The 135,125-nt window shown below is 48.7% G+C and overlaps 2 protein-coding genes across 3 annotated transcripts; both read right to left on the bottom strand.

Annotated features, from left to right (window-relative positions):
- Positions 1 to 16,868: 16,868 nt before the first annotated feature.
- Positions 16,869 to 20,597, bottom strand: LOC111543830. Its single transcript, XM_023214146.2, has one exon. It carries the CDS (start codon positions 20,595 to 20,597, stop codon positions 19,971 to 19,973), a length of 627 nt encoding a protein of 208 aa, XP_023069914.1. The 3' UTR covers positions 16,869 to 19,970.
- A 475-nt stretch (positions 20,598 to 21,072) lies between these two features.
- KIRREL1 (kirre like nephrin family adhesion molecule 1) lies at positions 21,073 to 124,655 on the bottom strand. Of its 2 annotated transcripts, XM_023214144.2 has the most exons (15): positions 124,204 to 124,316; positions 40,714 to 40,863; positions 38,812 to 38,961; positions 32,528 to 32,685; positions 30,385 to 30,535; positions 29,290 to 29,395; positions 28,996 to 29,144; positions 28,668 to 28,795; positions 27,817 to 27,943; positions 27,627 to 27,727; positions 25,889 to 26,087; positions 23,675 to 23,782; positions 23,360 to 23,499; positions 22,729 to 22,806; positions 21,073 to 22,480 (listed from the first exon to the last, which is right to left on the bottom strand). In XM_023214144.2, exons 1-15 carry the CDS (start codon positions 124,253 to 124,255, stop codon positions 22,004 to 22,006), a joined length of 2,274 nt encoding a protein of 757 aa, XP_023069912.1. In that variant the 5' UTR covers positions 124,256 to 124,316; the 3' UTR covers positions 21,073 to 22,003. The 2 variants fall into 2 exon arrangements, with proteins under 2 accessions (XP_023069912.1, XP_023069913.1); XM_023214145.1 differs by lacking the exons at positions 38,812 to 38,961; positions 40,714 to 40,863 and having other exon boundaries at positions 124,204 to 124,655.
- Between the last annotated feature and the right edge of the window lie 10,470 nt (positions 124,656 to 135,125).

Here is a 135,125-nt window from a genome sequence, read left to right as displayed (position 1 = left end):
TTTTTTTTTTTTTTTTTTAGAAAAACAGACTGTTCGAGCCCAGGGATGCTAAGATTTTAGTTTTAAATCCTCCCAAAGCTGAAGGACAGCCTCAGCTTCCTCATCAATGAAATGGAAAAAATACCATCTTCCTTGGAGGGAGGGCTCTTCCTGGCTACAAGGCACATTACTTCATTTACTCATTTATTCATGGAGCATCTGTTAAGCACCAACGGAATGCCTGGCACTAGGCATGACATAATTTACTCTGTATCATCAAAGAGAAAAGCTGAATATGTAAGGGTCTTCCGGGAGAAGCCACCAAGGCAGGAGTGATTGATGTCATCCACTCAGGGGGTCAGGCAGAGCTTCAGTGAGGAGGCTTTGTGATCAATACTTATCTCTTGGGCCATTTTCTTTAGCCCAGAGCTTGGCCTCTTCTAGTCCCTCAAAATAGATTGCTCCCTGCCAGACTCCCTCTCTCACTATATCTATATAATGTATCCCAGTCTCTCGCTCATCCTCCCCTCCGGCTTTCTCTAAAACCCCAGGCAAGATTAGCAACCCATCTCTGCTCCCACAACCCCTTTAGCTCACGACCTTTAGCTCACGGTGAAATTACCTGGGGTTGTATGCGGTCCCCTACAGGACCCCTGGACCTAAGAGCAGGGATGGGTTCCTCCTTCCCTAGCTGCAGGACCCACACCAGCACAGACTGGGTTCACAACCACAGCTGAACTGACTGGGCCTCTCCTTGAATCAATCTCCTCTGGCTCTGTCCTTCCTGCTCTCCCTCTCCACTCTGTCCTCCTTCTCCATTTGGCTTCTGCTCACTCTCCTCTCTCCGCCGCGCCTCCTCCCTGCTCCTTTGTTCTTGTTAAGATCTGTAACTGAGGAAAGATTCTGGCTCCTCATCAGGCGCATTCATTCTCCTCCCTCGCCTAGGCCGGCTCTCTTTAAAACACTTCTCTCGCTGTGGTCCTGTGTCTTCTCCAGGCTCCTCCCTCTTTCCCCAGAGCTAGGGGCTGAGCTTTCACAGGTGTTCCCAAGCCCCACCCAGCCTCAGCAGCAACCCCATTCTTGCACAGACCCCCACCCACAAATTCCCATCTAGGCACAGCCGAGTCCATACACATGCCCATTCCCTAACACAGATGTCACTGTGCACACAAGTGCTCCCATCCAAACATACATACCTGGGGACCGTCAGTCTTTCAGTGAGGAGCCACTTCTGCACTCCTAAAAAGGGGTAAAGGACATGAGTATCTTGAGGGTTAACCCACAAGTTCTTTGGAGGACACCCCCTGTACTACTGAAAATTCCAGGAAACCTCAAGGAACAGGGTCCTCAGATGTCAACAGGTTTGGAGGAGATTCAGCACAGAAGGACAAGGTCCCCCACAATACAGCTCTTCCCTACATTGAAAGCCGTATGTCCTGGAGGCTCCTGGTCCAGTGCTCCCTGGTCAAGGCTTGGCCTGGTCACTGCCCCTCAGATGTCTTTCTTCCAACCAGCACAGGTTCTTCTGGTTCTGTCTGACACTCCCTCCCAGCTCCTTGCTCCCTGAGAGCCTTTCAACTTCTTCTGCATTGAGGATATCACCTCTGGAGTGTCCTGAAGCTCTGGGCATCAACTCCCAACCCAGTCCCCATATTCGTCTTGTGGCTCCCCTGACAATCCAGCTCAGCCCCTCTTGCCCAGATCGGTTAGATACACACCTACCCCAAGCCTTACCTGCTCCTCTTCCTTTCCTACCCCAGCCTACTCAGCCACTCTCTTCTACAGAGAACCTTCCTAAGTCCACAAAGACACAGAGGACACTCTCTTGGTGGGATAGTCTCCTTTGTCTCTACCCCTAAAATAGTCATAGATTAACATAGCTGTAGACTTCTGAGTCCATGGAATACAACCCCCTTATTTTATAGAAAAGAGAACTGAGACTTGAGAGATGAGGTAAGTAATGAAGGGCCCACAGCTCAGCCATCTGTATGTAAATGGCATGCTGCCACTCACTCTGTTCAGTGCTCATACAGCTTTATACAGACATCTGCACAGACACTCATCCATGGCCTGGTGTGATGGTGAGAGTATGGTGAGAGTGGGGAATAATTCTTCGTGGGACTCTTGGGAGACAGGCTGAGTCTCCTCAGTTCTTTTTAATTTTCATTTATTTGTTCATTTTTTGAGATAGTGTCTCGCTCTGTCACCCAGGCTGGAGAGCAGTCTCGGCTCACTGCAATCTCCACCTCCTGAGTTCAAGTGATTCTCCTACCCCAGCCTCTGGAGCAGCTGGGATTACAAGAGCCCACCAACACGCCCGGGTAATTTTTGTATTTTTAGTGGAGATGGGGTTTCTCCATGTTGGCCAGGCTGGTCTCGAACTCCTCACCTCAGGTTATCTGACAGCCTCGGCCTCCCAAATGTGCTGGGATTACAGGAGTGAGCCACTGCGACCGGCCCCTGGCCCACTTTTCCAGTTTTTTATTTTTTATTTATTTACTTTTTTTGAGATGGAGTCTCACTCTGTTGCCCAGGCTGGAGTGCAGTGGCACGATCTTGGCTCACTGCAACCTCTGCAGTGAACCTCCCAGGTTCAAGTGATTCTCCTGCCTCAGCCTCCCAACTAGCTAGGACTACAGGCACCTGCCACCATGCCTGACTACTTTTTGTATTTTTAGTAGAGATGGGGTTTCACTGTGTTGGCCAGGCTGGTCTCCAACTCCTGACCTCATGATCCACCCGCCTCAGCCTCCCAAAGTGCTGGGATTACAAGCATGAGCCACCATGCCAGGCCAATTTTTAAAATTTTTGTGTGCACTCCTCAACTTCTTTCTGAGCCTTTCTGGGAATCTTACAGCTGAGAAGAAAGTCAACTGGTCAACTGGATGAATCAGTCACCGCACACTCCAAAGAACTCCCGAGGAGATGCTGGCTTAGCTTGGCCGTCTTCGGATCTGTCTCTCTGTCTCTGTCTCTCTCAGCTTCAGGGAAGGAAACATTTCTGGTGAATAAGGAGGCAATGGGTGAGACCTCAGGACAGAAGGTTGTTCATTCTACGAATCTGTCTCAGACAATCTTCATCACCCGGAAACGATGGGAGGGGTGAGGGGGGTGTCTTTCTGTGGGCAAACGGACAAAGGCCACGGTCGGCTGAGAAAAAGGCAATGAGGAGACCAGAAGGAAAAGGAGAGATGGCCTAGGACAGGCAGGGAGCCAGCTAAGTTTCCGCCAGCTTGAGTTCCGTGAAGGAAGAGATGCCTATTTTAGTCATCCCTGCATCCCTCCTGCCTCCTTCCTCACCCCCAGGTCCCCAGCACTAAGGAGAGAGTGATGCAGGGGGAAGGGATGGGGGCACCCAACGAATATGAAGCTAAAAGACAGGGGAAATGGCAGAAACAAAGGACAACCCTTAAGATGCAAACAGTGGGGGCAGAAAGGAAGAGTAGAGACGTGGAGGCGGCAGAAAGGCGGGCCACGGCTCAGGAGTTAGGGAGGAGCAGAGGAGGGCAGGGGAGGGCAGGGGAGCGCAGGGGAGGGCAGGCGAGGTCTCGGCCCGCGGAGTCTGCGCTCCTCCTGCGCCGACCTCCGGCTCCCGGCTGCCGCCGGGGGGCGCAGGGCGCATCCTTCGCTGCCCGCACCCCGCCTGCGCCCCCGCTCGCGCCTGGGCCCCGCCACACTCCAGCAGAAGCCATTACAGAGAACAAACTACCTTCTTGTCTCCGAGATGGGTCCCCGGGGAGGAAGGCAAATTGCCTGCCTCGTGCATAATAAACCAGGCGTGGAGAGCAGCGCGGAGGAGGCCGCGGCCACCACCGGGGAGGCAGAGCCTCCCGCCCCCGCCCACCGCCCACCGCCCACCGCCCGCAGTCCGCCGCCCGCCGCCAGCCGCCCGCGCCGGCCGAGCCCTCTGCAGAGCGGGCGGCGCGCAGGTCCGGATAATCTCAAAAGGCTTGGAACACCGGGCTGTTTCCCGGTGCCCCCATCCCTGCACAAGTTTGTGACTGTGGGCTTATCCCAGGAGAACCACACCAAGCGCTCGGTGCCTTTACCCGGGATGGCTTTCTTCATGAGAGAAAGCCGGCTGCCCTTCTCATCCTTCTGGGAAGTTACAGTCTCACTTTGAATTCGGTAGTCAGAAGTAATCGCTTCCTCTTCCTCCTAAGGTAGTACTTTGTTCAGACTCCTAGTATTTAGCGATGACATCACGTTTAGAGTTATTTGCATACAGTTACGTCTCTGCTGTTGGACTACACATTCCTAAAGGACAGAAACCATAATTTACTTAACTCCATACCTCAGAGACTTAGCACGGTGTCCAGTACCGAATGCATGAATGAATGAGTTTTAAAAGAAGAACCTAGAGTCTCGAATCACCAACGCATCACAGGTTTGTCTCCTCCACCTACTATTATACCCTTCTTGCAATTCCTGTTCTCCCCTAAGATGCTGTATACGGTTGAGGGTCTTTGGATGAAGCCTCCTTAGGGGATTTAGACATTCTCAGGAACTGTGTAGAAGGAGAACATTGAAGAGGGCAGAGAGGAATATATATTGAGCCTAGTGCCCGCCTTCAAGGAGCTGCTACTCTCATAAAGGAGCCAGGCAAGTAGACAGTGACAACCCAGTATGTTAAGTGCATACAAAGAGAAAAGCAAGGGACCACAGCTGTTCCTGAGATAAGCCAACAGCCACCAACTTGTGTGTGACTCCGGTGCAAGGATGGGGTAGCACCTAGGACAAGCCCACAATCCAGACAGGAGCACGAGAGGAGGAAATCTGGGAGGAGGTGAAGCCTGATATAGTCCTGTAGGATGACCATGAGTCAGAAAGAGGTAAATGGGGGTAGATAAAAGTGTTTCAAGGATCCATTCCAAGGAGCTGAGAAAGGCAAGAAATGGCATGGCCCACATCATGGAGAACTGTTAAGTAGACTCAGGTGACCTCCTAAAACCCTATGAAGGGATTCAACAAGAGGTGAGGCCACAGAAAGGGGTACTGAGGTCAGTTTAAGGAGGCCTTCAACCAACTTGCTAGTGGGCTTAATTTTATCCTGACCTTGACAGAGAGCCATGGAATGATTTCAGAGATGAGAATATCATATCAGATTTGCATTTTAGAAGGATTATTTCAGAAGCAGCAGAGTCAAGGATGGATTACATGGGGTCAGACTGAAGACAGAAAGATCAGATAGGAGGTTCTGGTATTAGAAGAAAGCCTGAACCAAGGCAGGCATAGTAGAAATGGAGAGAAGCAGCCAGGCTGAAGGGTGAGTGAGAAGACAGAATTGGCATGTACCAGAAGGTGACTGATTGGACGTGAGGCGTGAGGAAGGGGAAAGAAATAAGCCTGGCTGCGAAGAGTTAAGATTAAGGACATGTGGGCATGGTAACTCACACCTGTAATCCCAACACTTTGGGAAGCTGAAGTAGGAGAATCATTTGAGACCAGGAGTTTAACACCCAATCTGGGCGACATGACCTGTCTCTACAAAAAAAAATTAGCCAAGCATGTGGCTCATGCCTGTAGTCCCAACTACTCAGGAGGCTGAGGTTAGAGGATCACTTGAGGCTGCCATGAGCTCACTTGAGGCTGCCATGAGCTGTAATGGCCACTGTACTCCAGCTTCGGTGACAGAACAAGACTCTGCCTCTAAAAAAAAAAGGACCTGGGTAAAAGGTCTTACCACCCCAGGGAAGAAAAAGTGTGTTTTGTAGGTAAGGCATATTGTTTTGAGGTACTGCAGGGATATAAAAAAATTAAATGTGGTTCTGAGCTCAGAAGGAAGCTTTGCTGGAGATAGAAGTTTAAGAGTTATCAGCATGATTTTGGTGGTTTGAAGACAAAAAATAGATGAGATTACCCTCAAAAGTGTGAGTACAAGGAGAGAGAGCCCAGGAGAAAACACTGGAAAATATTTATATTTAAGAGATAGGCCGGGCGCGGTGGCTCAAGCCTGTAATCCCAGCACTTTGGGAGGCCGAGACGGATGGATCACGAGGTCAGGAGATCGAGACCATCCTGGCTAACATGGTGAAACCCCGTCTCTACTAAAAAATACAAAAAACTAGCTGGGTGAGGTGCAGGCACCTGTAGTCCCAGCTACTTGGGAGGCTGAGGCAGGAGAATGGCCTAAACCCGGGAGGCAGAGCTTGCAGTGAGCTGAGATACGGCCACTGCACTCCAGCCCGGGCAAACATCGAGCGCGGCTGCGTCTCAAAAAAAAAAAAAAAAAGAGATAGACTGGCTGGGCACGGTGGCTCACACCTGTAATCTCAGCACTTTGGGAGGCCGAGGCAGTTGGATCACCTGAGGTTAGGAGTTCAAGACCAGTGTGACCAACATGGTGAAATCCCATCTCTACTAAACATACAAAAATTAGCTGGGCATGGTGGCACATGCCTGTAATCCCAGCTACTCAGGAGGCTGAGACAGGAGAATCTCTTGAACCTGGGAGCAGAGGATGCAGTGAGCTGAGATGAGATCATGCCATTGCACTCCAGCCTGGGAAACAAGACTGAAAATCTATCTCAAAAAAAAAAAAAAAAAGGAGAGAGAGAGAGACAGACAGAAGAAGAGGAGTCCGCTTCTGCTAAGGATAGATAGAGAGGTGAGGGGAGAATCTGAGGTGACACCACAGAGCAAAAGAGGAGTTTCAAGGAATGGTAATTAGTGTGAAATGCTGAAGATAGGTCAAGGAAGTGTCAGGAAATTGTCAGGAAAGATTTTTAAATAAACCAAAAAAGATTATTGAGTGTCCGGTCTAATTTACCCATCAGGGTTATCTCTGCCTTACATTGTCTATGAGCTATTTTACAAGTATGTAAATTGGAGAAACTGATAATAATGCAGATGATTTTTGCCCAAATAAATGCAAATTAGTTGTGTCTAGTCGAATGCAATTGGTTAGTGGCCTGTGGATAAACCAGTTTTATGACTATTTGTAAATTCATTTCTAAATTCCTAGTTGACCTATATAAGTGTGGTACTTTGAATTTTCCTTTGAAGTTAGTTGAAATATGTTACTGGAGCCCTCATTAATTAATGGATCAAATGTAGTTTTTGACATGTGTTCACTTTATATCTGTATGAAAGTTGTGATTTAAAATTTGTGTAGCTGGGCAAAGTGGCTCACACCTGTAATCCCAGCACTTTGGGAGGCCAAGGCGGGTGGATCACGAGGTCAGGAGTTCGAGACCATCCTGGCCAACATGGTGAAACCCTGTCTCTACTAAAAATACAAAAATTAGCTGGGTGTGGTGGCATGCACCTGTAATCCCAGCTACTCAGGAGGCTGAGGCAGGAGAATCACTTGAACCTGGGAGATGAAGGTTACAGTGAGCCGAGATTATACCACTGCACTCCAGCCTGGGTGACAGAGCCAGACTCCATCTCAAAAAAAAAAAAAAAAAGTTTAAAAAATTCCATAACAGAAGAAAATAACTGAAAAGTGACTACTGGATTTGACCACTGGAACAATGTCTCTCTGGGAAGGTTGAGATGAGCAGAAGACAGATTGTACTGTGTTGAGAAGGGAGAGAATGAAATGAGCAAATAAAGACAATGGCTTTCCAAAAGTTTAGATGTGGAGGGAAGGAGAGAGATTGGACCTTAGCTGTAGGGCATTTTCTTCTTTCTTTTAGACAGGAAAATTTTTTTTTTTTTTTTTGGAGACGAAGTCTCACTCTGTCACCCAGGCTGGAGTGCAGTGACACCATTTCAGCCCACTGCAAACTTAGCCTCCCAGTTTCAAGCAATTCTCCTGCCACAGCCTCCCCAGTAGCTGGCATTACAGGCACGCCACTATGCTGGGCTGATTTTTGTTTTTTAGTAGAGATAGGGTTTCACCATGTTGTCCAGGCTGGTCTTAAACACCTGACCTCAAGTGATCTGCCCACCTCGGCCTCCCAAAGTGTTGGGATTACAGGTGTGAGCCACTGCACCAAGCCAAGATTTTTTTAAAAAAAACGGGCATGACTCCATGATGTAGATGACAGCTGGCACTACAATTCCTCTTTAAATTGTCAATAACTTAGTAAGCTGTGCTGGGTATAAAAACAATGACAGAGGCACATAAGACCATAGGGAGGGGGCACCAGGAGATGACAAAGGAGGAACACTTAATTTGGCATGGTGGGGTGCAGACCTTCTGTGAGGAGATAATGCCTGATTTGAGTGTTTAAATAAGAATGAGCCAAGCCAGGCATGGTGGCACGTACCTGTAGTCCCAGGTACTCAGGAGGCTAAAGTGGGAGGATCACCTGAGCCCAGGGGGCCGAGCCTGCAGTGAGCCACAATCATGCCACAGCACTCCAGCCTGGGTGACAGAGCAAGACCATGTCTCAAAAGAAGAAAGAAACAAGAATGAGCCTTGTTGTCTTTTTAAAGACATTTATGGAGGCTCAAAAAGAGTCAGAGATATTGCACAAAGTCAGTACCAACTGATATAGTTTGGATCTGTGTAGCTGCCCAAATCTGAGGTTGAATTGTAATCCCCAGTGTTGGAAGTGTGACCTGGTGGGAGGTGATTGGATCATGTGGGTGGATTTCCCCCTGGGGGCTGTTCTCATGATAGTGAGTTCTCACGAGATCTGGTTGTTTAAAAATGTGTGGCGCTTTCCCCTCTCTTGCTTCCTCCTGTTCCAGCCATGTAACACATGCCTGCTTCCCAGAGGTGAGGGTCTGTGTCCTCCCATCAGAAACAGACTGATTCTTGAGCAATGAGGTCTGTTTTTCTTTATGTACCCTGTCCTTTTAAAAGGAGGATCTGGGATTTCAGGCTTTTTTTTTTTTTTTTTTTTTTTTTTGGCATGTAGCCAAGACCTAAGGGAGAGTCTACAAAAAACATTGTTTTAATAAGTGAAGAGACTCTTCATAACCCTTTAGGTTATTAGGAGGAGAAAGTTGGAGCTTCGGGAGCCCTGAGGCTGGAAGCCTCTTAGGTTTATTTGCTGAGCTTTTCTTCTAGCTGGCTCACTGGGTACTGGGGATGGAGGACAGGGGAATTCCCTGTAAGGTCTAACTTCAGAGGCCCATTATACTGAAAATTGCATGTAATCACATATATGAAAGTGCCTGGCTCACTTATTAAATATTAACTCTTTCCCTATTGCAAGCCCCCAACCTGAGCATCTCCATAAGAGGGTTTGGCATTTTATCCCATGATAGAGTGTCACAGACAGCAAGGTCAGTGAAGCTGGAAGGCAGGTGGCAAAGTAAGAATGGAGAGAAGGTGGGCAGGGGCCAGCTAAGGTATGGCTTGTAGGAAATGAAAGAAGTATGGATTTTATTCTAAGTGGGATAGGAAACCATGAAGTCTGAAACAAAGGAGTGATTTGATGTGATTTACATTTTAAAAGGATTACTCTGTTGTTGTCATACAAAAAGGTTGTATTTTATTGTTGTTAAAGTCTTCTATGGCTTGAATGCTTGTGTCCCCCCAGAGTGTCTACGTTGAAATCCTAACCCCAAGGTGATGGTATTAGGAGAGGCCTTTTGGGAGATGAATAGGTCATGAGGTTGGAGCCCTCATGAATAGGATTAGTGCTCTTATAAAAGAGGCCCTATACATGGTGGCTCATGCCTGTAATCTCAGCACTTTGGGAGGCCAAGGTGGGTGGATCACAAGGTCAAGAGATTGAGACCATCCTGGCTAACATGGTGAAACCCTGTCTCTACTAAAAATACAAAAATTAGCTGGGAATGGTGGTGCACACCTGTAACCCCAGCTATTTGGGAGGCTGAGGCAGGAGAATCCCTTGAACCCAGGAGGCAGAGGCTGCAGCGAGCTGAGATTGTGCCACTGCACTCCAGCCTGGTGACAGAGCGAGACTCCATCTCAAACAACAACAAAAACAGTGGCCCTATAGAGCTGCCATGTCCCATCCACCATGTGGGAACACAGCAAGAAGGTGCCATCTATGAACAAGGAAATGGGCCCTCACGAGACACTGGACTTTGCAGCTTCCAGAACTGTGAGAAGTAATTTCTATTGTTACAAGACACCTAGCTTCTGGTATTTTGTTATAGCAGTTCAAACAGACCAAGACAAAATCGAATGAATTTTAGTATTGATAATGAAACTAACAATAGGTAGGGGACTGCTACCAATGCTCTGCTGTGGAGAACAGACCCCTGGGGCACAAAGACTGGAAGCAGAGACCACTTAGCCACTGTAGGAGTTGAGGGAGAGCTGATGGACCCCTGGACTTGGGGATAGCAACGGAGGCCTTGTGCAGTGGTAGGATTTGGGATACATGCTCAGTACCTGACTGTGCTAGCTCCTCCTTCTGCTAGTGGGGTAGTATCATTATTCTCATTTTATGGATAAGAAAGCTAAGACCCAGAAATTTCCAGTAACTTGTCCAAAGTCAAATGGCTAATAAGTGGAGTTTAGACTAGAACTCATGTTTTGATGTAAAAACCAAAGAGAAAACAGATCTAGATTCTGAGAGCAGAAAGGATCTGGGTCATTGTGATGCTGACCATGTTGTTAAAAAATTACCAGTGGACCCACTACATACAGCACATTAAGTATCTTGGGATACTCCTGGAGAATCTAGTTTGTAGTGCCTGGCACGGCCATAGCTGAGCTGCTGGACCTGGAAACCCCTCTCATTTCATCTCCCGGGATTTCTGCCTGAGAATCTGGCACCATCTCCTACTTCATTGGAGGGGATGGGTATCAGGACCTTTGAGAGGTAAAGGGGCCACCACTCCCTCCTGGGGAAAAGCCAGAATTCAGTGTCTGTATTTACTGAAGATTAGGAGGTGAAGGAACATAGAGGATCTTAGTGGACTGAGATGGGGAACTGTCCCTCAGACTGGTAGGTTGAAGTGGGAGGCACTGAATTTCTTAATGTGTGTTCAGAGTTCACCCAGAAGAAAGGGTGAGCACAAAGGGAAGAATATGAAAAACAACATATCCTAAGAGATCGGGTTTGAAGAATCAGAAATATTTAACTGAGAAAAGAAACTTCTTAGAAGAGACATGACATCATGACAACTACATTTCAATATCAAAAGAACTGCATGGAGAGGGAGGGGAAGGTGGCAGACTACCCAGACAGCACTGTCCTGAAGGCAGAGCTACAGCCATTGGGTAAAAATAATAAAGAGGCCTGCTCAGCCTCAATAGGAGGAAGAAATGCTTTTCAATTAATCCTGCCAACATAAGAGAAAGGCTTGTTTTTTTTTTTTTTTTTTTTTTTTTTGAGACGGAGTCTCGCTCTGTCACCCAGGCTGGAGTGCAGTGGCCAGATCTCAGCTCACTGCAAGCTCCGCCTCCCGGGTTTACGCCATTCTCCTGCCTCAGCCTCCCAAGTAGCTGGGACTACAGGCGCCCGCCACCTCGCCCAGCTAGTTTTTTTTTTTGTATTTTTTAGTAGAGACAGTGTTTCACCGTGTTCGCCAGGATGGTCTCGATCTCCTGACCTCGTGATCCGCCCGTCTCGGCCTCCCAAAGTGCTGGGATTACAGGCTTGAGCCACCGCGCCCGGCGAAAGGCTTGTTTTTTAAAGGTGGTAATAATAAATCAACAGTACTGTACATTTACATGCATTAGGTTGAACCATATAAAATTGCTGCTGTTCACCCATTTTTGACCTACAAAAACAGTTCATATGGCTTGATTTACTACGTCCTCTCATCTCACAGTAATTTCCAAAGCCCTTTCAATGACCTGCAGTTCTCACAAGATCTGTTCCATCTCACCCCTCTCCGGATTTCTCACCGCCCTCTGCTGGTACTGTTCCCCCAGCCACATTCCTTGCTGGCCATTCACTCTCTAACTAATTTCTGCCTAAGGTCTTTGCAGATGCTATTCCCTCAGACTAGTATATTCTTTCCCCAGATATAAGCCCAGCCTACCTGTCCTTTTATCCTGGACACTCTTTGACCGTCCAACATAAAATAGCACATCTCTCTTCCCAGTATCCCACTCTACCCAGCCCTGTGTCTCTCTTTACTCCTCTCTGACATTCATTTGTTTGTTCATTGTCTATCTCCCATCATTACAGTGTAAGTTCTGAGAAAAGAAAAGAACCTTCATTTGAGGAATGCAAGTCCTTTAAATTATCAGACCCAGAGAGACATTAAAAGAGATCACAATCATGCCTCACTCTTCCCTTTGAGCTATGTACTCATCTCTTGAAACTGCTTACTTTTGCCACAAGGAGCTATAAATTAACCTGATAATGCCATACAGAACACTATAACCCACTCCTTACAGTTTAACAATGTATAGCCAATCACTAACCAATGTTATTTCTGTAAACCAGTAAGAATTCCTGACAAACAACTTTGTAGCAGTCCACTCCCTGTCCGCTTTTTTTGCCTTTAAAAATCCACCTGTAACTGCTGCTAATTGGAGTGTATATTCAGGGCAACTTGAGTTTATGCTCCCAGGTTGCAATCCTCAAGCTTGACCCAAATAAACTTTCCATGTGTGTTAATTTTGCCTCAGCTTCTTCCTTTTAGGTGCACAGTTCCATGAAAGCAGGGACGTTGTTTTGTTTCCTCCTGTGTCCCCAAGTTTTGGTGTCGTTTCAGACACATGGAAAATGTTCAACAAATATTTTTTGCATGAATGAAATATTTTTTTTTTTTTTTTGAGACGGAGTCTCTCTCTGTCGCCCAGGCTGGAGTGCAGGGGCGCGATCTCCGCTCACTGCAAGCTCTGCCTCCCGGGTTCACACCATTCTCCTGCCTCAGCCTCCTGAGTAGCTGGAACTACAGGCGCCCGCCACCACGCCCGGCTAAATTTTTGTATTTTTAGTAGAGACGGGGTTTCACCGAGTTAGCCAGGGTGGTCTCGATCTCCTGACCTTGTGATCCGCCCGCCTTGGCCTCCCAAAGTGCTGGGATTACAGGCGCGAGCCACTGCGCCTGGCGAATGAAAGATTTTTATGGACGAGACAACCGAGGCCCAGAGAAGGCAAATGGTTTCCTCAAAGGCACAGAGTTGGTGCTTGCAGAAGCTCAGGGGAATCAAACATTCAGATCCCAAAGTCCAGACCCCATAAAGAGTCACCCTGCTTTCTGGTCCCGTGTTGGTCTTGATGCAGAGCCCATTTGTCTCTGAAGCTGAATTGGGGCTTCTGCTTTGGGTCCATAACAGGGCCAGATGACCCCAGAGGTGCCTTCAATTTTTGAGATCCGATTACCCACTGTTAGGGATCTGTTTTAGTGAGGGAATCATAGAGGCTCTGAGAAAAAAAAGGTTTTGGTCACCCCTCAGGTGACCACCTGATTCTGGGAGCCAGACCCTTTGCTAGGAGTGCTGACATGATACTGTTCGAATAGAAGTCCCAACCAGTGTCTCTTTTGGGGAGGTAGAACATTAATCTGATCCTCAAAATATGAAATATTCCCCAGTTTGCAAATGAATGCAGGATGTGTTTGCATAGCGACCACCAAGAGAGCAGTATTATGTGGAGAGGAACAAAAAGACAAAGCTCCCTGGTTCAGTCTGGGGAACGGATGGCTCTACTCTCCCCGGGAGGTTGCCTCTGTGTAGCTAATTACAATGAGTAAAGGAAATGGGAAAGTGAGTGCCAATGAAGTGATCTTTCTCCTCCCCCAGGTTCCTGCTGTACAAAGAGCTGGTCTTTTGGTTTTAGAACCCTGGGGGCTGGCAAGTTGGGCTCTATCATGCCCAGCTGGATGGGCACATTCTCTTAATATCAGGTCACTGCTAGAGCAGCATTCGTGTTGTGTTTGTGGCAGCGAGGTGTGTGGCGTGGAATGCTAGGGAGTGGGGCGCGTGGGGTTGGGGGGTAAGATGCTTCAGAGAGTTAATAGACCAAAGTAATCAACTCACATTTGAATAGCATTTGGCAATTTACAAGAGGCTTTTGTGTATCTCATCTCATTGAGTTTTTGCACCATTTTAAACATAAAGAAACGGCAGCTCAAAAAGGTGTGCTGACCTGCCATGCACTGCAGTTACAGGAGGCTTTGCTGGGATTTTAAGCTAAATATTCTCATTCCAAAATCCTTGTTCTTTCCATACCCCTTGGGCAAATGTAGACATCTTTCCTGATGTCTCTAAGGAAGAGGCAAAGGAGGGAAAGGGACAGGTGCCCACTACTCCCCTTTCTCTAGGCTAACAAAGCTCACCTTTACTGGGTATTCACTGGCTAGGAATTTTTCCACTAAGCATTTTCCGTGGGATAGTAACTATTACTAGTCCACTTCACAGAGGAGAAAAGAGAGATGCAGAAAGGTAAAGTAACTTACCCAAGGAGGAAACGGTGAAGACAGGGTTTTAGCACTGTCTGTACTAATCAGGATAAGATATACTGTGTTGCAGTAACAAATAACCATAAAATTTCAATATCTTAATAAAAATTCATTTCTCCCTCAAACTACATATTCACCATGGGTTGGCTAAAGGGTTCAGGGACCCAGCCAGACAGATTCCACTATGACAAAGCCGTACCATTTGGAATAAATGGGCTCCTGTTGCTAGGGCAGAGGAAGACAATGCTGCAGGATCTCACACAAGCAATTACATGCCTTGGTCTGGAAGTGACATGCCACTTCTGTTTATAGTCAGCTTGGCCTTGTCTAACAGCCAGGGAACTCAGAAAGAGAGAATTCAATATCAATGAGTACTGGTCATGTCTATCGGCTTGGTAGACTGACTTGAACGTCCATGCTTTTAATCACCATGCTACACTACTTTATCAAGCATGAACTCCTCTAGGTTAAATTCCTTTTATGTATTGTGTTTATGGGTTTGCTTCCCCTCCCGCTTTCCTTCCCTCCATGCCTGCATTCCTCCAGCACATGCTGAGAAACTACATGCACTCTGTTGGGTGATGGATACTAAAATAAATGATACATGCTCTCTGCCTTTCAGTGACCTTCTTTTAGGAGAAAAGTGCTAATGTGTCACACACAACATCCTGTTATCAAAGCAGAAGGGCTATAAATGAGATGAGATCAGTGAGATAATAGCTAACCCACGAGACTTCCAGGGAGGAAGAGAAGGTGAGTAATGGGTCAGGCAAGGCTTCCTGGAGGAGATGGCCTTTGGGCTGGGCCTTGAAGATAAATAAAACTTAGAAATGGGAAAGCAAAGGAACTCCAGGCAGAGAAAAGAGCTTGGACAAAAGCACAGAGGGAGGAAAGTTCAGGGGCATACCACAAACAAGGCACAATTCCATTTAACTGTGTTGAAATGTAGGGTAAGTGTAGGGGAGGGTTGTGAAGTAAGTGAAAGATGTGGGGTCATCTCATGGAGAAATCCGAACTCACACAGGAATGTGTTGATGCCTAGGCCAATAGCTGCTGTTGTGAAGCCAAAGCCTCACAATGAGGGGGTGGCTTTTACAACTTTGCAAAGCCAGATGATAAAGGGGCTGTGTCATTATTACTTATCCTCAGGCTGGAGGTGACTTAGAGGGGCTGGGGCTCCCATCACAGGAAGAGGCCTAATATGCAGAGACGAGGTCCTGTGGCCTTTCTTGTGGCTGAGAGTTGATTTAGGCCCTTGGAGCCTTATGTAGTGCCCTACAAAGACTTGTCCCAAAGAACCTGCTGGCCCTGTGCTGGGGTCTGGGGATGTGGAGATGAATAAATGTATCCCAGGTGGACACATAACATGGGAAGCACCCCACCCAGCACCACTTGGCCTGATAGTATTCACCTGTGCCTCCACATTTGCACAACTTGGCTTCCTGTCCTGGTTTCTTCTTTTTTCCCTACTGTTTCCTATTTGCTTTTGTATTCTATCAATGCCATTTTTACCTATGCCAGTGCAACTTACCTCAGTGCAGCCTCCAAATATAACTGTCCCTTGGCCTCTCATTCCCATCCAGGTTGGATTCACCTTGGGCTACCTATAGGTTCTTGGTCCTGGCTACATGCCTCCAAACCCCAGGCCCCACAGCACCTTGCACCCTCCCTCAGCTGCAGCTCCTGTGCTGTGACTTCTAGCCCTCTTAGAAATGGGTTGCATTATTTCAAAAGTATTTTCTTCAGCTTTTACATCCTATCTTCCTCTCTATGTTGCGTGTCCCTTGTGTACAAAAAAGGCTACTGTAAACTGTCTTGAGTTTGCTTGGTTGTTAACTGGATGAAGAAAACAATAAACCCTATTTCTCTAATGATTTATAGCTTTAAAAACATTATATGGGCCAAGCGCAGTGGATCACACCTGTAATCCCAGCGACTCCAGAGGCCGAGGTGGGTGGATTACTTGAACTCAGGAGTTCGAGACCAGCCTGGGCAACACAGTCTCTACAACAAAACAAAATAAAAGTCCAAAACAAAATAAAACAAAACATTATCTGAAAAAGCATTATCTGAAAACAATTTCAGGTATCTGCAAACACTCCTGAGAAATGAGCAAAGTGAAACCCATGGGAACTCAACTCAGGGAATTTAGAATTTCTCAGCAGGATGGCCTGTGTGTGTGTGCACTCCTGCACCATCTGTTTTTTTCATTCTGCTTCACTACAAGTTCAAAAGGTTGGAGACCTCGTAACTTTGCTTTTTACCCAAACCACAGCATTTTAAATAAACAAAACCAGCCATTCTTACACACCTGTCCCAATTCCTTTGGGATCTGGATCTCAGATTGAAAAGTCTCCCCCTTTCCCATTCCCATAATGTGATCTGGCACAGAACATTTGGATGCTGTGTTCCAATAGCAGGAGCCTCCAGCTCTTTGTCCCTGAACTGCCATAATTGGCCTCAGGGTTCTGCACAAGTGGCAAACTAGAGAATACATTTTTGCCCCATGGCCTGGAGGTGGCACAAACACTGTTTCTGCAACTTCAGTCCAAACCTGTTTTTTCCCCAAACCAGAACTATCACCCAAAGTCAGGCAGGCTTTTAAGTAACTAGCTGTTAATGCATTAAACAACACAAAACATGGTACTTTTTAAAACATTTATATTTATATATATAAAAAAATTAAATATATATAATATATAGTGTGTTTGAGACTAAAAATATAGTACATAATATTTTAAAAAAAAAGAAAAAAGTAGAATAGGAAAAGGTGTGAGGGACACACAGATACACATTGCTAAAAACCTACGATGGTTTGTCCTAACAAAAATAATATCTTTTTCCTCTTCTCTTAATTATCATCATGGATCCATTTATTTCTGGGGTCTGGGTGGAGAAAATTCAACTGGAGCTAGAAATGGATGTTGCAATCCCAAGAATGGCTGGGTAGAAAATGTGACCACAGGGAGGCCTGGGCCTCTTCTGGTGAAATTGGACACCTCAAAATTTTCTGGGTCACTGTTGCTAACAAGATTGTGTGGAGTTTCATTGTATTGGGATTTTGGCTGCTCTCTCCTCAGAGTCAGGGTATTCTCAGGGGGGCAGCATCTGAAGAGCTCCAGAAGCAAACAGAAAAGCTCAGGGCCCATCAGTACTCAACAAGGCCGGTGGTTGGGGCCAGCAAAAAACCAGGGTAGGGACAGCAGACTGGCAGGAAAGAGTGACAGTTCTATGCAAATGGAGTTATTATTATTATTTTATTATTATTAAGGGCAGATTTGTACCAGAACTGCCCAGTATGGCCTGTGACTTCTGCGCAGCAATTATTTCTCCAGGGACAGGGCCTGGAGCTCCCTCACAGTGATGCAAAAAAATGGGATTCCCCACTAATCCCCCACACACCTCCTTCCTACCAAATCACACATCTCTCAGTCCTCTCCAGCAGCCCACAAGTGAGCATCAGGACCACACTGACAAAGGTGAGCCAATGCCTTTCACAAAAAGCCTGGCCTTGAGGAGAGGAGGAGAAATACCATAGGGGGATAGGAGGAGGCCAAGAGAAGGGAATGGGATATTTAAATGCTAATTTTATAGCATCTTCACAAAAATAAATGCCTTTCAGTTACATCCCTTGGCCTGTGCACTTCAGTGTTCATTATGGCCTTGCCAGGGTCAGGAGCTTCACTAATCCTTTTGGGCGATTATCAACACGCGCAGTTGCCTGTAGAGGCACCAAGCGGTGGCCTGGCTCAGGTCAGACAGCACTAACTTGGGGAAGCCAGGATTTCTGAGGCCAGGATGCTTAGGGAGGAACTGGAGTTTAGCTGTGGGGACAGAACCTTCCACACAGCAAAGAACAAGGCAGTTCGCTCCAAACGGGGTCTTGGCTTTAATGCGGCTTTCTTCAAACCCAAATGGCCGAACATTGCTATGAACGTGGGTCACGTATACCGAGATATCGATTCCGTTTTATGGAGCCTGGGACTGTGGCTCCTGACACGTTAACGAGAGGGCACGAAACTCCAGTGCAATGTGCTCCATTTTGAAAGCAGATAAAGCTCCCCTCAGAGTGAAGAGGAAAGTAGCCCTGCTGGGATGAGGGGAGAGCATACTGCCTGAAGACAGGGTGCTCACATGAACATTTTCACTCCAAGCAAGACAGTGATGAGAGCACAGCACTGCTCCCATCTTGGACCCTTTCCTTTCTCACTGACTAGGCTTTTGGCTTCATGCAAATTCTGTGGCTGGACTTTGAGGGATCCAGAATTTAGGATATAGGATGGGCCCTTTACGAGGGAAGTGACCATGGCTCAGCCAAAATCACAAGATCCTTTTCAAGATCCAGAATGTATTCCAAAATTGTTGTACCCCTTTCCCTCCACTGGCTCCCATTGCAAGTTGCTCCTTCTCAGGCGGGGGCAGCTGTGCATACTCCCCGACCTCTGGCTCCAGGCACCTTGGACTGCAGGCTTCACCTTGGTAAGAAGAGCAAGCTGTCCCTGGGCCGGAGGAATGTTCCTAAGGATCAGGGTGGAGGAAGGCTACTCCCATTTTCCCTTACAGAAGCAGTGCTTGAAACCTAGGCACATAATATGCCTATGTGCATACTATGCCCTGCCCTGGCAAAAGACACGTTTGCAAACCAATCAGAAATGAGTGGGGAGCAGCACAGATGACCCAATAGCCAAAGGATAGCCCCACATCAATTTTACTCTGAGGCTTAGGGTGCATTTTGTGTTGTTGTTTGGGATAAAGGGGTCCCTGGTGGAAACTAATTCACAACACTTCTGACAAGATAATGAAGCCCATGGTGAAAGCTTCTTCTTCAAACAGGAGAGAACCCCCCGACCAGCTCCCCAGCACTCACCATGCTTGCTGCTGTTCCCAGTTCCTTGCCAGCAATGGGCAGTCCCACCCCTACTGGCAGCACCATAGGTATAACAAAACCAGAATAGTTTTAGGTTTGTGCAACTCTCCCCCTTCATTTTACAGGCCAGACAAATTGGGGGCAATGAACAGAAAGTTAGGCCAAGATCTAACCTTGGCAGCTTCAGGACTGGATCCTGGGTCTCCTGACCTCTAGTCCCTTGCTCTTTCCACTAAAACAAGCCATCAAAGGTGATCAAGATCACCAACTACTGAGGCATCACCACGTTGCAGGACTCCAGGATTCGACAGCAAAGCTCTGTGATCAAGGATGCCTTCCACTCCCCAGAAAAGCTATTCCACTGGGCCCTTCAGGTAGGTTCCAATTCAGATTCTGATGGCACCAACATGTCAGTTACAGAGGGCAGAGACGACCTTGGTTGCTGATGCTTCCCTGTGCCTTCCTGGGTGCCTGCTTGACACCCAAGAGGCTTTGGTTAACGTGTTAAGGAGTAGAGAACAGTGAACTAGCTCTGTGTCAGGCTTCTGAAAACTAGGCTTCCTTTCTCAACCATTTTCCCTGCACCATTAGCTCAATTACCTAGTAACCTTAGGCCCTCTCTCCATCATTTCAGTAGAATGAAATTGATACTTAAGCCAAAAAGGGACAAATAAGAGAATCTAGCCAAATCCAAAACAAAAATGATTTTTTTGGAGTGTTCATGTTTAAAAAGCCACCATCTTTAGACTTTAAGTCTTTGGATTACCCATGGCTTCTGGATTTTGTGAAAATAATAGAAATTTGCATGAATTTGTCTGTACAAGAACCTGAATTTCTTGACAGACCTTCCCACTGAGCTCTCATAAAAGGACTCTATAGAAAGGTATCAATTTCCAGGGATGGAATACAGATGGAAGCCTGTGAATGCCCCAGGTAGGGCCCACTCCATGGGAGTTTTCCCTGCTGAAATGAAGGAGGATGCAGAGGCTTCCTGCGAGGTTAAAACTAGAGCTACTTGCTTCCTGGGTATCATCTGGTCCTTCCTAGCAAGGGGGTGGCCAGGAATGTCGCCCCCAGACCCATCTGTAAGGGCGGTAATGGCCTGTGGCTGATAAGCATGTAACTCATTAAAGCGAACATGAGTTATGAATGGTGACCACAGAGAAGGGGAGAGGAACATTTTGGAAACCGCACCAGAGGCCCTGCCTCCCATTGGGCTGCACATGTAGTTGGGGAGGTGGGAAACAGCCAACTCCAGACACTGCTTCTTAAGAAGGCGTGGCTGGGGCAGGGGTACAGGTTCTCCTTGGAGCTCCTGTTCTCTTTGGTCAGAAGGTGGTGGCTGAGAAGCGGTCACATGGAATGTGTGTGTTGGGTATGCGTGTACATGGAGGAGGAGGAATGGCCCGTGGAATGCCTGTGGTGCCCTTCCGCGCCACCTTCTCCCGGTCAGCACAAGTTCTCTGTCAGGGCCATTTCCAGGCCCCTTACCTCTCCAGGTCCCCTCACCCATCTCTCTCCTAACACTGTAACACTTAACAGTGTGTCCGAGGCTCACAAGTACCCGCTCCCTGCACAACCGCCCACGTAGGGTCGGTCATCCAAAGCTTGACACTCAAGGCACTGAAAGTGGAAGAAGGAATCTGATTGGTCCAAGAAAAAAAAAAAAGACACTTAAAAAACCAAAACCTGTCTCCCACACGCCCTGGAAAGTGGTCTCCAACCAACTGATGGGACCTAGGGTAGGAGAGTAGAGCCGGAGAGCCAGGCCCCCTCCCTAACCCTATCGGAGCCCACTGTGTGACAGGTCTGGCAACCTGAATGTTTAAAAATGGATTCAAAGTGCTTGGAGACTGAAAGAATAATGGAGGATGTTAGAAACCCCATGGAGAAGAATAGGTACCACCTTTCCTTTCCAATGGGACTTGTATTTGGGTGGGGGAATCCCTACATCTTTTCTTCCCAAATGAGGTTTTCATTGTTTTTTGTTTTCTTTGAAAAATTGTACAGCACCCCCACACCCACCTCACCACTCCCCAAACCAGCTCAAGGGTTAAAACCAGGAAGTGGGGCAGACTGAGGAGAGGAGGCCTGTGTGGCTCCCTCTAGTGTTGGTTCTGGAAACTGCTGCGCAGCACACAGCGGTCTCTGGGTCAATCAGGACATGGTCCTGGCCTTTCTTTCTCCACCAGGACCCTGACTTATCTGGCTGGCCCAGCACAGACGAGAAGGAAAGCGGGCAGTGCTGCCGGGGATTCCTGGATCCCTCTGCATGCTGACAGACAGCTGTCCACAGTGGGCCAAGGTGACTGGTATTTTGCTCCCAGCTGAATGAAGGCTGGATGTGAATGCAGTGCCAGGGCTGTTCTGTAGACAAGAGCAAACATAAATCCAAGCTCCCTTCTGCAGTACCCTGAGGAAGGAGAGATGCACCCAGGGCACGAATGCAAACAACACAGGGACTGGCCAGGCTATCCTGTTTTCCACCTGTCTGTGCCGCAGCCACCCACTCCCATACTTCATGTCCCTAGGCCAAAGCCTGCCCACCCCTGGGTACCCCCATTTCCACTTATGGGAGATCAGAGGGGTGGGACAGAAAGGGAATGCTAAAAAGTGCCCCCTCTGCTCTCCCCAACCTTCACTTTCCCTGTCCCCATTCTAGGGTCAGGCAAGAGTGCAGGTCAGAAGAGACACATCCTCCCGAAGAAGAGGGAAGGGCAGGCCCAGGAGGCTGGGGCATGCAAAGAGCACCATCCTCGGGACGGGGTGTTTCTGGGAGACCTGCTCCCCACCTGCCACGGTGGGAGGAAGAAGGCTGGTCCGAGAAGGGAGCAATGAGCAATGCCCCTGAATATCAGGGAACAGCTGTGAAAGCCTTCTCCTCTGCCCCGCAGAGATGCCCCAGCCAGGCTCTGGCCCCTACACGTGAGTCTGCATGCGCTGCTGGAATCGCTGGCCGTAGTCCGAGTGCTGGGAGGTGTAGGAGAATCGAGTGGCTGTAGCGTACTTGCCAATGGGGTCATACGCCTCATACGGGGTCCGCTCCAGGCCAGAGGGTGGGGCCTGGGGGTAGCCCAGTCGGTAGGTGGGGTACCCAGCTGCCCCAGGGAAGGGATGGGAGTTGAACTTCTCATAGTTCTCGTAGGACAGCTGACTGGTTGTGTCGGTGCCAGCTGGGGCAGCAGGGCCAGGGGGTGTGGGCTCAGGGCCATAGTCAGAGGCAGGGGCCCGGCTATAGGTGTTGAGCTGGGCATAGCCGCTGGAGTGGGAGAGACGGGATGAGGGGCGGCCGTCGAAGCGGGCAGGGCCAGGGGCACGGTAGTCAGCATAGAGCACTGCCCTGGAAGACGGGCGGTCTTCATGGGCACGCACGTTGTAGTAGCCATTGGTGGGGTCCTGGGGGCAACGAGAGAAGAGGATGGAGGCAGTGTTCCCTCTTGGTTGGGGATCAAGTCTCACCATGGCCTTCTGGGCTTCCTCCTCTGGCTCTCCCTGTGTCCCTATCTAGCATTCCACCTCCTCTGCTCCTTCAAAATCCCTCCCAACCACTCCTCCCCAAGTCTGTCCTCACCTCCCTGCTACAGGCCCTCGGAAACCCACTGGTCCACCAGCCCTCGTGCCCTGGCCCCTTCCCCCTTTCCCACCTTCATCTCATACTCCTCCCGGGTGTCAATAGTGTCGCAGCGCAGGTCCTGCTTCAGATCCACATCATCCTTAAACGACTGTGGAGCAGCAGGAGTGGGGCGTCAGCAGACGGAAGCCCTGCTCTTTTCGACTCTCACCAACCCCTCCCCACACTCAGAGGCCACCTGCTCACAGAAGGGGTCTGAGGTCAAGGGCAGACTTGAGTTCTGGGTTCTCTACACAGAGGCTCTAGGATGTGGTGGGAAGAGGCCAGAGACCTCGGTTCGAGCACTAGTTTGGTTGCTAACATGTAATGGGACCTTGTATATGTCACTGCCCCCCTCCAGGGCTGTTTCCTCACCTCAGCAATGAGGCAGATGGACCAGAAAGCCTCTGGGGGCTTCCAACTTTCACACTCTGTGGGGCAAAGGAAGTCTTTGGAGAACCCCAGCTGCCTATCCTCTGCTGGAGGAAACTAGCCTGGGGTGTGTGTGAGAGAGAATGTGTGTGAGTGTGGGAGAGTGTGTGTGGCAGGACCAGGGAAGGCCGATTGAGGAAGGAGAGAATGACCACGGTTACTAGAGATCTGGGATGGAGCTGTTCCTCAGAGGGTGGAGAAGGCGGGAGGCCAGCGAGGAGCAGGACCCTCACCGAGTAGATGGCCTTCATGACCCGGGTCGCTGTGGAGACGCTGGCAGTGTCATCCTCCCGGTCAGAATGCATTGTAAGTGGCTCTCGGTTCACTGTCTCCACCTTGATATCCAGCTTCCTCAGGGTAACGTCCTTGCGACCTGGGATGGGAGAGGCAGCTTGGACCAAGTGCTTCCTGCTGGCCTCTGCAGCAGCTGCTTCAGGCTCCCTCTGGGCTGGAGCTCAACGGCCAACCCCCCATCCATCCCAACACTGCCTGTCACAGCCCTGGAAGGGCCCGGGGAAGGCTGTGGGCTGCACAGGGCCCATACTCACTGCCTTTGCGGCGCCGGTAGAGGAAGAATACCAAGGCGATGAAGAAGAAGATGAGCAGGATGCTCGCGCCGATGGTGGCCCCAGCTATGATGCCCACAGGTAACACCTCTTTCGATGGGGAAGGAAAGGTGGAGGCATGAGGCTGGAGTTATACTGGGAGCTAAGCTCAGTGCTGGCTGAAGGCTAGGCCACAGCTACAGAGGCAACCTTGGCTTGTGTACAGGGCTAAGTTTTGACTGAGCCTGGGAACAGCATTCAGTTTAAGTCAAGGTTGGATCAGAGAGGAAGGTCTGCACTGTGTGCACTGTGGTTGGATTTTGGTCTGTGATCCAGCTCCATCAGAATGGAGATCATGGTCATGTCTCATCCCTGCAGCTGGGGCAGGAGTTTGCCCCTGACCTTGGCTGTCTGTTGATCTCTGTCCTTCAGCCCACCTGACTATGATGCTTGGCCCCTCGCTCTTGTTTGAGGTCAGCTGTCTCCAGACTCTCCAATCTGCCACCCATATTCCTACATCTTTTTTTTTTTTTTTTTTTCTGAGGCGGAGTCTTGCTCTGTCTCCGGGACTGGAGTGCAGTGGCCGGATCTCAGCTCACTGCAAGCTCCGCCTCCCGGGTTTACGCCATTCTCCTGCCTCAGCCTCCCGAGTAGCTGAGACTAGAGGCGCCCGCCACCTCGCCCAGCTGGTTTTTGTATTTTTAGTAGAGACGGGGTTTCATCGTGTTAGCCAGGATGGTCTCGATCTCCTGACCTCGTGATCCGCCCGTCTTGGCCTCCCAAAGTGCTGGGATTAAAGGCTTGAGCCACCGTGCCCGGCCCCGACATCTTTCATCACCGTGCCATCCATAATACCACTGTGACTGCCCCATGTGCACCTATCTACCCAGGGCTCCAACAGTTTTCCTTGGTTTCCTCTGCTTCCCAGAGCTGAGGAGGAGCTCAGGAATCCTGCTTCCAGTCTTCTCTCTCTTCCTAGCAGCTCTAGCTGAATCCAGATCCTGCTTATAGCTTTTCCTCTCTGAGATCCTTCCCTGTGGAGCTCCACGTTACTGTATCTACTCCATTCTTCCCTATCCCCAACCCCCTTGCTGACATCCTCAGTTAAGACCGAAGTGATGGGCCGGGTGCAGTGGCTCACATTTGTAATCCCAGCACTTTGGGAGGCTGAGGTGGGTAGATCATGAGATCAGGAGATCGAGACCATCTTGGCCAACACAGTGAAACCCTGTCTCCACTAAAAATACAAAAAATTAGCCGGGGGCGTGGTGGCACACACCTGTAGTCCCAGCTACGCGGGAGGCTGAGGTAGGAGACTCATTTGAACCTGGGAGGCACGGGTTGCAGTAAGCCAAGATTGCACCACTGTACTCCAGTCTGGGCGACAGAGTGAGACTCCGTCTCAAAAAAAAAAAAAAAAAAAAAAAGGACAGAAGTGATGGGATGCTCTCATTTCCATGCGGTTCCCCATCTCCTATGTCAAATGGTTAGTTCTCAAAAAATAAAACAACAACAAAAAAGTGCTTTTCCTCCTTGGACTTGGTAGCTTCCAAAAGCCAAAGGAATACCTCTTTTATCATGTGACATGTGAGAAGTGCCTTAAAGGAGACAACACTTTTCTGCTATCAGAGTGACAATTCTTGAAGAGGTAGGGGAACCCATACTTACTGAACACCTACTCTATGCCAGGCATTTTGTAAATATTCTCTCATTTAATCCTCACAGCAGCCCAATGAGATGGGCAGCATTATTCCCTTTTGCAGTTCATATGATTCTTCTCCATCTGAATATTAATTTGCTACCACTCTGTAAGTCCCTCCACTACACTGAAAGTTTCTTGAGGTCAGGGACTGTGTCTTGTTCACAGCTCTTCCTGCAGACCCTGGGGCAGAGCCTGGCACACAGCGAATGCTCAATACACTTTAACAAAGTGAGGGAATTTCCCCAGTTGAGCATATGGAGGACAGGTTCTGGTGGGAAGGCCCAAGAGAGTTCTTTCCCTGGTGCACAGACTCTTATAATAGGCAGGAATCAGACGGGAGTAGCCCCAAACCCCTTCACTCCTGATCTCTCAGCCGGGACATCCCTCTGTGTGTCACCTCCCTCAGAGCAGAGCCCAAGGGAAGGGGAGCAGCTGAGCCCTGCCCCTGGAGAAAAGAGGGAGCAGAATCCTCAGGCTGCCCTGCACCCCAGCTGGCAGGCAGCACGGCCAGTCACCTCGCTCTTCCAGCTGGATGATGGCTGTGCCTGGCCCGAAGCTGTTCCAGGCGGTGCAGTTGTAGTGAGTTTGAAAGTCGGCCTCCATGACATTGTTGATGGTGAGCGTGGATAGCACCCCACTGCCTGAGTTGGTCCTCTCCACTGTATAGCGTTCCAGGGTCCCCACCTCCAAGAAGTTCTCCTTCCATGCCCATGCCTGCAGTGGAGAGGGCAGGAAGGAGGTAAGAAAGGGGCAGGTGGCAGAAGCCCATGCCCACGTGTCCCCTGATCCACCCTCAAGGCACCCTCACCCCTATGTGCCATGTGTGCCCCGCGAGCCCAGCCTAACACCTCCCTGTAACAAACCTAAGCCACACCTGCTGCCTCACACCCTCGGCACTGACTCTCCACTCAAGGCGGAGCGGTGGCTCCCAAGCATGGCTGACATCAGATTTAGCTAGGGAGATTCTTTCAAATGTAGATTTTTGGGACTTATGTCCTACGTAGGAATCTCCAGGGAGGAGGAGAATCGCTATTTTCATAATGATCACATGGGATGTGGATGCAGCTGATCCAATGAACTGACACTGGGAACCCCAGATGTCGTAGAAAAAGTTCTGCGTCGGTCCTCAAGAATGCTGGGCTCCTCTGCCCATCAAGCCCGTGTGGCCTCCCTGTCCCTCTCTAGGCCTCATTTTCTTCATCTGTACAATGACAGAACCAGGCTAGGGCCAGACAATGCTCAAGATTTCTTTCAGCTCTGATAGTCTGTGATTCTAACTAAGCGTAACTCAATCTTTAGGCGTAACTTTAACCAACCCACACGACCTGCCTGGCTGGCTCTGAGACTGATCCATAGACTTGTAATAGGCAGAACCCACCACGGGGTATCCCTGGACCGTTCCATCCCTGACCTCTCAGCTGGGCCATTCCCCTGCATGGCCCCTTCCTCAGAGTGGAGCCTAAGGGGAGGGGAGCAGCCGAGCACTGGCTCCTTTCCAGGGATCAATCCTCCTAGATCTGCAAGGAAAGCCCCCCGGGAGCCCAGCCGCCTGCTGCCCGGGCGGCCGTGGTAATGAAGTGTCCCTGGGCAGCCCTGGAGTTAGCCAAATGGTCATTAAATGTGATGAGGGGTTTGACAGTTAATGGTCACGGAAGGAATTAATGGCTCATGGTGTGGCGGAGAGGAGAAAGGAGGGAGGAGAGTGGCAAGGCAAAGGGGCTGGTAGGAGGAAGGCAAGAGGAGGGAGAGAAGAGTGGGCCAGGCAGGCAGGAGAACTGATGGGAAGGGAGGGAGAGGGCAGGAGCCAGAGGAGGAGGAGACAGGGAAGGGGAGGGAACATGGAAAAGAGCAGGAGGTCAATGACAGGGCAGATGAGGGAGAAAAGGGGGGAAGCGTTAGCCCAGGGGAGAGAGCGGGGAACTAACATGAATTGAGTGCTGGCCTAGGCGTCTCATACCTGTTGCTGCCATGACTTCTCACAGCAACTCTATTAGGTAGGATTTACTGGCCTTGTTTTATAGATGAATAAACTGAGGTTCAAAACATTAAGTGATCTGCTCAGGGACACATAACAAGTAAGGGAGGAGGTGGGATTTGAGCAGGTAAAGGGACAGAGGGACAGAAAGCAGAAGATTCGAGGATGGAAATGGGACAGGGAAGTTGAAGGAGCAAAACCAGCAGAGGCGAGAGGAGACTGGGCCTGGGCAAAGAAGCAGGGAGGGCTGGCTGTCCGCAGGCAGGTCCACCACTCACTATGCGGTCTGGGGGTGGTGTGCTCCCAATGAAACACTCCACCTTGCCACCGTCACCCCTCACAGCGTACTGCACCGCCTCACTGGAGATGATGGGGGGCCCTGCAAGCAAGAAGACACACGTCAGCACCAGTTAAAAACCGCAGTGCCAGCCCACCCAGGCCCGGCTGCCTCTCAGGCCACTCACTCACCGTTCACATAGAGCGGCACCTCCCGCTCAGCCACTCCGATTCGAGGCACAATGGCCCGGCAGGTGTAGGTGCCAGCGTCTGCCTGAGTCACCGACTTCAGCAGCAGCTGATTGCTGTTACTCAGGACCTGGGCAGAGAGAGCAGCCTCGGGTGGGGAGCCAGGAGGCCTCGGCCCCTAGGTCCATGAGGGCCCCACATCGGAGGCATTGGAAAGAAAGCAGGAAGGGCCACAAGTGAATTCCCAGAAGGGAAATGGGATTCCCGAGTCCATTTTGGTCCATGCTCTGACTCTACACAGGTTGGCACGTCAATACCCTATCTCTGCAAGAGTGGGCAGGGATGGGGTGGAGGCCAGAGAGGGCAGGTGAAGGCTGCAATCATTTTAGGAGGATGCAGCCTCTTCTGATGATCTGTCGTGTTTTCATTGCCAAATGAGGTAGGACGTTTTACTCTGAGATTCCTCTTCCTGCAGTTCTGGCCCAAGTGGTCTAATGGGCGTCTCTGCAGAGCTATAGTCTCCAGCCTTCTCTAGCAAATCGCCTCAGCTTCCCCACCTCCCTGTGCAGCATTATTTACCAGACCTTTGCCACTGCAGCAGGCCCATCCCAGGCCCTCTCCCTTCCTCCCATCCCACCCTGCTTCCCATGCATAGCTGAGTCTGTCCCCCCAGTGCTTCTGAACTGGGCAGCGGTCCTGTGAGAAGAGGTGGGGGTAACTGTAAGCACCTCCTCCAAATCCCAAGAGCCTAGAAATAGCCGAGGTTCAAAGATGATGCTGCAGCGCCCCATCTACTCCCATCTGTGGCCACACCCCTTCCTCCCAGCATTCAGAATAGGCAGTAAGAGTCTTACCATGTTTGAGTCCTTTTTGGTCCAGGTGAGAGTGAGAGGGGGATTTCCAACCCAGACACAGGTGAGGGTCACATCAGAGCCAATGTCTGTAGTTGTGGGTTTGGGGTCGACTACAATACGGGGCGCGACTGTGAGGGAGAAAGAAGCCACTCGTTAGGGTCTCAAGCTCACGGGGTTAACTCCAACCAACCTTCTTCCTCCTGCCCTGCTACCTCCCCATTCATGGAGCCGTCCCCGACTCTGCCCCAGGCCCTCCAGGGCCCCACTCTCTGTCCCCGTCCCTGCCCTCCCGCTCTCTGTCCCCGTCCCTGCCCTCCCAGCTACTCACAGTGGACATTTACTAAAGTGCTGACATTGGTGCTCCCCACTTTGTTGTGAACCTCACAAGACACTGGCTCCGTGAAAAAGGAATAATCCACATTTGTCTCATAGCGACTCTCGTGGGCGTCTTCAATCAAGAAACCCCCTTTGGCCCACCTGGGGGAGGAGGCAACACAGAGGTGGGATCAGGCCTCAGACCCTCTCAACTACATCCATGATGCTTGGCCTCCCCAGTACAGCCTCCGACCCCAACCTCTTCTGTATCACTCACCGGGGTGCTCCCAGCTTCTGACCCCCTCACCTGTAGCCCAAGATCTCGGGGTTGGCTGTGGCCTGGCAGGTAAAGACAACACGCTCACCCTCCTGCACCGTCTGTGGCTCAACGGACAGGGTCACTGTAGGAGGGTCTGCAAAGTAGAGCACAGGCAGTCAGGGTCTTTTCTGTCCCTTGAGTTTCTTTTTCCCTCCCTAACACATACACTCAGACCTGACCACTCTCAGGGGGGATCTGGGAATTTGAGGTTGCAGTGTATCAGCTCCAATTAACACGCTGTCTTCCTCACCTTTTCCACATGGAGCCTCTAGGGGGCCTGCTAGGGTGACCACCAATGAAGGCACCAAAGGGACAAATAACGCAATGGACTAATGACCCACTGTGGCCACTAGGCGTCAGTGTGAGCTTGCTTGGCTCACTAAAAGGGATGGGGTGTGGGCATTCCCAGTTGCTGCCCACACCCCCATGGCTCCCTGGGCAGAGACAATTTATTACACACCTACCAGGTAAGAATACTCCATGCTAGATGCTCTTCTGCTATATCTCATTTAATGCTCACAACCCCAGGAAGCAGGTCCAGGTCCACAATCCCTTATTTGAAATCCTTAGGACTAGATGCATTTCAGAATTCAGAATTTTTCAAATTTAGAAAGGCAATGCTGTGCATAGAGCGTTTACTGTGTAAGATCCCCAGCAGCGTCTGGGCTACATCCCATAGTCACATATGAATACATACGCAGCGAAACTTAAGACTAAATTAAATAAAAGACTATGAAGAGCCTTGGTTGAGGCTTCGCCACCATATCACTTTTAGTTTGAATAAGGGACTGTAGGCCAGTATCTTATCTTTTGCGATATACAGTATACAGAATTGGAAACTGAGGCCCAGAGAGTATAAATCATTGACTAATAACAGGCTGGTTTAGACCTGGGGAATGCCTGACTCCACAGCCAATGCTCTACCAGCCCTTAGTCCCCACAGTTCAATCCAGGGAATGAAAGATGTGACAAAGGCGAGTGTTTGTCCTGGGGACCGTAGGGGGACTCTTTCTGCTTCTCAAAAGGCTGCCTACATTCCCCTCCTACCCCACTGCTCCAGACTGCTCCCCTCAGCCCACTCACGGTGCACGTCCAGCTCAATGGAAGTCTCCTTGCCACTAGGGATAGCCTCGTTCATGCTTCGGCAGGTGAAGACACGCCCAATGTCCAGGTCTGTGGGATTAATGAGCAGTTGGCTCACAGTGGTCTCCCTCTTCCCATCCTTCAGCAATTCCTGGAACATGACAAGGGTGGGAGATATGGTCAAGCTAAAAGCCCCGTCCTCTTCTCTTAAAGCGACCTCACTCAAAGATGGGCTTGAGCTGGAGGGATACTTTAATTTACAGGTCAACCCCCTTCACTCCCACAACCTCTTCCCTGTGTGTGTGTGTGTGTGTCTGTGTGTGTGTCTAATCAATAGACTATTAATTGTCTTTTAATTAAAATTATATATTTTTAGGGTCTTGCTATGTTGCCCAGGCTGGCCTCTAAAGCCTGGACTCAAGCAATCCTCCTGCCAGAGCCTTCTGAGTAGCAGCGACTACAGGAGTGTGTGCCACCATGCCCACATCACAGACTATCTTTTGGAGCAGTTTTAAGTTTACAGAAAAATTGAGCAAAAAGTACAGGGAGTTTCCATATACCCTCCTCCCTGACCTTACAGTTTCCCCCATTCCTAACACCTTGCATTAGAGTGATAAGTCTGTTACAACTGATGGACCAAAACTAACATATTATTATTAAGGCCACAGTTTACATTAGAGTCCAGCACAAATCCCATCTCTTCTGGAAAGCCTTCTGCAGCCAGCCCAGCCCTCAGAACTCTCTCCCAGCCTGAATGTATGCTCTTATAGTCAGTGTGTCCTGCTCACAGCTCTAGGCACATCCAGTCTTGCTTGTAGGCACCATGTGTGAGTATTTCAAGGTTGGGTTTCTTCTGCTAAACTGTAAACTCCTTGAGGGCAGGGAAGGGACTCACAGGCTCGAAGTCTTACACTTGCTCAGTGACAGCCAGGGGTCCCTAAATATGGTCACAGGAACCCTTGAGCTGTTTTCTATACTGCAAACTACCTGAGGAAAGTCACATTATATTATATTATAATTATATTAAGGCCCCGTGGTTTGACCACCATGCATGCAGCTTTGCTGGACAGGCACAGTTCAGGGCCAGTGCAGTAACAATGGCTCCCTCGTGCTGCTTTGAAGCTCCATTGTCTTTAATGAATATGAAAAATGGGGGTGGATGACAAATGGATATTAACAAACCAACTTGTTTGGTTGCCAAAATGTAGCCCTGATGAAGAAAAATAACAGTTTTTGGTTGTGAAAAGGTTAAGTATCACTGAGGCCGAATTATTATTTGTCAAATGAGAAACTAAGGCCAAAAAAAAGTGAAGTGAATTTTCCAAGGTCACACAGTGTGTTGAGGGCGGAACTGAAGCCAGAAGCCAGGTATCCCTGGGATTGCACACTGAGGAGCATGGGAACATCCCCCTCCCCACACTGAGAATTGCTCCTGCAGCACCAGCAAAGGGCTGGATACACATATGTTCACCCACAGCTGGCAGGGTAACCCCAAACAGGAAATCTGGATTTGAATTCCAGCTGTACTGTCCACTGTGCTATGTAATCCTGGGCAAGTCACTTGATATCTTTCATGGCTTCCTCATCTATAAAATGTATACAAGGATCCCTGCTTCCCCAGCCCCTTTGTTGTGATGACTGGAATAATCTGACAAACAGATGCTGAAGGAAAGAGGTAGAAGTGATCAGTGGAGAGAAAGCACAGTCAGACCCGGGTACAAATCCCAGCTCTGCGCCAGCTGTGTGACCTTGGACAAGTCACTCAACCTCTCTGAGCACCAGTTTCCTCCTTTGTGAGTTGGAAATAATGCCTCCTTTATGGGACTCCTATGAAGATTAAGAGAGACTGTCCATAAAGTATTTAGCATGCACAGTGTCTGGCACTCAGCAGGTGTTTAATCCATGGCAACTTACTATTACTATTAATCTCTGCTCAGTACTGAATGACACAGTAAACCTGGGAATTCATTTCTCTTCTCTGGGTTTCAGTTTTCCCAACTGTAGAATGAGAGGGCTGAACCAGATGACCTCTAAGCCCCTCTCACGTCTGTGTGCTCCTGAGTCTGTGGTCAAACCCCTGTGGGAAAGGAGAGGTGAGCTGGGCTAGGCCCAGGAGGAGCTGGGGGAGCTGGCCGGAGCTCACCGTGCTGGCCACAGCGCCCTCCTGCTGCGTCCCGTCCCGGAACCAGATGATGGTGGCAGCAGGCTTCGCATTGAAGGCCCGGCATGTGAGGTTGTGGGGGGTGCCTGCCTGCAGTAGAATCACGGGGCCTCCGTCAATCCTGGTGTCCTCTGGGGGGACTGTGGGAGAAAGCAGAGCAAAGTCAGTGCAGGGTGTGGCTAACACTTCCCTGGTGACCAAAACTCCTGCCTCTGGAAGCATCCTTCCACCTGCACGTGCGCCTCTAGGTAGGCAGTAAGTACCACCTTACCCCCTACCTCCAGCCACTGTCTCCATTGCTTTTGTGGTGGCTTCACCTAGGTTCTCAGCTCACACATCTTTCCCAGTCCTTGTCTGTTTTTCTTTGCTGGCCTATAGTATTTTCTGGTACTCCATGCCCCTACTGGTTTTGTTGTTGTTGTTGTTTGTTTGTTTGATTTTGAGATGGAGTCTCGCTCTGTCGCCCAGGCTGGAGTGCAGTGGTGCCATCTCGGCTCACTGCAACCTCCACCTCCTGGGTTCAAACGATTCTCCTGCCCCAGCCTCCCAAGTGGCTGGGATTATAGGCGCCCACCATTGCTCCCGGCTAATTTTTGTATTTTTAGTAGAGAGTAGGGGTTTCACCATGTTGGCCAGACTGGTCTCAAACTCCTGACCTCTCAAGTGATCCGCCTGCCTCAGCCTCCCAAAGTGCTGGGATTACAGGTGTGAGCCACTGTGCCTGGCTCCATACCCCTACAGTTGCTCAGAGCTACACACTACAGATGGAAGCCTCAAACTTAGAGAAGGGCTGGGCTATCTCAGGCTCTGAGTACAGCTCATACCCTTCAGAGTCCGGCTTGGAAAGGTGGCTACCTCCATAGGACTTCTTGCATCCTCCCTCCTGTCTGCTCCTCTACCCTGGAGCAGCCAGATGGGCTGTCCTATTACAGTCACCTCCATGTCACACTGCTAGCAGGTGATTTTTCCCTACAGCACAGCTAACTATATGCCACTTCCCTGCTCAAGCACCTTCAATGGCTACAACTGCCTAGGGCATCGGTTCCAAGCATTTCAGCCTCCTGTTCAGGGTCCTCAAGCCAAGACCTGCAATGCAGTGCTTTCCATATGGTATGCCCTTCTCCCACAGCTTCTTCTGAAGTGCTTCCCATCCTGTTCAAATCCCAGCTGATGCACAAGGCTTTCCATGCGTAGCCCACCCCCACCATGGTGGCCCCCATCAGTCACTCAGAGCTCTTAGCGCCATCTGCCTTGGATTTTGTTTACTTATAACAGTTATCTAACCCTGCCCCAACCAAAACTGTTATCCCCTGGGAAAACAGCAACCCTGTCTCACTAATGTTTATATGGTCACCAGTGCCTAGAATGTGACCAAAGTAGGCTCTTGCTAAATGTTTAAAGAATTGAATTGACCGATGTCTGATGCTAGCAAACAAGGGGGGCTCTCCCTGCCCTATCTCCGTAGGCTTCTAAGACAAACCATACTGTAAGTTCCCTGAGGGTAGTGTCTGCTTCTGATATACTATCAGCACTTCAGTGTCCAGCCCAGTGCTTGGGGGATCACAGGTGCTTAGGGATATTTGCTGAATTAATGAATGGATGCTGATGAAATAAAGGCAGAAGGATGTTGATTATAATTTTTCTGGTCCATCCAGTGTTCACCAACCATAAATGACAAAGGAACTCCTGGGCTCAAGCAATCCTCCCACCTTAGTTTCCCAAGTATCAGAAACTACAGGTACACACCATCATGCCTGGCTAATTTCTATTTTTTGTAGAGACGAGGTTTCACTATGTTGCCGAGGCTGGTCTGAAATTCCTGGGCTCAAGCAATCCTCCTACCTCAGCCTCCCAAAGTGCTGGGATTACAAGCCTGAGCCAGCGTGCCCTACCGATAAAAGATTTTGTTTGCTTCTTGTGAGAAAGACAAGAAAGACTCAGAGGAGGGTCCAGAGGGAACACTCGAGAGGAGACCCCGGGAGACCAAGGGTGCCTGGTGGTGGGCAGGGCTGCTCTAGAATTTACACAATGAAGGTCTCTATGCTGGGGTTTCCAGTAGAAACTACTCGAAACCTGTCTTCGCATTCTGTTCAATTCATGCTTGCCTAGTGGTATAGTGGAAAAAGAATAAAACTTAGATTCAGACTGCCTGGTTTCAAATCCTGGTACCTTTGTTCACCTGCCCTGTGATCTCAGATGTGTTCCTCAAGTCCCTGAGTCTCAGTTTCTTCATCAGAGAAGAAACCAAGACATAACAATGCCTACTCACTAGAACCTCATGAAGATCAGATGAGATACTGTACATAGACTACGATGTGCAGGGCATGTGTGAGGTATGGAATGTATCAGCCTTACTGCCTGGACGAGAGTAGCAGTGGCTCCAACTCCTGCCTGGCTAATTATCTTCTGAATCCCTGGCTCTTCCTCCTTGTTCTGTGGTATATCTGGTTCCAATGCCAGATGAGGACAGGTTTGAGGATGGGGATGGGGAGCAGCTTGAAAAGTAGAGAAAGTTGGAGAGAAACAAATAAAGAGCTGCTGCTCAGGGCCTCCTGGTCTGCTCAGGCCCCTCTAAGGTCACACGTTGCTGCCACACCCGGGAGGAAGATCCTGCATGGGCAGAGCCCCGAGGAGACGCCATGCCCAGGTGTGTGCCCAGGCGTGTGAAGCCCCTCCACTGGGAAGGCATCAGCTTCCTCTGCCCTGGTAATGCTCCCTGCCCCTTTGTTCACGCAAACACTGCCCATCTGCCACCTCTGCCAGCAGTCCACCTTTCTCTGGAATTTTCCAAACTCTTTGCCTATCCTCCATGAGCTCATCCCTGCCCCTCATATCTGGGGCAAACAACAGTAAAGCTGTTAAGGTGCCTGCTGAGCCAGCTGTTAGAGGGCATGCGTCCATGTGTGCATGTGTTTATAAGCAAGTTTTTATGGTTTGTGACTTAAATGTGTGTGTCAATATGCTCATGTGCCTCCCCACACTCATATGCCCCCGAGTCTGTGGTCAAAACAAGACTTCGGTTTCCTTGTTTATAAAACTTCAAAAATAACATGGACACCTACTCCCACGAGTTGTTATTGTGGAGGCAAAGGAAAATCAAGAAGGTGAAGCCAACCATAAATGGTGGTGGGATCGACAATAATTTCTACCATTCAGTGAACGTTCACCTTGTGTCAGGCAAAGTGCCTCCTGTGTGTGACTTCATTTAATCCTTACCACAAAGTATATTTCTTTATTCCTTTCATGGTAAATATCATTAACTCCAATTTACAGATAAGGAACGGAGGCTCGAAGAGGATAAACAAATGTGCTCCGAGACAGGAAAGTGAGTTAGAGGGCAGAGCTGGGATGTGGACCAGGCTTGCCGGACCCAGAAGCCACACTCATCACCACGGTTTTGGAGGTCTGTGTATCTATGTTACGTCTGCATCTGTGGGGGAGTGGGAGGCATCCATTCAAAGTCCTACCCTAAGGAAGAATGACAGAGGCCATTCTGTGAAGAAGGCTGGCCTGGGGAGCTGGGGGGTCACTGAGGGGAATGGCTGGGGAGGAGGGAAGTCTATGAGGCTGATGTCATGCAGGGAGGCTGGTACCAGGCACTGGGCACAGCCCACTCCTCATTTCTGCCCTGCCTAGTCTCTGGGTCCCCCAGCTGCCGTGAGCAAAGGCTGTAGGTAAGCAGGTACGCAGGAAGGGATGCAGGAAGTGTCATGCCTTCTTATTGCCTCCGTGTGCTGCAGGTGGCAGGGTGTTTGAGAATTTAAGAAAAAGACAAGGAGAGGAGAGAGTGAGGGGAGAAGAGCAGCTGGACTATCCGTCCCTGTCTCCCTTTCAGGTTAAAGTTACTCCTGGGCCCCCCCCCCATCCTTCATCCATCCAAGTCATCCAGGCAGGCCAGCAAGGACCCACCATGCCCCCGAAACAAGTCAGTCAGCTCCCCTGCTATGTAGCTCTCCCTCATTGGCCTGCAAGCTTTTAAACAAGGCACTCTTCCATCTAGGGGTCCCATTGATATTCTCCTTTTCCAGGTTCTTCCTGGATTGAACCAAGCCACTGGGTACCATTATAAGACATTGTTACAGCAACACTTAGTAGCTTAGTTGGCCTTTCTTCATCTCTCTCTCTCTGTGATAAGGAAGGACAGAAAAGAGTATCAAGGTCCACTCATTAGGATGGGAGTTCTCCAGGGCAGCAGTAGCACCTTCCAGGGCCTACGATAGAGGCAGTTAGGGAGGAAAAAAGAAGGAAGAAGGTTTCCTAAAAGTCTCATGGTTCCTTGAAATGCTTGTTGAGCATGGGGCTGACACGCTTCAGTGAGGGATGAAAGATGATATCTTGGCATTCATGCTCACCCTCTAATTTTTGCTGTCTAACCTCATTCCTGCTCCTTGCTAATTCTTCCCATTTTAGTCCTAGAGAGGAAAAGCAAATCATCCCACAGACTTGAATCCTGGTCCTTCAGGGCCTTTACATCCAATGAAATTGGCTGTTGGGTCCCTCCAGTCCTCACTTATTCTGACACCTCACATTCACCCAGACCTTCACAGCTTACAAGTCCCCATGCAGCAAAGCAGCAGTTGCTAAGAAAAGGCTGGTGTCATTATGCCATGTTACTGATGAGAGAACTCATGCCCAGAGGTTGTCACCTCTTTAGGATCATGATGCCAAAATGGCCAAGGTGCCCAGGTCTCCTAACCACCAGCAGTCTAAGACTCTCTCTTCCCACTGTGCTCTGAGGACTTCTCATGTTCTCACCTCCCTCCTTGCAAAAACAAACAAAAACAAAACAAAACAAAACAAAAAAACAACAGGCTGGGTGCAGTGGCTCACACCTATAATCCCAGAACTTTGGGAGGCCAAGATGAATGGATCACCTGAGGTAAGGATTTCGAGACCAGCCTGGCCAACGTGGTGAAACACCGTCTCTACTAAAAAATACAAAAATTAGCTAGGCATGGTGGCGGGCACTTGTAATCTCAGCCACTCGGGAGGCTTAGGCACAAGAATCGCTTGAACCCAGGAGGTGGAGATTGCAGTGAGCCGAGATCACGCCACTGCACTCCAGCCTGGGCGACAGAGACTCTGTCTCAAAAAAACCAATCAACCAACCAACCAAATAAACAAACAAACAACAGAAAACCTTCCTTGTGCCCGAGCTCCCTCACCTCAGCTCCTCTCTCCTTTCTCCCATCCCTCTTGGGGGCTCCCCGCAAATTCAGTGATTTCAAGTTACAGGGAAGGAAAGGAAGAGAGGCAAACTATATCAAATGGAGGCAGAAAAAAAGGGACAGAGTCAATGTAAATAGGGAAGAAAGAGAGTCACAGACGGACAGTCCAAGCCCAAGACAGAAAGCGCAACAGAGGCAGAGGCCCAGCGAGACAACAGGGCTGGAGAGAACAGGAAGACTGGCGGATTCAGAGGTATTGCAAGAGTGAGGCTGGGGGCTAAGTGGGCAGCGGGGGAAGGGGTGTGCTGGAGCTGGCCTCATTCCGGTTCTGTGGCACTGCTGCAGGAGAGAGTCCCTTCATTATGCAAATGGCCTCGGGGGTTACCACAGAGGGACATCTGCTTGGTCCCCCAGTGGGTGGCTGGCGCAGGACTTCCAAGAGCTGCAGGGCTTCCAAAGCCAGCAGCCATCCAGAGACAGCAGGACCCCAGCCCTCTGACCCCCCACCCCAGTTCTCAGCCTCAAGGCCCATTCCTTCCAGTCCTAATCCCCCGTTCCTGGAGGAGGCCTCCAGGTGAATCTGAGAGAAAGGGCGAGTGCTGAGGGAGGAAAGGAGGCAGCTGAAGGGAAGAAGGGCTGTGTGAGGCTGGGGTGAGGTGGAGGAGGGGCACAGGGGCCCTTTGGGGTCTCCAAGGCAGCTGAGAAGAAAGTAGAAGGCAGTCGCCTCATCACCAACAAGCCTGCCAGCCAGGACAGCTGGGAGAGGAGGGCCCGGGTCTCCATCACTCCATACTTCCCTGTTCCTGGTCTCCACAGCCTTGTTTCTAAAAGGCAGAAAGCCCTGTCCCTGAGTGGCCGAGGCACTGGCTGGAGCAGAGAGGATGCTGGCCTCACACAGTCCACGCCCCGCCAGCACCCCACATCTCCCGCATGCCTGGTTTACTTTCTTCTACCTGGACTTGAGCATCAGGGCAGGGATGAGGAGGGTAACAGAGAGGGAGAAGCTGGGAAATTAAAGAGGGAATTGGAGAGTGGGAGAGACTGCCAGGATACAGAGAGATGGGGCCTTAAAGTACTGAAGGGCACTGGGGTCCTTACTGAGCACGGTGAGTTTGGCCCGCCGGGAGCGCAGGGCGGCCTCCGTGGCCTGGCACTCGTAAGAGGCGTCGTCAGAGAGCTCAGCATCTGTGATCTCCAGGTTGTACTGCCCAGCGTCTGCGGAGCCCACGACCCGGTACCGTGGCCAGGCTGCAGAAACAGAAAGAATGAGGCCCAACCTTGAAACAAGGACACATCCTCAGCCATCCCACACCAGTATTCCTCCCTCTGCCCTCTCCTGGGACACCACTGGCAGGTGAGAAGGTGAGGCACCAGACACAGACACCTGATGCCACGACACCCCATGGCGAGGCTGGGAGCCATATAGCCGGAGGAGCGGACAGGAGGGCAGCTGAAGCAGGGAGACCAGCAGGAGCAGATGAAATCTCCAAGGCTGTTTGCAGACAAATGCCTCTCATAATAATAGGAGAGAAAGAGGAGAGAAAAAGGCACACAGCAGGGAGCAAAGGAGAGGGGGAGAGAGGGAGAGCGAGTGTGTGGGCGCCAGGAAATATAGGGCATCGCGGCACAGACATGAGCTCACTGGAGCACCTCTGCGGGACTCATAAGGCAGAGGGAAGCCCAAGGCAGACCCAGGGAAGAAGGATGAGGCAGGGGCCCGCCGGCTCCCTGGAGAAGCCCCTAAACAAGAGTCCTGGTTTCCTGCAGAAGCAGTGGCTGAGGCAGTGGGCCTTGCCCTCCTTCCTCCAGGCTCCCTCACCGGCTTCTTGCTTCCCAGCCCACCCCTCACGTTCCCACCATCAGCTCCTTCCCATGATCTCCCTCTGTCCAGAGGCTATCGATTCTTCTCACTCCATATCTATTGATCTAACTCTCTCTCCCGCTGACTCTCTCTCCCGGTTTCTTTCTCTTTCTATCATCGATAGATCTACCAGACCCATCTCTTTCCCTTATATGGATTGCTCTACACAGACAAATTTCCCCTACCTGTACTAACACATAGAACTCACAGCAAATAATCTCAACTCCCTCAGCAACAATAAGAAAAAAAATATACAGCCCATCCCCCACACCCATACTTACTTCATTACAGTTCTTTAAAGCCAAAACGTGTTTTTACAAATCTCTTCTCCCATTTGGCTCAAAACTCACAAATGCACTTCTAAGGCAGACAGGCCTGCAACCACCATGCCTGTTTCACACATCAGTAAATGAAGGTCCAGAGAGCTGAAGTGGCTTTCCTAAGGTCACCCAGCTGGCAGGTGGTGGAGGCAGGACTAGAACCCAGGTGTCCACTCTGCCAGGCAGCCTTTCCAAGGGTCTCTTTACTTGCTTTAGAATATAGGAGGTTGGTTTTATTGTGTTTGACTGACTCATTATGTTTGCTTCAGCACCAGCTACATAGCCAGTTCTTAATAAAGGCTTGTTGAATGAATAAATAAATGAATGCTCAGGCTGATATTAAAATGAGTTTTTGGCCTCTGAGCAGACATCGCCTGGGCAGCGGGGAGGAGAGAGGCTGGAGCGGAGCCAGGCTGGCATGAGACACTTGCGGGACACAGAAGTTGCCTATGCCCTCTCCTACCCTTGCTGCAGACTCTGGAGTCTCCCAGCACCTCCTGCTAGCTGACTGTCTGCCTGCAGCGCCCCTCACGGATCTGTGTCTGGTCGAAGCTATCTTATGTAAAGGTCTCTTGGTTTCCCTTGACCTCTCAGGCTTTGTACTGCCTTCCTCAAGTCAGTCCTCAGTGGCAGGAAAGGCAGAGCTGCAGGGTGGGAAAGCTATAGAGATGGAGCTCAGTAGCAGAGACAGAGGGGAGGCTGTGGCACAGAGAAGGGTGGTGAGGGAACTAAGAGATGGTGAGTCCAGGAGTCTATGCTGAAAGTGGGGAATGGCGGAGAAGACGGGATAGTTTGGACGTTGGGTAGCCAGCCACTCACCTTTGAGGCCCTGGCCCATGCCCAGGGCCAGTCCGTCCTTGGTCCATTGCACAATTCCAGAGTAGTTGAGCAGCACACAGGGGAGCACGGCCCGCTGTCCAGCCACCACCGTCTGGTCAGCCGGCTCCTGGCTGAAGCGGGTCTGGGTCCCTGCAAAGCCAAAGCTGGCACTAGGTAAGATGAGTAAGAGGAGAGGGGCTCCTCTAAGAGGTCGCGCTCCCCATGCAGGAGGAGGGAGGGAGAGAGCCTCCAGTTGGGGATGGAGACTCTCTGGTCCCTGCCCCCCTTCAGCCTCAACCCCTTTGTTCTAAGATGCCAAGTCCTCATCTTTTATTCCTTCCTCCCTTTAAGGCCCATGGGAATGGAGTTCAGGAGCGGAAGTGCTCAGCGATCACACAGAAAACGGTGCACTGTTATATAAAGGCCTTAGAAACGGGCCTAGTCCAACCCTCTCATTTTACAGAGAAGGACCCTGAGTTCCAGGGAGGAGAGTAACTTACTCAAGGGCAAGTTAATGACAGAGCTGGGATTAGAGCCTGAGCCCCTGCATCCAGGTCCTGGCCGTTCCTCTACTACCCACTGCACCAGCCCACCCCCACATTAACGACTCCTGTTTAGACATGTGACATGTGAGCTGATGGGAGCCAATGTGAACCGACACACATGTGCAACTATGCCAGGTCCAATTCCTCCATGAAAACACCAGGGTAGATACTACGAAGCCGGCACGTCCACATGTGCGTATGGAAGCTTCCTGGGTGGAAAGTGTATCCAAAACAAAGTAGCTCTGAACCCACTTCTTGGCACATGTGCCCTGCTCCGTGTGTTCATCCTTTGCTCCCAAGTGCAGGGGGCCCTGAGTGTGTACACATGAACACACCTGCACACACCCTGCCTCCCTCACCGTGGGAGCTGAGCAGCCACGTGACTTTGTTCCACTCTCCCTCCGGCTGTGGGAGCTACACATGGCTGCCCGGCTGGCAGCTCGGCCGGGAGCATTTGATTAGAGAACTGCAGAGTAATTGCCTTTAATTGTGGAGCCTAAATGGAGCAGGGAATTGCATTGCGGGTTTTTTCTCCCCCACCACTCCCACCCACCGGTTCCAACCAGCACTGGTCGGCCCCAGTGGTGGGGCAGGCCTAGGCTCCTTGCAGAGCTATGTGAGCTATGGGGCTCAGCTTCCTTTGCCAGGTTGTGGGGAAAAAAGAAGGAGGACAAGGGAGTGACTGGAGGACAGCAAAGGAGAGTTCTGGGACTTCCTTGCCATGCTCCCAACCTGTCACACCAGGTAACTGAAATCAGCTCTCCCCAAAAGTCACAGCCTCCTCCTTCTTCTTTCCCCCCACAGCTCATGAACCTGCACAGAGGCCACAATCCCCAAATCTGACCCTTTCCTAACACAGCTTTCTTTTTTTTTTTTTTTTTTTTTTTTTTTGAGACAGAGTCTTGCTCTGTCGCCCGAGCTGGAGTGCAGTGGCCAGATCTCAGCTCACTGCAAGCTCCGCCTCCCGGGTTTACGCCATTCTCCTGCCTCAGCCTCCGGAGTAGCTGGGACTACAGGCGCCCGCCACCTCACCCGGCGTTTTTTTTTTTTTGTATTTTTTGCAGAGACGGGGTTTCACCGTGTTAGCCAGGATGGTCTCGATCTCCTGACCTCGTGATCCGCCCGTCTCGGCCTCCCAAAGTGCTGGGATTACAGGCTTGAGCCACCGCGCCCGGCCCACAGCTTTCTAAAATTTGTCTGACCCATCATCCCTCCTGTGTGTAAGCAAACTTAACTCACCCTCCCCACTCCAAGATCTCCCTCTAAGCCCCCACAGAAGTGGGATCCTAGTCTCGTCTCTTCCCTTCCTTTTTCTTCACCAGTCCCATTTCTCCTTTTCTTCCCAAATCTGCTGTACATGTCCCTCTTCCAGGAAGCCCTTCTAGCCCCATTCCTTGGCCTCTTGGGCAAATGTAACCAGTCGCATCACTCAGCTGCTGTCATCACTATGTACAGGGTTTCCTGTCTCAAACGATCAGGGGTTATGCCCAGGATTTTGTTTGTCACAGGATAGAGGGCAGCTGGTAAGTGAGGGCATTTGCCCTCTCTGTTCCAGCAGAATGGGAACATATCTTCTAAGGCAGAGGGCCAAGCTCTCTTCTCCATCTGAATCTCCCTGAACATCCTACATCCATCACCATTGGTTGTTGCACACAAAGGGGTCTGAAAAAGAGGTGGCCGGGGCCTAGAGTGGACTGATAACCAGAATGTGATCTAGCATGAGACAGACCCTTTACTCTTGATTAAGTGTGCAAATTTAGCTCTTTGGGTCTGCAGGGGCCAGGATGTTAGAAACAGGGTCTCCCATACTCCATGAGTGGCTCCTCAAGTCTGCTGACCTGATCTCTCATTCATGTTTTCTAAAGGATAATCCCTTTCGAGAGATCAGGGTGGCAGGTGCTGAGATCCTGGGGGAGGGGTGGGTCAGGTGAGCAGCCAACACTATTAATTCAAGCATTGCCCTCATTATTATTCAAATTTATTCATATCCTTGCGCATTTCTCTAGTGCAGCTACATGCTGCAAACTCTCCACACTCACATTTCTCCTTCCCATGGCCCCTGGAGCCCAAGTCAAGGGCTTAAGAGTGGGGTTGCTGGTGAGCCCTGGCTCAGAGGTGGAATTTATATGCATAGCTTTCCTGCATAGAGCCTGGACACCCCGGTCTCTCGCTGAAGTCTCTCAAGGACAGTGAGCAGCTGGCTCCTTGTCCACTTGGAATGAAGAGGAAGCTGACCCTGCAGCAAGACGGAGATGGGAAGCACTTGAAGTAAGAATCAGGAGACTGGGGTCTTGTGGAGGTGAAGAGTGGTGTGACCTTGGGCATGTCAATTCCTCATCTGGGCCCCCATTTGCTCACCTGTACAATGACAAGCCTGGACGAGGAGCGCCAAATCCCTCTGTGCCCAAATACTAAGAGTATAGGTTTAGGAGACAGACTATGCTTTACATATTGCCTATGTGGCTTCCTCACCCAGTGACCTTGGCCAAGTTACTTGCTAAGCTTCATTTTCCTCCCTGGTAAACTGGGGAATGTTAATGTCTATTTCTGGATTGCCGTCAAAGTCAAATGAGATGAGGTGTGTATTATGCTCGGTATAGTCCCTTGCCTATATGCACTAAATGGCAGCTATGATCATTATTTCTCCTGAGCAGTTAAGACAGTTAGAGGGACAACTCGAAACCGGAACAGGAACATGACAAAGAAGTTGGTATCTGACTTTCTGGGAGTTTTGAAGTTTCCTCTTGGTTTAGGTCTGACTAAAGCAATTCAGTCCAGACACAGGGGGGTGGAAGTAATAACGCTGCAGAGAGTCGAGAAAGAGGGGGAAGTAAAGACATCTCGGGAATTTAATTCGATGGAAAGGTGGCCTAGATCCTGAGCCTACTAAAGCCACAGGCAATGTTTTCTGGTCCCAACATAGCCCCTGCAGCCAACACAGAATCCCAAATAGAGTTCAGATGCCCCTGGGTTATGCCGACCTGGCTTATGATTACGGGAATGCCCCAAGTCTGCCCTCACAAGTGCTGTTCTCTCTGATCTGTACACATTAGGCCTTTGTCACCTCTTCAAGCCCTTGCACAGGCCTTTCCCCGGGGAGGACATTGCTCCCCTGCTCCCTCGGGACTCAAACAGTCACTTCCTCTGGGAAGTCTCCCGTGACTTTCGTGTAGACCCTCAAGGCCTTCCTACTCACGTCTCACTTCTGCTGTAGTAGGGCCCATACTGCACTGGCCTCCCCGTTCCTGCTGGGCCCCAGGGGCGGCTCCAGGAGTCTGGACCATGTCACTCATAGTCAAGCCCATCACCAGGTGCAGGGCCTGCTGCCCAGCGCACTACAGGTGTTCCAAATATGTCTGTTGACTGAAGGAGTGAGAGTGAGCAAATTCGAGTCCACGGTCCTGCCTGTGAAACCACCATCCAGGAAAGGAGGCAGAGCACGCCCCTGACCCCAGGGGAGGCGCACAGACTTCCACAGAGGCAGAGACAGGCCCGGCTAGTGAAGGGGACAGAACCCTCCTCCCAGCAAGAGGAGGAACAATGCTGGGTGGAACTTGGAGTCGGTCCTGGGAAACTCCCTGAAAAAGAGAACATGGAGCAGAGAAGGGAAGGGCAAGGGGAACAGGCTCTGGACGGTCCTGACATGTGGTGGTGGCGAGGGGATGTGGGAGAGCAGAGGAAGCCTAGAAAGTAAGCAGTGAGGTACAGGCCTCAGACAGGGCGTGGCTGCTCAGTTAGCAGGAAGGGGAGAGGGGACCCAGGAGCATTGCAATGTAAAAGGGGGATGAGGTGTTGGTTTGCCCTTGAGTGTCAAGAAGCCACCAAGAACCCAAGACAAGTGGCCTAGCAAGTAGCCCAGGCACACATCCGTGTGCACACCTGCCTCTCAGGTTCTGGTTGCCTGGCCGTCCATCATCCATGCCACAGAGCAGAGCCTGCCCTGGACTGGGGGTGACATTTCAATCCCGTTCCTATGCCTGCGCCCCCTTCCAGGAAATAAAACCAGTGCCAAACAGAAACACAAGGAAACTGCTCTATGTGGGGTGGGGAGGTGGCCTCGGGGGGCCTGGTGGGAGGGGAACCAGGAAGGTCCTGACCACCGACATAAAGTGAAAACAGACCATTGCTGGGTCAAATCCTGGCAGCTCCAGTCTGGGGCCAGCCAGTGAGATTCCGTGCGTATGTTTTAAGTGTATTCCCACCTGCTTTGATCTTGCTCCCCCCCTGCCTTCAGACACCATCACAGCTGTGGTGAGCTCTTAAGCAGTCATTGTGAAGACAGCCAGAGAAAAACTGAGCAGCACACTGGTGTGCCAGGGCACGCACACTCACACATACTCACACGCACCCACACGTACCCAGAAGGCTGACAGAGGCGCAGACAACGCTAAGAAACAGAGACATAGACAGACACCCACACAGAGGCAGAGGGAGAGCGAGGAGGGAAAGGAGACTAGAGTGAGAAGGGAAGAGGCGAGCTCAGTGGGAAAGAGCCCAGGGTGGAAAAGACGCAGGCCGACAGAAATCCAGAGAAAAAAGCACCAGGAGGAGCCAGTGAGACAAAGACACCCATGGAGTAATAGAGACCCAAGGCAAAGCAAGGGGGAAGGAAGACAGAGAGATGGAGACCAGGAGAAAGACAGAGGTGGGAGGGGAGATGGGGGCCCTGGCAGCACCCCATCTCCTGCCCCAGGGTTGGACACTCCATTTTTCTCACTAGGATAGGAAATTACAAGGAGGCCCAGCCAGGGTTTGCAGGCAGGTGGATAGCCTAATTAGGTGGAGGAGATCAGAGCCTTGAGGGGTGAGAGGAGCACAGAGGGACACTGGGGAGAAAGTAGGAGAGCAATAGGGAATTTGGTGTGGCAGTTCTGTGCTTCTTCCCCAGACGAGGAGAGGTGAGAGAAGAGAGAACCCCAGTCGTCCACCAGCTTCCTCTCTGCCTCTCTCTCAGACATCTGTCCTTTCAGGTTAGCCCACAACCCCCACCACCAGCACTCTATAGGGCAAAGCTCCTCTAGCCTCAGACTGGGAATCATTCCCTCCCTATTCTCCTACTGCATTGTTGGGCCTCTGGTTATAACACTTTATCACAGCCTGCCTTGGATTAAAAGTTACTCATATGTGTGTGTTTCTGTCTCCCCCACACTCCTGGGAGCCCCTGGATAACCGAGATGCTTTGACTTACCTTCCTTGACCCTTCAACCCCAGCAATGTTCCTTAATAATAAACACTCCCAATTATAAGATGCCAACTGTGTGCCAGGCACTGAGGCAGATGCCTTGTAGTCATTGTTTCTGCGTAAAAATCCACTATTATTATCTCCGTTTTATAGAAAAAGGAAATAAGGCTCAGGGTGCTTAAGGTACAGCTGCTAAGTGGCAGAGATGGGATGTGAACTCAGGTATTTTCTGTTACAGGGATATCCAGGATGTCTCTCCTGAATGGACGAGATTCACGACCTCTACCCGAAAAAGAACTATCAGTGACCCTAAGTTCTGCCCATATACCACTTCTGCTTCCTGCCCTACAGCTCAGACTCCCATCTTAACCCTGTTTACCTCCTGGGAGGCTGCACTCTTCAGGTCTGGGCTGGCCGGCACTCTATAGCCACGCAGGACTTGTCCCACGTGCTGCCACCAGCATAGAAGGCTTGGTCTAGATGTTCCTACACAAAGGGAAGAGCGGTAGCCAAGGCTGGAATGACTCTCAACAGCATCCAGAGAGATTCTGGTGATTCATAAAGCACCAACCTTCAGGACACCAGTGGCTACCAGCAGAAGTAGCCCCTGCTTATAAAGGGCCAGTGACTGTTCTGTGCAGCTCACTGATCCCCTACCACTTTTATACACAAAAACCCAATGAGGTAGGCACCATTACTATCCTTAATCAAAAAAGCTAAGGCTCAGGGACATTAAGAAACTTCCATCTAGTCACACAGCTTGTAAGTATCGGACAGAGAACACAGCAAGCAGCCAGACCACTGGCTTCCTTGGAATGCCATCTCAGCAGCCTGGCCACTGTTGTCTTCTCTTGGAACCTCCCAGGTCAGATTCAGGTCACTGTGCAAAACCAGTCCCCAGGGGCCTCTCCACCTCCCCTTAATACTGTCCCCTCACCTGGAGCACTCTGCCTCTTAACACTGATCTTCCTGGGGCAACTATCCCTGTTCTCCAGCTCCCTGCTCCATCCTCATCACAGCACTGGAGTCCAGAGCCAGGCCAGTCTCTGTGTGTGAACACACTTCCTGCTTCTGTAAAGACCTGAGAGGACAATGAGGTCGAATCCCATTTTTGATGAAGAACTAGGAATTGACCTCTAAATCTATCCTAGAGAGGCTGGAAATGCTTAGATTCACACATACACACACACACACACGCACACACACACCATACACTTCTTATAGGGACACATGTACCATAACACACAAGCACACGCATTTACCAGCAAGCACATGAGTACACACACCCCTCCCACATTCAAGTACTTGTCTCTGCACCCATGGACGCCCGTCTGCTTCCGTGTCTTTGCACACGTGCCCTGATGGTCATGTTCCCAGAGCCTGGGCTGCCAGGCCAGCCCGGAACCAGAGAGGGAATGGGGCCAAGCACATGAGATGCCAGGGGACCAGGCGGCAGAAGAGGGGGGTGGTGGAGGACAGGCCCTGTCTCCCCAGATTTATCAAACGAGCAGTAATGAACCCCCTGGGCCAGAGCAGTCCCCACGCTCTCCACTCCAGATCGTGCTGCTGGTTCAAAGGGAAGCCTTTGATTCGCACCGACAGCTTTCAGATGGAACTAAATCTCTCCACACTCCACTCTCCCTCCCTCTCTGCTCTCACATCTTGGCTCTCTCCACCCCCACAGGACTCTTTCCCCCCCTACCCCAGTCATTCCCTTCTCGCTCTATGAAAAATACAACAGCCAGAGAGGCCCCCTCGCATTGGGTTCCCTCATAAAAAAGAGGATTTCAATTCTCTAGACTGGGCTGCCGAACGGGAAAGGAGAGAAGAAAGGAGAGATTGACACTTCTGATAGAGGAGGAGAGACGGAGAGACGGCAAGAAGGAGAGAGGAAGGGAGGGGAGTGCTGGGCTGGGGCTGGGCAGGGTGAGGACAGGCCCAGAGAAAGAAACCTGGCAAGGGTCACGGAGGCAGGAGAGGCTCCCCATAGTAAAGCTCTGTGCCTGCCCAGCTACTGCGGATGAGGGGTCTGGGTCTGTTGATTTTGCCTTATACACAGCCCAGCCCGGAATCCTAAAATGTCAAATTTTGATGTGATGACTTTAGAGACTCTTAATCCCCTCCTTTGACAGATGAGGCATCAGAGGTCAGAAAACTCCATTGCCTTGCTCTCAATGGATAATCTCAGAGGAATGACTATGCGTAGAGGTCAGGTGATATGGGCATCAGACGAAGACAGGGAAATGACAAACAGCATTCCCCAAAGACAAGTTTCCAAACATTTAAGGACTATTATCACCTCCTCTCTCTGCCACCAAAGCGCTCTGGCTTCATTTCACAGTTTGCAGTGAAAAAGACACTGAACAGTAGGAGCCTCAAATGCCCAGACTGGATCCACCCTTACCATCTTCCCACTGCTGGTCCTTTCTCGTCCCAGGAAGCCGAAGCCATGGGCAGAAGAATCAATCTGTCTCCCCTCAACCAAAGCAGCTTGGCCACCGCCTCCCTGATGTCCATCTCTAAGGCTGGGGGTATGGTAGGGACAGCCATAGGGGAATCTTTCCAGGGACCAGATGGGATTTTACAAGTGGCCATGGTCTGGCCTGGTTTCCTTGCATCTGAGCAGACCACAGAGGCCAGCTGCAGCGGCTGGCTGGAGGGGCTGGCGGGTGCTCATAGTGACAGGGCAATAAAGTTTGCTGTTCTGGGCCCTTAGAGTAGTCACCCCAAGAGGCAGGAACAGAGTCCTGAAAAATGCAAGGGGGATTCTGCTCAGCACAGCCCTACCAGGAAGGGACAAAAGTACTCTAAGCCAGAAGTTAGGAGATGTGGGCTTGTCTGGTCCTGGCTCTGCCACCAACTTGCTGTTTGACTTGGAGAGGTCACTTCACTTATTTGAGTCTCAGACTCCTCCCTCAGATTCACTTGGCCCCCAAGTGCCTTCCCATCTCTAATGTCCTTGGATTGCACCCTGGCCTCCTGCTGTCCTGGGGCCTCAGTCAAACCTTGAGGACACTTAAGGACTCAGCACCGACTGCTGGGAGGAACTAGTGTACCTGGGCCCATCTTGGCATTCCCTGGGGCGTTTCCTCCCTCATCCTGCAGGTCTGTGGAGGGAGGTCTGTGGGTTTGTGTCACTAAGACAGAGGCTGAGGTCCCAGATGAGGTATCCAGCATAGGAAAAGAGAGGCCATCCTTTCTTTTCTCATTAGAAGCTCCCATCAGATTTTCTCACATCCCTTCCAATAGGCTCATGGTGGTGCATAGAAGATAGAGGTCAGGCAGGCTGGGGTCCCTGAAGCGACCTGCTAGCCCACACCCACTCACAGGACTTTGAGCTCTACATGGAAAAGGCTGGCAGTGGTGGCTCGAAACACTCCCACCTGCCCTATTTGAACCTCCAGCTCAGGGCACCTGGGCCAGACCTAGTAGGGCAGCTCTATGCAAATGTGTTGTGTCCTGGCAGGGGCTCCTGAGAATGTTTTATGGGATGGACAATGGCATGGGGAGCCTAAATGTGTTGGCTATAGCAGGTACGACTGACAGGTGGGAGCAGAAAGGGGGTGGCAGGGCTGGTGGATAGTTCTGCGAAAACCTGAATTTCAATCTGGCTTTAGTGGGCAAGGAAATGGAGGTGGGGGAGACAGGAGGCAGGTGGCAGACAGGGACTTAGTTCAGACAGGAGGCTAAGAGGAATGAGAGCAAAAGACAGAGCAGGAAGGAGGCAAGACAGCAGAAACTAGGCCAGGGCCAGGGAAGGCTGCAAGAGATGGAGAAAGGCATCAGAAGATGGGGTGGGAAAGCAGAAAGGGAGGGGGAGCCTCTGTCCTCCCCATGCAGGCCCTGCAACCTGCCTCCCCGACCTACAGGAGCATATGGAGGCAGGGTCCAAGACTTGGATTTCCACCAATCCCCAGGTCCACACAGTGGGAGGGAAGGAAACCGAGACACAGGACATTGAAGGAGATGCCTCAATGTGCAAAGGCAGACTGGGAAGAGAAAAAGGATGAGAAGAAAGAGTCATAGGCAGAAATAGAGAGCAAAGGAAATAAAAGAGAAAGCTAGTTGTGGGAAAAGTAAGCAAGAGGCTGTTAAAGATGGTTTTAAGGTCAGGTAAGGAAGAAAGGTGCTAAGAGGACACTACAATATGAAAGAAACAGAGGACAGGACAGAGAGACAAGCAGGGGGAAGAGAAGAGAACTGAATTAGAATGATGACTAGAGGTGGATGGGAAAGGTCTTGATGGTCACCACTCCAACATTCTTTATTTTGAAGGAGCCGAGGGTCAGTGAGGGAGGGAGGTATGTGGGGTGGGCATGTCTCCAAATTCCTGGTGGCTTTGGCACTAGCCTCACAATGACAGAGGGCTCCTCTCTAGAGGCAGGGTACACCCCAAAGCCTACTCTTCCTGCCCTGATGGTGAGGCAAGAAGAGGCTCTTCCTGGAAACCCTCCTTCACTGAAAGAAGAAAAAAAAGGTGAAGAGAGAGGAGTTGGAGAAGAGGAAGTTGGGAAATTTGATTAAAAATGAGAAGTGAGAATCAAGAAAAAAAGTAAGGAGACCATCTGGGAGAGGAAAATGAGAATGGAGGTAAGAAGGACAGAAGAGCAAGCGAGAAGACACTGGAGAAGGCTGAGGGGAAACAGTACGGGTGGCAGAGGCAGTGGGGTCCCACAGGCAGAAATCCGGGTTGCGATTCCCACCCTCTGGCCTCATCTGAAGGTCTTCAGCTTCCAGGTCAAAGAAAAGGAGTAAAGTCTTTGGGAAATGGAAGGGAGCTTTGAAAGGATTAGCCAAGGATGGAGAGAAGAGAATGAGGTGGGCTATATATGAGGTAACACAGAAGGCAACAGAGGACAGGGCCTTTGTGTCTCCTCACAAACGAAGGCTGGCTCACAGCTCACCTCCCTCGCACAGTCGTCCTCAAGGGGCTCTCTAACCTCACCCTCTTAGAAGAGAGGTCAATCAGTTACTCCTTCATCTCCTGCCATCTTGCCTTCTCCTGGGCAGGCACAAAATTTTTCCTGAGGTCTAACCCCATTCCCTTGTTTTATGTAAAATCCAACCCCTCTGGGTACGACACCTCCCTACAGGCTCCATAATTAAGGAAAGTGTAAGTTCTGCTCTGAAAACCTCCCACTGCTTGCTTCAACATTCTTAGTTACCACTGTTACCAACAGAGCTTCTAAGCACAATCTGAGAAGAGTCAGAATGGTGCCTGGGTCCCCACAACAGACTGGAAGCCCAGGAAGAAATGCAGGCTGGTCCCAGACTCTCTCTAGAGGTCTTCTGGCACTTTTAGGAACAGTCTCCTGAATAAACAGCCTTGACTCAGAAATCCACAAAGGATTGGGCAACAGTAAGGAGGGCATTCTCTCCTTGACCCTGAAACCAAAAGAACTGGAAGTAAATCCAGATCTTCTGATACCAGGCAAGCACTCTGAAGGACATCTCTCTCTTTCTAATTTTAACAAGCTTTATTACACTTCCATGCCCCCTCACCTCCCATCCCCCAACTCTTGCCCCTCTTTCCCGCCTCAAAATTAAAAAAAAAAGACCAACAGGTTTAGGTGTTAGACATTATTCTCCTTCCAGAGGCTAGAACTCATTGCCACAGATGACTTGTAGATTTCTCTAGCACTTCCAGATCTGAGTCTACGAGCCAGGTGAGCAACTAATACGGGAAGGTGTGGGGCTCTGATGAATGCTCTAGACATCCACCCTCCCTGGCTCTCCACTAGTGCCTCTAAGAAAGGCTGGCTTGGCAGACACTAGACATGCCCGTAACACAGGTGTGTCCCCAGACCCCATCACTGCACCTTCCACACAAGCCCTAGGATACACATTAGCAGTTGTAGATCCCAAGGAACAGATACTGTTATTTACATAATAATTGTCTAATAGCACATAGCAGAGGCTTTCCATCACTAGAGGTATTCAAGATAAGGCTGGATGGCCACCTGACAGCAATGCTCCAGAGGGTTCTAGGTAATATTTAGGATTCCTTCCAACTCTGGTGCTTTAGCATTCTATTTACATACCATATATTTTCTTCTTACTTGGGACTTACACCCATCAAATAATTTGTAACAGGTCAATTAGGGTGGACTCGAAGTTTAAAGGAAGGAATTCTTTAAACAGGGTCATCTGAAGGGGAAATAACAGGTCAAAAAACAGTCTAAGATGGAAGTCAAAGGAATAAGTAAAACCTTTTCCCCATGGCGGTTAACCATGATGCCAAAGACATGGTAATGGGACTTGAACATAATCATATGGATTTAGACCTGGAGTTTAGTCTGCAGCTATACCTTATTTTATTCTGGCTCCTTTTCCAGATGAATAGATGGCAAACTTCTTGAGGCAATACATGTAATCTTAGTCATGCATCATCCACGCACACCATAGGTGCTCAGTAAATGCTTATTGTTTGTTTATCTGAATTAAGGATAAATGTATAAACCACCATCCTCCAGGGAAAATAAACTCAATTCAATATACATTTATTCATGTAATAAATACTTATTGAATGCCTCACATACTGTGCACTGTCCTGGACCCTGGAATACCAAGGTAAACACGACAGACCTAGTCCTGCCATCATCCAGCTTCAAGTCCAGTAGACATACTCAAGCACCAAGTCCATACAGTGCGACAATGGTCATGATGGGGCAACATGGAGGAAAGTACCTGAGGTGCAGGAAGAAATCCTGTAGGAAGTGATGTCTATGACAAGCTCTGAGGGATGAGTAGGAGTTTTCCTGGTAAGCAGAGAGAGAAGGGAGAAAAAACTGTTCTGGGAAGGCAGAGGGCATAGACAGCAGTGTGAAGTTGGGAAAGGGAGGCCTTTTAGGATCCTAGAAACAGTTCAGCCTGGCTGGTATATTGAGCACAGCTCTCCTGGAAGCCAAACAGTGTGCTTGATGGGATGCACAAGCTGGAAAATGGGAAGTTGCCTGCTCTCACATTCTATCAGGGGAGACAAATTAGTTAACAAATAATTAAGGCCGGGCGCAGTGGCTCAAGCCTGTAATCCCAGCACTTTGGGAGGTCGAGGCGGGCGGATCACGAGGTCAGGAGATCAAGACTATCCTGGCTAACAAGGTGAAACTCCGTCTCTACTAAAAAATACAAAAAACTAGCCGGGCGAGGTGGCGGGCGCCTGTAGTCCCAGCTACTCGGGAGGCTGAGGCAGGAGAATGGCGTAAACCCGGGAGGCGGAGCTTGCAGTGAGCTGAGATCCGGCCACTGCACTCCAGCCTGGGTGACAAAAGTGAGACTCCGTCTCAAAAAAAAAAAAAAAAAACAAACCCAAATAATTAAGTGCTGAGAGACTCTACCAGTGTCATGCAGTAGTAGCCCATGCTGATGAGATGAAATCAGGGCCGACTTGGTGGGGGACAATGATCTGGAACCAGTGCATCTGAATACTCCTGAGGACATGGACATGGGGGTCTTATTCCACTCAGGAGCTTACAGCCTTAATAGATGCTTGTTGAATGAATGTCTTAATTGATGTTTGTTGAATGAACAAATACGTTGCATTTTTTTTTTTCATATCTGACTTCCAAACTGGTCTTCCCTTGGGCTGAGACTCATGTTAGCCTTTTATAGCTCTGGGTCCTTACTATAGCCTCAGAAGTTGGACATGGGTGGTCTTGCTTGGCACAGAGTAGGTGTTCAATAAATGCATATTTATCGGCAAGAATGGCATTGAGCCTTGAAGACAAGAAATATTTCAACAGCCAGAGAACTGGGGGAAAAGTATTTCAAACAAAGGGAACAGCATGAGCCAAGATACAGAAACATAAAAGTCCAGTGAGCAGTTGGAAGTGGCTGGGTTTCAGGCACATAAATAAATTGCACATAAATCAGGCATCTTTAAAAACCTAACACCTTCTCTTTCTGGACATTTCTCTGGCTCTGCACTCCAGAAACTTCTGGGCTATGGAGAGAATGGACATAGACAAAGAAAAAGGTCCAGATTCAGAAAGATGAAAGTGGAAGCTGTGGCACATCTAAGCTGCACAGGGCCATGTGTGTCAGCTGATAAGGTTTGGGGACAGGCTTGAGAAGAATCAGAAAAGGAAAAGGCTGCCTATGGTGATGTGAGTGTGTTTTGTATCTGCGTGCAACGGGGGACACATGTGTCCTTGTTTGCATTCACCTGTCTAGGTAAGCGTGCACGTGTTATCACACATCGACATACTAGTGTCAGTATACAGCCACCAAAAGGGAGAATAAGGCACTTTCTGCACATAAGCAGGACATGCTAGAGTTTTCCAATTAATCTCTATTAAAAATATTTCCTGCAAAGGCGCTGCTAGTATCCCCAGGTTGGGGTCATCTGGATCAATTCTGCGTAAAGTAAAAGCAGTTCCAACCGGCTGCTGAATCGATCCATCTAACTCGGTTCATTCTACACGTGCAAGGGGCACAGAATGTTAATTTGCGCGGGGAGCTGAGGAAGCCTGGAGTGGAGGCTCCATAATTAAGAGCTGTAGGAGCAGGTCTCAATATGGCAGCATTCAATAGGCAGAGGCTTGCATACAGGAGGGAGCATCCAGAGGTAGAACGTCAGGATTGATGACGCTGGAACTCTTGTTCTTCCCCGCTCTGCCTCGCTCAGTTTCCTTGTCAGGCAGAAAACAAATGCCCCAAGAACAGAGGAGACCAAGGAAGCCAAAACCACTCATCTTACCACTCTCAGAAATGTACGGGATATTGATGGGGGCATGATTTTAGTGACCAGTTGCAAGCCTGTGGTGTGGGCACACAGACATTCTCTTTAGGGCATGCACACTAATGACTGTTCTTGGGACCCCAAAGCATGTGAACACCAGGGCAGCTCTGTGCCCTCATTTCCATGAAGGAGGCAAATATTTAGCAGAGAGAGCAACCTACTTGTCCACATGCCAGCCACTCCACCATCTCCTAGCAGACCTACATCCATCCACAGCCTGCGATGCAACCTTCAAATCCCTGTCCTCCAGGCAGTCTTCCCAGAGGGGCTGTAAAGGAGTATTCAGTTTCCTTTCCCATCCTACCAAAACCAGCCACCCTGAACTGTGCCCTCATCAGCCTCCCATGTGAGCCTGTCTCCGCTTTTCTACTCACCCCAAATTCTGCTGATCTGGGGGCACCCAACTCTGCTCACTTGTGTCTCTGTTCTGTGTCAGTACATCTCAGCCTCAGAACCACCCTAGATGCCAGAGGAGGGGCCAGAAGCATGTGACTGATGAAGGTGCCCACTAAAGCTTCACACAAAACTGCCTAGACAGGAGCTGGACGCAGTTGTGGCAAAGAGGATACCCCGCATCCAGGTGAAGAAAAACCTTGAGAAAGCAGCCTTCCTCTTCCCTCACACTCTTTCACTCCATCTCTGATTCTTCCTTTCCCTTTTTGATCTCCCCGTGTTGCCCACCCCCAAGGAATAGGGAGGGGATCTCTCATCCCTCTGCCTCTGTTGTCCCTGGTCTCTGCAATAACCTAATGATTTCTCATTTAGTTGTCCAGGGCTGGATGCAGAAAGGCTCGTTTTGATTGCTTGTGACACCTATCTCACAACAAATTTAGCACCTCGTTTCCTGGACGAGGCAATATTCCTCCTCGATTATCTCCCAGCAAGAGGGACAGGGTGCCATGCATTCTAACGAGCAGCCTTTGCTTCCTGATATCAGAATCAATCAAGCTCACAGCCCTCTGATGGATAGATGGATGGGGGGTTAGGTTCTCAGGGGGGCACAGGAGGGCTCCAAGAACAAGGAAGAGGTAGAGGACGGAGCAGGGCACAGGGAAGCCTCCGAAAACCCATCCCTCAGTGGGTTTACGGGCAGAATTCTCTGTAATGGAAGGTGGGGACAGGAGCAGTTTAACCTCTGTTTCAGTAGTTTTGGAACTTCCTTCCCAAACCACTCCTGAAATGTGGGTATTTAATCCAGTCACCCCTTAAACTCGCCCTAAACTCTGGGCTAGGAGATAGCACTGGAGCCATGCTATTTCACCCTGGAATAAGATGAGAGCAGAAGAGACACTTCCCTGCTTCAAGTCCCCACTCCAGCTTTCCTCAATACCTTGTATCCCATGGAAGTGGACTCTTCCTACAGAATCACTTGCTCCTGGCTGCGCTGCCAGGAACAGCAGGAATTCTGAGGGATCTGCCCCATATGACTGATGAGGGGAGATGAAAAGAAATTTCTCCAGCCCAAGAAGCAAGCAGAGGCTGTTGGAGGGATGGGTTGGGAGTCTTCAGAAGGGAGTTAACGGAGAAGGAAGGCGCAGCAGAAAGGTGCAGCAGAGGGAAAACAGGCAGATTGAAGTAAGAGACCAGGGGACTTCTGGAAAGACATGGGAAAGGGATCAAAGGAAGAGAGACAGAGTAATAAGCAGAACTCAGCTAAAGAGAGAAGGGTCCCATGCATGAAAGATAGAAGTGTGAGGGCCTTAAGCTGTGCTGGGCAATGGTAGAAGGGAAGGAGGGTGGGAATGGGTGCAAATGGCTCATCCTGGTGGCTACAGACAGGGAGATTGAGAAGGAGGGGCAAAGGTCAGAGACCCCCAGAATGTGAGCTGTGAAACAGGACAGACGTCATCAGAACTCTGCCCAGGAATGCAGGATGCAGACTCCCTGCTAGGAAAGGCTAAGGAGGAGCAGGGAGGAAAGGGGAAGGGGCTGATCACTAGGAGGGGTGGCAGATGGTCGCTGTCATTAAACGGATTCCAGTAAGTCCAGGAAGCCTTAGACAGCACAGACAAGCTTGGGTAAGCAGTGGGAGGAGAGAATTAAGGAGCACAGACTTGGAGGAAGGAACTTACACAGAAACCTCACACCAACCTGTATGTTTACATATAATCAAAACGTATTCCCACTTCAACCCTAACCCCAAACAGTAACCCCGAACCCAACCTCCACCTCAACACGAATTCCAATCCAAAACTAATCCTAGCAATCACTCTAACCCCAAATCCTAACTGGAACATGAGCTCTTAAAGAGGCACATCATCTCAAGTCCCCTCAGAGCCAGTTACAGCATAAGTGATCAATAGGTGCTTATTGAATAAATGAGAACATAATAAGCCAAACTTTACCTCTGTCCTTAACAGTGATCACTGCTTCAAGCCTGAGCCCCCACCTCTGCCTACCCCGATACTTATACTGAGCACTAGTAAGTCCCACACCCCAGCTGAGTATTCCCTACCCTAATCCTAAAGGCCACGTTCCTAACCCCAACCTCATTTGGCTTAACTCTAATCCCAGTTTTTTTCTGCCCCCACCTCTGGATAGATGGGGGTCCTCAGTTAGAATTCATCTAGGCAAACAAAGGTAGAGACAAACAAAAGTGTCAACTCAACCTGGAGGCCAAGTCAAGGTGGACATGTTGGCCCCTGAATTCTCAAGCTAATTGTGGACACTTATCCTTGTCTCTAACCCAGACACCCAGAGCGTTCTCCCCTACAATCCTATTCTTGTCCCAGGGGCTGGGTGCTAGAAGCTGGGGCTGAACATGGGTTTGAGGGCTGGTCCAAGGCTGTGAGGCTCCGGAAAAAGGGACTTGATGCTTTAGACAACAATAAGACTGAGTTAGATCTGAAGAGGCACGTTCTTGCAGAGAGAAATCTGGCAGGGAGTAAGTGAAAAGACTCCAGTTTGGAAGGCAGAACCAAAACATCTTCCCATCCACAGCCCTGCCCCTGGGATCCCTTGCCCAGACACAGGGTGCAGGAGTGCTCCATCGGGTGCCCATGGGAAACACGCAGTGGGAAGGGTGCTGTGAAGGGTGTGGAATCGCTCTGGAGACATTTCCTATCTGCCCCACAACTCAGGAGCAGGGATCTCTCCCCTGGGCCCCGCTACTCCCTCTCTGCATCTCCAAAGAGCAAAGAGATGTCCCTCCACATCTCTCAGGACATGTCGGCTGCGGCGTCTGGGAGAGGAGCTGAGTATTATGTTCTGTTCTTGCCGCAGCCAAATCTGATTATCAGGACGGGTGATGGATGAGCTGGGTTTGGACCCCCAGCTCAGGAATGGGATGATGGAGCTGGCCTGTCACTCTCTCCCCAGGGGATGAAGCATCGGGTCCCAGATGTCGTCTGCAATGTGCATATCTAAGAGCTGTCTCCCTAACCAAGATCCCTGAGGGACTGAAAATCCCTCTCTGGCTTCCAACTATTTCTTGATATAAAGACCTTTGAGCCTCAAAGTACCTGCAGTAGCTCCTCGAGACCTGCAGAAAGCAGGATCAGAAACCTAGGTGTCAGAATCCCTAACCCTGGGTGAGACCCATTGCTTCTGGCTGGCTGCCAACATCCATGGGGGCCACTTTGAGGGAGGGGGTGGAAAAGCTTGCCTCAGCTCTTGGCTAGGGGCCTCCAGGCATTTCTCAGTGACAGCCATGGGCCTTGGAAGCCTGGGGCAGGGCAGGGAGGGAGGAGGGAAAGAGACAGCACAGAATAATAATGAAGGATTTTTAATAACTCGTCAGCTATGGTGTCAGCTGAACAGCAGTGGTGGTGCAACCCGTTGGGAAAACTTGGTGAGGAATTGTCTTCCTAGGAAGTGAGAAGAGTCAGAGGGGCTGAGGGCAGGGAGGAAGTGTCTTCCTCATCCCAGGCGCCTCAAAGCTTTGAGTCAGCATCCAGCTGGTGGTGCAGGACAAAGTGCAAACAGAATTACAGAACCCAAGGCTTGACCCTCTGGGAGCTTCCACTCTGGCCAGACCTGCAGGCCACAGACGCAGCTGAAGACACAAGCAATCTATGAGGACATTACCGAGCACAGCCATGCTGCCCCTCCGGAAAATCACAAGCCCCCAACTCACCCTGTGAAATCAGTCAACTGGAAGGCAATTACATACTTATCAAAGGGCTTCTCTCTTTACCTAATAATTCACCAAGGATTTGTTTGCAGTAGCAGTGTCATCAAAGAAGGTTAGAGAAAGCCCCTAGTGACTACCTTTTCAATGGCCTCGTTTTTCAGATAAGGACAATGAGGTCCAAAGACACTGCAAACAGTTGGTGGAAGAACCAGGACTGCTAGAAACTAGAAATCCAAGTCTTTTGGAAATTAATATGATTTTACCAACAAAAACAGAATCTCCATGTACTTTTCAGGGGACTGATTGCTGCAAAGAGTGGAGTACCTGGGTACTCTGGCATTTCAAGGGCAACTGTCTTTTGAGTGAGAGCAATGGGGAAAACTGGGGTGACCCCAAAAAACTATTACACATCTTCTCTTTTCCTCAGATCATCCTAGGTGGCCTTCCTGGAAGCAGTGGCTATGGATATGAACTGACTAATGGAGAAATAGTTCCCAAGCCTTTAGGTGATGGTGGGAAAGAGCTCAGTGGCATGAATAGAGAGGAATATTCTATGTCTGTGAAAAGCCCTGGAGACAAATTAAAAGACAGGAGTACGTATCTTGCACACAAGCGAAGGCACAGGAGAGAGGACTGAGAAAGATTCCAGGTCTTAGGAAGTCAAGGGCCCTAAAGGGTTAGTGGCTCTGAGCAGACCACCAAAGACAAGGCAGGGGTTCCTTTCTGGGATAACAGAAACGAGCTGGCTGGGATTTCCTGGAAGCTCTGGCATCCTGCAGAGACCATCCCACATGTCCCCAAACCCCAAATAAAGCTGAGTGGAGGTGTCAACCCTCAGCTCTCTTCAGGTTAGGCCACAGTGCTGGGGACAGGGGACTCACACCTCTATCCTATCTACTCCCGAGAGTCCCCAAAAGCAGTAACATCTCTGCACCTCAGGTCCTGGCACACAACAGGCACTTAATTAGGGTTTGATGAATTAATGAAGGAAGGAATGCTGGGGTCCTTCTAGGAGAAGATGAAAAAAGGACAAATGAAGGTTTGGAAGAAGGAGATGGGAGTGGCAAAGATGCCGGGATATGGCACCTCTATATCCTGGCAGAAGGCCAAGACTGAATGATTCCTTCCCTGTTTTAGAAGGAGAAACTAAGGCACCGAGGTGTAGGCACAAGTTCCACATGAGAAGTTCAGAAATGAAACCCAAGAGTCAGCCCCACAGCTCCACACCCAGGCTGCCAGCACCCCCGCCCAGCCAGCTGCTCTGGAAGATGTAAAGTGCTATCTAAACGTGATGCATTATTAACACTTTAGAAATCATATTTCACAGCCGCCCGGCTGGAGCTGGAAAATGAATTCTTCCTCCTGCTCTCCAACAGGGGAATTATTGTTGGAGCCAAATGTGACAGCAGTGACATGTGACCAGGGCCAAGGGAGGGGTGGCTGAGGGCGAAGGCCATAGGTACACACCTGGGGCAGGTGCTGGGTGCTCCTCTTCTTCCTAGAGCCCCAACCAGGCAAGACAGCCAACCTGACCCCTGCCTCTCCCGGTCATAAGCATCAGCCTTCGGGGGCTCTTTGGCCTGCTCCCTCACCCCTAGACCCCTGTTGATCACTCCCCAGGTGCAGAACCTTGTCCTGCCCTGTGAGGAGGAAATGCAGATGGCGATGGATGCTCCAGCCTGATGGGAAAGGCAAGTCCTTGGGAGACAGACACAAGGGCAGAAGATCTGTCATCATCACTGCAGGGGCTTCTCAGGAGAGGAGGGTACAAAGCAGGATGGGGAAGGAGCGCCCTGGAAGGGAGCAAGTGGCCTCCAGGCAGGCCCAGAGGTGTGAAAGGGAATAGTGTTGACAAACAGGGACTGGTTTTGCCCATTTGGGTGAAAGGAAAGGAGTGGGCAGGATGAGGGGGGGCAAGGAGTATATCCCTGGCAGGGCAGAAGGGAGGAAGCAGGCAGTGAGCTGCATCCTGTCCTCACTGCAGAAGCACCAGCCAGAGAGGGAGGGGGATGGGGTTGAGGGAGAGTCCTCCCTGCAAACACCAGTGCCTGCTCATGGGTAAGAAACCAGAAGGCCTCAGGTGGTAGATGTGGAAGAGGTAAAACTGCCAAAGTCACTGCTGTCCCCATGTGGGACCCCAACCCCAGTCCTTCCTGGAGGGTGCTGGGCTCCTGTCCTTATGCTCCATTGGCAGTGCAAGCACCTTGTAATTAGGCATGGGGAACAGATGAACCAATTTTCAATTAAAACCTTATCTACAGGGTGCATAGATATCAAGGCGGGTAGGTTTGATTCTTTTCTAAGCCAGCCTTCAATATTTGCAGTGCCTGGAAGGAGACGCAGGTAGGGCGCCCAGGCAGCCCTGGCGACATATAAATTCTGCTCATAATTACATGACTTTCAACACCACGAGATGCCAATAAAGCATTTGCAAAGCACACAAATTAACGATGTGTTGGCATTCCAGAGATGGCACTTGGATGGCCAGGGCACAGGAAGGGGGGCTGCCGCTCTTGCCCATGAGGTTGGGGAAACTGAGGCTACTGATACATAATTCTCCTGTTTCTTAACAAAGATATCCCATATTCAGGTCCCCCAGACCTGCCAGCTTACCTCTCTTAAACCCCCTGCTCAGTGACAGCTGCAAAAGTAAAGGACTTAACCTGTGTTTCTTCCAGAAGGGAGTGGAGGGGGCCAGAGGGACCAAAGAGAGTGGAGCTGGCAAGATGCAAACAGCTGTTAGTGATGACAGGGAAAGTCAGGCTCTAGGAACTCTGGAGAGGCCACCTCCCCTTCCTTGGTTTAATCTCTTTCTGTGCTCCCACCTTCTTCAGGTGGGCCAAGAATAGGCTAGGCAACCCCAGGCTTCTTTGTTCTCATTCATTCACAGGGGAAGGCAGGCAGCAGAGTCACAAGTGCAAGTGCTTAGTGTCAATCAGGTGCCAGTGCAGCCTCTCTGAGTCCCAGTTTCATCCATAGTAAAATGGTGATTGATGGTGGATGGCCCAAAAAAGGGAGAAGCAAGAAAGCCCAAAGAAATGAGTCTGAAGATGCTTGGTGCCATGCTCAATAAAAACGCACCCCCCGGTCACCTTCCACCTCCACCCACAGTGTAGGTAGTAAATTTGTCAAGATCAAGAACTTCCATCTTCCCTGTCGCTCTATTGTTTCAATATCCCCCAGCACAGGTCTCTCTGCTGGAGTAGGTACTCGATAAAATAAATATTTGTTGAATTGAACAGAACTGAGGAAGACAGAATATGAGGGATTCTAATGACAATTTGGTAGAGGCAGGTTTTGCTAGAGAGAGCAACGGAAAACATATCAGCTGGTAATCAGAACTGGATCTGAACTCCAGCTCTGCTGCTTACTGCCAGGGAGACTATGGGTGAGGTACACGGCTGTAGGCCCTGTTCCCCATCTGTAAAGTGAATGGTTGGACAGAAGACATGGAAGATGCCTTCCAAATCTCAAGATGGTGTGAGTTCTTTGAGGACAGGGAGAGGGCTTGGAGAACCATTTTGAGAAAATGTCCCGACAAGTTCTGGCACAGGCATAGGTTGGCCATCAGCACTTTACTCAAAGCTCAGCATGCTGTTTGGGATAATAAAAAATTCAATAATAGTAATGATGATGCTTCCATAAATATCCACAGACAACTTGTTGGCAAGAAATTTTGTTTATATAACTTCTACGAAAGAGATCCCATCACGGTTAAGCAGCCTCCCCTTTGGTCCTGCCCTCACCACCCTCCGTCTCAACCCATCCCCACCACTTTCTTTTTTTTTTTTTTGAGATGGAGGCTTGCTCTGTCACCCAGGCTGGAGTACAGTGGTACGATCTAGGCTCCCTGCAACCTCCGCCTCCCAGCTTCAAGCGATTCTCTTGCCTCAGCCTCCTGAGTAGCTAGGATTACAGGCATGTACCACCACACCTGGCTAGTTTTTGTATTTTTAGTAGATACGGGGTTTCACCAAGTTGGTCAGGCTGGTCTCGAACTCCTGACCTCGTGATCCACCCGCCTCAGCCTCCCAAAGTAGTGGGATTACAGGTGTGAGCCACTGCGCCTGGCCCATCCCCACCACTTTCTTGATTTCTTCTGTCCTGTGGTTCCAGCAAAAACTGGAAGAACTCTGAAACCTAAGCAATCGATTCAGTTTGATTCTCTTCTATTCTAACTAGCAAACAAGCACTGGGGACCTGCTCTGTGCCAGAGTTTATGCTGAGTGCCATAGAATAAGGGGGATTAATAAGGAATAGCTGTGTCCTTGAGGAATTTATATTAAATAGCTTCAGCTAAATATGAGGCTCAGGTCAACCATCAGCTGTGGTGTTTAGGAGAAAAATGATCAATTCCAACAATGGGAAAAGAGGAGAGGGTGAATCTGAGAAGGGTCTGTGTAAACGGCAGAATTAAGCCTCAAACCAGGAAATGTGGGAGTAAAGGGATTCTGGGCACAAAGAACAGAAAAGACATGGGCAGAGAAGCCTGTGGTGTGTCTGGGGAAGAGTCTGGTGTGACTGAGTCACTGGGCATTTGTGGAAGGCCAGGGTTGTAAGGATTAAAAGTGATAATCCCCTTAAATGCACTTGCAAGCTACTTGTGCATGGCAACCTTAAGATGCTGCATATTTATTGTTTATGAAAGATAAGAAACGACAGCTAGACTCTGACCAGATTGTGCCTGATCCTGAATGTCATTCATTCATTTATCCACTCAATATTTAATGCACCTTTACCCTACTATGTGTCAGGGGCTGTGCTGGGGGATGGAGACAGGAAGTAGAATCCCACACGCCTCCTGCTCTCAAGGAACGTACAGGTGAGTACAGACTTACACACATAAACACAACATGCAGTTATAGGTGTGATATGGTTTGGAAGTTTGTCCCCTTCAAATCTCATGTGGAAATGTGATCCTCATTGTTGGAGGAGGGCCCAGTGGGAGGTGTTTGGGTAATGGGGACAGATCTCCATCTCCATGAATGATTTGGTGCTCTCCCCAGGGTAATGAGTGAGTTCTCTCTCTGTTAGTTCACACATGAGCTGGTTGTTGAAAGGAACTGGCACCTCCTCCTCTCTCTCTTGCTCCCTCTCTCGTCATGGGACACACCAGCTCCCCACTCTGCCTTCTGCCATGAGTAAAAGCTTCCTGAGGCCTCACCAGAAGCTGAGTGGATATTGGTGCCTGCAGAACGGTGAGCCAAATAAATCTCTCTCTCTTTTTTTTTTGAAACGGAGTCTAGCTCTGTCACCCAGGCTGGAGTGCAGTGGTGCCATCTTGGCTCACTGCAAGCTCCGCCTCTCGGGTTCATGCCATTTTCCTGCCTCAGCCTCCAAAGCTGCTGGGACTGCAGGGGCCCGCCATCACACCCGGCTAATTTTTTTTTTTTTTTTTTTTTTGTATTTTTAGTAGAAACGGGGTTTCACTGTGTTAGCCAGGATGGTCTTGATCTCCTGACATCGTGATCCGCCCACCTCGGCCTCCCAAAGTGCTGAGATTACAGGCGTGAGCCACCATGCCCTGTATAAATCTCTGTTCTTTATAAATTATCCAGCCTCCGGTATTCCTTTATAGCAACACAAAATGGACTAATACAAGGTACAATGATAAAAGTAAGGAAGCTTGGTGGTCAGGTAGGCTTTATAGAGAACATATTACTTAGACTAAGATTTGAAGTATAATAGATGTTAACCAAGCAGATAAGGGGAATGTTGGGTGAGTTGGCTGGGAGCGGGGCAATTCCTCCAGGCAGGAGATAAATGTTAGCAAGGGCTCAGGGGCCATGGACGTTTGTGGACTGCTGCATATGCAAGTGGCTCTGATTAGCTAGAGTTCAAGAGAAGAGAGGGAAGAGAGATGGGGCAATGGAGGTAGGTTGGGGCCAGATCATGTAGAGTTTTATATGCTGGATCAGGAGTTTGGATTTTATCAGAGTAGTTAAGAGAAGTGATTAGGCAGAACACTCTGCCAGTAGTTAGAGGGAGGGTAGGCACAGCAGGGAGCTGCTGTACTGCTCCTGGAGAAAAATTATAAGGATATAAAACTAAGACAGTGGATAAAGAGAAATGGAATAGTTATGAAATAAATGAAGGGGTAGAATCAACAGGATTTAATGATTAGAATGTGGAAGCTGAGAGGAAGGGGGGTCATTTTCAGTTTGTAACCAGAGAGAAGGTGAAGGCATGTACAAGAATCCTGGAGAAAAGGGTGTGGTGATGGGGAGGCAAAAGTCAATGGCAAGTGGCCTGGTGGCCATCTAAGGTCATTCCAAGGAGTATGAACTTCATCTTGTAGATGATGGGTACCCACTGAAGAGAAGATTTTAGAAAAATTATTCTTGTATTTTTCCCCGGAAAAGAGTAAGCAAGAGAGGAGAATTAAGTTGGAAGAAGGAAGAGAGTGGAAGGGAGAATAGATCAGGTATCCATTCACTATGTCTCTACAAAAAGTAGGAAATAAGAAGTTAAATATAGGGATAGTTACTCTAGTGTTGATGTTGATGTGGCTACATGCTGGTTATTGGTAGTGTTGACTAAATGAAATATATATGTAGCAAATATTTTAAAATATTAGCCACTGTTATTATTTCAATAATGCCACTTCTGTCATCTATAGGTATTCATTGTGTGACCATGAACCCCTAATAATAATAATAACTGATCATCTGTCATTATAGATGATAGAACTAGAAGTAGGATCTGTGCATCAGGGTTCTTGTATCTCCCCTTGCTTCAGGAAAGACCACAGGAAGGAAAGGAAGATCTTCCAGGGAACAGCATAAGCACAGGCACAAAGGCAAGGGGACAGGGGAAGGCACCGAGTATGGACTGAGTGTGAGAAAACCTTGCAACTACACTGGGCTGCCCATTGCTTCTCGGCCTCCATGCACCACGTCCACCATCAGAATAGTCGATTCAATGGAGCCAGCACTGAAGTATGAGGAGGAGACCTTCATTCTGAGCAACAGTGGACAGATGTCTTTTCTCCCCAGTAAGGTTTATGCTGAAGCAGGAGAAACGGAAGGTAGACATGAGGAAGAACTTCTTGCTCTTAAATTTTCAAGAATCCAGAAAAAGTAGGATTTTGGTAAAGGGTAGATAGTGAGACCAGGGAAGGATCAAACGGACTAATCTTAGGGCAAATATCTGACTGCATTCTTCAGAATAATGGAATTTTAGACCTGGAAGAAACCTACATGAGGTTATTTAATCCAGTCCTCTTATTTCACAGCCGAAATACCTGAGGCCCACAGAGATGAAGTCAATCTCCTGAGGTCACACAGCTGGTCAATAGTAAAGCCAGAAGGATAACTGTGTGGTCTCTCTGGACTTCTAATCAGGTGTCATCTCCACTCCCCACTTTCCTCCCCAGTTCCCCTTCACAGTTCAGGTCCCTGGAACACTGAACACACACTGCACTGCAGTGTTCAGTGGTCTCTTAAACAAGTGGCTTCTGGCTTTAATGGGCAGAATCTAATTCCCCCCATCCCACAGTTCTGTAAGGAGTCAAGGAAGTTTCCAATGTTCAGCGTTCCAGGGATGTTTATCGTGAATGGGAACTGAGGAGGAAAGGGCGGAGTGAAAATAGCACCTGAGTAGAAGTCCGGAGAGACCAGAGTTACGATTCTGGCTTTACTGTTGACCAGTTGTGCGACCTCAGGGAATTGACTTCACCTCTCTGGGCCTCAGGTATTTCATCTGTGAAATAAGAGGACTGGATTAAATCAAGGAGTCAAGGAAATTTCCTTGGCCCCTTGCAGAACTCTGGGATGGGGAGAATTGGACCGAGTCTATGTTCACTGGGAGGCTGTCGGGGTGAGGCGGTACTGCTGCCTGGGACTTCAGAAGTGCAGTAGTCCCTGGAACCCGGAAATTCCTCACCAAATGTTGTAGATAATCTCCAACCGCATCTCACATGCGTGTGCACACACACACCCCTCTCTCCTCCAGTCTCCACTTCCAGACACTGATTTTTTATTTTAAACCTGAAAAACTGCCAAGTCCTTGGTCCTCACCCAGGGATTTCCAGGAATTGCTCACCATCACTCGAAGACCAGCTCAGTCCACAAAACTTGTGGACTCTGGCTCCGATGACCTTCCCCAACTCACTGAGGGGCCATGGCTGCTGTGATATGGGTCTTTTCAGCTGCATTTTTGTAAGTCTTTCTGCTCACCAACCCTGCTACCTCCCTACCCTCATTTAAACCTGGTACTCATCCCAGACTTTCTTCTTTTACCTCATAGCAGACACCACTGAATATCCCTACTAAATAGGTCTGGATTCTATCCCTTCCTCTCCACCCCACCGCTTTGTTTCTGGTCTTTATCCTCACTCCCCTGAACTATTGCAATAACCTCCTAATTGGTTCCCCCGTCACCAGCCTGCTTCCTTTAAGTCCACTTCCAACAAAGTTGCCAGAATGATCTTTCTGAAACACAAATCTAATGATAACATTGCCCTGTGAAAAATTCTTCAATGGCTCTCCATTGACTTCAGATGAAGTTCAAATTTGGTTAGACCCTGGTCAATCTAGCTGCTGTTTACCTGTTTAGCATCCTCTTTTGCTCTCTCCAACGTGCACTTTACCTTCTAGAAATCCCAGACTATCAGAAGTGTGTGCACACGCCAAACCATCCTCTCAGTGCTCCCCCTCAGGATGCTCCCGCGCTCCCGTCACTTGGCTCACTCCTCACCATCCTTCAAGACACAGTTCCAGCTTAGGGCCCCAGAACCTCCCTTAAACCCACAGTCCCTAAGCCAAGGGCCCTGCATGAATTCCCATAGTACTTGTGCATCCTCTAACTCTGTGAAGCTCTGAACTATAAGCTCCTTGAAGATAGGCACTACTTTTAAAATTCATTTTTATACTGATCAAGGATGTCTGGCTCTTAGTAGACACTCAACTTACATTTGCAGAACTGAACTGAATTCAAAAGCTCCTTTTCTGCTTCCCACACCATCTTCTACAAATACCTTATTCGTTCCATCTCCACACTTGCAAATGCAAGTTTTTCTTCTTTAGTGCAATCCAAATGCTTCCTCTTCCAGAAAGCTTTTCCTGATAAGCCCCACCTGACTGCTTCTCAGAAATCTCTGAGCTCAGTTTGTACTACCTCCCTTAGCATCTCCACCTTACCTTTCAATTCTCTCTCAAAAGTGAGCTCAACTCCTACCAAATTGGACTGCTCGTTATTTTTCAAACCCTTTAAATAGTTTACACTCTCTCGGTCAATGTCATCCTATTTCCTACTCTTGCAATTTCCCCTCAGCTGGAGGGCAAAGACTTTACTTCACTCCTGCTGCAGCACCCAGACATGTATTTACTGTAACAGGTGCTCAACTTCAGTTGTTAATGGCCTGCCTTGAACCACTGACTTGTATGTTTTATGCTATTTTTGTATGTGTGCAAAAGTATGTGTTCCCTTTTCCTTCGTAGGTGTTTCACTTCACCTCCCTGTGTCCCAATTTGGATGACATCTCCATGGTCTCTTCCAACTTTGATGTTCTGTAATTCTGTAGCTGTGAGTTCACTGTGGGCAAGGACTAGATCTATTTCTTCCCCCCATATCTCCAGCACACTGCCGGCTCAAAACAATCAGGCTGTAAAAAAGCCTTTCTTAGTCTTGTTTCTCTCCTCCTTTCCTTCTTAAGGGAAGCAGTGGAGCACAGCAGCTAAGCATGGCCACTCGGTAACCAGCTCTGCTACTCAACCTGGAGCAACCTGCTTTAGCTCTCTGTGCCTCAGTTTCCTCAGTTGTAAAGTGGAGATAACATAAATAATTCTTCATAGGTAGTAAGCCTGACATAAGTTTTTGTTTTGTTTTGTTTTGTTTTTTGAGACGGAGTCCTGCTCTGTCGCCCAGGCTGGAGTGCAGTGGCGCGATCTCAGCTCACTGCAAGCTCCACCTCCCGGGTTCACACCATTCTCCTGCCTCAGCCTCCCGAGTAGCTGGGACTACAGGCACCCACCACCAGCCTGGCTAATTTTTTGTATTTTTTAGTAGAGACGGGGTTTCACCGTGTTAGCCAGGATGGTCTTGATCTCCTGACCTTGTGATCCGCCTGCCTCGGCCTCCCAAAGTGCTGACTTAAGTTTTAATAATCACTATTATTCTTGCCCTATCCTCCTTCCTTCCATCCTTCTTATTTACAGTGTTTACATATCTAACTCCCCTAATATTTGGACGCAATAGGTCTCACCAACATCAGAAGAACCCAAGGACTGCTGGCCTAGGAAGTATGAGGAATCTCACAATTTTAGACCATGATGAAGTCCAGAGATCTTCTTAAAGTAAGAGAATGTGATGTAAGATCAAGCAAAAGAGAAGGGTTGGAACCAGAGAGAGAGAGCAGGGGAGAAAGCTCCAGGGAGAGGACAGGAAAGTGGCTTCATCAGAGCAGATTCTTTTGCAGAAACCAGACTAGGGAAAGCTCCAAGAAATCAGGGGAAGGGGTATGAGGTTAGGAAATGTTTCAGCTGAGACCCAAATCCTGGCACCAATGTACTTTTGTGCATGGGTCAGAGAAGGGAGATGGCAAATTATAGTCAGCATTTCACAGCTCTAGGAGGATGTGCTCATTGGACCAAGGACTCATGAACCAGATTCTGGCCTCAGCTCCATCTTTATAATAATGATGTGACCTTAGGCAAGGCTCACTGCTCTGAGCCTCGGTTAACCCAATATAAAACAGGGAAAACAGAATGATCCTGGCAGGCTGTTGGAAGGATCAGAAATTCTCTGTAAATGATAAAGCACCGGCCATCTATCGGACATCATTTTTATGAAGGCTGTATCTACATGGCCTAGCCATCCAGAAAATGTACCTGATAACTGAGGTTCAAGTGCCTTTTTAAGCCTCATTTATTTAGGCCAAATAGGTTCTCGGTTATCAGAAGGTGGAATATCCTCAGCCAATAATGATGACTTCTCCACCCAGCCTGACCTTCCTCTGAACCCCCATTCCCCACCCCAGTCAGACACAGGGGCCTTGTCAGCACTTTCCACATGGCACAACCATTGTTTGTCCATGTTGCTCTCTTCCATTAGCTAGAAAGGGCTGAATCCTCATCATGACGACCCCTGGTGCCTAGGTGAGTGTCAGACATGCAGACATGCAGCAATACTGACTTCTCGAATGAGGAAATACATGGATGCACAAAATTCTTACTTAGGCTGTGCTACAATCATCCTCTTTGTAGCTTGTAGCCATTGGTCCTAGTTCTTCTCTCTGGAGTCACATAAAATGAATCTAATTCTCTTCCATATGACACTCCTTTAAACACGTGAGGACAGTTATGACATGTCCCTGGAGTCTCCTCATCTCATGACCAAACATCCCTAGTTTCTTAACCTGCTGTTGCCACAAGCATCTGCATACAAAGGGGCTGCATTCTCTCCTCTCTTAAAACCCCTCTGTTGACCCTGTGCCCAGCAACCCCCTCCACACTCTGTTCTCCTTTAGAGCAAAAGTACTGAAGCGCAGTAGTACACACAATTCTTCTCCTTTCATTCACTCATGAACTCACACCAGAACTTTTAGTGCTGAGTTACCAATGACCTACAAGTTGCTAAATCCAACACTGGCCCTCATCTTCATCCTTATCTTGCTTAATGGATCAGCAGCACTTGTTATGGATGATCCCTCCCTCCTCAAAGACCTTCCCCACCTGGTCTTGCAGGACCCCACAGTCTTTTGGTTTTCCTCCTCCTCTCTTGCCTGCTCCACAACCTCCTTTGATAGTTCCTCCTCCTCTTCTTGTTGAAGGGTCCTGACTGGCCCTCTCCTCCCTCTCAGTTCACTCCCTTGTTGAAGTCAACCAGTTGCACAGCTTTAAACATCATCTCTAACTTGATGTTCTATCCCAGCTCAGACCTTTCCCTCCAGCTGCAGTGGCATCGCTCAGACTGCTTACTGGACACCCCCACTTGGCTGTCTCATTGGCCTCTCATAGTTAATGTGTCCAAAACTGAGCTCCTGATCTTCCACCCCCAAACTTGGTCTTCTCAGTCAAAGCCAGCTTCATTCCTCCAGGTCCGTAAGACAAAGCCTCAGTGTCATCCTTGACTCATCTTTCGCTCTCACCATTTGTCCAATCCATAAGGAAGTCCTGCTGGTTCTAATTTCCAAATAATCCCAGAAATGGACCACTCTTTGTGGCCTTTAGGTGTGCCAACAGTGCCCAAGCCATCATCTTGTGCCTGGATTACTGCAGTAGCTGCTTAACGGGTCTTCCTGCTCCTGCCCTTTCCTCATACAATCTATTCTTGACACGGTACCCAAAGCAATTCTGTGAAAACATGAATTATACCATGTCACTCCTGTGCTCAAAATCTACCAATGACTTCCGATTTCATTCAAAGTAAAAGCCTAAGTCCTATGATCCCTTCAAGGCTCTGGTCCAATAAGGAAGAATTTTTCTGGCCTTGGTCCAGATTCCCAGGACAGAGGTTCTAAACTTGTGGAACTTCCCAAGTGATAAGAATGTCTTTGTTATTCATTGCACACTTGGGTTTATACTAATGAGGTGACTCCAGATTAGGGCTGAGGATGCTGGAAAGATCAACCACGTGACTAGAAGGTTAGGGCATTGAGCCACATGACACCAGCTTCCAGAGAGGAGAGGGAGGTTGGAGACTGAATTCAATCACATGGCCAAATGATTCAATAATAAAACTGCAATAGAAACTCTGGACACCTAGAATCATGGAACCTCCTGGTTGGTGCACACATTGATGTGCAGAGTGGGTGAAACGTCTTGACTCCAAAGGGAGAGGGCACGGAAGCTCCATGCTTGGGACCCTCTCACACCTGGTCCAGTGTGTCTCTTCATTTGGTTCGTCCAGATTTATATCCTGTATAATAAAACTGTAACAGTACAGCACTTTCCTGAGTTCTGAGAGTCATTCTGTCAAATTATTGATCCCAAAGGGGTCGTAGGAACCACTGAATTTATAGCCAGTTGCTCAGAAGTGCAGGTGGCCTGGGGACTCCCAAATTTGAAGCTGACATCTGAATCGAGGGCAATCTTGTTGGGGACTGTGCCCTTACCTAACCTGTGGATTCTGGACGTTCCCATTAGCGTCATATGGCAGTGTTGTAGCCCCTCATGATTTGTGCACATGTGTAGGCACACTCCTCACTTCTATCACCAGTTCCCTGCTCACTTCCCTCCATCCACACTGACTTTTCCTCAAACACACCAGGTGTATTTGCCCCTCAGGACCTCTGCCTCTGCTGTTCCCTCTGCCTGGAATGCTTCTTCCCCTTAATGTGCCTACTCCCTGAACTCCTTCACCTCTTTTCTTGTTATCACCTTCTGAGTAAGTTCTTTACTAACTGCACTACTTAAGATTGGACCACTGCCCCACCCAGACTTCAGATTCCCCTTCCCTTAATTATTTTTCATTTTATCAATATCCAACTAACTGATATCTTACCAATTAATTAGCTTATTCTCCCTCTCTCTGACAGAAGCCATATAAGGTCCATGAGGGTAGAGATTTTCTTTTTTCATTTTGTTCATTGCTGTATACTCAGCACTTAGAAAAAGTGCCTGGCACTTTGGGATGGGCGGATCACTTGAGGCCAGGAGTTCAAGACCAGCCTGGCCAACATGGCTAAACCCCATCTCAACTAAAAATGCAAAAATTAGCAGGGCATGGTGGTGCACGCCTGTAATTCCATTGACTCAGGAGGCTGAGGCATGAGAATCGCTTGAACCCGGGAGGCAAAGGTTGCCGTAAGCCGAGTTCGTGCCACTGCACTCCAGCCTGGGTGACAGAGCAAGACGGCCTCAAAACAAACAAACAAGCGAACAAACAAAAAATGCCTAATACTTTAACAATATTGAATAAATAAATGAATCTGTTATAATTTCTGGAAGTTTCACCACTGTCCTCCATTAAGGAAGTCCAGTTTGTCCACGTCTCATTAAAGTGAGTATCCAGAGAAGATGGAAGCTCTCTCTGGGCATGGACCTCCCAGTCAGTACAGATGACTGTCCCCTCCCAGATGCGGGGTTTTGCATTAAGCCCGACTTGGCTTTGGAGGCAGACAGAAGGGTGCTCACCTCCGTCTGCCATTTCTTATGGCTGCCTTTTATGTAATGCTTCTTATATCTGGCACCCACCGTGCCTTGCAGAGACTGCTTGTTTTCACAAAGGCAGGGGCCATGTCCAGCTGCTCACTTTTGCATATCTAGCATGCAGCACAGTCCCTGGCAGGCGGCTGGCATCCAGTTCACATCTGAATGAACGAGTGAGTGTCCAAAACACCGAGCTTGCTCTTTTATGCGGATTGCCTCACTGACTCCTCCTCAAGATTGCCTCACTGACTCCTCCTTAACCCACCATTAAGATACCTATTGTTAACCCCATTTTACAGATGGAAATGTGGAGGCTAAGAGAAATTAAGTAATTTGCCTAATGTCACAAAGCTAGTAATTTGCAGGGTGAAGCTGGAAAAACAGGATTAAATATGGGGTCCTTTTTGGCGTCAAAGGGCATAGCCCTGATCTCACTGTGGTATTGGCTCACTGTGGTATTACTATTGTAATGTTGCCATGGATAAGTGAAGTAACCCTCTGAGCCTCAGTTTCTTCATCTGTAAAATATGACTGTAAAGATTAGATGAACTTAAAGTATGTAAAGTGCTTAGCCATAGTAAATGTCATGTAAACAGTAGCTATTAGTAATAATGATGATTATAAAATGACATAAAATTGCATTGGCCTTTTTGTCCTCCACACTATGATTCTCAGCTTACCTTAAGCAAGGCAATAGTTAGTACCTGTCTTCCCCTGGCAGGGACTGCCTGACGTCCTCATGGAAACCGCTACCTTTCAACCGGCATGGGCTGTCAAGAGCCCCCATCTCCTCTTGGCACTGCTGAGGCCATGGCTGGTCTTGGTGGGAGCACACGGAGAGAGTGGGGAGGGGGCCTCACGGTGATGCTGCTGTTCACGGCTCACTGCCATGGCACAGCCCACCACCGCCGCACCCCCACCCCCAGTGCCTCTCCGGGCAGGCCCATTTTCTCCTGTTTTCCTCTTTCCCCCTAACCAGGGGCCCGAGAAAGCAGAGGCTTTCTCCACAGCCCCTAGAACTCATGGTAATGGGGTACCCAGCCTAGGGGAAGGTAATGGGGAGATACAGCCGCTGGGTGGAGAGGAAAGGCGTTTATTTAGGGAGTCCTGTCTGACTTCCCAAAGCTGTCCCTCAAGCTCCCCTAACTATCAGTGTTCCCAGACACAGAGGCTTTTATCCCCTGAAAGGGAGCAGCCAGGCAGAAAGACAAAGACTATATCTGATCCCGCCTGGGGTGGAGGCCACAGGTTGGGGGAAGGGAGGCGTGCAGCGGGGCCAAGAGAGGGTTGAGCACATCTGAGCAGGAATGGAGGAGGGGTGGCCTGGAGTCAGCATTCTTGCTCCCCTCTTTCCATAAAGGGGGAATGAGGTGCTGGCTGGGACAACAATATCCAATGCCTATGTCACCGTTTTCAGTTTTCAGGAGCTTTCCATCCACTCTCTTTTCCCATCTGTAGCCTCTCCCAGTGTGGATCTCACGGTCCACTCAAAAAGCAACTTCTCCCTCTCTCCATCACTGCTTCCTCGCAGTAGATGTTGGAGTGTCCCCACCCTCATGATGAAGGGCAAAGCTAATTTTTTTTTATTTTTTATTTTTTGAGATGGAGTCTCACTCTGTTGCCCAGGCTGGATTGCAGTGGCGTGATCTCGGCTCACTGCAAGCTCCACCTCCCAAGTTCTCCTGTCTTAGCCTCCTCAGTAGCTGGGACTACAGGCACCCACCACCACACCCGGCTAATTTTTTTGTATTTTTTTTTTTTAAGTAGAGATGGGGTTTCACCGTGTTAGCCAGGATGGTCTTGATGTCCTGACCTCATGATTCTCCCGCCTCGGCCTCTCAAAGTGCTGGGATTACAGGTGTGAGCCACCGCACCCGGCCGGCAAAGCTAATTTATAAGGCATAGATAATACCATCACAGAGGGTGCAGCAGGTGGTTAAGAGCACAGGCCAGGGCACAACCAGTCTGCATCCATTTTCTCATCTACAAAACTGGGGAATAGTCGTACCTACCTCAGGTTGTTGTGAAGGTTTTAATGAGGCAATATGCATCTGCAAAGTACATAGACCAGTGCTTGGCCTCAATAAACACTAGCTAGTGTTACAGCAGTGTGGAGTTCTGCTTCCATAATCTCACCTCATCTCATAATAGCTCTGCAAGGGAGGCACTGGTCCCATACTACGCACGTGGAAACTGAGGCTCAGGTAACAGAGAATGAGGTAATAGCGTAACCAAAGAAGCAAATGCTTCTGGGCTCATGTTAAAGATTCTTCCAAATATCTTAGCTGTCTCCCAATGAAAACCGAAGCAGGGGGTCGGGCGTGGTGGCTCACGCCTGTAATCCCAGCACTTTGGGAGGCCGAGACGGGCGGATCACGAGGTCAGCAGATCGAAACCATCCTGGCTAACATGGTGAAACCCCGTCTCTACCAAAAAATACAAAAAACTAGCCGGGCAAGGTGGCGGGCACCTGTAATCCCAGCTACTCGGGAGGCTGAGGAAGGAGAATGGCGTGAACCCCAGAGGGGGAGCTTGCAGTGAGCCGAGAATGCGCCACTGCACTCCAGCCTGGGTGACCGAGCGAACCTCTGTCTCAAAAAAAAAAAAGGAAAAGAAAAAAGAAAACGGAAGCAATAGGAGGGCACTCTCAACTGGTGCCCTGAGCATCTAGGCTGGGCGCCCCTTAACCTGCACATTCACCTGGAAACCTTATTTAGTTACCAGGTCTGAGTCAAACACACACACACACGCACGCACACACACACGCACGCACACACACCCTGGAGAAGATCCACACCACAAAGCTACTCACGGCCCTGGGCCTGCCTCCGCCTCCATTCTGGTGTCGGAGGAGCACTCTTCCTCTCTTGTTCCTCCCTCCAAGCCTCCTCTGACATCGAGAGTTCTGGAAGTGCTCCGGCAATGTAACAAGTTCTCTGAGTTCCTGTGAAGGTCCTTGAACTTCTGAGGTCCACTTTGTTCCTCTCACCTCTTTCCCCAGAAAGAATCTCTGAACCAGACCAACTGCCTAACCCTCCTCGCCATCTCTAGCTCACCAAATCCATGCCCTTCCACTCCACCCAAGCCAACCTGCTGCCTGCAATGATGACAGTTAATGTCCTAGCATCAGCCTAGGATTTTAGAGTACAAAGCACCCCCATTCTCCCACCACACAAACCAGAGGGGAGACTTGTTCACCATCATGCACAGTAGGTAAGGGAACTGAGAGTTGAACCTGGTTCTTCTGGGAGAGGCCTGAGATAGGAATCTGAAGAGAGAGGTGGGAAAGCCCAAGGGAGGGTCCTGGAGAGAAGTCATTCCCTCTGGGTTAGGTTCTCAGATAAGGAGAAGGAGGCTCAGAGGGCGGGCTCCCTCAGGTTTCTGGTCATTCCCATTAGCTGCTCTGCTGGTTTTCCTTTCCCCTTAGACTCTCAAGCCCCAGCAGCTTCAGAGGGCCTGTTACAAGCCTGGATCCCTTCCTCTCCTTTAATCCTTATCTCAAATTGATTATCCATTCCAACTCCAGAACACTTTTTGAATTAAATGCTTCCCCTCCCGAATTGCCTCTCCCTTGGTTCAAACCTGCATTTTTTCTCTCCTGGATAATTTCAAGACCAGGACCACCTTACGAAGTTGTCTGTGAGTGGCACACGGGAGTTGTGTGATTTATGCACACACATGCAGATAAATGAGTGGCCTGTCCACAGCATCTTTTATTAGCTGACCCTCCCCAAGGCCTCTACAGGACCTGTTCTTCCCTCTAGCACAACTCTTACCATGGTTTATTGTGTTCCCTGTTTATCTGTTTACCCCAGGGATCCTATTCAATTCATCTTTGCATTCTAAATGCTCAGTGGAGTGCCTGGCACATAATAGCTGCTCAATAAACATTTGTTGCTTGACTGCTTGTAGTCTCTCCTGGATGCACATCTACGTGCTCTCTCTCCTCTGTTCCATTCCTACTTCCACACTAGCCCAGCCCCCCCAACCCCCCAGAGTTATCCTAAAACACAAGATTGATTCACATCGCTTATTGCTTACAAACCTCCATTATGTCCTTGTTGTTGATAATAAAATTCAAAATCCTTAGCTGGACACCCAAGGCCCTTCATAACCAGGTTCCCAACTTCCTTTCCACCTTATCTTCAACCCCCCACCAACCACCACCTTAGCACATGCTCCAGCCCTCTTCCTCTGAATAGACCAGCCTTTTCATTACTAGGGTTGGTATTAAGGAAATGCCTGTGCCCATTTTCTGAAATGTTTTCCCCCTCCATTTTCACCTAGAAAACTGCTTTCTGTGTTATAAAATCAAGCTCAAAAACCACCTCCACTGTGAAGCCCTCCTAACTTGCCTAGGCAAAGTGAGTAACTTCTTTTATATTCTCCTAGACAATGGAGAGGAAGAATCCGTATTTATAGAATGCTGACTATGTATTATCTAATTTAATTCTCCCTCACAACAATCTTGGAAGATAGATGTTATCATTCCATCAAACATTTGCTGGAGTAGGTATAAAACCAGTAAAAGCTGGGGTGGGAATTTCAACCCTGGTCTGTCTGACTCTAAAGTCCTAGTTTTTTCTTCTCTATGTCTCTGACCTCTATTACGGTACTTGCTTGCTATGCTTTATGGCATTTCTCAGGCCACATGTCTGTTTCCCCTGTTAGATGTGTGGTCAGAGGCTGGTTCTTACTTATATCTACATCCTGGAGGTCAAGCCCAGGAATGGTCTTACAGAAAGGTCTCAATAACTGTGATTAATTTAACAAACAAGTGAGTGAATGCATGAGTGAGTGAATGAATGAATGAATGAACAAACTGAGGATTTTGTTATTTCCCTAGACACGAGCAATAATGAAGGAAGGCGACAATTTGTCCAGAGGAAAAATACACATGGGAGGCCCAGTCTCATGCTCTCCGCTGGAGAACCCCTTGTGCATCAACCGTCTCCTCTCCTCGGAGCTCTGCATTATGAGCAGATCAACAGCCCACAAGGAGATGGCATGGTTGCCAAAAAACAAAAAATCAAACACATCAAAACAAACCGAAAAACATAACAACAACGCCCAGAGGTGACAAGAGCAGCTCCCTATAAAGAACAAGACAGACATGCTCTCTGCCTTCTGGGACCTCCCTCTGAGACCAGTACACCAACACAGGTAGCAACATCTAGGCCATTTGCAAAAAAGGCCTAGAAATAGACAATCAATACATGACCCGACTGTATTTACATCACAGGCCCGATAGGAGACATGGAGGAGTGGGCTGGAAAAGGAAAGAACTGCGTTCAGGCAAAGACATTGCTGCAGAACAGTAGGTTCAAGAACAATTGGCATGATTGGGGGAAAAGCTGGCTGGATGAGTAAGTGTGGGGTGGCAGGTTCTAGACATATGGTAATGTGAGTGCAGGTGCATATCCCGACTCTGGTCACCCCAGCTTGCCCAGCTCTCACATCCCGCTCAGCCTTTGCTGCTTTCATGTCCTCCAGCTTGAGACTCGAGCCAATACCACTAATTGTTTTCTCCACTGGCCAACTGGTGGGAACGAGGGGCCATAAAGGAAGCAAACAGCACATGCCTTGCATCCAGCAATTTTACTGTTGGCAATTTGATACAGAAAAATAAAACGAGGACAGAGCTACAGGGTCAGTAAAGGGAAGTATATTTCCAAGTGATTTTCCCTTTTACTGCTGAGCAGTCAGGGCTCCTCTTCGTGGACAATTCTATGGCAAGCAAGACATAGGCATTGTCAGCAAAGTCCAGGCATTTATGATGCAAAATCATAAGCAGGCTGGGCCTGCGAAGGAGTGGTGCTGAAATGGCAGAGCCTTAGTGTTGGAAGGGACAATGGCGGTCACCTTGTCCAACCTTCCTCTCAATCAGAAGTCTCCGGTCCAGCGTGCCCAGCATGTGGTCAGCCTGACTCTTCCTGAACCCTCCCGGGCTGCGGGGCTTACTGTCTCATGAAGCAGCCCTTTCTATCTGCTGACAGCTACGGCTATTAAAAAGCTGTTCTTTATAGTCTGTGGAACTCTGCCTTTCTGTAACATTTATATCCATTCATCCTCAGCCCTCTGGAGCCAATCAATGTTTACTGAAGACCTACTACGTACCACTACTCTGGATTCTGAAGTTACAGCCATGAACAAAACAAAGCCCCTAGTGGGCAAGTCTGCTGTTTCTTTGACATGACACAGAATTTTTCACGTCTCCTCAGACCCTTTGGAACCCTATTTGTGTTCAGTCGTCAGTTTGTGAGATGCCCCAGGGCTAAGAATAATCACTCCTACCACACACCAGGAAGCATTCCTTAAAAGAGGAAGAGACAATGGCTGGGCACAGTGGATCACGTCTGTAATCTCAGTGTTTTGTGGGGGCCAAAGCAAGAATCGCTTAAGGCCAGGAGCTTAAGACCAGCCCAGACAACATAAAGAGATCCTGCCTCCACAAAAAAGAAAAAAAAAAAAAAAAAAAAAGAAGAGCCAGCTGTAAAAGGACTGGAAGACATCAGTTTTTTTCATGCCACTCTGTTTCATCTTTAACATCACAACACTCATTCACAGTCCATATGTTCTTGTTTACTTGCTATTGTCCTCTGTCCCTTCCCACCACCACTGACTGACCCCCTGCAGCTATAAGGGCAATGCCTCGTTACAGTGACCCCTACCGGGTCCCCAGGGATCACAGCAGTTGGGGTCACAGAGTGGAAGACTCAATAAACATTTGCTGAATTGAGAACTAAACAGATGAATGCACAGGACTCAGCTCACACATGAGGAGAATGGATGGAGTCACCACACAGACCTCTATTCCTCCAGCAGGAAGAAATAGCTGGCTTTCTTCCCTCATCAGCCAGGCAGATGGGTGGCAGGCCTGAGATGAGCTTCCCAGGAAGGTTCGTGGGCACAGAGCCAGACCCTAACTTAGCTAGAGCCATTGAGCCGCTGGCAGGCTGGTCCTGCCCCAAGTCTAGCTGACACTGGGCCTGGGGGTGTTTCCTGTTGAGGAAATAGGTATGAGTCGCAGGAAGTCCATCAGCCAGGCACCCTGGGCTCAGCCCAGTGCCCTGTGCACCAAAATCTGCAATGGGCCATGAGGAATCTGGGGAGGAAAGGAGACAGGTCCCCACCCTAAAGACCATGTTCCTAGGACTCTCAGGACAACAAGCCAACTGCTACCTGGGAACCCCAAAGTGAGGCTGCAAGAGCCTGGGTGCAGTGTGTAGGAGCAACTGGAGTCCTGTGAGCTTAATCAGAGGATGCTTCCTGGAGGAGGGAACTAGAAACAGGGTTTGGAAGGAGAGATGGGACTTGATAGGTAATAATAATTAAAATAGTGGTCATTTATTGAACACATATATAAGCCAGACATGCTGTTAACCAATTTACAGACATCGATTCACTTAATGCTCATGACTCCTGAGAAGTAGGTGTGATTGACCCCTTTCTTTTTTTTATTTTTTTGTCAGAGTCTTGCTGTAGTGGTGCAATCTCAGCTCACTGCAACCTCTGCCTCCCAGGTTCACGCCATTCTCCTGCCTCAGCCTCCTGAGCAGCTGGGACTACAGGTGCGCGCCACCACGTCTAGCTAATTTTTGTATTTTTAGTAGAGACAGGATTTCACCATATTGGCCAGGCTGGTCTCAAACTCCTGACCTTGTGATCCACCAGCCTCGACCTCCCAAAGTGTTGGAATTACAGACGTGAGCCACGGCGCCGGGCCGATTGATGCCTTTCAACAAGCCCAGAGGGATGAAGCAACTAGGCCAAGGTCCAGTGCTAGTCGTCGAAGCAGTGGGACTAGAACCCAGGTGTCCAGGACTCCAAATCTGGACTCGCTGCTGCATGGCACCCATGGGCCCACAGCAGCCTCTGGGATTTCTTTACCATACGAGAACCAAAGGAGACATGGAAGGCCCTGAAGGGCCCAGCTGAGACTGTCCCATCTCAGGCTCTATCGAAGTCCAAGACTCCTAGTGGCTCACTCTAGACCTGCCTGCCAAGGCTCCTCCGGCTGATTGAAGCCCACAGCCCGACCATCAGCTGTCCTCACTTCTGTCTGACGACCGTCATTCGTCTGCTCTCCCAGTCTTTTTTCTCCAGACAGCTTGCTGTCCACCCCAAACTGCCCTCTCTATCCCCTACTTCAGGCCAGAAAATATGAAAACCATAAGCATCAGGAGGCCTCAGGTATAATCCAGCCCAAGCCTTTCACTGTAGATGAGGATATCAGTCCCAGTGAGCTGACTGACGCTGCACCAAGCATCGCGGTCTATGGATGTTTATCTCCTTCATCAAGTTACCTCTCTTTCCCTGGTTGTGACTGCTTCAAGAGAACTTACGCCATCCTCCTCCATGAACCTTGCCGCTCTCCTTGAAGGTCCTGCCAAAACCTGGAAAGGTCTAGCAGCCCTCTCGAATTGCTCTCATTCTCCATGTCCTTTCCCTATTTGTAAATACAGGTTACATAGTGGACTGCCTTCTGTTACCTAAGCATCATGCATGTTCCCTTATTACCCAGTCTGCAAAAAAGCTGCATATTCTCCACATTAGTTTAGCTCCCTAAGCCACCTAAACTGTCTATCACTGCCCAGCGCCTCCAGCTGATCTGTCCACTTGGTGCTACAAGTTCACTGCAATATTTATCTGAATAAGTTACAACCAGAAAATAAGTCTGGAACAGTAATAAAGAAAGAAATGAATAAATGAATAAATAAACGGAAATTCTGTATTCTAATTCTGTGCTCCAGGGGGCGCCATTTGCACCGTAGTCTTTATGCATTGGCCCAAGGTCCCTTCTATATCAAAACATAAACAAACCACAACACTTTTAGTTAACCCCAGTATCCCTGGGTTTTGACTGTTGCTTTAGGAAAGTATCTGTCCACACTCTGGCTCTCTGCATTTGTTGAGAATTTAGGGATGACAGTAAACTCTGTCAATGCATAAATCCACCCCCTGAAATACCAGTTCCCCCGGCTCTGTGTAGTTCTGTAGGACGCTGTAGGTTTCTAGGGCTTTGGGGTGGTAAAATGCCTTTCTAAGGGGCAAAGGTATGTTCCTCCCAAATTATTGACACTACTGCTCTAGGACATAGACTGTGGCTAAAATCACCCAAACATCCAGTCACTGTTATTAGCCACATGGTCCTCACGTAGCAGGGGCATGGCCTGTCTCCACCAGAGTGATTCTCTGAAGCCCCGACAGATCATGGACTGGTAAAAAAAAAAAAAAAAATACTAGGATTTGGGGTCAGATAGGCCTGGGTTTGAATCCCAACTCCACCTTCACTTCTCTGAGCCTTAACACCTCATCCAGAACATAGGGTGAGTCTTATTTAACAGGGCTCCATGAGAATTAAATTAAATAGGTCAACAGTAAGTAGAATATCTAGCAGTGTCTTGTGCAGAGTAGGTTCTCATTATACATGAATTGGCTCCCCCTTGATTGCTCTCCTTTCTTTGTATCTACCGTTTTACTGTTCAGGGCAGGGTCTTGTCATTATCCTGATACCCTGGACCCTCTGCTGATGGAGGAAAGATGCCCGCGATGGGGAAAAACTCTGCAGTCCTTGCTGTCGGACTCCATGAGTGCAGTTGCAACTTTACGTCAGCATACAGCATCTGGACCTTACTTCTCTACTGCACTCACTGCCTGGGGCCCTAGTCCCAAGGGGGCTGCTCTGAACAGGTTTCCTTCCAAAAGATAAAAGAAACTGACGGATGGTAAGTAATTGATCTCTTAAAAGAGGCAGAGAGGGAGCCTGAATAGCTACCTAGCCAGGGGGCGAAGGGAATGGCTCCTACCAGTTCCTGTTTCAATTCCCAGATTCCAAGATAAAATACATACCAAAGAGGTGGAAGAAAAGGAGGTAAGAAAAACAGAACAATGGCAAAAATAAATACACACACACACACACACACACACACAAACACACACACGACCAGTTCAGTATAGATGTTTGTTAGACAGAAAATATAGAGATAATTTAAATTTTTTTTTCTAGCTTGCCTCAATTTCTTTAATGAAAAAAAATACACATTTATATCTGGTAGCATGAGAAATAAATGTGTGATTTTTCAATAATAACTAGATGGCCCCACATTATCTACCCTAGCTACCGAAGTTGTGGATCACCAGGGTCTCCCGTCCCTCAACCCCTATTGCCTAAGTAACTGCACTAAGATGGAATTAGCAAGAAATAAGAATCCCTTATGTTCTATGAACAGCTTACAATTCAAAAATCACTTTTATATTCATTTAACTTCATCAGCCACAAAAAACTCGGCCCTGGGAAGCTGAATCTGAGTTTCATGTCTTTCCTAAGGTCTCACAGCTGGCGAGAGGAGATTCTGAACTTGAACCCACATCTGACTCCTAATACACACTTTCACTAAGTCACATTACAAAGTGAAAGGTCCAGGTAACTGGATAACAGAGACCAGAAAACAACACCCTTCAATTTTGGTCATGCTCAGAATCCTATTGAAGCTTGGGTTTCAGGGATATAAAGAATGCCAAGTACTTGGATATAAAATGGAATGAAAATTGGGAAAGGGGAATCTATGGGAAACTGAGGCATCTAAAATCAAAAAGGAGAAGGATAAAGAAAAATTTCATTTTCTTTTTTTTTTTTTTCCTTCCCAATGGAGTCTCACTTTGTCACCCAGGCTGGAGTGCGGTAGCATGATCTCCGTTCACTGTAACCTCTGCCTCTCAGGTTCAAGCAATTCTCCTGCCTCAGCCTCCCTAGTAGCTGGGATTACAGGCATGCACCACCATGCCTGGCTAATTTTTGTATTTTTAGTGCAGATGGAGTTTCACCATGTTGGCCAGGCTGGTCTTGAACTCCTTATCTCAGGTAATTCACCTGCCTTGGCCTCCCAAAGTGCTGGGACTACAGATGTGAGTCACCGTGCCCGGCCGAAAACATCATTTTCTATCTTTGAAATGTTAGCTCCATGATATGTAGTCAAGGACCAAACAAGAAAGAGGACTCTGCAGCAGTAGGCTTTGAGACAAGGATCAAACAACCTGATTGGGGCATAAGGAGCAATAAAATGAGCTGCAAAGCCAGGAAGAGAAGGCCCTGTGGAGCACTAATGCCAAAAAGTCACCATCCAGCCCAGAACTTCAAGATGCTCCTCAAAAGGGAAGGCAGCCACTCATGGAAAGCCCTGATGTTTCCTTTCGGGGCCGGGCACAATGGCTCACGCCTGTAATCCCAGAGCTTTGGGAGGCCAAGGCGAGTGGATCATCTGAGGTCAGGAGTCTGAGACCAGCCTGGTCAACATGGCGAAACCCTGTCTTTACTAAAAATACCAAAATTAGCTGGACATGGTGATGGGCGCCTGTGATTCCAGCTACTGGGGAGGCTGAGGCAGGAGAATCGCTTGAACCTGGAAGGCAGAGGTTTGCAGGGAGATCGCCCCATTGCACTCCATCCAACCTGGGTGACAACAGCGAAACTACATCTCAAAAAGAAGAAAGTGAGGATCCCGGCTGGGTGCAGTGGCTCATGCCTGTAATCCCAGCACTTTGGGAGGCTAAGTTAGCAGGCAGATCACTTGAGGTCAGGAGTTCGAGACCAGCCTGGTCAACATGGTGAAACCCCGTCTCTACTAAAAATACAAAAATTAGCCGGTTGTGGTGGCACATGCCTGTGGTCTCAGCTACTTGGGAGGCTGAGATGGGAGAATTGCTTGAACCTGGGAGGCGGAGGCTGCAGTGAGCTAAGATTGTGCCATTGCAATCCATTCTGGGCAACAGAACAAGACTCCGTCTCAAAAAGAAAAAGAAAAAGTGGGGATTCCCCATCACAGGCTGGGATAATTTATAAGGAGCCTGGGGACAAGCAGTGAAAGGTAGGAGGTGGGGGGCGGTTCTTACAACTGGGACACGCCTGGAGTTAAAGGGAGGGATATCCAGAAATCATCTCTTCTCAGATCTGCAGGGAGGCCTTTCAACGGACTTCCTTTTCCACACTTCCACCCTCTGCATCCTGTTCCCAAGAAAAATCGTTTTAAAATTCTGCCTTCAACTGCCTTCTGGCTCCTACTAATTCCAAAGACAAGTTCCCTTCCAGCCCATTTGCATACAAGCCAACTTCATACATGCATTCAAGCAGCTACTATGTTCCCCAGTTTGAGACGATAGGGGAAAGTCAGCCCCACCTTCAGGGAGTCCACGCACAGCCCGCCTCTCATTACTCCAACCTCATCTCCCTGCTCCCAAGCCTGAACTTCCTGATTCATCCTCTCAGCATCTCCTCCTCATCCTCTCCAGCATCTCCCAGCCCTACGGAAACCATGAGAATCCCTGCCCCTGACTTCTCAACTCTGCTCTAGTTTCCCCTACAGACGCCAGTCCCCAGTTCCCATCATACATTAAGTTCTTAATACTTAATTTTGCCTTATCTTGTTCTCATTTGCATGCTTTTCTTTTCTTTTTCTTTTTCTTTTTCTCATTTACAGGATCTGGCTCTGTTGCCCAGACTGGAGTGCAGTTGTGTGATCATAGCCGCAGCCTCAGTCACCTAGGCTCAAGCAATCCTTCCACCTTAGTCTCCCAAGTAGCTGGGGCCAAGGGTGTGCACCACCACACCAGGCTAATCTTTTTTTCTTTTTTGTAGAAATGGTTTCTAACCACACTGCCCAGGCTAGTCTCAAATTTTGGGGCTCAAGTGGTCCTCCTGTCTCTGCCTCCCAAAGTGCTGTGATTGCAGGTATAAGCCACTGCACTGGCTTCTTCTGTCCATTTTTAGAAGACGTTTCAATCTTCTTTAATCTATCCCTCCAAGCAACTAGGATCCCTCAAAATACAAGGACCAAAACTCTTTTCCCTCCAGTTCTTCCCACTCTCCCCACAAGGGACAATCAGCCTCAGGAATTTGCTGCCAGGACGCAGAATGCTTCCAGAAGTCACCCAGCCATTTGGACTAAACAGGTAAGTATTGAGTACCTACTGCATCCCTGTGAACTCCTGAGCATTACACACACTATTCTCTGATGAGGAAGGTGGTGAGTGACAGAGAGGGACTGGAATTGGGCTCTTCTGACTCCTTCCATCCCACTTGGCCTCTGAGACTAGAGGGCAGCTGAGAAGTACCACTGGGCAGTCCCAGCCAGTTTCAGTTTCAGTCACAAGAATGGAACCCTAACTCTCCAAGTCTCATGGTAGTGCGTGTGTCCACGTGTGTGTGTATGTGTATGTGTGTGTATGTGTAGTGGAGGGGAGAAAGAAAGGAATAAGTACAGAGAAGTACTAGAAGTGAAAGCAGCCTTCCTACTTATTATTTGATATTAGGGAAGACATCTTACCGTTTGTTTCCCATTACAGCCTTCAATTCCCTTCTTGTTCAGGGGACCTGAAGCACACAGCTGGCTTGTTGATTGGTTTGAGTTTAATTCATTTGTGTAATATCCCTGTTCCAAACGATGTCTAATTAACACTTTTGTTGGGGGGAATAAAACCTCCCATAATCATTAATGAACAGGGGAGAGGAGGGGACTCTTACCCAGACAGCAGCCTCGATGCTACTGGGCTGTTTGTTGGCTCCATCTTAGAGACGTCTTAATGAGACATGTCTTAACAATGGGATTATTGCTCACTTTGGACCAGGATGAGCAGATGGAGCTGGGATTTGATGACGGGATGTTCAATGCAACATGAGTCAGCACTCACACCTAGTCCTGGGGATCTTGACTCTGGGTACCAAATCCGGAGAGGGGGTGCATGGCTGAACAGCCTCTACCACGTAGGACAAGTTCTCCAGCTACTGGATGAAATTCCAGGTATATGAGACTACTTCTTTCCGGTTTTCTCACCTGCTCCAGGCCTAGCAGGGAGAAGTAATATCTTGGATTTATTTGTAATTTCACAGTTTGCAAAATGACTTTATAAATGTTAGTTCACAGCTCCTGGAGACACAGAATATCAACCCCATTTAACAGACAAAGAAAATGAAGCTCAGAGAAATTGAAGGACTCACTCAAGGTCACAAAGCTAAGATATGTCATGGCCTGGAGCAGAACCCAGATCTTCTGACTTCAGAACCTTGGGCTCCCTGGGGAGCAGGTTTGGTTTGCAGGTCACTGAGCACACTCCACTGCTCTCCAGAGAAGTCCCATAGAGCTAAAACCCTGGTGACGATATAAAGGTATTGGGAAGGTTTACACTTTTGAACTTCTAGTGACTGAGAAACCATCTATAAAATATATGCAAGTCTAAGTGGCATGTGTATGTGAGGGTGAGAAAGAAAGGATCCATAACTTTCATAAGATTCTCGAAAGAGTCTATGGTCCCAAAGTCACAAGATTCAGCAGCTGGAGTCATTCTCCGACCACATCTTCTAGTGTGAAACATGAAATACAACAAGCTGGGGTACTAACAAGAAGACATGGGTTCCAGTCCCACCACTTTCATGTGTAACCCACTTTCATGGGTAACTTTAGGTAACCATTTAATCTCCCTGGGCATCAATTTCCATACCCGATAAATAAAAATCAAAAACCCTGACCTGCTTTATACACAGGGATTTTGTAAGGACCAAAATACTTAAGGTTAAGAGAAATGGTAGCTAGAAGCTAATGACGGGAGACAGTTATTTTCACTATTCTTTTTTTTGGAGATTTCATACTTTGTACTAGGTACATTACCTACTAAAAGTATAAAATTAAAACTTTAACAAAAATACATTAAGCCATCAGGTTATAGAGTGCTTTACTTACACAATCTCACTTAATTCTCTGAACAGCCCTGCAAAGTAGAGATAATTTTCCCAATTGCATGTGAGGCAACTGAGGCTCAGCAAGCTCAGATAAATTGTGCAATGTCACAATTGTGACTGAACATTAGCAGGTCTAGGATTAAAGTTCATATCTCTCTGATTTCAGAGTTGCTATTTGCTTCTCTCTCTCTCTCTCCTATGTTACAGATGCTCATTCCATCTCATAAAAGCTCAGTGTTAAGAGATAAACTTGATGTACACTGGAGGAGAATAAATTTCACTATACTGCTACAGGAGGGCTAAAAGTTTCCCCATCATTGTCTAAATATAAGACTCCCATAACTATTCACCTTTTAACCAACCCAATTGTGTACTGGCAGCCTGAAGAATAATATTTAAAAATTATGTATATTTTATGTGCATTATACATATGTGCATATGTGCACATGCATGCATGTGCGCACACGTGCACACACACATAGACTTTTGTTACAGCAGCAGGGAGAAAGAATTAGGGCAGCTATTGAAGATGGACTCTGTGGTCTGGCACTGTGGAGATCTGCCCAGGCACCCTGGCAAGAGTTATTCCTTCTGTCTATGCCTGAAATGCGCTTACCCTTGCCTTGCACAGTCTTGTAAATACTTTGCTGTTGATTCATGATAGGTTCTTGTTTTCCTTCTGCTGTACATGCCCTGTACAGGTTTTTCCATGTCAATGCCTCTGACTTAGACTGCAGGCCCCAGAGGGCAGGGGCTGGACCATATGTATCTCTTCATACTACATCCATACTGAGCCAGACACAATTATGTGTTTAATAAAGGTTTGAACAGATGACCACAAAGATAAAGGTCATTTATTTCAACTTAAAGGGATATAAGCCCTCTAGGTAGGGTAATTTTCACCAGACAGTGTTGTGCAGTGGAATGTACACTAATACCTGGAGAAGGTCAAGTTCTGCATCCTGACTTTATCTGGTTCTCAGTTTGGCTTGTGCACCTATGAAATGGACATAATAATACTTACTTCACAAGACTGTAGTGAAAATTAAATAAAGAGACTGTGAAATCCCTAGTAAACTGAAAAGTGCTATGTAGTTTTCAGTTACGTGGGTTGAAAAAGTAGAAAAAAATACATGAAAAAATAACAACTGAGCAAACCCCTAAGATGTGGAAGCATCCAAGGAAAATGCCTCCTGGGCTTTCCAGCCTCAGTGGAAACTGTGGCCCCTATGCCTTGCATAAGGCCTGGTACATCATCACAAATGGAATGAATACTCCAGAGATCCTTGCAAAAGCTAGTCGCTACAATTAAAAGCAGAATTTACATCCAGTTTTGGGAACAACTTAAGAGGAAAGAAGCAACCCAAATTCTCACTAAACTTCATTTAAGTTGCATTAACCCTTCTCTAGCCATTCTGGATGGGACACATCACACAGCTACACACTCCACAACATTAGGGAGGGTTTATTCAAGTGACAGACCAGCTAGTGCAAATTATCATGCAAAGGTACACCTTGGGGACCCTGGTGTCCAACAGCTCCTGGGCAGGCAGACAAGGCTAATAAAGTGACAGTTCCTGCAGACCGCTGCAGCTGCTTTGGCAAGAGGGGAAGGTCAAGGTTAGTTGTGGAGAGAGACAGGGCATTCTGGCAGAGACAGTGGCTTGCTCCAAGCCTAGGGGCAGGAATGAGCAGGCCTTACCTCAGGACATGGTAGAGTGGGGGAGTGGAGGAGTTGTGTAGGGGGTGACGAGCAACAGCATTATTAAAACCTGCAGGGAAGTATAATGCGGAGGGAGGGGTGTGGGTCTTTTCTGAAGTGGCCTCCAGATTATCATTCCTTCCCTGGGGCTGCCCCTGCACTATCCCTAAGACTGAAATCCTATTAATTCTTCCTGAAGGTCAGTCCTTCTCCAAGCACCCTAATAAGAAGTAATTTGTTGTTGCTGGGAGCTTCCTGACTATGCTACTCACAAGGCAATTTAACATCTAACTGCTTTGCTCTGAGAGAACACAAACATATTGAGGACCTACTATGCGCCAAGTGCTTTCAGCTGATCTAATTTTCCCCACATACCTGTGTATTATCCTCATTTCTGAGAAAGGCTTTTGTGATATTGTGAAATACATATTTGGTCCTGGCTCTTGGCACACACTCCTAAAGTCCTTGGAATCTCCCAAGTGATAAGTGTCTTTCTGCATGCTAATGAATTGACTGGTGGCAGGCAGCCCCTTGGTAGCTTCAGTATGAGAGGTGTTCACCAGACAAACCAAGGCAGGAGTAGTGGGTTGGGACCTTCAGCTCCATACCCTAACCTCTAGGGAGGGAAGAGGGGCTGAAGGTTAAGTTGATCACCAATGACCAACGGTTTAATTAATCATGCCTATGTAATGAAGCCTTCAAAAACCCCAAAAGGACAGGATTCTGAGATCTTCCAGGTAGCTGAACACAGGGAGGTTCCTGGAGGGTAGCACGCCCAGAGAAGGCATGGAAGTTCCACATTCCTTCCTATGTGCCCTGCCCCCTGCATCTCTTTATCTATATCCTTTCTACTATCCTTTTATAAAAAACCAGGAAACGTGTTTCCTACCTCTGTGAACCACTAGAGAAAAGGAAGAAAACCTCAGGATGGGGTCTTGGGAGCCCCAATTTATAGCCAGCCAGTCAGAAACACAGGTAAAACAATGTGGGGCTTGCAACTGACATTGGAAGGGGGGGACAGTCTTATGGGACTGAGCCCTCAACCTGGGAGATCTGATGCTACTTCCAGGTAGACAGTGTCAGAGTTGAATTGAGGAACACCCAGCCCAAGTCTGCTAGAGTATTGCTTGCTTGCTGGAAGACTGATTGCTTGCTGGAAGTATGGGGAAAACCCCACACATTTGGTCACAGAAGTCTTCTGTGTTGAGTACTGTTGGGGGTCGGGGGTGTCCAAACTATGAAAACAGTTTGCTTTTTTTCATTCAGCTTTGGAGTATGGAGATTAGGAGCACAGTCTCCAGGCCAGACTGTCTGACTCCAATCCCAGCTGCTCTGTCACATCTTAGCTGTGAGACTGGACAAGTTACTTCTCTGTGACTCCGATTCCTGTTCTGTAAAATGGGGATGATAAAATATCTACCTCCTAGGATCATTGAAAGATTACACAAAGTAATATCACTTATAAGGGTATCTGGCACTTGGTTAGTTAATAAAGCAACTGATGCTTGGACATTTGCCCAAGACCTAGTAAGTGATATAAGCTGGGATGATAACCAAGTATGTCTCCCTTCAAAACCATGTTGTTTCCACCTTTCCACATAGCGTCCCATTCCCTCGCATTTCTCTAAGTATGCCGTCCCCATCTCCTGCATGTTCTCATTAGGTTAACAGTGGTGTGTCCTCCAAGGGGCCTAGAGGATGTCCAGTCAGTGAGCCCAGATAAGCAAGTCTACAGTGAAGATATACTAGACCTAGCTTCTACACATTACCTGGCAGGACAGGAAGAGGGAAAAAGCCAGACCGGCCAGAGGCTGGAGTTTCACCTACCCCTGGTGTGCTTTCTGTGCCTCTGAGATTCAGAGGGCAAAGCATCAGTACCAGACAGAAATATGGGGCAAAGAAAAAGGCCTCATGGAGGTGCTGAGGAGTAGAAACCCCAGCCTACAGCTCCTTCTGTGCTTCCCACTCAGCCTTTGGCCTTCTTATGACTTAGCCAAGAGGAAGGCAGTGCCAGAGTGCCAAGTTAAATAGGTGTGCCCCCTCCCACTACCCCACCAGCGCTGCCAGGGAGAGAGGCCCACAGGAACCAGGGCAGGGCCCCATCTGCTGTCCTGCCAGCTCAGCACTCCTACTTGCCCCTGCCCTAGCCCATCCTCTCTCCACCCCACCTCCCCCAGCCCTTCTGCTGGGGGAGGGCATTTCTTCAGGCCTCCTGACCTCTTCCTGCCTGGGAGGATGAAGGCATAATTAGCAGCCGCCTCTCCTGGGGAGTGGGAAAGAAGAGTGGCTCATTAAACCAGCCATGCGTGCCTCTTCTGCGGCTCCCTCCCCGGGTTCTGCCTCTTCTGCTTGCCCTCTCCTCTCCATCTCCTTTGCTTCCATTCCCTCTCCCATCTTGTCACCCTCTGGCCTCTGCTTCTCCTCTGCTCTTGGCTGCATCTCTTCCCGCCTGGCCTCGTCTTGCTCTGTTTATCCTCTCTCCTTTCTCTCTTCTTTCTCTGGCTGTTTTTCCTTCTGGACTTTTCCTTCCTCCTTCCTCTCTAGACCACTTTTCAGCAATCCTCCACCCCCATCTCTCTCCTTTGTTTCCTTTCTCAGATCCTGTCTCTGGCAGTCCTTCTCCCTGGGGCACCCTTAGCCTTTGTCCCTCCTCGGAGTCTTCAGTTCCTCGGTTCTCCTGCCCTTTCGCTTCAACTCTGGCCTCTCTCTTGTTTATTCCCAGCTCCCCTTTCTCTGTCATTTCCCTGAGTTTTCTCTTTCCCCTTTTCTTACTCCATTCCTCTTCATTCCTGGGCCTACCAGGGCCTGTCGTTGCTCTAGTCGGTGTCTCCGCCACCCTGAAAGAAATCTGTGCGTGCATTCTTTCCCTTTCCTGGCGGGAATAGAGAATGGGGGGAACTTGGGGAGGACACATCTGACTCTTCTCATCCAAAGCACTCCCCTGCATTCAATCCACACGTTAGTCCAGAATGTGAGACCCGGTGACAGGTCAGTTTGCAGGGTCAGAAGAAAACTGAAGATGCTTTCTCCACACAGAGGAGGCGGCTACAAAGGGACAGGCTTTGAGTGTCCATGGGTCCCTCAGGGACAGGGTGTCTACCAGCCACACCTGGGCTGCCCACAGTGGTGGCTGAGGAAATCGGAAGGGAGGATTTCTTTTTTTGATCTGGTCTCCTCAGCTTAGGGCAAGAAGTGCTGACCTCTGAGGAGTTACTTAATTTGGTTTTGCCGCACCCCTCCCCTCCTTCTAAAAATGCCACTGGTGCTGAGCTGCTTTCAATTCTGAGGTCAGGGTGGACCCTGGGGAACTGGGTGGGGGAAGGGACACAGGGAAAACACCAGGATCCCCTTTGCCAGATTTCTTTCAAGGTCTCCTCTATAAACTGTTATGTTTTCAGGTATGACCTTCTACAGTTGGATCCAAGGGCCTTCCCACCCTTATCCTCTGGGTCTACCACTTCCTACACTACCTGTTCACAATACCTGTTCGAAACCCTGTGTCTCAGCTGCGCGCAGTGGCTCACACCTGTAATCCCAGCACTTTGGGAGGCTGAGGTGGGTGGATCATCTGAGGTCAGGTGTTCGAGACCAGCCTGGCCAACATGGTAAAACCCCGTCTCTACTAAAAATACAAAAATTAGCCGGGTGTGGTGGTGCACACCTATAGTCCCAGCTACTAGGGAGGCCGAGGCAGGAAAATAGCCAGGAGGTAGAGGTTGCAGTGAGCAGAGATCACACCACTGCACTCCAGCCTGAGAGAACAAGACTCTGTCTCAAAAACAAACAAGCAAACAAACACCAGGCCGGGCGCAGTGGCTCATGCCTGTAATCCTAGCACTTTGGGAGGCCCAGGCAGGCGGATTACCTGAGGTCAGGAGTTCAAGACTAGCCTGGCCAACATGGTGAAATCCCGTGTCTTCCCAAAATACAAAAAATTAGCCGGGTACAGTGGCATGCACCTGTAATCCCAGCTACTCGGAAGGCTGAGACAGGAGAATCACTTGAACCCGGGAGGCAGAGATTGTGGTTAGCTGACATCATGCCACTGCACTCCAGCCTGGGTGACAGAGTGAGATTTCGTCAAAAGAAAACAAACAAACAAACAAACAAACCCTGTGTATCTTCCATCCCTTCCCACTACCGCACATTCCTATATCCATTTCCCCAAGATGTTTGACAACAGGACACCTTTCACAGCACACTAACTTAATGTTTTCTTTCCACGTTCCAAACAGTTCCTGAAATTGTATTTCTTTCAGGAAGCTGTCCTGGATTGACTCCATCTGAAAGCTGGAAGAGATCTAAGAAATTATTTAATCCTGTCTCAATTTAGAGTTAGGACACTGAATGTTAGAGCAGTAAAATGATTTGCCCAGTGCACCTAGGATGTTAATGGCAAGGCTGGTAGAAGACACACAAGTCTCCTGATCCCCCTGCTTGGGCTCTTTCCATGGTACCCAGCTGCCTTTTAAACAGAGAATGGAGAATTGATGGTCCTGTCTGGTGTGGGGATTCCTGTAATTATGCCTCTTATTCTCTCCTCCAAAATACTTTCCCTTGTAGTCTGTCTCTTTGCTATATTTGAGACTGATATTATTGTTCTTAAGTGAAAATTTACTTAACTGGAAGGCAAGTAACCATATTGTATTCATCTCTGTTTCCTCAGACTGAACCGTGCCTGGCACTCAATAAATGCTTGCTGAATTGAAACTAACTGAAATGAAAACATACTATTGACTGTCTAAAACTACAGAGCCCTCACCATCAATAAGAGGGTGAGGGAGGTTTTTTGTAGATAAGAATGATAAGGCATGGCCCAGTCCACTGGGGGCCGGCTCTCTCCTGCCACTCCCCACCACTCCCAAAGGAAAATGGGGCCTGGAATGATATCTAGGGGACACAACTTGCACTTTTTACACTTTCCAAGGCCTGAAGAAAAAGGCATAACCTTCCAGGCCATGACCTTTGCATTTGTTTGGCCTGCTTCATGGCTGCAGGCAAAACCTGTGGAGAACAGCGGCCACATACAGCTCCAAAAGGAACTTCAGAAGACACCCGTGGACCCTCACATCATCCAGGGTGGTCACTCTGGTTGCTCCTGGACCTAACCCCAGATCGCTCTTCATTTGCACCCACACTGAGTATACACAGGTAAGAGTGTGCGGGTGTGCGGGAGGAAGAGGCTGGAAGCAGGCTAGGGCCCTGGCACTTTAGCAGAAGGCCCACAGATGCGGATGTGGAGAGGAGCTGGCAGAGCGGTGCTTGCCTGAACACTTGGACCCTCTCTCCCGCCCTTCCGATTAAGTTATTATGCAATCTGTTGTGGAGGCTGTTTGGGGAGTTTAAATCTCAGGGCCTGGATTTTGGCAGCTGGCAAAGGATCTGGGACAAGTCCTAACTTTTAACCATAGTGGGAAGCACATCTATAGTAGGGGTCCTGGATGTACCCAGTGGTGCCCCTTTGGCACTAGATGTAAATTCAATGGGGAAAGTGAAGTCAAAGAATATGGGTGTTTTTTAGCTGTAGCAGAAAGAACAGTAGAGTGGGAGTCAGGAATCAGGGCTTCTAGACCTGCCTTTGTCAGAATCCTCTGGGTGGCACTGGGCAGTTTGCATCCCTTCTCTGATCTTCAGTTTCATAATTCATAGAACAGATCACCGCTAAGGTCCTTTCCAGAACAGACATCCCATAACATAGTAGGTGTTTAGCACAAGTTAAAATGCTCAAATAGAAATAATTCTGAGACTCTCTTTCTCGGGATGTTTATAATGATCTTATCCTTTACATACCACTGGTCTCATTTGGATGATAATGGCCCTTCAGTATCCTCCTTGCTTCATGCCTTCCCCACTTTTATGTGCCCAGAAATCAGAATGCAGCCTCTCAAACTTCATTATGTTGACCCACTTCTCCAGAACCCAAAATAGCTGCCTACTAAAAATCCAGGTGCATAGGGATTTAATAACTACCCACACAGCCCCACCCTAACTGCACCCACCCACACACCTAGAGTGGATTTCTTTCTCCCCTTGCAATCCATGCCATGTCTCCTCCTGCTGAGCCCTGCTCCAGATTTACCTCTTTAAGGAAGCCTGGCCAAACTAGCGCTATCCATAACCACACCCAGTATTATTTCCTGTCCCTTCAGTACTTAACACCTCAGGTTGCATGACATTTCTCTGCAGTTGCTTACATTTATCCTGATAAGTATAGGCACAATTTTCTTTGAAACCTTACAAGTGAACAGAAGGGACCAAAAAAACCCCTTTTGTAAAGCCCACCACAGCTGCCACACCCACAGAACCTCTAGGGTCTATTCTGTCTTCCCCAGGAAAGGGAGGAAGGCTGAAAACATGATTTTATATATATCCTGTAACCTGTTATAGAAAGTAAATAGTATTCAGTCAAAAGTCATGTATATGCACATTTCTTCTTAACCTCAATTACAGACTTACACAAAGAGTTATAGCTAAAAAAGAGCCTCTGTTTTTACCTAGCCCAACTTCTACATGTTAGGGATTATGATTACCAAAGCTCATAGAGGTTAAGCAACCTGTTCAGAGTCACACAGCTCATTAGTAACAGAATTGGGAATGAAACTAAGCTGACGGTAACGCCTCGAACAGGGCTCCTTCCATAATACCATGATACTTTCACAAGCTAACTGAATTAGCCAAAGCAGGGAGTCATTCTGGCATCATGCAGCCAGCTGAGTTCTGCGTTTTTGGTGGAGAAACTGCAATGTAGTGCATTGACAGAATCTCTCCGGGTTACCAGAAAACAATCCTGTTAACAAAAGAGGGACAAATAGGTCTGAAGAACAACCAAAAGGATTTTATAATTCCACCAAGAAAAAAATTTAAGAGCCCTAGGATATGGCATTTTTTACTGTGAATTTTTGAGGTTTTGGTGGAGCTACTTCCGCGATGCCAGCCCACATTGGCCATTTTTAGGTTGCTGCTGAGGGTGGGACCATCAACTCTAAGTGCTCTGTGCAAATCCAAGGAGCTTAGCAACTGGAGAAGAAAGAATTACAGAGGATGTGGGCCACTGCTTCTTCCTCCTGGCACCCAATAAATCCAACTGCCCTTTAAGGTGGTCCCATCATCAATTATGATGAAAATGTTTATGTCTCAGTTATCCACACCATTGAGGAAGGGCAGTGGAGTGGGTAATACAAAAGTCATTTCTTTTTGGCTTTGCAAAGCATGATAATGAATTTTTAGCAGCTCCTAATTATGTCGTACTGAAGGTAATATTTAAAAACTGTTTGCATTCTCTGAGCACATATTAAGTGATAGTACCAGGAGCTGAGCTGGAAGAGAAACTAGACTTTGAGTTCAACATTAATTATAGGGATCTACCAAGTGGATAATCCACATTCAAATAACTTGGATATTCACTCAACAGCTTTTTTTTTTTTTTTTTTTTTGATTTACTGTGTGGCAGTCATTCTGTCATTCTGTTCTATGCTGGGGAAAAGAGGCAAGAGATGAATGTTACAGATATAAACAAGTCATAGTCCCTATCCACAAGTAGCATTATGGTCTAGTGCAGGAGCTTAACAACCCATTATGATTAAAACAGAATGTATGATCTTCTGGAATTTCAAAGCAATTTGCTTTGGAAGCCCCCTAAAAAGAATAGTTCATTCTTTGGGGAGTTGAGAAGACTACCGTAAGAAAGTGGCATGGGAGGTGCATCTTTTTTTTTTTTTTTTTGAGATGGAGTCTCGCTCTGTCGCCCAGGCTGGAGTGCAGTGGCGCGATCTCAGCTCACTGCAAGCTCCGGGAAGGTGCATCTTGAAGGCAAATCCAGACCTCAGAGAGTAAAGGATAGGAAGTGGGGTTGTTGGGACTGATGCGGCAGTGTTAGCTAGGTATGGAGGTGAGAAAATGTACGGGCTGTCCAGGGAACATCATCTTCCCAGAGGTGATGACTGGGATATCCTGACCAGGTGCCCTGGGAGGAGAGCTCAGAAAGGGAGACCTGACTGGTTTCACCCTTAGAGCAAAAGGAAATCCTGTCCACCCTAAGACCCCTTCCAATGTGCTCCCTGCACAACCATCATTTATTTCAGCAAGACAGTTCTTGCTCAGGTTCTCCTAAACCAAGTTCCTTTCCACTGGCTATTCTGAAGAACAAAAAAAAAATTCACCCTGGGAAAAAAGCTTATCCCGGGCCACAGCAGTCTATTTTTGACTTCAAACTTACTCAATTCAGGGCTAATTTCTCTGGGATTCCCAGACCTGGGACTTTCTTTACCAGGGTGGGGGGTGTTATGTTTGGGGCCTCTCTCGTAGCCATCAGCCCCTCCAAACCCTTCTGATTTGGTGCAGCTTTAAAATTGCAAGGGAAAAAAAGATGGAGAGAAGGCAGTTCTCTGCCTCTCCTGCCTCTTTCTCTTGCTCTGCGGTTAAGCTCAGCAATGATCCTACAAGCCTGGAATTTGAGGAATTTCCTGCCCCGTGCTCCCTGGAAGAGCTGAGAGAGACCTAGCAATTAGGCCTGGAGTTTCCACTCCTGCCTCCCTCCACCCAAGTTAAGTGCCCTGAGTGAAAGCCACAGTCTAGGGGGTCCAGTGTGGAGCTCAGCCTGGGATGTGTCTGTGGCCTTAACATTCAGCCCAAGTGTGACCCCCATATAGTCACCCCAACAGTCATGCCCTCCTACCTCCCCCTGTCAATCACTCAAAGAGTGTCTGCCAAAATGCTCCAAATCCTTTCATTTGCCCATCTTAGAGTGTAGTAATGATACTAGTACAGGACATAACAGAGTTAATTCTTTTCAGAATCCATCTCGTCCTTCTGAAATTGTCTGAGAATAATTCAGTGCCTTTTTTTTCCATCTTCCCTTCCTCTAACATCACAGGAGTCGAGCTATGCCTCAGCTCTTTATTCCTTCTCCAGTCTGCTCCTCTCTCTTGTCCGTTCTCCCTTTTCTCCTCTTTATCCACATGTTCATCATGACAATACATTGACTTATTCGATTTTTGCCCTTGTTCTGTGTCTGCGATAGGCTGAGGGTCTTGGATCTGCTCCTGGAGCGCATGTCTGTCTTGGGAACTTCTAGAAGGCAGAGTGGAGGCTCTGGGCCTCAATTTACTTGGTTCAAACCAGAGAAACGGGAACAGGAATAGGGAAGTAGGGAAGGTGTTCCCAGGTCATCCAAATGAACCTTATGTAACTTCTTTGCTGCAGCAACCACAACAGCAGAAGCAAATTTCTCCTCCTAATTATGTTTTGTTCAGGCTAATAATAAAATTGGTTCATCTTCTCTCATAGCACATCAATCGATGGCTGGATACCAGGTGCTGGGGCAAAAAGCAGCCTGGGATTTAAACGCTTGCCACAAATCGTTCTCAAACTGGCCCATCGACCCTCATCAGATGGCCTCCAGGGAAGGAGGCCTCCTCTTTCCCCTTCCCCTCTTTTTCCAGGGTTCCTCCTTGTCTGGGTGTCCAGCTTTATGTTTGCTTCCTCATTCTAGCAGTCCCATTCTTGACACCCTTTCAATAACACTCCATGCTACTTTTTGCTTTCACCCTTCCTCCAATCAAGGGACATCTCTGAGTCTTTTCTGCTCACAGTCCTAGAGCAGCTGACCAGTTAGAACCTTGCTTCCCTACACGCCACACTGCATTCCCAGGTTGGCACCATCTCACACTCTGATGTCTCCTGGCTCCATGGCCATGCTGCCAGCTGCCTACTACCTTCCCTCAGGTCTCTCCCGGGGCTTCACCAGCTTCACCATCACCAGCTCTCTACATCAGTTCCCATGGCCCTTCCCCTGCACCCTGACTCTGCCTACTCTCTGCTTGGTTCCCTTTCTGGGAAATATTAGGCTGGGACCCTAGATGCCGGCACACCAAGGCCTGAGGCTTCAGGCCTGCAGCTTCTTTGCAGTCATCCTAACTCCTGACCATTCTGACCCAGGGTGAAATTAAAATGGCAGTTTCCTGCTTCCCCATGCTTCCCACCCCCCACCAATTCTTCCTCTCAGCATATTCCACCAGCCTCAAAAGGACAAGACTCTCTGGCTAAAAAGGAAATCAAAGCTATTCCACTACTTCAATGGGAGTGTTCACTATCTCCAGATTTCCTTCAACTCTCAAGATATTTGCCTTTTGAGGTTGAGAGTTGCTGGTTGCCAGTTCCCTCCTCCTCCCCTTTCACATTCCCTTCAAACAAAGCTTTTCTGTCAGGTTTTTGACCCTGATGAAGATTTTTAAGATTTTTAACTGGAATCTTTTTTTTTTTTTTTCTTTTCCCCTCTTCCTCTCTAATTCTGAAGGATCTTTTGTCTTCTAAGCAAAAGAACTAAGAGATTGAGAGAGAGGGCTGCCTTCTTTTTTTTCCTTGTAAGTAATTAGGAAAGAGGTTAAAAAAAAAAACAGAAAAATATATTAGAAAAAGAAACTATTTTCTTTCTCAGGAATTTATTTTTTATTATTTTTGCTTTTTTGAGATGGAGTCTCACTCTGTCACCCAGTCTGGAGTGCAGCAGCGCAGTCTCGGCTCACTGGAACCTCCTCCTTCCGGGTTCAAGCGATTCTCCTGCCTCAGCCTCCCAAGTAGCTGGGATTACAGGCGCCACCACCATGCCTGGCTAATTTGTATTATTTTTAATAGAGACAGGGTTTCACCCATATTGGCCAGACTGGTCTTGAACTCCTGCCCTCAGGTGATCCACCCTCCTCAGCTTCCCAAAGTGCTGGGATTAAAGGCGTGAGCCACAGCACTTGGCAAAAAATTTATTGTAATAGGAAAAAAAAAAAAGAGGCCTTGAAAATGTAAAAGGAAAAGAAGGATCTTAAAAAGGAGGGAGAGGCAAAGAGGGTAGGAGAGAAAACAAAGAAGAGCTGGAAAGACCTTGAGGGAATGACAAAGAAGAGTGAGAGGAAGAGGGCCCTTGAGAAACGCAGGAGGAAGCAGGAAAGGAGGAAAATGAGGAGCACTTGCCCAGGAGATGCCCATTTCCTGGGCTGTGCGTGCACTGAGCAGTGTCTCCAACGGAACCTGCCCTCCGCGGGAAAGGGAGCTTGCAGGGACTTGACACATCCAGAGCACCTAACAGTGCCTAACATACAGTAAATGCACCATGAACGTGGGGTTGAACAAAACTGAGATGTCATGGCAATTTTTTTCATTTTCTTTTTACCCTTGGACCAAATGAAAGGTTGGTTGGAAATGAGCAAATAAGAGACAAAAAATGCAGGGCCAGCCTCACCTGAGCTAGGGCAGGCTGTGCAAGCAAGGCTGAGAAATAGATAGAAGTCACACTCTGCCAACCTCCTCTTGTCTTACCCTATTGTCTTTCCAAGGCTTAGTTCTCTCCCTGTCTGACTAGGCAAAACTGATCCAACGAAATGCTGTCAGCTCTCAATTACTCACACGTAGCTTCCTCACTCTGGAGATTATCCATGGAAAAATCTTAATCCCAGGCAGGCTGATTCCCTTTGCCACCCAGAAGGTTTCGGTTGTCAGTCTGATGTGAGCAGGGAATTAGAAACTCATTTAAATAGCAGACCAAGTCAACTCTAATAAGCAAGGCAAATCTGATTATTTATCATCATTATTATCACCATGATGCATCCCAAAATTAAAAAGAAAAGATTTAAAAAAATCAGTGGCTGGGTGTTTCTTCCTTCTATTGGGTCAACTGGGAGTTAACTACATTTACTGCCTTTAACTGGCCGCCTTTGATCTGGCTAGCTTTCTGTGGTCTCTGGTCCATATTTACAACATCTCTAAAATAAAGATTAGAAACAATTTGTATTATTTGTTTACTTAAAATAGTAGTTGACATTTTCTTTGCTTTCTTTTCTCTTATTCTTTTTTCTCTTTCTTTCTTTTTTTTTTTTTTTTTTTTTTTGAGATGGAGCCTAGCTCTGTCGCCCAGGCTGGAGCACAGTGGCGCAATTTCGGCTCACTGCAACCTCCGTGCCCTGGGTTCAAGCAATTCTTCTGCCCCGACCTCCCGAACAGCTGGGACTACACGCGCACACCACCACGCCTGGCTAATTTTTGTGTTTTTAGTAGAGATGGGGTTTCAACATGTTGGCCAGGCTGGTCTCAAACTCCCGACCTTGTGATCCACCTGCCTCAGCCTCCCAAAGTGCTGGGATTATAGGCGGGAGCCACCACGCCCAGCCTGCTTTCTTAACATTTGTCAGGCACTATGCTCTATGTTTTATAGATCTTAACTCAATTAGTTTACTTGTTTCATAGAAAATCTGAAGCAGTGTACGTAGATTCGGTCAATGATATTAAAAATAAGAGAAGAAACTAACACTGGGATAGGGATGGTGGTGATTAGGGAAGCAGGGAAAGAGACTAAAAACAGGAGAAATAAATTGAGGCTGGAGTAAAACTAATATACTAAATGTATGCCATAAGATCCTAAATGCCTCATCAGAGATGAACTACAAGGTTTAGTCCTGAGCTTCCTAGCAGTCAGTGCAAAGAGGAGAAGTTCGAAATTCACGATACAATTTACAGTACCCATAAAATAAAAATGAACCAGAGGCTTAGGTAAAGTAGCTCTGGAACTTTCTACCATGGACCCTCATAAAAGGACACTGTGATGTGTTGAACCATGTCCTGGACAACATTCCTACCATAAATGCAATAAGGAGTCTCACAGGACTGTTCCTTAAAGCATTCTTCAGTGAGGGCTGGTGGCACAGCACCAAATGCTCAGTTCAGTAAAAGCAATTCTTCAAGGGGCCAAAACCATTCCATCTTGGTTCTCAACTCTCCAATGGTCTGGCTTAGTCTGAGGATAAAATTGTGAGTATCTGCAGGAAGGGACTGGAGGTAGGTGATAACAGAGGGCAGGAGTGTGGGAGTGCTGCAGGTGCAAAACAGGACTCTTCCTACTTAGCTATTTTGGCCCCCAGTTCAGAATTGCATCAGAGATGAGAGGAAGAAAAGGACATCACAGCTCTCTCTGATATTCACAGTTTCTTAGGAGACACTGAAGGTATGGCAGGACTCAAAAGATTATTTCCCTAAGGAGATGGGGTGAAGGGCCAGCCAGCTGTTGTGATGTCTGGGGTAGGCGTAAGGTGACTTTATGAAACTCATTTAAAAAAGAAAAGAGTACTTTGGTACTAAAAATTTCTTCAGAGTACACCTAACCCCTAAAATATCAGCTTAGCTTGTGGTCATCCTGAGGCTTGGGAAGATTAAGCCTGCTGGAAAAATCCTAAGAAGCATTCAAAGAGGAATTAGTGGTAGCATTAAACACAGTTAAATAGCCCCCGTAAAGCACCGGGAGGAGAACGCACCTCCCCTTCTGAGGAGGACCCCAAGAATTCCAGCAATTCAGAGACCTGGAGGGCCGCAGTTAACACAGAGGTGGGCCTTGCCTGTCACATCCAAGGAAGGAAAGAAAAGTCCACATCTTGGTTATCCATTTAGTAACGCAGCGTCAAGAAGTTCTTCCATTTATCTGACTAAAACTTCCTTCCCCCTCCACCCCCCAAAAAGAGTGTATTTCTCTTAATAGTGAAGGAGAGAAAGCTCGCCCAGTGTCGGTCTGAGGAGCTGGGACCGGAGTAAGAAGGTCAGTCCCTCGCTAAAGGAAAGAAGATTACAGGGAGGGTCGTCGGGTGTTCCCTGGCTGCTGTTTGAAATGCTTATGAGTGAGGGGAAGGGTGGGAGAAGAAGGCAAGATGGGAAGGAGGCTAGGATCTCAGGCCGAGTCCCGGACAATGGGCAGGAGTATGGAACCTGCGGCCGGTTACTTAATTAATCTGAATGGTTTTTGTTCCTGGCTTTAAACATTTACCCCTATTGGGTTTTCACGGCTTCACAAGCTCTCTATCTTCTTTCTTTGCTGTTGCCATGGCAACAACTCCAGGCTTACAACTGCTCTCTGATTTTAAATAAAAGTTGAGGTTTCTCTCTCTCTCTCTCTCTCTCTTCCCTCCCCCTCCTCCCTCCTTTTTCTCTCTTACTCTAGTGAGGTCTCTCTCATCTACCGCTTCCCTCTACCTTCCTCATTGCCCTCCACTTCCCCCACCTAGCTCTGTTTTTTTTTTTTTTTTTTTTTTATCATCACCTCGTTCTCTCATTTCCTCCTTCCACCTGCCTTCTTACTAAGCCCTCTCCCATATCTTTGGGCTTCCAAGCTGGTCTTAATCCCCTGGTTGCCATGACAGCAAGAATAGGCCCCTTAGGAGGGATGGGGGCAGAGGTTGAAAAGCAAGGGCATCTCTGGGGAAGGTGGGGGATCTACTGACAGTCCCAGGAGCAGTGTCACCTAAAATCCTCCAGGGACCACCACCTTCCTCCAGCAATTAATGGTCAGTAAGCTCCTTAAGTCACCATCCCCAACCCCACCTCAGAAAGGACTTTTTGATCTGTGCAGTGGGGAATGGTAGGGGAGGCAGGGAGGTCTGTGGAGACAGCCTAGATGAAGTGGCAGTTTTCTAGTTGGCGGGAGGAGTGTGTGTTGGTTGCAGAGCAAGGGCAGGGGACTAAGGTGGAACTTGCGGCTCTGGTCACTCACTGCTGTGGGGCAGTGAGTCACTTACCCTCTGAGTCTTGGTTTTCGTTTGTAACACTCAAGGGTTGAATAAGTCCGTAATTTTCAAACTGTACTCTAAGATGCCCTAGGTCCTCTCAGAGCTACTGTGGGGCATGGGGGGCTATGCAAGGTGAGAAGAAACAGGGAGCTGTAGGCACCTGAAACCCAAAACAGTTCTGTCTGGCATAACAAGGAGTCTGCTTTTATCTGCTTGGGGTAGAGATGTGGTAGATCGTGCAGCAATCCTCAACACAAACATGAGATGCTTCTAAGGGAAGTCAGGTCCTCCGTCTGCTCTGCTTAGTGGACTGCCCAGGTGACTCTCTTTGCCACCTGCCTCTCCTTCCTTAGCCCCAACCCTGGACGGACAGGTCAGTGGTAGCTTATGTGGAAATTAATTACCTCTGAAATGGGCTAGAGGACAAAATACAATACTTCATCCTCAACAACATAAACCTCTCTCTCTTAACTGTATGGGGTATGAGATAAAGGGAGAAATGGACAACAGTTTGGCATTTCAGAAAAAGCTATGGAAGGGGAGTCAGAAGACTCCATTTCCAGTTCTAGCGTTTCCTCTGGTTAGCTCAATGGTTCTCACTTGGGGCAATGTGACTTCCCAGGTGACATCTGGAAACGTCTGAAGGCATTTTAAATTGTCACACCTGGAGACTGGAGTGCTAGTGGCTTCCAGTAGGTAGAGGCTAGGAATGCAGCTTAACATCCTCCAATGTACAGGACAGTCCCCACAACAAAGGGTTAGCTGTGTCCAGCTTAAGCAAGGCATTTCCCCATTCTGGGCCTCAGTTTCTTTGTTCACAGATTGGTATTTTACACTAATTATCCTTGATCTCACATTTCCTGAGTGCCCATGCACTAGGAGGGTAATGGGAGGCTGAGGCAAAGAAGGCCCTTGCCCCTATAGACTTTACATTAGCTTATATCCACAACTTCCAGCGAGGGGCAAAACAGGACTTATGAATTCCATGTTATAAAGTGTTAAGGAAACAGACTTGCACAAGGTCACACAGAAAATTGGAAAGGAAGATGGAATGTGAATTCAGGTCCCTGATTACAAATCCAGGACTCTTTATTACAGCACACCAGAAAAAGGTCAGGATTAAAATAGTAAGAGCTAATTTATACCACTGGATTACAGCGTCTCGGGTACCAAGCCACACATTCTATGCAGGTTATTTAATGCAGTCTTTATCATCACTCCATGAAGCAGATGCCGCTGTTCTCCTACAAAGAGGTGAAGTGACTTACACAAGGTCACATGGGTAGGAGATGACAGGTCCTTGAATCTGAGCAGTCTGAACTCCAGATCTTGCTCTTTCTTTCCAGAAGCTGAAAAGCACTTTTGAGGCCTCGGGCATCATTTACGGAGCTCCTCATTTTACTACTGAAGAAACCGAGGCCCAAAAAAAGCACATGTCTTGCCCAAGAGAAAGCAGTCCAAGAAGACGAGTTGAGATTAAAATCCAGGTCACCTGACTCCCATTCTAAGGTCAACTCTAATCTACTCTCAAGCTCTACAATTTTTAATCTTATTGGGGAAGGGAAGCAGGAGGTGGGAGATACACTATAAAAACCAGACCGAAGTCCAAAGGCCCAGGAATCAAAGTTTGAGGGAAAGCGGGAGGGGGAAAGTGGGAGAAACAGCTGCTAGTCATGAGAATGAAGAGAGCTGCCTCCAGGTGGACAAAGAAACTGAGAGCTCAACATTGAGGGGGAAGAGCTGGGGCAGGGAGCTCAGAAGGAAGAAAGATGCTGAGCACAGAGGGGACCCAGTCCAGGGAAAGGAAGTTTCTGTGTGTGGCTATGTCCTTGTGGCCACTGCCTGGCCTCCTGCTTCTCCTCCAGGCTCCTTTCCCCGCTGCTGCCCTCAGGAACTCCCACTGATCACCCCTGCACAGCTGGCAAGATTTCCTGGTTCCCTCCTTCACCTCAAAACCCAACGTGGCCCAGGGAAGGAAAGAACCTGGAATCCCTCATCCCATCTCCCAGCCACCTGTGTCCAGGAGCTTCACCCACTGCCAACCCGCCCTACCCCTGAGAAAGGGGACAATAAGACCCTCTACTTCCCCTACGCCTCAGCGAAATGCCTCCAATCCCTCCCACAGGGCAGCCTGAAGTGGCCAATAGAGCACAGCACAGAGAAGGCACCAGCCGCCAGGCTCCTCCCAGCTCTGGGTTCCTTCTGGAGTCTCTTCAAGGCTGGGCTCAGCTCTTCAGCCCATTTTACAGATAAGGAAGAGGTCTTGGGGCTTCTCAGAGGGTCCAACCCTCACGCAGGGGAGCGAGGCATAATTAGGAGAGAGGCTTTGGTTTGTCATCTGTTAGTTTTGCTTTTAACAAAACATAATCCAGTGCCTTGGGGAACTTGCAATCCGGTTGGAAAACGGAAAGGTCAGTGCTTGAAAACCGAGTGTAAAGTGAGATAAAAAGAGAGGGTTAGTCAGGATGGGCTCTCTGGAGGAGGTAAACCTTCTGAGGTCAGACATGGGAGGTCATGAGGGCCTGGGCTGAGAAGAGGGAGCAGCTTGCATAGGAAGACTGTGGGTCCTTGCAGGCAGTCTGAGATTCCAGCCCGCTCCGAGTAGAGGGCCCTGGTTTTCATTTTTTCCCTTCCCCCCAGCTCAGCTCTGGTCAGCCTCTGAGATGATTAAAACCAAAAGAATTTTAAATGTCTGGAATTCACTTTTCACCACTGATGCCATTGGCTTATATTCTCTCTCTCTCTCCTCCCTTCCCTTCTTATAATTTCTCCTCTTGGGAGAGCTATCTGTTTGCTTTACTCCTTTCTTCTGGCCCAGTTTGCTCTGAAATGATTCCCAGTACAGACCAGTTAACTTTGTTTTCATTTTGGAGAGGAGGAGAAAGGGGGTTGGGTGTCTCAGGCAAAAGGGAGGGGGGAGGGAAGGGTGGAGGGCCCTTGATCTTGCTGGCAAAAGTTCCCACAAAAAGAGAAGAAATAGCTTTCAGGGAAAGAAATCTGCCGAATGTTTATGTTCCCACAAGATTCTGCAAAACCTTTTCATAGACCAAAGCTAAAGTTCAGGGCAAAGCCAGAGCATGTTTCTTCAGGGAGAAACTCTTATCGACATGCATACACAAGCACCCACACCCTTGGTCCAGGTCCCCACCTTCCAGGGCAGGCTGGGACATTCTCAGGACTGTGTGTGTGTGTGTGTGTGTGTGTGTGTGTGTGTGTCATTATCAGGGCTGTGTGTGTGTGACATTCTCAGGGCTGTGGTGTGTGTGTGTGTGTGTATGCGACACTCTCAGGGCTGTGTGTGGGGTGTGTGTGTGTGTGTGTGTGTGTAACATTCTCAGGGTTGTGGTGTGTGTGTGTGTGTGACGTTCTCAGGGCTGTGTGGTGTGTGTGTGTGTGTGTGTAACATTCTCAGGGCTGTGTGTGGTGTGTGTGTGTGTGTGTGTGTGTGTGAGAGAGAGACATTCTCAGGGCTGTGTGGGGTGTGTGTGTGACATTCTCAGGGCTGTGTGTGGTGTGTGTGTGTTTGTGGTGGGGACTGCTGCTCTCCTAACCGCAAGTTCAGACTAGATCTGAAGATGCATGAAATGTTTGCTTCCACCCTGGTTCCTGAGCAAATGCTGCTCCTGGGATATCCCTGCTCTGGCCCTCTGAAATCAGTACCTCTGGCCTTGGCTCACAAACCAAATCAGAGAGATCCAGGGCCTCACTTGGGAAGAGCCAGTCCTTTTCATGAAGTCCCACTGGATGGCAAAGAGTTGGAAAACTGTGCAGCCAGAAAGAATCCTGGAAATTAACCTTCTCATTTTATGATAAGAAAACAGGCCCAGGTCACTGAGTCAGGTCTCTCTAGTAGAGGCACACCTGGGGCTAAAATCCACATCTAGACCTGCAATCCAGTGCTCTTTCCATACTGCCTCCTGAATATAGATGTTCCCATTGTAATGCCCAGGAAACCAGAAGCTGAGTCAGGAGTTGCAAGCCATGTGATATGTTTAACCCTTTTATGTTTAACTCCATATGTTTAACCCTTTGGCACACAGGCTTGAGATAGGCAATCTGAGGTCTGGCAGGCGGCAGAGGCAAGATCAACCTTGCTTGGAGCTGGGTGCCAGTGAGCTTTCAGCCAGAGGCAGCCCCAGCTTGAGCAGGCAATTTATTTGTGGAAAGAAGAATTATACCAGCATAGTCTGTCATGACTTTTCTCAATAGCACACCCCTGAAGCAGCACAAGGCAGATATTGTGTGCCCTCCCTCCTTTTTCAAGGAAGTAGAACAAAAGGACCCTCCCTCCCTCACCAACTTTTTAAGAAACTAACTTGCTTTATGTGCTCTCTACTAAGCAAGGTGCTTTCATGTATGGTGGTAATAATAATGGCAGCAGTAACAACAGCCACCATTTGTGAAGCACCTATCATGGGTCAGAGGCTCTGTTTTGCATATACTGTCCCCAGTCTTTTCAAGATTCCCATTTACCGATGAAGAAATTAAGACTCGAAGTTTATATTCCAGGGTCTCACTGCTAGTTAATGGCAAAGAAGTAGGATCCAACTCATTTAATTCTAAAAACCAGGCACACTGGACTAGGGTCATGAAAGAAAATTCAATATGTCCAGGGAAAGAAGGACTTTTCCATGTCCCCCATTCGCTTCTCGGGGACCTGAAGAAGCTCAGGCCACAAAGAACTGCTGAGGAACAGGAATGAGGGATAGACACGAGACACACTAGAGATTAGGGTCCCCCGTTCCAACTCTATGTCCAACTCACGGGCGAAGGTTTCTGTCTCGTGGGCCTCTCGATTCATCATCTGGACAGGTGTCCTTTCTGTTGATCTCTGGGATGAAAGCCCAGGGAAAGCCCCGAGGTGACAGCAGAACTGACCGTCTACTGGGTCCAGAGGGGAGGGCCCAGCAGGAATGGTGTCCCCTCCCTCCCTTTTTCCATTACATCCTGTCCTGTGCTGTGACCCCATGGAGACAGGGCCATTGGGTGGTATGAACATGACCTTTACAACTAACCAGACAGACCTGGATTTAATTTGCTGTGACTCAAACAGATGACTGGCTCTCCCCGAGCCACGGTTTTCTTCGTCTCTGCATCGGGCATGATGAGCACATTGGGAAGCACTTGGCGCAGCTCCCACATGGTGCTGAGTAAAGGTGAGCCCTTTCCCTCTTCGTCTGACCATACTACTGAGTGATCATTCCCTGGTCATTTCCACAGGCTCAGGCCTCCGGATAGGTGTCCTGCTCCCCCAAAACAGAAAAGTTCCCAGGCCAGGGTCCGGGTCCTGTTGTGATGGTGGCCCTGCCCTTCCTTTCCCCATCACAGCGATTCTCGACTTTCCAGCACACAGTTGACTGAACTTCACTGGGGACCATCTCCTGCTCTCCACTAAGCTTTCTGGCCACCAACCTATACACACCTCCTACTGTACCCCTAGGGCAGGTCGGGGGAGCTCAGGGGATAAAGCTTGTGCCAGCAGCCAGCATTGTGGACCAGGTGAGGCTTCCCCAGGGGGCACAGCCTCCTGCCTTCTGGCAGAGCTCCCTGGAGCCTGCTGGGCAGCCCAGGGGTCCTGTCTCCCATGCTGCCTCACCATACCAAGTGTCCCTTTCTTCTCACTGGCCCCCCCATTCCTCCAACATGTCTCTTCCCACTCTCCCCTTCTCTCCCTCTTCCTCCCCACCCCCCTAGCTGCCGGCTTGGAGCAGGAGGTTATGAAAATGAGCTGCGTGCCCAGGAGACTGTAATTATCTGCTAAGTGTGAAAGCCAGAATGATTAATTAAGAGATAATAAAAAGAAAAGGAGGGCGAGAGGGGGGCCTCCCGGCTTTGCTTTGATGATAGAACCTGAGGTGAGCCAAGCAATTAGGGGAATCTTTATCGAGAGTTAGCTATAATCCACAAATTATCAAGCTCCAAATGCTTCAGGAGCAGGGCGCACTTCACTCCTGCCGAGTGACAGACCAACAGACAGGGAAGGACAGCAGGAGCGGGGAGCATCTGGCTGGGGGGCAGAGAGAAGCCAGGGCACGGAGGCTGCTGGTGGATCGCCAGCCGCAGGGCCAGCTGCACTTCCAGGACTCCGGGCCATGGCTGTCCTAGCCTCCTACCCTTGAAGGGTGCACTACCCTCAAGCAAACCCAGGCTGCTCACAGGCAGGCTCCAAGCTGGAGCCTAGTTTAACTCCAGGACAGGCTGCCCATGCTGCACTCTCCCTCCAGACACATGAGCTCTTCTTCTTCAGAGGACTTACATTCCACCCCAGTCCTCTCCTGAGGTGCCAGGGGTTGCGAGGGGGGCTCTGTGCGTGTGGAAAGCATGTCACCTGGCCAGCGTGAATGCAGCAGGGACCACATTTGACAAAGCCATACCGCAGCTCTCAGTCTCCAGACCCTCCAGCCCACATAGCCCTCGCTGGGGACCTCCTTCTGGCCCCACCCCCACCCCTTTCTAGGAGCCCGCCTATAACAATAGTCTTCACTTCTCTCATGGGCTCCACCGGGTATCCTCCTTCCACCTGGGCCCTGGTTCCCTTCCCTCCACCCCTTCTGAGGCAACTTCCCTCACTGATGACCCAGCTCCAGTGTCATTTCTATCCTCTTCTGTGCAGATGCACAACAGGGTCCAAAATCTTCCCTTAGTTAAATGATCTGTATAGGTGTTTATACACTGGGGAAGATGGGAACCCATGTTCCCCCATTATAATTAGCTAGCTGGTGACAGAAACCAAGTCTCCTGCCTCAAGTTCAACTTTACGGTTGAGTTTGCACTTACATGGTCCAGTATCCCAGGAAAACGCCCACACTCCTTTATCAGACTAGGAGATCCCCAAAGGCAGGCACCCCATCCCACAGACCCCATCCCCTCCTCTCTCTGCTTACACTGCTTTCTCTTGGGATCCACGCTGGCAAGGCAGGGCTAAGGACACCTCTGAGTGATTCCAAGAGGAAAACATTCCTGGTCCAAAGCTAAAACTGGCCCTGGCTGTGGGGCAGGCCTACCTCTGTCATCACCCCCATGCCCACTTTCCTACATGCTGGTTTCAGCAGCAGATGCCAGCACTGCTCTCTGCCTGGCTCCCATGGAGAGAGGAGGAGGGGCCCTCAGGTCATGGGCTAGAAATGATGGGAAGGACACCAAAGTCATCTAGCCCCCAGCTGCTCTGAGCGGCTGAGAAGGGGACATTAGACAGGGAAGGGCACGGTGACTAAGCCAGGTTCTTGTGAACACCGTTCTCCTGGCCCTGGCTGGGGATACTGTGGGAGGACAGCTTTGGTGGTTTACTGGAAAGCAAATCTGACCCCTAACGAGCTCAACTTCTTGGGCTCACGTGGGGCCCAGGAGGCAGTCTCGCCTATGACTTCTCTGGGCTTGCTTCTCTATTATAAGGAGCTTTGCCTTGAAGTATGAGAAAATAAACCTGTTGGAGAAAATGTTATTTACCCAAACATACAGAAGACTGGAGACGTATTCAGTTACAATACCTAATTAGGCAGTTTCCATGCAGGAGCAGGAAAGATTCAGATTAGACACAAAGAAGAACTTCCTGCTTGCCGGGGAGTATTTGAAATGAAAGGGAGTGAGCAGAGAGTACTAATGAAATTCCTTTCTCTTCAGAAAAAGGACAAGCGTTGATGTCTCTAGGTTGGTTCAAATTAGTCCTACCTAAAGAGAGGCATTTTGAGAGTCCATTTTGAGGTTCTTAAGGAATCATCACTCCACTTTCATTTCTCACCGCAGGTTCCGCGTTCCAAGAAGCCCAATCTATTGATCTTACCCCCATCCGTACTTTGCCTGTGTTCTCATTCACACTTGCAGATAGCTAAATGTGTGTTGATTTTCTGGGGGAGAGGAGAAGGTGAAGAAAAATTAATGGGAGTTCCTGTTTCCCCCTGTGGACAGGATTCACTATGTATAAGGACCAGGCTTCTCTCACAGAACCAGGGGAACCCTGAAGGCAGGCAGTCTCTCTCCTCTGGCCTGTGGATCTCCCTCTACAGCCTGGGGTTCTGCACACGGGAGAGAGTGAGTTTGCTCTTCGGGTGGGCTGAATAATTACGAGGTCTATGTGAGTGTGAGATGCTGCAGAGACAGTTCCCCACTGCTCCCCGAAATTATGCACCCAATTAAGTCTATGACCTACCTTCCTTCCCAAATCACACAACTTGCTCATGACCCAGTTTTTAAGCCAAAGCCCACAGGGTCAAGACCCAGACCAGAAGCTCTGTCCAAATGCCTTCCCCCACATCTCCATTGAGAGATGAATTATGAGGATTTTTTTCCTTTAAAAAAAAAAGTGGAAATGACTGGCTCCAGTATGGATGAGTTTCCACCAGCACACTAGCAGGTTGCTTTTCAACTCTGCAGCTGGCAGCCTGAGTGAAGACTTGGCAGGGTGGGGTGGGATGGCATGCAGCTTGTGAGGTGGCAGGGAGGAGCTTGGATAGGTCAATCTTGGGGCTAAGGATGGGCGTGCTGGCAAGCTCTGTGCACTCTCTTGTCCCACCAGCTGCTTCCTGAAAACAAGCATATCAATGCTGCCGAATCAATGATCCATCAGGGCTGTTATACAACTAAGCGGGCTGAAGAGTGAATTCAGTTAAATGAATTCTATTTTCTTGTGTTTCTCATTAGAACATTGAAGATCTATTTCTCTAAGGAAAGCATCCCCTGACACCTCAAGGTGTGGTCCTAGGACAAGCAGCATCAGCATCACCCGAGAGCTTGGTACAAATACAGAACTTCCATCTGACCCCAGACTTTGTGAGTCAGAATCTGCATCTTAACAACATCCTCAGATGTTTTGTAAGCATGTTAAAGTTTGAGAATCACTTTTCTAACATACTGGGTTGAAACCTGGAAAGAAAGGGTTTTTTAAAAATTTAATTTATTTATTTTTGAGACAGAGTCTTGCTCTGTGGCCCAGGCTGGAGTGCAGTGATGCCATCTCCACTCACTGCAACCTCTGCCTCCTGGGTTCAAGTGATCCTCCCACCTCAGCCTCCAGAGTAGCTGGGACTACAGGCTCAAAAAGTAGCCTGGCTAATTTTTGTGTTTTTAATAGAGACGGGGTTTCACCATGTTGGCAAGGCTGGTCTCAAACACCCGACGTAAAGTGATCCGCCTGTCTCGACCTCCGAAAGTGCTGGGATTACACGTGTGAGCCACCGTGCCTGGCTGAAAGACAGGGTTTAAAATGATGGTTAAGCTTACTGTACACTGTCCTGAGAGTGCTTTTCCAGGGCTTACAAAAGAGGAAAGTGGGTGCTATCACTCTGTTTTACAGTTAAGGAAACTGAGACTCGCAAAGGGCAAAAGGGCATTCAGTTTCCAGATCTAAGACACAGACCTAATTCTAAACCAGAGTGCTTTCCATTACGCTGTGCTGCCTCCCAAAGTTCCCACTGCACTGAACCCTAGAGAACAGAGCTCAGGAATTACCTACATCACTGGTCACCCTCCTTGGCCCAGTTAACAGTCTGATCTGTATTTGGCCTATTCTTTGTTCATCTCTCATTTCTATTGTCTGTTTTCTCAAGATCTGCCTTGGACCGAACTGTAAAAAGCAAGGACTGTACAATATTAGTAACAACTATAATTTATTGAGTACCTGTTGTATTCCAGGTACTGTTCCTTAATATAGATTCTCTCATTCAATCCTCACAACAACCCTAGAAGACAAATGTAGTCATTTGCATTTTATAGATGAGAAAACTGAGGCTCCAAGTAAGTGACTTGGTCATGATCACACAGGAGCAGCCCCTCTGGGAAAGAGGTTGACTCTGCCACAGGCTCCCTGGTGAGGAGGTCACTCTAGGTGCTTCCCAATTCCAGGAACAAGGTTGTGTTGAAAGAGGCCAGTCGTAAAACATGACCCTGGCATGAAACTGAAGGCAACGTGCACAAACTAAATCCCTTAGGCACAGGTTTTATAGGCTCCCCTCTCGATTTTCTGCATAAATGGAGAGCGGCAGCGGTGCAGATAATCCAGAAGTCATTTCAACTTGGCTTTGAAATGCATTCGATTTTTTTTTTTTTTTTTTTTTTGCAAAGTCAGAGATTTTCCTTTCTAATTATATTTGGCTCAAACTGACATTAAAATGAGCTTGCATTCTCACTTCGCCCACTGCCTGGTGAAGGGAGACTTCCCAGATGTGTGCTGTGTGATAGGCATGTCAGTCTGGGATCCAACATCAACCACAAAGTAGCTGCCCTGGGGGTGAGTGCTGGAGGGTTCTGGCGCTGGCAGCACAGCCAGCCACGAGTGTGTGTGTGGGAGGGTCAGGCATCAAGGGGAGTGTGGGATCTCTGGGAGTCCCCTGTCCCATCCCACAGTGTCAAGTTGGTAGATTTCCAGGGAGAGTGGGCAGTAGTGGGGAGGACTGAGACAAAGAGGAGCAAGTCAGTTCCTCAAGGTTTTGGATTAAAACCCAGGAGTCCCAATGTCTCCATGAAATGTCCTTCTGGATGACTCGGGAGTCAAGATGAAAACCTCAGCTTCTCTCAGAGGCTTCATTCTGCCAGCCTGCCTAGCCTTGGGTTTCTGCTCCTTTGAAATGCCTTCTCTCTCTACTGTGTTCTCTCTTCCTCTGCCCTGCCTGCCCATCTCTGCTCCTTTCCTTTTAATAACCTCCCAGTTAAGCGAATCGAATGGGAAGAAGCAGTTAAAAGCACCTCATGGCTTGACAACGCTGGGTAATGGAGCGAGCAGGGCCCCGGGCTGTTCCTGGGAGAATTCAGGAAGGAGGAGGAAAAATAGTAATAATAAAAAAACTCAGCTAAGCTGATTACAAGGACAAAGTTAATTTAGAAATCAGCTCTATTGGGTGGGAGTGGGGGGTGGAGAGTACGGAACTGGACACAAGAGGTTGGGAGATTCGATTTGGGGGAAGTGTGCTTTATATAAACTGCCTTTGTTCCTGGAAATCATAATCCTTGGGAGGGACCAGGGTTCACTCCTTCGGATTCCTCGGCTCCTTCCATCCGGAGCAGGGGGTACAAGGAGCAGAGGGTACAATCGAGGATTGTCCAGAGCCTGGATATCTCGTGGCACCGCATTCCAGAGGCCCCGCAGCCCCTGAGCCTCACATCTGTGGCCCCTCCCCGCCCCTGCTCCCTCCCTGCTCCGCTCCCCCTCACTGGACAGTTAGGCTTCAGCATTTTTCACATACCTCTCTCACAACCTTTATCTTATAAAATTGTCAATATGTGTTTATACATCCATCTCCCACACCATACTGAGAGTGCCTCAAGAACAGGGACTAAGTCTTACCTACCTTTTCATTCCCAGGCCTAGGCCCAGCACAGCCATTTAAAAAAACAATGCTTGTAAGTTGAACACATGGGCCCACCCCCCTGGTGGGACCCTCTTCAAAGGACTCCATTTGAAAAACCAGAGCTCACTTCCTAGCAGAGGTTTTAAGAATCTTTAGACTCAGCTCCTAAATGCACATGTATCTAAGGCCGCAGGCCAGTGGAAATGGCCCAGAATTGACCCTGAAGGGACTAAACCAGGATGGGCCCTCTGATGGAACCAGATGGCTCCCCTTGACTCTGGGCAGTGTAGATATGGCCCAAGCTTGGCGGGGACAGGTAACAAAGAGCCTGGCCTCAGAGTTAGACTGCAGAGGTTTCCTCGCATTTATTGCCATTGAACTCTGCCTCCAGGCATCTTTATCTTATACTGAAGGATTCTCAGAGAAAAAGATTTCCTCATCCTTCCAAAGTCTCTCTAGCTCAAGTCACAGATCTGAGACTTCCCAAGGCAGAAGTGGTGTTTTTCTAAGGTTTTCTGCTCACTTCTGCCTGGCCAAACCTTGGTTTTCTTTTTGTTTTTTTTTTTTTTTTTTTTTTCATGTTTTTAATTGGAGGGGTTACAAATTTCTATAGCATCTCCAGTAGAGGAAGTGTTTAAGAGGAGGGGAGACTTTGGTGAGAAATGAGATGGGGATTATACCTGTTTTTAACACACCCTTTGTCTGCTTAAAAAACAGAAATCCATGGCTCTCTAGTTCTTACAGGGCATTCTTTGTAAGAAGCCTTTAGCCTGGCTTTTCCAGGCCTCCTCCAGTCTGTCCCCATTCTACCGTTCTGGATCATCTCATCTACTTCTCCCAAACCAACCCAAATCCTCAGTCCAAACGGCCTTAGTGTCCCCCACACACCCTAGCAACAACATCTTGGTTCAGGAAATCTGGCCCGTCTGGTAAGGCTCTCTCTCTTCCTGCCACATGCGTGTCCTGTCCATCCTTGGGCCCCACTTCCTCCATGGAGCCTTCCTGCTCACTTCAGTCCACAGCAAACTCCCTTCTCTGGACTCTCCAGATCTGACCTGCACACTGCTATCGCGGCACCAATGACTCCACACCTTGCACCACCAGCAGTCTTCATGTATGTATATCTTAGTTTCTTAAAAGGGAAGGACCACCTGCTGTCGTATTTTTTGGTCCACATAATGTCTACCAGTATGTTTTGCATATAATAATGTACAGCTTATGATTGAAAAAATAATAGTTCTCCCCACTTGGAGAAAGAGAAAACTGAGGCCTACTGAGATTAGGTAATTTGCACTGAAATCACAAAGTGAGACCTTCAAGGGCAGAGATCTAGTACATTATTCACTTTGCAACACTGGAGCCCGGCACACAGTAAGCACACAATTCTCTTCCGCTGAATGAAGGAACAAAAGTCCTTCCTCTTTCCACACATCTTTCAGTTAGGATATATTCCTCAGACTGCCTCAGAAGGAAAGAAGGAGCAGAGATAAAAGGCATCCAACGGCCTAGTTGATTCTGAAGTGGGCCTAGGAGGGGACAGCCTCCTGGGATAAACCTGCTGGGCACAGTGTATACCTCCAGACACTCGGGTTCCTGTTATCCCTTCCCTGCCTCAAAACCCAAGACCCACAGCATTCTGGGTGAGTCTCTCATCACCTTCCAGAGCCAGACCACAAAAGGAATAAAGCGGCAGCACTCTCTCCTGGGAAACTAATGGAATTTGCTAGAGAGTTCTGGAGATTTCTACTCCTGGATTTAAGACCCTTAATCTTGAGAAGGTTGGCTGGCTGCAAGGCTCATTTTTTCAATACGATCCCTATTTTGTTAAATGGACTCAAGGAGGGCAGAGAGGGATGAGGACTGCAATCCCTGGAGACAACAGAGGTTAATAAAAGTGGCTGAATAAATTAAACATGGAGGGAAGGACAAGCTGGGAGCGTGGAGTCAGCTGACAGAGGGAGAGTAAGTGGGATAGAAAGAAGAAAGAAAAGTGTCATCTTCAGTGGTGTCTGGGAGCTAGAGCAGCTTTTATCCTGGATGCTCCAAGAACTTAATCAGGTTCGCATTGTCTGACAGTCAGATGTGGGAAGATATAAGAGCTGGAGCTACAGAATGGAGAGGGACCAGTGTTACAGAATGAGGAACCCCAAGCTTCTTTCTCAACTTTCATAATCTCACAGTTTGTGCATCTATCAGAGAGGATGCAGAGCATGCAAGGCAAGGCAAAAAGTAATGCCTTTAAAGACACAAGAGGGCTGCTATGGCTAGAAGAAAAATGACCCACAAAAATGTACTATTGTTGCACACTAGTGCCCTGGTGACTGAAAGGGCTGCGGTACAGATGAGAGATATCTGTCCAGATGTGTATGGGGATGGGGATAAGAAGTGGTTGCATATATAGCTGCACTATGAAGACATGTGTGAATATATATGCATACGCATGCAGTGAGACTGCATCCACACCTTGCATGCAGCAGTAATGCAGAATAGGTAGATGTGCCGTCTTCCTTCTAGGAGTTATCATCAGCCCCCACCCCAACTTCCCTGCTTGGGTTCTAGTTCTGGCTGTGTCACTTACTAGCTGGATCATCTTGGACAATCTGCTTAACTTCTTTGGATCCCTGTTTGTTCATCTGTAAAATGGGGATAACACCTAACTTCAACAATTATTGTCAGTATTAAATTAGTTACTAATATATGCAAAATACAAAATTGCCCTTCACAAAAGTGAACAGCTTTCTTCCCCACTCTGACAGAGCCCAGTTATTTTTCCTGATTTCTGAAATTGCCTCTTCCTGCTCCCTGGTTTCACATTTGAGGATCAAGGACATGACAGCCTCTTTCTCCTCTACTGCTGACAACCCACCCCCACATCCCCATCCTTTTCCAGGTCAAGGCACGCTCCAGGAGATTGCCAAGTAAACTGATCCAGAGGCCCTGGGAAGAAACCAGACAGGAACTGGTAGGTTGGGAAGGGGCACAGCTTTCTCATCTCTGGACATATGAAGAGAAATGTCTCTAGCCTCAGATGGAAACATCTCTCAGAAATTGGGGAGATTAAGGAATTTCTCCCCATCTCTTCCCTCCATACCAACTGCCACCCCTTTGCAATTTCTTTAACTTCTCTAGGTCTCTGCTTTCTCATCTATTAAATGGAGAAACAACTACCCTGCCTACATCATAGGATGACTGTATCTCTCTATCAAATGGTACATGTAAAAAGTTGCTAAAATTGACAAGCACCATACACAGGTACAAAGATAAAAGACTCTAAAGGCAGGAGGAAAAGGATTGAGGCTTTCCAAACCTCCTTCTGACAAGGGGCATTATTTACTGGTCCCAGCCCCACTGATTGAAACATGTGTCCCGACATCTAAGTTTTGCTTCACAAATGATCATCAAAGCAAGGCAGGGAGATAGATGTGGCCTTGGAATTTCTGGGCTGAGAACTAGGGAAGGGGGCTGAGCTGAGTGAGGCACTAGGAGAGGAAAAAAGGCCTAGGCTTCCCTCCTGTCCTTCCGCAGCTGCCTTAACACTAAGAGAGGCAGGGTGTGGCTCTTCTGGGCAGGTTGAAGGCGCCCATGGCCCTTAGTAGGGAGACAAAAGAGGGGTTGAATCTGGGATCTAACACCTCGGGTATGCCCTTAAGCAAGTTACTTAAACTCTCAACTGTGGTTTCTTTAACTGTAAAATGGGAGCAACATTAACCTGAAAAGCACACTGTAGGAATTCAATAAAAGGTAATTTTGATGCTTTGGTATGGAGTTGACCTCCTACAATCGCTTTTCACCACCCTAGGCCAGGCAGTTCCCCAGGGCACAGGCTAAGAAGGAGGGTTGACAACCTCCCCAGGGGGGTTAGAACAAGCCATCTAAGACCCTAGCCTCCAATCCTAGCAGCCTACCAGGACCAAATTTGGAAGCTGACACTTGGGGAGATCCTGGCCTCAGGATTATCCCCTAGACCCCTTCTCAGTGCTTCTCTTGTCGCTGTATGGCTCTGGGCCTCTCCAGGAGTCAGCCTTGCATGGAACAAGAGTAATTTGCAAATTTGTAGTTCATGGACCTGTAAGGCTGTGTTTAATATTAGAAACAAACCTTTTTATTCGCCAAGCCCTTGAAAAAAGTCATTTACTAGATTTATCATATCATCAAAGAAAAACAATTTAACATCAAAAAATGTAGGGCAGAATCTCAGAATAAAGGATTGTTTTTTCAAATTTGAATGAGTTTACCTTTATGAAAAACTCACTCCCTTTTCTTCCTAGTTCTCATTCTGCTATGGACCAGGAAAATCCCTGTCCCAGCCCAGCATCAGTCTCTGCTGGCATATAGGATCTGGCAAAGGAGAAGGGTGCAGGCTGTGGCATCAGCTGGTTCCTACAACTACCAATAATATACTTAATGTATCTAAACCTCAGTTTCTTGGCCAGGTACAGTGGCTCACACCTATAATCCCAGCACTTTGGGAGGTCGAGGTGGAAGGAGCGCTTGAGCCCTGGAGTTTCAGACTAGCTTGTGCAACCTAGCGAGACCCATCTCTCCAAAAGAAAAAAAATATTAGCCAGGTGTGTATGGTCCTAGCTACTTAGGCGGCTGAGGCAGGAGGATAGCTTGAGCCTAGGAAGAGGTTGCAGTGAGCCATAATCACACCACTGCACCCTAGCCTGGGTGGCAGAGCAAGACCCTATCTAAAAATAAATAAATAAATCTCAGTTTCTCATGTGTGGAATGGGGATAATTTACAAAGCCAATCTCAGTGGGCTGTAGAATAGATTAAATTAGATAATGCATAAGAAATAGTTAACACAGGGTTCAATAAATGATCCATATTGTTTCCAGACTCTGAAATGCTGCCACCTCGGGGCTAGTGTCCCTCCTCATTTCACACAAGAGCTCCGGTTCCTTCTCACTCAAATGCTATCCTCCTCCACTTTTGCTCTCTCTCCTCAAATCCCTTCCCCAGATCTTTTCTGAGATCTCCAAGGAAGGGGTCAGTTTCCCCTTCTGGGTCTGCCACAACACAGTTCTTTCCATGAGAGATACAAAGAAAGCGCTTACTGAAGCCCAGGACCAAGAATCTGGGCAGCTGGGGCTAGAAAACACACACACACACACACACACACACACACACACACAAACACAACACAAAGAATCATAGGGAGAAGAAAAGGAAGCGCAGACAATTCAGTTGCCTATCTATCTATGTCTCACCTCAAAGACAAGATAGCAAGCATTTACTGAGCACTTCTCACTGTGCCAGACACAGTTCCCTGTACTTTACGTGGATTAACATATTCAAGTGCCACCACAACCCTATGAGGTATTACTTCTATCCTCACTTCTGGAAGAGCATGCTGAGGCACAGAGAAGGTACATGACTTGTTCAAGCTTACGACTACCAAATTGTGGAGGTGGGAGCTGGATGCGAGTCTGTGATTTAATCGCCATTGAATGCTGCCTCTTTCCAGCACTGCAGCATACTCATCAAATCAATCAATTGATCAGATATTTAAGGGGCACTTACCACATGCTTAGCACTTGATTCACACCCTCCCTTTGGGTCTAAGTAAGTAGATGGCAGAAAGTGGAGTCCAGTCAAGGTCAAGGAGAGGAATCCAGTGTCCTGGTTTCTGCCATGTCTCCCCTGACTCTTCCCCAACCTCAGTGCCCTGCTCTGGGCAGAAATGGAACATCTGAAGTGTGTATATGTGTCTATGTGTAGCACCGGGAGGGGGGAGTCCAGCTACTCTCCAGACCTGCTGTTCTCTGCCAGGATTCAGCTGTACTCAGGGAGTTGAATCCTGGGAATTTAGGAGGCCCTCGGGCCTCTTCCCTCTACCCTTTACTCCCCTCAAAAGCTGTGGCAGGAATTCCAGGGGGAGCTCTGGGGGCTGGATGGGCTCATTTTTCTCCTGCCCCCACATCCATCCCCCCTCTGGAGGCAGCTCCCGCCCCGAGCCGGCCTGTCATCCCACATTGCTCTGATTAGCTATAATCTTTCTTTTTCAATTTCTCCTCCCCGAGACTAGGGAGCGAGAAAATCTCCCAGAAAATGAATAAATATTTCAATTTTCGGCGCAATCAGTCTGTGGAGCCGGCGCATGATGGAAACGGGGGGAAGGATAATGGTTTTCATTTAGATAAGATACAGAAAATTATTTAGTGAAAAATGAAGATTGATGAAGCCCATTGAAATTCTTTAAAATGCGATTTTTATTTCTCAGCCTAGGCTGTATCTCCCCTTCCCCTCTCCTCTCTGCTCCCCTCAATTCTATGGCTTCCTGCTGACACCTACTCCCCCCCCCCCCCTTCCCCCCCCCCCCCCCCCCCCCCCCCTGTAGTGCCCCCCTTCGTTTCTTCTCTCACTGCCCCAGTCCCTGACCTAGAACTCCTTTCTGAGGATGGAGGCTAAGGAAAGGGGGTCCTGCCAAGCACTCCACCCCCACGTGTGTCCCAGTCTCCCCAGACCCCTTCTCCTTCCCTCTCTGCCTCCTCCCCAGTCCCTTGCCAAGCTTCCCCCAACACTCACTAGTGATTTCCCCTCTCCTCCTGTCTAGTCTCTCTCTTTCTTTTCTCTGGTATCCTCTCCCCCTACCCCAGATACTTTCACCAGGTCCTTCTTTCACCCCTGTTGGAGCTGAGAAGTGGGAGCTCAGCATTCCCTAGCCACTCGCTCCTTTCCAAAGAGAGAAAGGCACACAACACACACTTCTTTCTGTCCCCAATTCAATCCACATGTCTCTCCTGTTTGCTAACTGCTGCTTTTGTTCCTTAACACTCATTTGTATCCACGTTGCTGACACGTAAGGGCTGTAAGAAAGGGGCAGGCATAAGCTTGCCCCCAACATAGACCAATACTGACCCAGGGGCCCCCTCCACCACCAACATGACCCCCCTCCACCACCACCATGGCCCACCCCCTTCCTCCCGGACACCAACAGCCTGGCTGAACAAAGTCAACTTAAGTCATCTTCCCAACTTTCTGCCAAGTGGCTGGCCTGGCCTGCCAACCCCAGGGCCAGGCCTCCTCCTTTCCCTTAGCACCACTTCCCACTCTTGGCTCACACCACAGATGTGTGCCCTTCCTATATCATAGTGTGTGCTGGGGGGGCGGGCATGGGTGCCCTGTGGGGAGAGATGAATCAAGACCTGCCCCCACCAACTCAGCCAGGCTTTGCCTTCAGAGCTGGGAAGAGACCTGGCAAGGAGAGGGAAGGTCCAGCATAGCACCCCACCTACAAACGCAGGAAGGGAACACAGAGCAAGGCAATAATGCCTGAGGCTGTTCTACCCAGATCCATTCCCAGACACCCCCTAAAAGAAACCACATCCTCCATCTGCAGTCCGTACATCTCCATAGGTGTCTGCCCATATGAATGTCTGTTCAAGTTTCTTTGTTTGCTAGAGGGTTGGTTTCTGTGCGAGCGTGTGTCCTGTCCTTGTAAACGCCTGCATACATGTACTGTGTATACTTGTAATATTCGGGTGGATGAATGCGTGAATGTGTGCCGATCTGGGGGAGGAATCTGTCTTCCTCAGATGTCTCAGTGTCTTTGTGTATATGTGTCTGTCTCAGTGTGGAGGATGTTTGTGGGGATGTCTCAGTAGGTGAGTAGTCTGTCTCAGTGTCTGTGAATGTTTTACCGTGTTTGTGTGTCAATTTCTGTGTGTCAGCTCCATTTTTGGGGAGGGAAGGAGTTCAACAGGATTCAGTCTTCCTTAGAGTCAGATCTGGGAGGCAAGAACCAACTCCCACAGACCCCAGTTCCTGCTACGGTCGGGACCCTTGGTTCCCTCAGTCCTCTTCCCTCCCCCAACCCCAGCCCTGCCCAGGATACACTGACATCCTCATCTCTCTCAACCACCTCCCTCATCTCCCAGCCTCTCCCCTGTCAGTTCCAAATAAGCCCCAGACAGCAACACTTTCCTGAGCCCAAGTAGAGTGTCAGCCCCCTCCCCCCACCGCCTCCGCCCCCGCCCCCGTGAGTTCCCCCCACTGTATCAAGCGGGGCTGAAGCTGTATTTGGAACTCCACTGTCCACCCAGAGCCTCCGCGGGCAGGGGTTCCAAATCCTCACTAGAGGCGCGGAGACACCCCTCCCTTCCTCTAGAGGGGGCAGCCCCAGGCAGTCTGGAGTCGTGGTTCAGACTCAGACCCCCGAGGGGCTGGGCTGGACTAGGGGGAATCTTCGGGAGGTGGGACTCAGCTTTTCGCTCACCCCCTAGCCCGAAATTCGAAATTCCAGCCTTCCCCTTAGCCTGGACTCAAGCGTCCGGAACCCCGGCCTCAGAGGACGAGGGACTGTAGGGCTGCGAGGGAAAGCGTTCGGTTCCCCGTTTCACTGAGACCTCCAGCCCTCGCGGCCCCAATGCTCGGTTCTCCCGCGCAGCCAGAGGAAACAAGTTGGGCAAATCAACGGCAAACTCGTTCTCCCCAGACCCAGTTACTCCGCGCCCCCTCCCCCAGGGCTCTGAGCCCGGACCGAGCCCCCGCCTCGTGGCGTCCGGACTGGCCGCGGGCCGCCAGGCACCCCAGCACTCCCCTAGCGGGGGAGCAGTGCCCTGGCCCCGGGGGGAAGCCGAGCGTCCGGGCGCGGGCGGGGGGCCCTTACCTTGGGAGAAAGTATCGGAGAGAGTGAGGATCCAGACGAGGAGGCTCAGCATGCTGTCCGCCCGCCGTGCGCCCGCCCGCGGCTGGGGCCCGGAGTTGGCGAGCGAGCCAGAGGAGCGGGCTGGGGAGGAGGGGAGCCCTGGAGCCCGCCCCCCGCCCGCCCGCGCCCGCCCGCGCCCGCCCCTGCACACACACGCGCGCGCGCACACTCACGCGCACAAACTCACTTCCCTGCCCTCCGATTCTCTTTATCTCTCTTTCCTCCCCGTCCTTTTTCTCGTCCTGGTCGCCCTCCCCCTTTAATTATTTCTCCTCTCAAGCTTTATCTCTCTGGGTCTCTTTCGGTCTTTGCTCCCCCATTCTCTCCCCTTCTCTTCCTTCCCTCTCTCCCTCCCTGCCTCCCTGCCTCCCTCCCTCCCTCCGCCTGACGTCTACTCTCCCTCCGACGGCACCTCCCTCCACGAGCCCTCCCCCTGCCCCCCCGCCCCCACCAACGCGCGGGCACACATGCACACCCTTCGCTGGAACTGAGATGGAAGGAGAGCAAAGAGAGAAAGGAATTGAGGGCAAAGGCAAAAGGGGGTGAAAAACGTGACCGTCGTGGGTTCTGGGGCAGGCACAGCAGGACCCCTGGCCACGCCACCCCCTCCCATTCATAGACTCAATCTTGGTCGCAGGCTATGGAACTAAGCAGTGGAGGAGGAACATGGGCTGAGGGACATCAGCCTTTAGCTCAGAGGATGTGATGGGGGGGCGGAGAGAGAGAGAGTGTGTTTCCGTGTGTGTATCTAGGAGTGGGGTGGGGGGCAGGGAGTTAAATAAACATAAAGACCTTTCTTTTTAAATTCCACACCCAAAGCCTAACCCCTAGATTCCCCAAATTAAGAATTCTCAATTGACTAGTGAATGCTTGGAGTGGGGAGGGGCATGCATGCCTCTCCCCACCTACAAAAGCCCGAGCTGGTGAATGGGAGCTGCCTCTTTGACCTGCCTTGGCTTCACCCGGTCAAGGTCGAGCACGGCTAGGCGTTGGAGGACTTAACGGCCTGGAAGAGGCACAGTTGACTCCTTCCTTTGTTCATCTTAGCCTTCCACCCATCCCGAAGGAGAAGGTAGCCAACTGGATGGCTTTGAAGGGCCAAGGCTTGGTCTCACCTCCCTGAATGCAAGCCAGAGGAGAAGACAGCCACCAGAGGATCTCTAAGCACTCTGGAGTTTGAGATCTTTTGGGGGTAGGGACTTGGAGGAACTAGGAAGGGAGGGAATTCCTGAGAATCGTGAGAGCATTCAGGAGGGATCTCCACTTTCTTAAGGGCCCAGTTTGGCAACCAGCTCCTCCTCTCATCCCTGACCAGATACTTCTGCTCACAGGGTGGCTGGGGGCGCCTAGAGGTCTGGACCCTGGGAATGAACAGAGAAGTTGCAGGAATTGCACAATTTTACGATAATGTGTTGGTCCAAAGAGGTCTCCACTTCTTTCCTCTCAGATCCCAGATCTCCTGGGTCTCTAACACTCCCCGCCAAGATTTCTTAATTTCTGACCCTGAAAGTAGGTGCGTGGCTCTCTGGTGCCCTCTGTTGATGTGTAGCAGCCACAGCTCCTCTTTCCTCCGCAGATCCTAACATCACATCTACACAAAACCAGAGGACAGAGAAAGACAGGAAAAACCCAAGTTCATATGCGGAAGCCCCATATGCACAGACCTAGAGAATTCTTCATATGTTCCAAAACACAGGCAAACACAGTTTAAGAATAGAGCCATACCTTGACCAGAGAAATAGGACTGCAATCCCAAACGTACACAGACACCAACGCACAGACACATAGGGCTTTTCATTTGTTCATTCATTAATCATACATTCCACAGATATTTCTTCAGTTCAAGACTGATATTTTCCAGTCACCATTCTAGGCTTTGGGGAGACAATAATGAAAAAAAAAAAAAAAAGAACAAAGTCCTTCATTAATGTTCCATTCTAGAGGAAAGTGAGAGGCAGTAGAAAAAATATGAAATACACTAGGTTATGGTGAATGCTATGGGAGACAAATAAAGCAAGATAAACGATTAGGGAGAGGGAGAGAAGGAGGAATTACTGTTCTTACAGGTAGTCAAAGAAAGCTGTTCTGCTAAAGCCACATTTGGGCACAGACCTGAAGGAACTGAGGGTTCAGCTGCTCAGGCGTCTGAGGGAAGAATGCAGCAGGCAGATGGTAGCAGCAAAAGCAAAGACCCTGAGGTAGGGAGCTCTGGACATGTTAGTGAAACAGCCTTTTCTCCTTTCCACTCCGCATAATAGTGCATGAAGGGTAAGGCGAGAATGACTTGAACTGCTGGTCTTGAACTGACCAGGCTGGTCTTGAACTGCTGACCTCAAGTGATTCACCTGCCTTGGCCACCCAAAGTACTGGAATTACAGGTGTGAGCCACCACACTTGGACTAGGAGAGCACTAATTAAAAAAAAAAAAAAAAAAAGTCTTTAATTGAGGGAAGGGAATATTCTTAGCTCAGTGCTTCCTGCCTAATCTCCACGTCTGATATCAGTCTTGATAGCTATTCTTTTTATGAGAAGGGACTGGGTTATCAGAGCTTTTAGATTTTTGTGGACCTTTTATTTTAACTCGAAACCCTAGAAACAGAGGAGCCAAGTTTCTCTAGCTCACTTAGAGACAAAACAACAATCTGGCCTTTCTCCTCTGGTACTTTAGCTTCCCTTTTCTCTCCCCCTTTCCCTTAATTCCAAATCCTCACCAGCTCAGTCCATAGCAAACTCACATCTCTAGAACCTCTTCCACATAAGTCATCCAGCATCCCAGATCTCAGAGCCTAAGACCCCATAGACCTCATCCACAGCTAGTGGTCCTCAACACCAGTTGTGCATAGCATCTCCTGAAGGCCTTTAATTTTATTATTCGTATTTTTTAACTCCAGTCACCTGGGCTGGAGTGCCATGGCATGATCTCAGTTCACTATAACCTCCGCCTCCTGGGTTCAAGAGATTCTCCTGCCTCAGCCTCCCAAGTAGCTGAGATTACAGGTGTGTGCCACCATGCCTGGCTAGTTTTTGCATTTTTAGTAGAGACAGCGTTTTGCCATCTTGGCCAGGCTGGTTTCGAACTCCTGACCTCAAGTGATCCACCCGCCTCGGCCTCCCAAAGTGCTGGGGTTACAGGCATGAGCCACCGTGCCCTGCCCTGAGGGCTTTTTAAAAACACCAGTGCCATTCCCTCATCCCTAAAGATTAATTGTTCTGGGGTGAAGTTCAAGTATCAGTATTTTTAGACATAGCCCTAGGTGATTCTAGTAGACAGCCAAAGTAGAGAGCTGCTAAACTAAGCAAACGCCTGCTTCCCAGACAGACATTGTCTTCAGCAAGCCTGCACACCACACAAGTGTCCTGCCCTCTTATCTCCACTAGCATTTCTTCTGCTTATTGCCAATCTTGTATCACCCTCCCCTCCTGGGGCAACCCCAATTAAGCTGCCCCAACTTTGCTCCATCTTCATCTCTTTAACACTAATGCTCACAATTTGGTCTAGTCAAATTAACTGAGTCTCTTAGAATCTAATAACATAACTCATCAAACCGTAGACATGCTGGGACTGAGTCCCTAGTATCAGTCAGATGATCCAAAGATAAAGCTTGTATCTTTTCCATCAGACTGGACATATCTTCCTAGGACAGGATATCTGCCCCCCTATCAAACTTGGGGATTCTCGTGGGGCAACGAATATGCATATCACACCATTCTGGAGCTCCCTGAGGGCAGAGCAAAATCTGGGTAAGCCTTTCCCTATCAGAGAGGTACCTGGCAGAGTAGTTGACAGCAAAGCACATGGGCCTTGAAACCAGACAGGGATTCAAATCTAGGGTTCTTCCCCTTCCTTTCTTTGTGACCTTAGACATTTTATGTGGCTAACCTCTCTAGCTCTTGTTTCTTTGATATGAAAACAGGGATAATAATAGTACTTATGTTATGAGGTAGTTGTGAGGATTGAGTTCATATCCATACAGCCCTTAGAACAATACTAGGCATACAGCATATGCTCAGTAAATGCTAGCTGTGATTATTTTTCGGTTTTGGAGCTTTCCCAAACAGAGATCTTTTGAATCTTCCTCCTGTGGATTTGTCTTCATCCTCATGCACAGAGCCCTGCCCCCGACAGAAGCAGGCAGGCGAGGAGGCGGAGGAAGTAATCCCTAAGGATGCTACTTCACCTGGAAAAAAGGAGAGAAACAGCCAAAGGTTATATATGGAGTTAAGAGAAATATTAATAATTTTTGAGCACAAAAGCACAAAGATCAAGAGGTCAGGGAGTGAGCAGGAAGGCAATTTATGACCATCAGCAGGAGAAGCCACCTTGAGAGACAGAAATGTATTCTTTGTCTCAATGAGGGCTAAGAACAGCAAAACAATTCTATAAATTGTCCTTTTTCCCCCTAGAGAGGTGGAGTATTGTGTCCCTGCTGCTTACCAGAGACAGAGGAGAGCAAGGGTGAGATCCTTATTCTCAGCTTGGAAAATAATCCTGACCCTAAAGGAAACCTCGAGTCCCAATGGTAAGGGATCACCAGAGGTCACCTTGTCTCTTCCCCTGCTGCAGACTACAGCCCAGAGAAGTGACAGTGAGAGATATACCCCTTCTTCAAAAGTCCTCCCAGCAAAGGGGGCTCTTCATCCCTTCTCCACTTTTGTATCTCACAGCCCAGGTAACTGCATAAGTCCTTCCAGATATTCAGCCTTAAGATTTCCTGCTGCCATACCAGTTTATTTCTCTTGTGCTCCTTTTCCTTAAGATGCTCAGCTTTTGAGATGTACAAGAAAAAGGGCAGGGGTAAGGGACTGCCATATGGCAGTGGAAAAAGTCACTGTGAGGGGAGAGTGGGGCAAGAGGAAAGACAGCATCAAAGTACCCCAGACCTCTCCTTAGTGGCCAGGGGGCCCTGAGCCTGGCCTCTCTGTAAAGAGTATCTGGTCCTGTAACAAAAGTGAAGAAGAATTCTGGGCCTGGGGACTGGCGTTTCCTCATCTCAGTTTTGCCACCTATGCTTGGTATCTTGCCAAGGAACAGGGATCTCAGCGGTTGAAATGATAGTTGTTCACCCTCTCTGACATCTGTGCAGAGCAAAGAAGATACTCCAAGGAGGCCCAGATCCCTGATACATTAAGATATGAGGATGCCAGTAAGACGCACAACAGAGACTAGGCACCGGGGACAGCAGTGAGGTTAAGTGACCATCTTAGGCCTCGTACAGAAGGGGAAGGTGGTGGACGAAGGAGGTCAGGCTCCATGGATGGGGCATGGGTGTCAGAGGACACATAGGAAGCAGTGCTGCTATTGAACAAGAAAGACCAGACGCTAGCCACCATAAAGGACTGTCTACTAAGAAGTATCCGAAATATTTAGGGAGAAATGTTTTAGATGGGTTGAAGCTGCTCAGAGGCAGGGACTTAGAAAGAATGACCTTGGCAAAGATAGGCTCCCAGTGTATATATTTACCGTGTGTCGGCATTGCCTGCGAATGACTGGGATCCATTCCACACCACCCATTTTCAGCCCTTCCCTTTCCATTGATTCATATGCCAGCTCCAGTATGGCAGGGGAAGTGTTGGGGGGAAGGCAATTTGTACTAAATGAACCCGTTATCTCTTATTAGGTTTAATGAATATCTCATTGCCTGAATCACGGGGATTGGAAAATCCCTGCTTCCAATGAGTAGCCTGGTTGAGGAGACCTGTTCAGAAAAAAGGAGAAGAGTGTCAGCGTTCAGCAATTCAGGCAGAGGCCTTGAGATGGGGAGTGGGTATGTGTGTGGGGGGGAGGGCAGTGGGAAATAGACTTTTTGGAAAAAATGGAGACAGTAATAATGAATTAATAACTCAAATGGGAAGCTGCACAACTGGAGACAGCATGAAGTCCATTCCCCTTAGAGGTGGCAAAATGGTCTGTCAAAGGTCGCAAGGGAAGGCACAGTAGACCTGGGACTAGAACCCAGGCCACTCAGGCCAGGATTCACCTATGTTTCTCACTAACTCCATCTTTCCCACCCCTGTACCCCAGTCTCATTCCAAATGCTTTTATCAGCAAAGACACTCCTGATACCTAAATGGCTCTGACCATTATGTGACTCTAGTCTTCTGTAAGAGTCTGGAAATCAGAGAATCGAGTGAGCAGGAAGCAAGGGATACTGAGGAAAAGGGAGAAGTCTCTCATCTTCCTTTGGCTCTTGGTTTTAGTTTTCTTGGATTCTGTCCCCAAGCCCAGAGTTTCTTGGCCTTTAACATTCCTCAGTACTTCCTTGAAGATCTAAAACCACCCACTCGTTGGATCCATTTAGTATCAGAACTGGTTTAGAGGGTTATGTTTTATGTTTTCATCCAAGCTAGAAATGAGATTGAGTTTGCAGCTAGGATTATGGCCTGACGTTCTATTAAGGACACTGAACATCATGGCAGTTGAAGAGTGAAATTAAATAAGGTTCATATGAGTGGAAATACAAGGGCTAAGCTTACTTAACCCTAACTATAAGAGAGCCTGTTAACTTAAAGCACAACTCTTAACAATGTCACTCCAACCCGTATAACCCCCTGGTAGGGGTTTGCTAAGGGTTTTGGTTGAGATTAATTAACCAATGGGTGATTGGGTCCCATTGGGTGAATGAATTCACCCATTCATTCATCTATTCATCCCACAAACATGTATGAAAAGCTCACTCTATGCCAGGGACTGGGAGAAGCACTTGGGATATAAAGGAATGAAGCACACCCCCTTGTTGTCCAAAACCTGGTCGTCTAGTGGGAAAGACAGACAGATAATTAGAACAGAGTTGGGAAGTGCAGATAGAAAAATGCCTGTGTTTTTTAGTGCAAAACAGGAGTCACTCAACTCAGCTTGCAGGCATCAAGAAAAGTTTCCTAGAAATGGAGATTCAGGATCTTTAGTCAGAGTCTGAGCGTGGCTTTAGATTAGATGGCTCCCCTCTCTGGGCTCAGTTTCCTGCTAACTCTGATGCCCCCATGGTACTGTAATATTATTTGTCTCTAATATTGAGTTATGAGATATTCCCTGGGGATGCCTTTTAGTGGGTTCCATCAGGGCCCATAGGGCATTCTGTAAATTCTCTGTGTTTGAGAGCTACTTCTGGAAACTTTTGGCTCATTTCCTCTCAAGGAACCAGAGCCAAGATTCTTCCCCAGGTCCAGAGTTGGGGAGCAATTTTCTGACTCCCACTCCTTTCAGCTGACTTGGTGCCTTCCTACCTGCGACAGCCAAGCTCCAGGACAGTGGAACTCCTCTCGACTTCCACTGGCTTTCCGGCTTCTGTGCCGGGGAACAGGCCTCATGGTACCTGCCAGGCAGGGTCTGGCTGCTGGCTCAAATGGCATTTCCTAAATGGACAGATGGAGAATGTTGGTTTAATATCTCTCCAGTGCTTCTATTCCAGCCCCCAAGACACAGCCAGCAAACAGGACCTGGTACCAAGTCCTCTCTTCCAGGTATTGGCACTTTCCCCTTTTCTGCTAGCCCTTAGCCGTGAGCCTCAGTGCTTCCCGCATCCATAGGTCCTCCTCATGCAAAGCCCTAGTCTAGGATTTGGGAATAGATCCAGAGGAAAGCAAATTCAGAGGAAAATGTTGTCCCCCAAGTAAAAAACAAAACAGAACAACAACAAACCCTGGCTACTCCTTCAGCAGTCCTCTTTCGAGAACGACACCAACCTCCATCCTACTGCTCAGACCAGACATCTGTGAGTACATACTCTCTCCATCCCCATTCACATTCAAACAGTCTCCAAGTCCTGTGGATTGGCTTTCCCAGGTAGTGGCCTATTTGCTTCCATCTTCATTGCCACCACCCTGCTCCATGTGTATTATCTCTTGCCTCAACACCAGCAAGGCCTTTCTGCATGAGCCCAAGCCTAATAATTTTTCTCAAGCTCAAATTTGACCACATTACTCTCCTCTTTAAAACTCACTGGGGCTCTCATTGCCCTTAGGCTCAGATACAGCAACTTCCCGTTGGTTCCTAGAGCCTGCCTGGAGTACGTTTGCCTTCCCTCCCAACCACACTGCTCTCCACTCCCCTTCTTATCCTTTATACTCCAACTCTACCAGGCTTCACTAAGTTTTAGGGACTGGTCATATTTCTCTCATTGTTTGGGGTCTTGGCACATAGGGTTCCCTTACCTGCAATGTTCTTTTCCTCCCAGGGCTCTACCCCAACCTCGCCCCCTAAGCTAAGTCCTACTCATCCCTCAGACCTCACACTAAATGCCGCTTCTCCATAGAAGCCTCTCTAATTCCTCCAGACAGCTAGATCACCTTGTTATTGCCTTCAAGAACCTTCTATTTCCACTAGTAACATTCATCTCCCTTCTAACTAAGTATTCAGTGTCTGTTTCCCATGCTAGATCATAAGCCCTGTGCAGGTAGAGCCTGTACTGTTGTTGTTCACAGTTGTTACCAGAGTGCCTGGCAAAAAGGGAGATATTTCTGATTCTGAGTTCCACAAAGGATTTCCTGGAGTAGAGAGGAGGCTGAGCTCCATTTCAGAGTACAAAGCCTGGGGGCTAGCAATTGAACTGCAGGAGAATATTCTCAACTAAGCAGGCACTTGATAAGTCCAGGAAATCATCCTTCCAAGGAGCTGGGAGAAGACAAGCAGAAGTGGCATAAAAGTTTATCTTCTGTTGTTCAGGATGAGTGTGTGTGGGGGAGACACTTATTACCTCGAATGTGCCAAGAAAAAAAATCCCAGGGAACAGTGAACAAAGCTATAAATACAGCCGAGCGTTGGGTGACATCACCTGAGCACAGTGCAGCGATTTATGACCAAGTCACACGGCCCCTAAAGTGTATTTATAACGGTGTAACTCACTAGTACTTCTCCCTGCCTGCCTGCCATCCCTCATTTCCCTGTTCAGTGGTGGCCACATTCCTTGTTCTTCTGATGAAACAGGATGGCTGGGCCAGGCACCTGCTCTGGGGGTACTTGGCTACTCTGAAAAGTGGAGCCGTCTCTCCAAAATATGTACTCAACAGCATGCAATGGCTCTTTGCTTTTTGGAGAATTCTGAACATTTAAGCTGCACATTCAAGGCACACAAACTCTCTGGCCTTAACTTACCTTCTAGCTTCATGGACAGCTTTGTTACCTTCCAGCTTTCTTCACGTATGTCACAGGGATCCTAATCTCCAACCTATTAGTTCTTCTCTAAAGTCTTCAGGTTTTTACCCCCTTCCTTCTTTGCTCATGCTTTCCCCTTTACATGATGTATTTTTCTACCATAATCTCCGGTCAAAACTGCTCCTTCGAGGCCCAACCCAGACACAACATTTTCCCTGAGCTGCCTGATATGAGGACATGCCTTTTAGCTCTCTCTTTCCAAAGCCGCTGACTCTCCACTCCTGGGGGCCACCTGTTCACTATTATAGTCACGTATTTACATAGCTTGCTTCCTCCTCAAACTTGGAAAACCTTCCCCCACACATCTTAGTTCCTCCCTGAGGGTTTGCTCAGTACCTCTTATGTGGAGGAAGCTCAGGGCACATTTTTTCAACCAAATATCTGTCCCTCCTGCCAACCCAGTCCTCCTTGAGCATCTCCAGCATGTCTGGCACTATGCTGAGCACGCTATGGGCACTATTTTCAATCTTCATAACGACGAGATAGGAATTATCATTCCCACTTCTGTATAGGGGAATTGTGGCAGAGAGAGGCTAAGCAGCTTGCCCAAAGACACACAGTATGCGAATGTGACCACAAGATGCTCACCCAGTTTGTCAAACTCCACCATGTTTCTTCTATTCCTGGAGACTTTGGGCTGTGTGTTCGACAGCCTAATTTCTATCCAATATCCCAGGGTTTGTATTCTCTTCTCAAAGACACTGCACACAGCCGGCTGAGAGCCTGCCTCTTCACAGAGAGTTCCGATGTGACTTGTTCAGGCACTGGGATTATCAAAGTGGAGTTTTTGAAGAAGCTTTTCAGAGAATGGCTGCTATGAAAAAGGCAGCCTGGGCCCTGTCTATACTCTGGGGGCCTTCTCCTCCCTTGCTTCATTTACATGGGGAAAAGAAAGCTCAGAGTCAGCTCAGAGAGAGATAAACACTCACCTGCCAGCCGCTCGCTCCTCAACGTGGGCTCTCCTCTTCAGTCTCCACTCCTCTGCTCCTGGATTTTCTCAGGTGATTTTACCACTACCTCTGTTTAGAGTCTAAATGGAGAGAGAAGCAAGGTGGACTGAGATTCTCCTTCTCACAAACACATCACCAAGTGCTCAGCTCATGGAGAGTGTGGCCTGGAAATCTCCCAAGGTGGATGGGGTAGGTGTAGGGAGAGTTCAGCTAGGCTGGTCCCTGAGTCAGGATCTCTTAACAAGCTGAGGTTGGGCAGGGGGGACAGAGGGCAGCGGGGGAAGCAAGTCAAAGGAAGTTGGAAAAATTATGTCTCTCCAATTCAGCCTGAACTAAGTCACCAACATGTGGCTTAAAGCACTCAATAAACTCCAAAATACTTACCAAGCAAAGTGATTTTGTTGAGAAATTGCTATTAATACTATTAATAATTATTTTCTATTATTGCTCATAATTGAAAAGTGACTAAAAATAATGCTGCATGCTAGAGGGGTTCTCTTTCACTCTATCTCCTCACATAGGCCACTTGTAATCCCAAATTTGGCTGTAGAACACAGCGCATCCACTTTACACACAAAATGTGAAGCGAAGAACGTTTGCCTTTGTCTCTCTTTCTTGATACTTTATTCTACAACCATGAGAATTCTCCTACAGTTCTAAACTTCCCCTGGTGAATGCATTCATACTAAAATGTAAGGGACTCCATATCCTGCCTCCTCTCATACCCCTACCAAAGCATTTTTTTTTTTTTTTTTTTTTTTTTTTTTTTGGCGGGGTTTCCCCTT

This window comes from Piliocolobus tephrosceles, chromosome 1 (genome assembly GCF_002776525.5).
Source record: "Piliocolobus tephrosceles isolate RC106 chromosome 1, ASM277652v3, whole genome shotgun sequence".
Lineage (NCBI taxonomy): Eukaryota > Metazoa > Chordata > Mammalia > Primates > Cercopithecidae > Piliocolobus > Piliocolobus tephrosceles.
This window is presented reverse-complemented; position numbering and strand designations above follow the sequence as displayed.

Coding starts and splice junctions, on each gene's coding strand:
- LOC111543830 (XM_023214146.2), bottom strand. CDS start 20,597: ATGGGTGAGGGGACCTGGAGAGGTAAGGGGCCTGGAAATGGCCCTGAC.
- KIRREL1 (XM_023214144.2), bottom strand. CDS start 124,255: ATGCTGAGCCTCCTCGTCTGGATCCTCACTCTCTCCGATACTTTCTCC. Junction 29,145..29,289: donor CCCGAGATCTTGGGCTACAG/GTGAGGGGGTCA, acceptor CTCCTCCCCCAG/GTGGGCCAAAGGGGGTTTCT. Junction 23,783..25,888: donor CATCCAGCTGGAAGAGCGAG/GTGACTGGCCGT, acceptor CCCCATCGAAAG/AGGTGTTACCTGTGGGCATC.